Raw genomic sequence first — 144179 nt, 5'->3', positions numbered from 1 at the left:
GTGGAGATATATTTACGTCGTGGTCAGGCTAATCACCTGTTCTTGATCTGAGTTGTGTTGAAGTCCTGTAAAATAGATACTGGGTGGGAGTCTAGTGTAGATATTCGTCTAAGGTAAATTAACGTCCCATATGTGTAAACGTGCAAACCCAACTGTTATAACGTTAGACGAAGTAAAACCGAGCGTTATAACATGTATTCACTTACATTAGAATTTCTGCATTAATTCTCTTGGTGTGCTACTGGCTTAGTGATCTGCGCTGTTCAATTATAAATTATAGTTGGTGTTTTGCCTTTTGAAATTTATTGACTGATGGGATTTATTTAGCAACGGTTATCACAACGATTGATATTTGAAGCCTTAGGAATTATCTCAAAGATAATCCACTAAATTTTCACTAAGTGTTTTGAACTCAGAAGTTGATTATTTTGGTGGAGTTTTGTTCGGATGGAATAAAATATTTCAGCAGAAATCTTCTGTTTAAATAAAAAGAAGAAAGCTAACACGATTAAAAATTTAAGTCAACAGTACAACACCAATCAAAACATGCAATGTCGAATATATGTTTATAAACTTTAAACAAAGAAAATGGAATAAGTAGATGAAGGTTTAAGAAGATAATGAATAAATATGACGTATAAAATACCCCATTTGAGATAATTTTAGCTTCAGTCTTTGCATAGTTTGGTTCAGTTTAGGGTTGTTCATTTGGACTGCTGTATTTAAGGACAACAGATGTAAGATATCAAACAGCAAATATACGTTATATCTATGCTCTCGGACAAGGTCTAATTCGTGCTCCCCCAATCAAAATTAAAAATCCGTAGTGACTCTTCAGCTTGACATAACTACTTTCCTCCTTTATGTAATAAAGTGAACCCAAAAGCTGTTTGTAAATCTCTTTTATAATCGTATAAATTAGCCTTAGTTTATGTGAATATACTAACCGTGAAGTAGGGTCTCATTTGACGAAACGGTAATTGTCATCTTTCGGCGACCAAACATGTAGATAACTTGTTCCCAAATTCAGCAATATATTTATTCGTTCTTTTTATTTCCTTTTATTCGCCCGAACATTTAACATTTAGTTGATAATCCTAATCCAACAGATATATTTGTTGTTGCGTCTTCCTGCACACAAATGAATTTACTTATTTTCGAAACTACGCTACAACAATGACCTGAAACTAACCTAGATTGTATTGTATCTAATCTGGGCAACAAAATTGTACTTTTACAATCTAATTTCACCCCACTGTATCGATCTAAATATCAACTATCAGTGGAGTTTCCATGAATGAAGATATCGTGTTAGATAAAAATATCAAATGGTTATTTAAAAATAGTTATTCTGATATACTGCACCTAATAATCCTAATGAAAATGTCAGTTAATCAAGGTTTTCTTAAACTTTTAATTTCAAATACTCATCACCCATTCTTTAATGTCTATGCAACAAGCCATAACGAACAAACCAATTCAGTCAGTGAAATCATTGGTCTCGTGAAAAAAACACATTTATATCATATCTTTTTCAATGCCCTCTTGGAAAGCATCCATGTTAATACATTTAAACAAACTTTATTACATGACAAAGAGAAATTCAGTGGTGAATTGAATTTATCTGAATAAACATGGTTTTTTGTGATTTTCTCAAAATATCTTCAACGATGAGCCACTGCAAATGCATGATGATAGTGAATTTCTCTACCTTTAATAGAAAACGTTTTACAAAATTTATAAAATGATCTGCAACTATCTTGGACCACAAGTCATTAGAATGTTCTATTTTATAGTTACATTATGTTACGAACCCCTCATTTCTAATCCTGTTTATAAAAAGTCTACCTAAATTATTTAACCAGAATTCCACGCAAACAATTGTGATTTATTTCTATTAACTTTTATTTATGAGTATTTTTCTTCAAGAGTAATACGTCTTAGTCAATCAAATATTATGTTTAAATGAATGCAATTAACACACAACCGAAGTTGCCTAGTAATATAGACACACTCAGGAAAAGAAGTACAGTATTGAGTAAATAATTCACAGTAGTTATGGTTATAAATCTTGTTTTACCTTGTACTGATTCATTTTGTTGTCATCAATTTCCGTTAATTCAATTTCACTAGTGAGTTCAATGCTTGAATTATCTAAAAAAAAATTATAAGTCTTTGAAACAAATCCAACACATTGAAGTTAGAAACCAACTGTGCTAATGTGGTATGGCAACTCGAACTGATGTACGTACGTACGAAGTTCTACGTTGTTACTGACTGATTGACTGAATTCGAAACCGGATAGCTTTGTAAACATTGCAACTGATTAGAAATGACACTATAGAATTTAACAAATATGATTCTAAAATAAATATCAAAATAGAATATTTTTATTGTTATGATATCGAAACACCTTTTGTCAGTAAGCCTCTCATCAAAATGAATTTTCAAATTATTTTTCATCATATTGAAATCACAGAACGTGGAAATTTTCACGTAGTCTGAATATCGCCAGTGTCAATTAATTCTCAAATAATTATTCTTTCATTATATTGGATATACACTTTACGTTCTTACTAAATGATGCATCTGCAACTAAGAAGTTGTCCTAAATTCTGACAACATAATTAAAGTTTGTTAGTTTCAAACTTCTAACTACAGGATAATAATAGTGGTTGTGATAAATAAATGAAATAATAACCCATATGTATCATGTCTTATGAAGTGCATTACTTGATTGAAATACACTAATTAGTGATGTTAGACAATTAATTACTAAATAGTATGTCCTATATACTACTTGTAGTATTTATTTTGTACATTAGACAAAACAAAATAGGAGAGCTTCAAATAACCAGTTCATTAGATATCTCTATAGACACTTTAACTTTACGTGATACTGCAAGTTTATACAAACCAGTAAATGACAGTTAATCTGTTTTCAAAAGATAATATTGTCGGCAAAAGAAAAACAGCAATTTGTCCACTTAAAATACTCCATATTTAAGAGATAGAACTGATCGAAAATTGGTACCAGTATAGTGAACGAGAACAAAGGTGAGGACAACAAAATGTAGTCAAATACAAAATTACCAGAAGGGTTTTTGTGGAGATTTCAACTATTAAATACAAAATTACAGAATCTTTTAGTAAAATCTGTGAACCATACAGTGAATACTTCACTTGCAAAATGTTAATCACTTGTCGCAGACTTAATTGTCCCTTTGTTTCCACAACAATCACTCTCTGTTCTCGTTCTCTTCTCTTCAATCTTATTAACCTTCTGCCGTGAGGCATTTCACTTTCTATTGGTGATACATACTACTTATATCTGTCGACATTAATAGCACAGACCACAACAGTATTTCACAGCTTTCTGTTTGGCGTAGTGTAAAATTATATAACATTTAGGTTTTTCTTTATTGATAGTACTTTATTCCCGGACTCGTTCTTTAACCTCTTATCATTTGAGTTATTTATATACTCCCTATACCTTATTAATACTTCACTATAGAACGCAAAAGATATTCACACTATACCAATAAACATTCCAATTACAAACTGTATTTGAAGTTGACACAAAAATGTTCGCTCATTCTTTTTAAAATTTGTGTTAGCTTAAATATTAAAACAAACAAAAATAACCATAAAACGAAGATCGTACTTAATACTTTTGATCGGCAAATAACAAAACAATATTTCATCTGTAAAGTCTATAATATATAGTTTTATTTATATCTAATTAGTGGGACTACGATTCAGACTTGAATGAACTAACCCATTGAACCAATGAAGATTATTTATTATTGAAGTGATATTATAGGCTTTCCTTTAGTTAGAAATGATTCTGTTATTCGAATCTGTTCTACAGCTTTTAGAATTCTTCTTATTTATGATTTTTTATAAAAAAACATCCACTAGATTATTCATCATACTCATATGCGTTGGTTTACTACATGAACACAGAAAATCGTCCCTACACTATATGTTAATTGATTATAGATGTGATTGTTATTTTTTCAAAACAAGATTTTCGATTTTGTGTTAATGAATACAGATATCCTTATTTTAGTAGTATAGTGCTCTTATTCATATCATTATCTACGTAAGGATAAACTTTATTCGTATATTTGTCTTAGTTTTGCTTTAATCAATAAACAGCCAGTTTTTCGGTATATAGACAAAATGGTAGTTTGGATAGTGGCTAGCAGTGAAATATAGGACGCGCGTTTTGTCCTATTTGGGACTCGTCAGCTGGATGTACCTGAATCGCCATCGCGTTACCCACTTAGCTACTGAGTCTTGATAGCGGACGTTACTGGGTTTGAGTCCCAGAGTGAACATCAACTCTGAAATGCAGATACATCCAGCTGACGAGTCCAAAATAGGACAAAACGCACGTCCTCCATTCCACTGCTAGCCACTATCCATGTTTGCTTAGAATGCTTGTGAATTAAGGTAATATCGAGGCAATCCTTACAGGATTCACATCAATGGGTAGATACCAGTAAACGATACCAAGTGAATTTAAAATTTTAGTTTATTCCAAAATCAGTTAGTGAATTTATTTTCGTTCAACTTAGTAATCTGGACAAAAACGTGAAAAATATTCTCTACTGATAAGTCGTGCTTTATTTACTTTTAAAAATGTCTTCTTGAATTTTGACCAGTTCGTTGATTGCTAATCATAACATTTCATTACCGTTCATCAGTTAATTCTGTTATCATTTTTGAGTCATTACACTATAATAGTCTCCGTTTGATTTATGATCACTTTCACTTATTGCCACGAATTATGTCTGTTTTGCTGACGTAAGCAACATTTTACTAATACACGAATTGACCTGATTTATCTTGTGTTGCTGATAATCATTAGATTTTTTATAAAATTTGCAATACTCAAGACAGAAAAAAAAACAAAAACAAATCAATTAACTAAAAATTAAATTGCTAGGTCAAGACAATTGTTTACTTTTCTAAATAGAACACGAACAGCGATTATAACCAAAATATATAAATCTGTTTGATGATTAGTTTATTCAACTATTCACAACTAAAAACTAATTTCTTTTAAAATGGTTAACAAAACACCACTGAAAAAAATGGAAGTGACAAGCGTTTCTCTAGAAATATTGATAAAGTTGGTTATTTATAAGTTGAGCAATTGATAAGTTTACAGATGGAGTACGAACAGAAAGATGTACAGAAACGTTTGGTATAGTAATAAATACTTTAATCATAGACTGTGTTCCTGGCGATAAGCAAAATTGACTAAGTAAAATATGCACAAATAAAAAGAGAAGCACTGTGTAACGAATTTCAGGAAATGAAGGTGTGACAAAGCATTTAACAATTGAATATTTCAAAATCGGATCACTGAATGAAGACATCATTAACAGCAGTATGTTACAGATCCCATTATACAGGGTGATAATTCTGAATTTATCTGTTTTTCGATTATTTTGAACAGTTTACAGATTCAAAGAGCGTGTCAACTGTTAGGCGAGCTATGAGCTCTTCAAATGCCAAATACGTTTAAATTATTTTAAGCTCGATTGCTGAAAACTTCATAAATGTGTATACATTAATCCTCTTCTATGTTATCTTTATTTATATCAGTCGCCTTGTAAATCTGACCCATAGGACAAATCAATACATTTCAGTGGATTCCGTTTTCATACTGAGATTTTTATATGTAGTTAAATCTTCCCCAATCTTCACCCCTGGGCAAAATACAATGTTCTATTTAGTAACTTTCCAACCAAACCACCTTAGTAGCTTATAGCCGAGAAATTCCCTGAAATCTGTACACATTTAGCGTCATCCATCCTTTGATAAATGTATCTTCGAATCTTGTTCTAGAAAAGTTCCAGAAAATGGAACTGGTGTCATCATTGTTTACTACCGATCTATAATTTTATCATTAGATTCGATAGACGGGAAACATCTTTATGACTATCACAGATCGCATACCATCATAATAGCTAACATAGATTCTTGTCCTATGATTTACAAGTTTCCCGTTTATTTGTTCAGGGTTCATTATAATGGTTTGAGTCATATAACCCAATATGGTCCCCTTGAAAATTTCATACCCATGATGATACAAGGTATGCATCATTCTGCAATTATACAGTTGATATTTTACTAGAGATCAGGAAAAAGTTAGATTGACTTATCACGTGCATGCTACTTTCATAACACCTTGATGGGTAAAAAAACAGGAATCAATTTTGTTTTCTAACTACCATGTGAGTTTGTTAGATTATGACTATAGATAACATTGATCATGAGGTTACAACAGTTTGGAGTCCAATAAATAGTGAAATAAGATGAAGTAACTGATTTTGAAGGTTTAATTCAATTGTTTTTATCAGCATTCGTTAAATCCGGTGCATAGGGATAACGGAGAAGATAATATTCAGAAGAATCTCCGAACACTTATTCAAGAGTTTGACTATTAATGATATCAGACTCCCTAATAATACCACTGGTAGAAATATCCTGAGATGAAGTCATGTTATAGACACCGTTATGTCATTTCAAGTAGTAGAAAGACAGAACAGTCTCAAATTACTTTGTTACGCAGATGCAGAAAAGACTCATCATCTTCTCTCCAGAGTATGCGTATAAAATTAGTTGTTTGTCCAAATGACACTGTTTACAATCTACTGCTATCTTTTGACTCTCACTATTTTGTTTTTACCTTTCAATGTTAATAAACATTTTTCCATTTAATTACAGTTACAACGCTCATTTTAGTTAAATTTTCACTCTTAATCTATGGATATTATTATAGATAGTCAAATTATTCTTGTTATTATTTAAAAATTGCTTCAGATCTCTTCAATTTGTTCGTTTAACAATTAACAGTGTAAGAGGAGTTTCATGCCTATTATCAGTAGCATAATTATTGTCATCAATATTATGACAAACTCACCAATGTTGATTAATTAATATCACCTACATTAATTAGTTTACTCCATGCATAACAATTCGTTCCTTGTGGCTGTTTACGTCAAAATTCCTCATGTAATTTTGGTTCTTACACAAACTGAACTCGTATGATTGCGAAAAAAATAGTTTCAAGTAGGTTTGACAATTAAAATGAATTATTTTATACATCCTCCATACAAAACAACACATGCAATTGTTTATAACATTATTGAGTAAATGGGATATTGAGAACCCATAGATTAATATGAATTGGCTGCATTCTAAAATGCTCATTGTTCTTGCTTTAAGAAAGTTTGTTGAAACTCTAATTGTATAAAACAAATGTGATATTAATGATCCCTTTTTTTCTAAATTTTACCTTAATTTTCTTTTATCATATTTTTTTCTGTAAAATCACTTGGATTCTATGTCTGAAGGTATCTTTTCCACTATTTTTAAATAAAAGAGGTATGAAACAATTAGTTAAGCTGTTTTCTTAACATGTTTAACTGAAATTTTCAAGTTAGTTTATTCTCATTTGCATCTTAGTTAAACCAATAATGATAGACTTCCTTTTAAAGTGATTTGTAAACCTGGTGATATCCATATCTTACTATGCTATTGACTTTTAATGTTTTCAAAACAATATCTAGCGTCTTTCATAAGCGAATATAATCAAATATAGGCTTTTCTGAAATGAATGGTTAAACTTTGTTAAAAATGATGATTATTAGACTATCGACAAGTTAGCGAAGCATACTACAGAAGAGGTTATCAGGAACAGTAACGTGGAAAGCAGTTGCAGACAAGAAATGTGAAATATAACTGTCAACATGATGGATTAAGATAAAATTTATGAGAAACAGGCAGTTACTAGTAAAACTCACAAAAGTGGGATGCTATGTTATACCAAGTTGAGATAACGGATCTAGCATATTGTTTCCGAACATAGGTCAGGTGTAAATGCTTAATTTCCTGAAACATCTTGTGTGTTTATGTGTTAAAGTAGTACTATGACGCTCTAAAAAAAACTTCGCTATCAATTTCGGATGATTCCAGTGGATCTATGGGAACAAATCATACAAGGTGTTTCATAGTGGATCCGTCGACAGTTTCATTCTCACCCTTAGAAAACTGCAGAGAGTTATGCTACGAAATATAAATACAGGTCCATATGTGCAATTTATGTTTGTCTATCAATTTTATTCCTACGTTATTTTAACAGTTGGAGATCTTGTCCAATAACAAATGAATTCCAGAAACTATTGAACAACTGATAAACTACAGAAAAAGGTGTGACAGACATGATTGTAATGTCCCAATCAATAAGGTTGGGGATGTAACTGACTGAGGTAAACATTAATTAAAAATTTGTCTTAAAGTTAATTGTTACTGTTCAGAACTTTTTCAGATAATCTTAGTAAGATCAAGGCTCGTTTATCATTCTTATCTCAATATTTATTTCCAGTGTTATTTGACCTTTAATGACGTAATTTCTTTTCATGGGTGAATTCTGTACATCTTGCTCTATTCTAGAAATAATTATTTATTTTTTTGATTGAGATCATGAACCGATTGATGTTAGACCATCACAATTGAAAACCTGGAAGCACTGGACGGCCGTTTCGTCCTAGTATGGGACTCATCAGCAGTGCGCATCCACGATCCCGCGAGCGAGATTCGAATCCAGGGCCTTCGGTCTCGCGCGCGAACGCTTATCCAACTGGACCACTGAGCCGGCATCCAATGGTGACAGTTTCTAACATCAACCAATCCACGAAATTGCGCAACCAACTTCCGTTGTACTGAGGTAGATACCTGTCTCTACCCGACAAGGATTAGCTCCACTGGTCACGGCTTCTCACTAGAACTCCGAGAATTCCCTCACGAAGCTAGTCACTAATGAGCACATGTTGATTACTAGTATAGGGGTTGTGGAGATTATTAAGTTTTTGATTGAGATCATGAACCGATTGATGATAGACCATTGGAGACCAGTGGAGCTAATCCTTGTCGGGTAGAGACAGGTATCTACCTCAGTACAACGGAAGTTGGTTGCGCAATTTCGTGGATTGGTTGATGTTAGAAACTGTCACCATTGGATGCCGGCTCAGTGGTCCAGTTGGTTAAGCGTTCGCGCGCGAGACCGAGGGCCCTGGGTTCGAATCTCGCTCGCGGGATCGTGGGTGAGCACTGCTGAGGAGTCCCACAGTAGGGCGAAACGGCCGTCCAGTGCTTCCAGGTTTTCAATTGTGATGGTCTAACATCAATCGGTTCATGATCTCAATCAAAAACTTAATAATCTCCACAACCCCTATACTAGTAATAGTTATTTATGTTATGACATTGTTTATCTTATATGCAACCAAAAGTTACTTTTGAAAAATATTCATGTTCATACTCTGCACCCTTTTTATTTTCCTCAGCTAGTTCAAGGAGTAGATATCACAATAAGTACTACTCATTAAGTTTTATCTTGAATACGGATGAAAATACAAGATAATTATAATCCACTATTTCCTATGGTTGATAAAACCACATTTTACTCTTAAGTGGCTACTAGTAAAAGGATACTTAATTAAGTTTCTTACTTACTTCATCCCACAAATGTAGCTTAACTTATATAATTCATCGTACAATTGATTGATCGTTGGCTAGTCAACAAACTAATGTTTGTATAGTCACTTTTGTCTTGATCGAGTCCTATCGATACCTTTGTAATGTAGTCACTAGTCTAAGTGGCTTGAATCAGTGATTAAGTCTCAGACTGTGATGCTGAGTGACGTGTGATCGGATCCTTCAATAAGTACCCGTCCTTCCAAGACTACGAGTACACCTTGCTAGGGTAAATGATAACTGGTAAGGTAGAATGTAACAACGCATGGCTAATTTTAAATAAAAAAACAATAATAAATTGTGTCAAATAAAACGTTATCAGCTAAATTACACCGTGATAGAATACTTCATGTCTCTTTATTGAATATGATAACCGCTTCAACAAGCACCAGTAATAAAGTCAGCTCAAATGAAACATCTTGTAACACAATGTTTTAACCGGGCAACTAGATAAATAATATATACTCAATGTATTCATATCATATTTATGATTTTCTTTACCAATATCACAATATCTACTGTCAAGTATGTATCAGCTTCTATGTCTGTAGGTATAAAAATATCATTCTTTATGTTCAGAAACAAATGACAGTAAATGATTTTCATTGTACTTTGTGTAGCAATTAACAGTTACCTCACTTGAATTTAACATCCTATTAATGTTTACAGAACTTTATTGCACATTAATCCAACTAAGTTATTTAGTTAGATCAGATCACCCTTTCAATACTTATTTATCTGAAAGATGATAGCTTCATATTTGTTAGCTGCCTAAAACAAACTATTTGGAAATCCACTTTCTGGAAAATAATTGTGTTAAAACTTTCAAATGTTTAACTTTAAATAACACTTATTAGTGAATTCTTAATTATTTATCATGTATTAAAGACCTGATTCGTTTTTACTTTAGCGTTTTTGAATTTAGCACACTAAATTGATTTTCTATCATTTGCTATTTGAATGAGCTCAAAGTTCTATTGTCTCAGAGTAAATGAGTTACCACTGTACTTTTATTACTCCCAGTAATACATCTGATACATTACTCTATGGAATATTATCCACATAAATATTTTCATCTAATTTACACTTTTGCCTTCTTTTTAAATTGTAATTATCTGATAATTTTGATGAAGATAACATTGCATCCCAACAGATACGAGTGTATTCAAATACAAAATACGGTTTAACTACTGTATAAGTTCATTTTTTTATATTTACGAATAAAATTATTCAATGGCAATAACGTTTGGGTAAATATGCTTTATTGACTTAAATATCGTAGGGTCATTTTAAACATTTCAATATCCAAAGTAAAGATAACTGGACTATAATACAATGAACATTTTTTTATTAAAAATACTGAACAACTAGTTCCAGTTCAGTTTCTTTCTGACGTTCAATTCAGTATTACGTTTAAATTGAGCTCATGAACCGATCAACGTTACACAAACACTGAAAACATGGAAGTACTGAACGGCCGTTTCGTCGTGGTATGGGATTTCTCAGCAGTAGACATCCGCAACTCTGCACGGGGGATTCGAACCCGGGACTTTCGGTCCCGAGCGCAGAAGCCTAACCTCTAAGTCAATGAGCCGTCGTCCAGTGGTGTTAATATCTAACTTCAATACTATCTTTTTGAAAATGATAATTATACAAGTTGTTTCGATAAGCAACTTTTGTTTTATGAATAATAAAGATCTATTTCCGAACCTTTATTCTCAAACTCAATATCTCACTTGTCTCACCAGTTTTTTATACTGGCCGGTATACTGTTAACAAGGGCCACTTATTATTTTTTTATTTGGTACACACACGTTGGTATTTAGACACAAGCTACTACAAGTCAAAGAGACTTTTACTGTTCTTTGTAAATCTCTCGAATCACACAGTTATTGAATACCGAGCATAATGACATTTTGTTTCACTGATTTTTTCAGACTGCTTCGTAAAGTACCTATTTAAAGTCCATCCCATATTATTAAAGAAAAAATAGGATGCTTAGTGGGAACAAGACAACTTAATGGATTTCGGCAGACTTATTTCCATTTTATACTAAAAATGCTGGAGTTAATCACATCAGTTATATGACCCACTTGGCCGCGGATCATAAAAATGTGAAAAATATGATTCTCATTAAAATAGTCGAACTGTATTTTTAATCGGAAAAATTATTAGTATGTTATTTAAACTTCTGAATGACCTACCATATGATGGAATTATCTACAGTTATTGTTTACAACAGAGTTTGTATCCCATTTTGCCTACTGTTTTGTAGCTCAAAGTGTCACTGATATGGTAGGTCGACGTTATTTAATTCTTTTAACTAAACAATAGTTGGTTAAACTTCTCAACCACTGTTTGCATAAGGTTAATTCTTAATGTAAGTAATCTTCTAAGTAGCAGAACACTCCGATGTTAAAAAATATTGTATTTTTGTAGGTAGACAATCGATTTTTAGCAAATTTAACATACAAGGTATATATGTATATGTATTTGTACATAAATTATACATGTATAAGGTATTCGTTAACAGTTATTAGGAAATTTTATGATTGTAATAATAAATAAGGTTCGAATAATATTCTTCAAACCTTCAGCAACTGTTACATGGTGGTACAAATCACTCCTATAATTAAAAATATGACTAGACATTCAGTTACTCGATGCTGACAAAAGATAATAATGAGGAAAAAGTAAGATTAATTAATTAACAAGAATGAAAAAACGACTATATGATTAAAATGGCTGAAAATAATCTCAACTCCATTTAATAATTGCGGCAGTCTACTTAGCGACCAATCAGAAAGAAGCGGGAATTATCACTTCCGTCAACTTTGTAAGCATTGGTGGTCGGCTTACTTCGTTCTGTATTTTTCAGCTGTTTTTTCTTGGTGTAGCTGTGTAATTTAATGTTTTAGTGTCCCGAAATTTCTTAATTTACATGATATCCTAAGTGTTAGTGTTGATTTTTTTTATTCCGTTATGTTTCCTTGGCTTTTGTTGTTACCACTCAAGTCAGTGTATTACTTCGGGCAAGCTCGTTTGTTTTATGTGATAAAATGTTAATCCATTTTGTCTCGAGTATTACTTTGTAGATATCGGAAACCAGAGTTAGTTTTTTAGTCAAAATAAATGTTGCTGCCGCCTGGAATTCTCTAACTGTTCGCACGTTCATTCTCAACTGTCATTTATAATGTTATCGAGAGCATTGAGAGAAAAAAATTACCGGTTTGTTATTTTCTTCAGTATTATGGATAACCCTATCCCACCAATGAGTCAAACTAACATTAAGCGTCCAGTAGTAGTGGATATCAGTGATGTTTTTCGAAAGGATTATGAGACCCAGGCACTTGACAACATGGGATCAAGTCAGAGATGCTGTCGATCCATTGCAAAGGGTTTGCTATTTAAACTTTACCATATAACATTAATAGGTGAGTTGGATACATTACTTCGTGTGTGGAAGCAAGCTCAATATTGGAAAGCTAGAAATCCGCCACTAGTATGTAGCGTGTTTGTTGTTTTGGCCATAAAAGGAAGCCGGAGAGCCATGATTAGAGAGTAGAAGTGTAAATAACTGTTATTATGGTGGCTTTTTATAGATCAAAGTTTACCGGTCGTAAAGCCATGTTTTATTTGCGGTACGATGTCAACCGGTACATAATAGCTTTATCTAAGATGATCCACAACCATCCTTGCGATGAAAGGAACTTGACAAATGCTGCGTCGTTCAGGAGATTCAATAATGATCAGTTTCAAGTTAAGCGATGAAGACAACTCTCGCCATGTGCATCTGCTGTATATTGTCATTTACTCCAATTTTTAACTGTTATATGACTTACTTTTGAAAAATAAATCGTTATATTCAGTAAATACAAACTTATTTGCTATGATGGCGATAAGAGGGGTCGTGACATGTTAAACGGGACTGTAGTATTTTCACTAAACAGATAAGCGAGCGCGCGGACCGATGTATGGTACCATACAGGGTACCCATATGTTACTAGTGTTCCAGAAAACCCCTCCTCCAGGTCTGTATACTTCTGTTTTTCAGGAAAATAAAAATACAGACATTTAGAAGTTGTTTAATGGAAGTGGTCTTGAAATTTGATCAGGGCTGGACGTATCGTCTATGAATGAACAAAATGAACGCTGTCTTATAATGCATGACAACAACAGCATCCAAGGTACTTTTATTCTATTTACAAGCAGACTGGTTTGAATCAATATACTCATTAAAAACAGGCTGATGTAGGAGTCGCTGCAGTTTCACTGTCGTTTTTATTCAACGCTAAGTTATTACAATGGACCCATATCACTACTATTCCACGTGTAATTTATAAACGAAATGAATTAGTGATATGTTAGGACTCGTGGGATTCTGATACATCAATATAACATCCTCGTGATTCCTCCTGTTCAGCACGAAGTCTAAGCTCTCAACTTCGTCTTCCAGGAGCTATATACGCCGTAATATATATATATAATCTCACACTGATCGTTTTCTAGTTATGACGCTTAAGCATACCAATGAAATGAGCGTGCAGTTCTACTTACTAAACCGATCTGTTTCATTATATGTTTTAAACACTATACTTATATCGACTAAACTGAATTATATGATAACCAAGAATACTAAACTAAGCAGGTGTCATAATTATTGTTTCATTTGCATAGACATGTCACTCAAAGTAGTTAAATGTAGATAATTAAGCCTATCAACCCAAAACACGAACTACAGGCCAGTAAGACTTACCTAACACATGACATACGATATTGTTTTGAGACTGAAGTCAACAGTTGTTTACGCATAAAAACGTAGTTTACAGCAAAACAAACCTTTCTCCAGCAACATTATTCATTGACTGTCTACTTAAAAATACAACAAATTGATTAGGCTTACTATAACTTAAGATATCATTCCAGAACGCAATGCATGTCCGGCGTAACGCAGTTGAGCGTGAGAAATAAAAACTACAGCCATAGCAAAATTCACAGCATAATCTAGCTATTTATTAAAAATTACATCATAATATGACAAATTAAATGACTACATGAACGTAAACATGACCATTATTCCGGTTTGGGATACATTAAGTTGGTGTGACAACGGTGAGTATAAAACAACCCATTAAAATAAATGTGGTCGAAGTCGAACATTTATTTAAAATGCAAAATAAATTATTATAAAAAGTTAAAATATGCTACAAGTTTATACATGAATTAATAGAATCTATACAAATGTTCATAGGGTATGTTGAATTCAAGATGACATAATAATCAACCAAAAACACTGATAACGTTTTGTTAGATAATTTCTGTTACATGACTTCTAATTGAGAATCTTTTCATTTACCATCTGCACAAAAATGTAAAACCTTTACAGATAACTCAAAGTTCATGAGTTAAAATAAAACTTTTACGCTCCAGTTCAATATTAGATATTCCATTTTCTCTAGCTTATGTGTCATTTAATTATTATCTAACCTTTTCGATCAATTATCAGAGGTATGGACGAGTTATCAGTTATATTTTATCATATAAAATTCAGTCAACGCAAAGAATATAAAGTGAAATAGAAACAAATTGTTTAAAATTGATGTAAGTAACTTGTCAGTTTCATCATTAACATTTTGAAGACTACAACTTTAGTGTTGAAATACTACTTCTTAAGGAAGAAATGTGAAGAACCCATCAACGTTAACTTCCAATCATACAAATAGAATGACATTTACTAATGTTATTACATATTTAGCATTTTTTACAGCTAATGGTCACTTGACTTACTTATATTATAATATTTTGTGGTGTCAGAGCCCAAACAGAGAGTTGATCAATGATACTGCCGTTTTAACTGTTGCCAAGCTCGTCAAGCTATCGTACTTTAAGTTAAGCTCACTCAAAATTATATTTTGAAAAAACTTCGACGGGAAATATTATAAATAAATGGTTGTTTGTACATTATTTCAGAAACTCTAATAAGCGACTTGACTTGAGACCTTAAGTCGTACAGTTTATACATTTCACCTTGTTCTGAAAAGTTACTTGAATGAACAGATAGTTTTTTAAGTAATTTTACATATAATGAGATCTTTATATTTTGAATCATATAACCACAATCTGAATCACTAAGTTGTTTAGATGAATTAGAGGTCAAAGTAGACAGATGATAGGAAAAATCATCTTATTTTTCTGCTTATCATTAGTATAATTTGACCTAGATTCCATATAAATTACCTAACAATTTAATATGCCATTAGCAAGTTTAACGTGTACAGCGGTCAAACATACTGCAGTTCTGGTAAATTTTCTTTTATCATTGTTTTACCTAGTTTGATAATGTACCAAATTCAAACTAATGGGAACCATCAATTTCTTTGGTATGTTAGTTAATTTAAAGTCATCTTTATCAGTAAATGAAAACTTTACCTCGACCTTTTACTTGAAAAAACAAACAAACTATTTTTCTACGCTCTGACATTGGTCCTTGTTGATTTACTACCAGTCGTATTGTAAATTATAATAAATCCAATATGATTTGAAATAAAATCATGTGAAGTCACATATAGAGAATGGTTAACTTTCTGATTCCACGTATAGTATCAGTCTAAAAAAATATCTTTTATCATTTCATTAAGATAGTGTTTTAGAGAAAGTACCTAATTTCATTTATTGATAAGACTTGAAAGGTATGTGTTTGTACATATAAAATATGCTAATAATGAAATCAAAGTTTGAGCCATCACAACACCTACTAATTTCATTTAGAAATTAAAGATGATCAATTCGAAATATCCTGTAACCAAATTAAATTAAATGAATTGACTAAAAGCTGAAAAAAGAAATTCAGATTTTATTCGAATCATATCAATAATAAGCTTAATGTTATAGTTATAATGAAGATTTATAATGAAAAAAAAGTGATGTTAAAAATACGTAATTAAATGATCTATCATTTAGGCTTCATTTCAAAACGTTGTATGGACTAAGAAATCAATAAAGAGATAAGCTATATGTCACCTATAGGTTTTCTATTGTGTGGAAATTTCACTATGTTACTGCATCAATTTTATAAAGAGAAAATTGTGCAGAAGAAACATGTAGGTTAAATATGAAAGGATTCAGTCATATTTTTCTAAACGTTCGATAATAAATGTATTTTAGTGTTATCCTTGGTTTTTTTTTAAATTCAAAAAAGACATAACACAGAACAACCAACTGTTATGTCCGAGTGGAGATTAAATTACAGGTAACTCCTGAGGACTATTAATGGACTAATATTCTATAAATATTCTTATTGTATAATTATTCAACAATTACATTACATATATTTATATTCCTCTTATTATAAGCTTTATTTTGACCTATAACTTATTATTGTACGATTTACGGTTCTTAAGTTATGTTCAGCTTATTAACTACTGCCTCCCACATCCACAGCCACTTTTTGGGCTTATTTGTGTACAAATATTATTTCCTATTTTATGGTACGTTGAGGTCTGTGTGATTGATATATAAACGAAGTATGCCTGAAATAAACGATCTGCTCTGATTCTGGTCTGATCTGCTCTGATTCTGGTCTGATCTGCTCTGATTCGGAAGCTGGTATCTTGTTCTGGACTCAAGTGGAAGGGCTCGTAGGACATAGGACCAATAAGGACACTAAACTGCCCACACCGGTTGAACGTCATTGGTTGGCCTAGTGCGAAGATTCGTATAAGTCGTATTCGGATTGGTAGATAAGTCGTGTGATCGAAAAGTCAGACATCCAAGGTCATAACAATTGGCGACGGGGTGGAGAAAAGTTTTGAACCCTCAACTTCAATGGATTAGCAATCCATTGGGGTTTCCCCGCGTGGGTTCGAATCCCATCCCCGTCGCCAATTGTTATGACCTTGAAGTTGAGGGTTCAAAACTTTTCTCCACCCCGTCGCCAATTGTTATGACCTTGGATGTCTGACTTTTCGACTTAAATCTAATACATCATCAAAACATTGCCTCTTGGTTGGGGCTCCATCTCGCCCAAAGGTTCGTTCGACAATGCCTTTTCCAATGCGGCCAGAATTAGATCACGTAAGTCGAATGACGAGCCATTCAACGTTCGCATGCATTACAGCCGAAAAGTACAAAAAGTGGCTGTGGATGTGGGAGGCAGTAGTTAATAAGCTGAACATAACTTAAGAACCGTAAATCGTACAATAATAAGTTATAGGTCAAAATAAAGCTTATAATAAGAGGAATATAAATATATGTAATGTAATTGTTGAATAATTATACAATAAGAATATTTATAGAATATTAGTCCATTAATAGTCCTCAGGAGTTACCTGTAATTTAATCTCCACTCGGACATAACACCAACATACTATGATGATCACAGAAGATTGTTGTTTCGATAACGTTCATTATGTGAGAAATAAAACAAATGTGTGTTTATTCTAACTGTAATCGTATTTAGACTGTCTTATTCCTATAATCATTTTCACTTCCGTTCCGAACCCCCATCTAGACTCCACTCAATAAGTATATCAAATGCTTATTTATAATGATATTTCTCCTTGTAATTTTGTATTGGTTTCTGCTAACGATGGGCCATAAAATCGAATAAATTCTTTTAATTCTACCAGTTTTGTTATTCTTGTTCCTGTTTAAATTCATTCAGTTATATGAAGCTTCTGTGATCAATAATAAGTCAACAGGAAATTGATCCCCAATTTTTCTCTTTATAATACAAAAAAAGTGAAAAACAATTCTCTTTACAATTCAAAAGAGTTTATTCTTCCTCGTAAAATATCGTTCAGTATTTCAATTTATTATATGATATATAAAAGTATGCTGCTTACTCTCAGCTTTCATTTTATCAATGTTTATACAATCAGCGAATTCATACTTTATTCATCATTTGACATACTATTTTATTCTTCTAGCAAATGATTTATGTAAGTCATTATTTAATTTTTACTTATAATGAAAAATCGATTTTGGTAAAGAAAGTCCACCATCTTGTTCTCTTCCTAGATGTGATATTTGATATGTTTCATCTTGATGAATATTAACCAGTTCACATACATATCACTGAAGTCGGATTAAATGAAAAACAGTTTGGAAACCAAACGAAATGATGATGGTTCAGTGGTCTAACATCAATTAATTCATGATCTCAACCAAAAACTTAACAATCTCCACAACCCCCATACTGATAATTGACATGTGCTCACTAGTGACTAGCTTCGTGAGGGAATTCTCGGAGTTCTAGTGAGAAGCCGTGACCAGTGGAGCTAATCCTTGTCGGGTAGAGACAGGTATCTACCTCAGTACAACGGAAGTTGGTTGCGCAATTTCGTGGATTGGTTGATGTTAGACACTAACACCATCGGATGCCGGCTCAGTGGTCTAATGGTTGAATGATCAGGCGCGAAGCCAGTAGGTCCTGGGTTCGAATCCCGCGGGTTGCGGGATCGTGGATGCGCACTGCTGATGAGTCCCATACTAGGACGAAACGGCCGTCCAGTGCTTCCAGGTTTCCAATGGTGGTCTAACATCAATTAATTCATGACCTCAACCAAAAATATTAAGAAAATGTTTATTTTTCGACAATATCATTTATTTAAGCTCTACAATCGTGTTTACACTGACATATATGACATATGACAGACAGTCTATCATGAAATGTAGACTCGCTTTGTCATTTATTAATGTTACCAAAAATAATCACAAGTTTTCAGGCGTTTAATATTCGTTACTTAATGGTTACAAAGGTAATTAGTATTAATAATTTTTGCCTATTTTAAAATTTAAAAAATTTTGTTAGATTTTCAAAATACTTATTTATTGAGAGTTCAAGACGCTCTAAACATAAAACACATTCCACTATATTACAGATTCCAAAACATCGTAAATCATAAGTGAATCTAAATCGATACGTTTTGACTAAATACTTTGATCCAGTGTACATTTTTCGATGGGAAACACTCAAACTCCTGCTTCATAAAGTATAAAACGTTTAAATATCAACTCATAGAGTTGCGAAAACAGTTGTAATTGAATTAGAAAAGATTTCAATACTCATATAGTCTACAGTGTCACTAGTGTAATCCCAAATGTATTTTTGTTGCTACAATAGTCTCTAATGATAGCAAGCACAGTCAATCCCTTAGCCAACGTTAACACTTTGCTCATATATAACTATAACTGAATTAGCAGTGTTAATCGATCAATTCATTTTAAGTAAATACACGTTCGCTAATTTAATCCGTCCTAGTAAGATATTTAAATCCATCTAGTTATCAGTTAGTACACTTAATTCATTGCATTCACATACATCCACTCATAATTGTAGACTAAATCTATCCCTCGACTAATCAACAGAACATTGACAATTTCTCAGATTATTCTATGACATTAAAATTATCTTCACAACATTTTAATTACTTCTAAAATAACTGAATGGTTTTCTGATAATCCAATCGTTATTAGTTATGACAAATCTAAATGTGTTTTATTTAATCATAATTTACTGTTTACATTTGAGTAAGAGTCATATGAAGTAAGAACCGGATGCAAATCATTTTGTTAGTTACAATATAATTGACTGATATAATTATAATTTAGGTGATTTTTTAAAGAATATATGGGTAGTCTATTGGCTGAGGTATGTGACTGATCGAAAACGAATTGCTCAGATTTATTGAATTTTATAAATTACGTATGTAAGAATAAATATAAATAGTCAGTACGTAATATGAAATAATTAGGAACAGATGTACAATTGAGTACTAGTGAATAATGAATATCTTGTATGTTTAAATGAGTTCAAAAGTATATCCACCAATTTGGTCAGGTCAAATAATATTTCCAAGGCAGTTTATATATAGATAAATATTATGGTAAAACTAGACCAGACAGGCGTTGTGAACAGCAGTTATAATATAATCAGAATGGGGGTTTGCGGAGAACATAGTAATTTAATGGTTGAATTCATGAGTCGATTTAAGCTAGACCACCATGGAAAACATAGAAGCACTGGATGGCTCATGAATTCAACCATTAAATTACTACAATCTCCACAAACCGCCATTCTGATAATAATCATAATGTGCTCACTAGTGACTGGCTTCAAGATATATTTCCTGGAGTTATAGTGAGAAACCGTGACCACTGGAGTTCAACAGTGTCTGGTGTGAGGAAGTGACTCACTGAAGATAATGATGGATGGTCGCGCGTTGGGTGCCAGCTCAGTGGTCTAGAGGTCAAGCGTCCGCACGCGAGACCGAAGTTCCTGGGTTCGAGTCCCGTGTGTGGGGTCGCGGATGCGCACTGCTTAGGAGTCCTATACTAGGAAAAAACGCCCATCCAGTGCTTCCAGATTTTCCATAGTGGTATAGCTTAAATCGACTCATGAATTCAACCATTAAATTATAGTATAAATCAACGGGTCTATTAGGGACCTAACGAGTTAACGACAACTGAGCGAAAACAGTGAATGTGGTGAGTAGCATGTGTATTATTGACAATAATCAGTAATGACATATTTAATTCACATAAGGTAGTTATTGTGTTGATTTCCACATTTTGCAATCGATAGTAGAAGCTGTACAAACTGATTGAAAATGTGGCGAACGCTTAAATAAATTGTACTTTAACTGGGACCAATCAGTGAGGAAGAATACTTACTGATGCAATTATAAATTAAATCATTGCAAAGCAGATACATTCATCATATCTGGTTGACTAACTTCACATAATTATTCACTACTTTTTTGTACGAGATAGGAATGAAGTTTGGAATTCTGATCATGGATTACATGTAAAGAGAAATCGCAGTGATTAAAATTACTAAGGTTTTGTGAAGGTTGTTGAATATTATTGAAATTATCTTTTCTCAGACATTACTGTCTTCAGTTATACTGAATTTATAGAAAATATTCAAAATAAAATAATTTCACAGATACTTTTGTCATATCTTTAGTAAACTAAGGATTGGAGTCATGTTCTCCTTAAATAACACACTACTAAATGATTTATATAACTTTCTGTTACAAATTTGGACCTCTCAACCAAAAAAAACAATATATACTAACAGTGTAATGCATAACAAATATGAGGCAACATATTCAAAGAGCTTCTTTGGAAATACTTTCAAATATCTATTAGTCAATAAAGATTTTTGAAGTGATCTTTAACTAACCATAACTGTACAGCTTAAATATTTTAGTTTCATCATTTTGACAAATCCAATGTAAAAACCTTTACATATTTGGGCAGCATCATTGATGAACAGGGTGGACCTGATACAGATGTGAAGGCGCGGATCGGCAAAGCAAGAGCAGCATATTTACAACTTAGGAACATCTGGAGCTCAAAGCAACTGTCAACCAACACCAAGGTCAGGATTTTCAATACAAATGTCAAGACAGTTCTACTGTATGGGGCAGAAACCTGGAGAACTACGAAAGCCATCATCCAGAAAATACAGGTGTTTATTAACAGTTGTCTACGCAAAATACTTCGGATCCGTTGGCCGGACACTATTAGCAACAACGTACTGTGGGAGAGAACAAACCAGATCCCAGTGGAGGGAGAAATCAGGAAGAAGCGCTGGAAGTGGATAGGACACACATTGAGGAAAGCACCCAACTACGTCACAAGACAAGCCCTCACATGGAATCCTCAAGGCCAAAGGAAAAGAGGAAGACCAAAGAACACATTACGCCGGGAAATGGAAATAGACATGATAAAAATGAACAAGAATTGGATGGAACTATAAAAGAAGGCCCAGGACAGAGTGGGTTGGGGAATGCTGGTCAGCGGCCTATGCTCCATTAGGAGTAACAGGCGTAAGCAAGTAAGTAAGTAAGTAATGCAGCTATTGAAAAAGCTAAATTCATTTGTATTGATTTTTAGAATGAATAAATTTTCTTATTCGGTTTCAATATAAAATTTAAATTTGTATTTATTATTTTAAATATTTAAAACTTGTTTGCATTTAATAAAAAAAATATAAAGATGCTATTAGTTAATGTATCTTATTGGTGAGATATGCAAGTTTCAAGATGTAATCTGTACCTTTTAAAACAGTAATAATTGACATGATTCAATTATGATTAAACTAATAATTAATTCTATTTTGACATTTTAAAGAAATAAACGTCTTGTTAATAAGACGCAATTATAATGATAAAATAACGCTATACTTCTACACGTACACAAGATTCTATTTAATCATTGGTAAATTTTTAGAAATTAAATTAAAAATAAATTTTTTTTCTTTTTATTAATAAACATTAACCCTTAAATTGTTAAAAGAATAAGAAGTTATGGTATAGCTGTTCTATTCTTCTGTGAGCTGATTATTCCGATTTTATATATACGTTGTTTAAAAACACATAGGTGGAGCTAATCCATGTCGGGTAGAGACAGATATCTACCTCAGTATGATGGAAGTTGGTCGCGTAATTTCGTGGGTTGGTTGATGTTAGACACTATCACCATTAGACGCCGGCTCAGTAGTCCAGTAGGTTAGGCGTTCGCGCGCGAGACCGAGGGCCCTGGGTTCGAATCCCGCTCGCGGGATCGTGGGTGAGCACTGCTGAGGAGTCCCACAATAGGATGAAACGGCCGTCCAGTGCTTCCAGGTTTCCAATGGTGGTCTAACATCAGTCGGTTCATGATCTCAAACAAAAAATTCCTTAGTTTTGTTAGAGGTTATATTATGTTTGTTAGTTTTCTATAGCATTTATTATTCAGCAGTAGATTCCAACGTAAACAAGTCATTCAGCTGGTATTAGATATAGTATTTGATCTAATACAGTATAATTGGTTCACAATTTTATGTTTTTAGGTGGTTAAGAAAGGTAATAATAACTAAAAAGAATTTGACCCAAATATTGACTGGTATTTCTAACAAGTGGTCTCCGTTATCTTAAAAAACTTCAACTACAAAGTCCGTACATACTATTCACGTTTCAGATCAACAATCAGTAAGTGTACAGTTATGGAGGGACCGACCGTAGCAATTTTTCCAAACATTTTCCAGAATAGTCAAAAGAGTAATTCTTCAGTCAGTACTATAAATCGTCATGTTATGATTCTTTTCTGTAAATCAGTATTCGCTGTTTAACATTAGCGTTATTTACAAGAAATGAAAAGGTACTGTTCTTACACGTAAAGGGATAAAAATTATACGAAGTTCAGTAAGCTAGCTTTATATTAGATAAACGAACATCCTTTCTGTAGCACATGCGCAGTTAGCTGATAAAACTCAGGTCTGTGTCTACTTAGATATTTAATTAATTAATAACTTAGCAGATTGAACTTATTTAGATAATTTTAATAGTTGAGGTCATGAGTCATTTGAAGCCAGTTCACCATGGAAAACCTGGGAGCACTGGACGGCCATTTCATCCTATTGTGGACTCCTCAGCAGTGCGGATCCACGATCCCGCTACGCGGAATTCGAATCCGAGACCTTTCAGTCCCACAGTATACGAGACGGCCATCCAGTGCTTCTAGGTTTCTCATGGTGGTCTAGTTTCAATTGACTCATGATCTCAACTATTAAAATTACTATAATATCCACAAAACCCCTTCTGTTATTTAGATAAGTTAAGTGATTAACCAACGGGACCAATGAATTCCTTATTTTCACAATATAAAATGACACTGATGAGCGTGATGGAATTTTCTGCAACTACAGTGTTAATAAATGATCTCAAAAGTCTGACATACATGAACACCTTTTCAAACAGAAATTTGTTGCCATTAGCATATTTCACAACTAGAGAAAATGTAAAATGCAAAAATGTAAATCGTTAATCAACTACAAGTTCGTTTAGTTAAGAGTAGGCCGAACATTAGGAAGAGTGTTATAATTCAACCCAGATGTTGGAACTGATTAATACATTGATAACAAGTTCTGAAATCCTTTAAATCTTTTAAATCAGACTTCAACGCTCCACACGAGCGTCAGATGATTAAAGGGTTCAGTATTTTAGTATTTACATTAATCAAGTAGATTTCTCGTGGCTATGAAAACTGGAATAACTCGGGCTCTTTTCTTTTCATCAGGCTTAATCTATTAACTTTATTGTCAGGATCACATACAAGTCTTCAACATTTTTTGGGAATTAAGACGGCTTCTCCTGATAGCCATCTCTTACAATTTACAAACTTAGCTTGATTAAGTCAAAATTAACTTTCCTGAATAGATCTTGCTATTGCTAACACTGTTTGAATATTTCATCACATTAAACAAGTCTAATAACTATCTCAGGATTTATACTTTGAATGGCTGTTTTATGTTTGGTGATTTAAATAATGTGGAATGTCTACAAACATGAAGTCCTTTTTGTTTTCACTGTCAAACAAAATATTTACAAAATAATTAATAGGAAGAAGGTATAACGGAATGGAAAAACATTTTAAAATGCTGACAAATCAAAATGAAAACAAAAGTCAACACATGTGATTTCCGATAAAGTAACGTGAAATGTTCATATGAGTATCTGCGACATGAATCCTTTAATCACTCATAAGCGTGATCCCGAATACGTCATCGGTATGCATTTAAAATGAACAAGATAAACATTTTTACAAACGTATTGTTATATTGAAATTCTATGAATGAAAATTATATTTGTATATTTTGTTTACTGCGATAAGTATGTTAAGAAAACGGCTTTGACAACAATTTGTTGACAATGAAGTTTCGTCTTGATGACTTTTACATTCTAGGTTGTTTCTGTAGTCATTACTGGGGTGAGTGAAATCATCGGGATCTTGTTCCTTAACCTTTAGGCTCAATATATATATTTTTTAATTAAATGTTGGTTAATCTTTATATTTGTGGGCGAAATACATTTAAATTCACTTTTCTGTTAGTTGTATTTGGAGGCATTATCAGATAAGCGTTTGCCAACAATGTACATTGCATAACATATTTACTCACCAACACAAACAAGAAGAATCCCTATTAACACGCTCCTATCGAAATTAATAAAAGATCTGAAAACGGAAGTCGCCTTTCCTGGTATTTCTGTATACAACGTATACCTAAGGGTATTCATTTATAAAAAAATTTTACATCACAAAATGCAAACACTCCTGGTAATATTTCATTTTACAAATGGGTTGTTACTTATCACTTTAAAAGTCTGATGTATATGTACACTTTAATATTAACCATGTTCAATCTGTTAAATGCATTCACCTTTTGGTTAAGTAGCCCGGTTATGTGGTTTGTACGGGTGTTTTTCTCTAAATTAACTTCACACCAGTTTACAACAAAAATTTTCCATTACGTCATCGTTTAGTGAGCTTTAGAGAAGACGTGTATTCTATTTTAAGATTAAAGCATAATTATTTCCTCTTTTGTGTGATAGTCTTGATGAATTGTTGAGTACCAGCGAATGACGGCGTTTTTCAAAGATTTATTCCATATGAAAGAACGAATTTATCAGCATTCAAGCTCACTGTGCATAGAAATAGTCATACTAAGCGCTCACTATGCTATGAAAATGCTAACGACACTATTCAACTAACTAGTTTTCTATAGAAATTGACTGAAACCAAACCCAACAGTTACTGAGACCTGGTTACCTTGATCAGTGAACACAGTTTCCACAAACATTACCATAATAATTTCATTTATAATGCAATACAAACAAACTTTGGTACTATAAAAATAACTGTTATATGTCTTTATTTTGTTAACAGATAATTTTAAGGAAACTTCAGTAAGCTATTATCACAAATATGCTTTAGATGGTGATAAAGAATTTCGAACAACGAAATACTCAGTACTTAAATCAGATATTAGTAATTATGTAGTCTCTATTAGTCAGTATTTTTTTGACAAACCAAACACGTCCAACTATTAAAATGCTCTCACAAATACTATGACACGTAGGCATGTATCAGAAGTTAGCATTGAAATAAATTCTAATTAGTCACAAAGAATAATTAAGCGATAGTGATAAAATTGTAAGCATTGATGGGGACCAGAAGATTCACAGATTTAGCACTTTAACTAGGTAGCTCCAATTGTAATATTATCAAGCTGACATCCCAGAGATGTAGAATTTGTATGGAAAAGCCTAACTAAAAAATGAACAATAGAATTGTGATAGGGTAAACAATTAGAAGTGTAACTAAGAATTACTGGGTATTTGAGAAGTACGGTGTATTTTTAAGAGTGAATCAAGTAACTAGCTGCATTGGGACGGGGAAAGCATAAACTTAAACAGAGTTTTAAAATCAATATTAAAAGATGCACGAATTTTTTAAAATCTTAATGGTGGAAACATTGAAGAAATTTATTCACAAATTAAGATTTTCCAATCATCTATGCAGTTTGAATGAAATCCCAAAAGCATAGCATAATAAGTAAGCGCTATTTAGAACGCCACAATCAAACGATAAAGGGGATACTCTAAGTCTCAATATACATATGATCAGTGACATGACCACTTAGGTCAGTTAAACATGACCTACCCTAGTAATACTGATCTAATATTCACCGTGGTGAGTTTCAAATCGTTCCTCACTTTACTTTCTTTCTTATCTTCTTTTCGTCTTACATCCCATTTGTCTAATTGACCTTTTATTTTTCACAAATAAACGTCCTTAACAAGAATATGTGATATAATTGTTTCAAATGTATTGCGCTAAAAGATCACATAGTTCTGATAACCTTTGTTATCTTTTTTGATTGTCCAAAATATGGTGTGATCAACTTTCTGCTGAAGGAGATGAGTTGGACTAATTACTAGATTATAATCTATAAATGATCTATACTCAAATGGATTTTATCGGTTATACAATTTACTAATTCAGTATGACTAAAATACTGTACAATCAGTCTATTGAACAACATTTAACTATACGTTAACACCTGTAGATAGAACGAACATTTACAGTACTTTGTCAGCTATATGTGACAAAAAGTTCACTCATTAGGTGTCGAAATGGGATATTACAGTCGATATAGTACAAGCAAAACCTGTGCTTTATAAAGTTAACCTTGATGAATGACAAATCTAATTTAACATAGTTTCATTTGAGCCATGAATATTGAACATGGCAAACAAAAGCTCATTATGATAGAAAATATTAAATAAAAACAGAAAAACGTATACAACTGATAAATTTTTAGTAAGGAGTATCTTGTTTCCCTACAAACATTTCTGTATGAAACTCCTTGTATTATCTCTCTCAAAGATAACCATGGTCTACCTTATGTTAATTGTAGACTTGAAATAATATCAACATGTTTAGTTCAACACAAATGAGATTTATTTAGCGGTCGATTGTATGTCATTCTTTAGAGGATAATGACAATTAGGTCGAAATCACTGGACCACAAAATCAACATAAGACAGAGCGTTTCTTCTTATTGTTTATTAACTTATCAAATGGTAAATTAGTTGCAAGCTGTTCATGTTGAATGCCAGAAATAATATAAGAATTAGCTGACTATATCATAAATAAGACAAATCAAATACTGAGTACACATTATCACTATTCCAGTAGTAAATAATAATCGTAACTGAATGTAAGAAATTTTTAGAAATTAATCAGTTTCCATTTTTCTATACCAGTTGACATTATATCAAAAATAAACTAATTCAATGTTTTATATGGTCGCACAGTATTTTTCTGAAGGTATTTCATTAGAATAACATACAAATTTAAAAGTTTGCACTGAAAGAAAACTATTCATGTTTTGGTGTAAAAACTATCATCAAATGACTCTACATACGAAAGTATTAGCCTATATGGGAATAGATAATATTTGATTAACACGTTTATCTATATTCCCAATGTGTTACATTGATTGTATGTGCTGTTAAATTACCAAAACCTACATCATATAAAACTTCACATAGTGGAATGCTTATAATGTTTTACACCTTTTCTCAGTAGGAAATGATAAAATATATATCATATGATTTACAAAACAGATCATTTGTAGACAGAATGAGCCGACTGATCATATTTTCAGGTTATCTTGTTTATAGCCATCAATGTTCCATATACTTATTCTTAACTCAGTCCAAACATATTTAACATCTCACCGCAACGAATCTCGACAGGATTGTTGACAGCGAAATGATCATTTGAAAATTAACCGTTTATAGTTAGAAAATCACGATGTCATATTTTAATTTTCATTACATTCGGTACCAAACAGTGGCTATTAAGTTTAAGATGTAGAAATATGATTTATATTATTTAAAAGATGTAAAGGGTGACTTTCAGAAAAAGATAATGTAAGATATATGTTCATCTGTAGGGGAACTATTATTATCGATAAATATAACTATCCAGATGGGCTGATGAAAGAAAAACAAATAGATTTTAATCCCCTACATTAATTTATGCTAAAACATTTTTCACTATATCCTTAAATCATTAGTATTAATTAAGTGTTCGATGAAGCATGAATCTTCTTCAAAATTTGCAAGAGATCGTTGATATAAAACATGGTAGTTTATTTACAATCCCTTCTGAAAACATTAGTTACTATTCCATGTAAACAGAAATGATATTTACTGTACTGAATAACTGTTACACTATCTAGCTACTTTAAATATACATATACAAACGTTTGAAATTCTTTGAATTATTATCACAAATTAGTTTAATCATAATACTAATAATATTGAGAAATCTAACGAGTGCATAAATATCGAACTACTGTATAGCAGTGTCGCGCAGTCGTTTAAATTATTTTGGCCTATGGTAAATTATACTGTCTTTTAATCTGATTTGTAAAATTGTGTGTATCTAGCCATATATTCTACCAAATAAAGTTAGGTTTACAACAAAATGGGCAACAAAACGATACTAAAATTATTCTAGAAATTTATATTTCTCCTATTATCGGTGACAGAAAAATGATTGAAGGTTAATTCACACAAATATTTATTGGTATCTGATATGATGGGAAGAAAAATCAATTTTCGATTGATTTACTGATTATGATTCTTACTCAACATGAATTCCATTTTCATTCAATATAATGATTACTCAATGTAGTAATTGTTTTTCTTTTCTCTTATGATATTTTATTATGTAATAACATACGATATTCTTGTATTAAATTGACATGAACTATACTCAGTAAGTGATTCGTTATAACTCTAAGTATTTTTTCATATATGTGAATTACATTCTAATTATTAATCAGAACTGAGTGTAAAATCAATATTTAAGTGAGTTTATTTTCGACTAGAATCGTCGTCGTATTTTGGGTGGTCAATAAATCTTCACTTATACCAGTCTTTGTGTTCTTACTTTCGCGTCGTGTGAATTGCAGAGGTTCCTCGTTCCGAGTATATGTGATAAGCGTTTCCAAAATAACAATCAGAGACGATCAGATACAAAAAGTAGCATTAAAAGAGCCAAGACATTAAGCATTCAAACGACAAGTTATAACAGTATCTTGCTACTATTTTCGTTGGGTGCATTTAAATGGATTTAAAGTTATTCTTGGAAAAACCATAAGGTAACCACCTTGTATAAGTGTAGTTTCATCTACCAATATTCCAAAAATTATAAACCACTGCTTTTTTCAACAGAAAACCTCATATATTATTTTAAGGAATAGACTTTTTCAGTGAATCTATTGAAGTAATGTGTTTTGTTCAGAATTAGGGTAAGGAGACTCAGACGACTTAACTTCACAACGTCCTTTGAAACGCTCTACACTACCTTCAATTTTCTTCGGTTATCTGAACATCAAACATTATAATTTAGGTCAGACTCTGACTTCCTATTATCATCTTTGGCTAGTCATATCAAAGTTACTTAGAGGATATCTTTTCAGAAAACTGTATCCTTAACCTTTCGTTTCATTTCTTAGGGAAGAATTAAATATTAGACTGCCCTTACTATCATGATCGTTTCTTGTACACAAAGAAATGAACTTTTATTTATGCTTCCCTTTATTACCCTGCAACTATAATATTCATACTGTGTTACATATTTGTTGGAAATAGTTTTAAATTATGACATGAATACATGTTTCTAGTTAAATTAAGGCTACTACTTGTCTTAAAATGATGTTCTAAGATAGTGATGTACGAGAACTCAGGTGGAGATAATCAAATTATTGTTTAAGGCAAAATTACGAAGTGTCTTCGCAAAATATGAAAACCATACATTAAATATATCAATTTGCACATCCTTCATCAGTTGTTTCTTACAAACTCCATCGTTTTTTCATTCTTTTTGTCTTTAATTCGATCTTCTCAATCTTCTACTGGCAGGCATTCCACTTCTGATTGGTGTTACATACTACTTATATCTGTCAACTTAAGTACCGTACACCGCGAGATCACTATCTAAGCTTAGTTTATATAGTACTTAGATCTGAACACATAATATGCAGGGTTATAATATGGAGCACTCATAAAATGCAAGAAAATTCATTAACGAAACATTTTTATTTTGACCGTGCTTTTACCTCCCAAAAAGATTTCCAGATTTGAATATACGAATATTTTTGAGTAAAATAGACAGCAAAAATGAATAAAGTACATTGAAATAAAAAAAAATTCTGAAATTAATTGTTTATTTGCTGCATTATGCGTACTAATGATTTTAAGAAAAAAATCATCACTAAAAATAACTATTATAAATAAAAGCAGAGAAAGAAACAGGGTTTTTGAGTGTTTCATTTTCATAAAAGTCTTAAAAATAAGTATTATTTATTGGTTCTGTCTAGTTCATAAATCTTCACTTGTGTTAACTGTTAGTTGATTAGATACTCGACTGGATAAACATTGATTTGAGAACCAATCCATGAAACGTAAACGTCTAGGTAAATTTCTGTCATCAAGCCATATGGCTAAGGCAAAAGCTGAAATAAAATATATAGAATATGTGATATATAGCCATATATGTAAATAAATTATTTTAACTACTAATTAACAAACAGAAATTAATGGCGCTGAAATCCTATTTGATAATCTGATGTTAAGTTCTTTATTTAATTTCAACAAAAAACTGTTCCTTTATAGATATGGCATGGAAACTATTCATTAGTACATACATATATGTTGATTTCAACTAACAATAACGTTATGAAGCTGTAATTTATCACAGTATTTTAGTACAATTCACGAAGGATAAATAAGTCAGAATATTTCACAAATGATACTAAGTAACTGAAACAACTTTGTAAGGTGTTTAATAATTCTGAACTTTTGCTTCGTTAAACTAATGCTTGTATCCAAACGATGTTAAACACTAAACATAATATCTGCTTTGTCACGTTCCATAGATCACTCTAAACAAATTTGATATCAGTATTCGTTTGCTGTAAAATTTCATAAATTAACATGTTCACAATCCCTAAAAATTAAAAAAATATTTCAATTTGAATAGTCAGCCAACTAATGAAATCATATTTCATAATCAAATCGCTATATAATGGGAGGAAAATTATCCTGTCTATTGTAAAATAAAACAGATCACCAGACTAATCACTCTTGATCTTATACAATAATTCTAGTTTTGGTTACCTTATTTTTACGTAATTCACATTTTTCTCATATAAAATATGAAAAGAGACAGTGCAATACATAGATATATTAAAACATAGATGTTGTTTTCCATTATTGTCAATCATTTAATTAACGTTCAACATGTGCAATAAATCAGTCGATTTAATTTCCTGACTGTTGATCACTTAATCACATTTTATTGTTTCATATCATTAATCAATGAACATCTTATCAACTATTCTAATTATAAAGACTTAAATTGTAGTAAGTAATTGATAAAATAGTTGATTTAACTGAAAAATTTTAAAAGAATCAAATATTAAATTCTGTTTTATGTGTAATCGGGCCCGAAAATCTTCTCTATCTTTAGTTTGGTTGAAGCTAGTTAAATGACGACTATTTTTTTCCAGTGAAAATATTGCTTGAAAACCATTAAAAATCAACCAGCACAAAACGGGCGTTTCATTCAGTATGAACTACTCACGGAAATGAAATCGTCATCACCAGATTCTGTTGACATTACGATATTTCTGAACCACCAACTGATAAATAATAAAGACTCAGGGTTTAATGAAGCATAAGGTTAAAGGGCCGCACTGTTAAATATCTGCAATCTGGTTTTAGACATCTAAGGCAACCTGATTTTATGATGATTCTCCATCTGATATCACCTTGTGGCCAAAATGATCTGATTATATAAATCTCAACACTCAAAATTTTGGGGGATTTATTGATCAGTTTAATTATTTGAGCTTCGTTGAGTATTTCTACCATGAAGTTTAAAATTTGACATTTCTATGATTGCAAAATATATCACTTACTAACTAAGCATACACATCCAGAAACGGTAAAGTAGATTTCAGGAGATGCTTTCCAGAAAAGACTCACCACAAGAGAAAGTACTGATCCAAATGACTTGTTTGAAACACCAAAATGTCATAAAAACAAACGGATCATAAATAAATGGTAATTTAATTGTCTTTTAAGATGAATTTTTGTTAACAGATCTCCTTATAAATCAAATTATTACGGGTCTCTGTTTAAAAAAATAAATGGGTATTAGAACCCACAAACAATTTATGGTTAAATTGAGTAGGCTTTGTGAAATAATAACATTGAATGAACATTGATAAAAGAATTGAATGTACGGTTTTTCGTTCGCATAGCAAACGTATCTCGACTGTTACGGCTGGTTGAGATCGCTTTTATTTGAGAATTCTGTCACTGTTTTTTGAAAACCGATGATCTGTCTTTGCATCTATCTGATATGACCAGACTTTGAACCATGAATAGTAGTAATTGAGCTTAGGTTTTTAATAGGTATTGTGTATAATGACAATTTGAATAATGAAATATGTTGTCATAAATTGCATAAATTCACTCGTTATATCTCAGTCGGTTCTTACAAATTATTTTACCTCAAAATAATGTCTCGATAACCACATTTAAGTTTGGAGTCAATGCACTAGTCATAAGTCTTAGAAAGACTTTCTATTAATATATTTGAACGTTTATCTGGGGCGTTCTCAACTTTGTGTTTGGTTAGCAATTTAATAATACCCAGTGCAGTTTATTAGATACATGACCAATGTTATTCACTTTTTTTGTAAAATCACTTTACATTGTTAACACACACATTGTTGTAGGTAATACATATCCACAAAAATGTTATGCCATCATGTATCGGCAAAACTTAATAGTATTACTGTTTAGTTTTACAGTTCGAGGTTGACCAAAATGATGAAATGTCTTTACAAAGAATTAAAAACAAAAGGTGTAGTATTTTAACTTAATGATTATTAAATAGGCTAACTATTGATTAATTAAACTTACAAATCCGAGATAAACCATTCCATAGTTGACAGCTAAATTTACTGGACCAAATATAGTCCCTGTTGCAGCTGGCATCATGGAAAAAACACCAGACAAGAAGAAAAATAAGGCACATGCCCATATAACATATAAGACTTTCAATGCGACTCCCGTTACATATGCAATAACAGGAAATGTAAATAATAACACACTCCATACACACAGTTGTATGCAGATTGGTATCTAAAATTTACAAATCAACATAATTAAGGTAGTTCTAATAGCAATGTTCTTAGTATATCTAACTAGTATTTTAGCCCATTCACAATTAAAAGTCATTTTATTTATAATCAAATTAATTTATTCAGTATTCGCTTGTGTTAACGACGATCTTAAGGCAATCAGTTTATGTAAATTTCATCAATTGTTAGTGATTGTTCAGCTGACATCATTGGATCAGCAAACAGACTTACATAACATCATATATTTTAGAATCATTTTTCGGAAATATATATATTATCGCTATAAAAAGACCTATCTGTATCTGAGTGTTTAATTGAGCTGTATTTAATTTTTCATTAACTTTTGCTTGGATATACAGATATATGTCATACGCTTGAAATCGAAATTCCTAACAAATTTATAGAGTATATGCTTAGATGGAATTTACTAATCATCAAAAAAGAGTAAACTATTTCCTAAGTAACAGCAAATTTTGAATACGCGCTTGTCTAGAATGAAACTGAAATTACGCTCCTAATCATTTTCTTTTTCTTCTTCATGAAAGAATTGTTAACAAAATATAAAGTTACTAAACGTAATTTTATCACTTTGGAAGCTAATCAGGAAGAAAAGCCATCAAAAGTTGTTTTCATACGGATAAGTTATGAAGTTTAAAATTACCTTGAAAGAAAAACGATCCACGACAGCACCCCAGACTACACGTCCACCACAGTTGAAAAGAGAAGTAACAGCTGTTATAGTTGACAAAAACCTATCATCACTTATGTGCGTTTGTCCAAAGATCTAAATTTAATCAAGAGAGTAAAGCAAGTGAAATTAAAATAGTTAAACTTAGCATAAATATTGTTTTAAATATTCACATTAACACTAGCATATTTGGTATACTCTCACACCTAAATAATGATATTTATTATTTTTTTAATGTAGAGGCTTAGATGCCAACTCACATGTCTGAAAATAACCCCTGATCCATTAGCCCTAAAGCTCTCAGGTTCTATTCATATAATCGTGGGTGTGAACTGCTGATGAGTCTTATATTACTACCAAATAATAAACAAATGCTCCCTAATCTCCGATGATAGTCTAGCTAAAATTAGTCCGTGATATATGTTACAAAATAATGTCTTGTTGAGTTGTGGTTTAATGTACAGTTTCAGATAATCAACCACTCACCTTTAATGAACTTGTAAGAACAGATATTGGAAAACAGTTAAGAAGCATCATAAAAAATAAAAGATAGTAGTCAATATGACGTAATAGCTTTCCAGATTTAACGTTTACTTCCACCACAGTGTTACGATTTAACTAATAAGAAAACATAGCAAAGGAAATCAAATTATTAGTACATTAACAACCATTGTTTACCTGTGGTTTCGGAAGAAAAACACAGGAATATATGGAAAAACAATAAACACTTATCTACATATTTTTAGGATTCGTGTAATTTTGACTGTTTAGAAGAATTATATCAAAAACAATAAATGTTAACAATAAAACGTCCTCAGATAATGTAGTTAGTAAATCAAAACAGAGAAAACATGAACAAACGGTTCAATGGTCATGAATTTGTTGAATTTACTAGCGAGTAAGTAATTGATAAGTTGTTATAAGACAAATTCATTTTAACGACGAAACTAAACAATCCAAGGTAACTGGACAACGATGAATAACTATTTTTCTAAACGTTTTAAAGTTTAGCGTTTTTCAAAACATCAAAATTAAAATGGCATTAGTTTTTTAAAAAAATCAATGTCATTGTAGCATTTAGATAAATCAATGAATTCAATATTGTGTCTTAACTGGTCTGATTATGAAACGTTTCATTTTTTGGTGTATAACGAGTTTGTGATGACTGTAAATGATTAATGAACTCCATTATTCAAGAGTTCAGACATGTTTCATAGTATGACTTGACATTTGTCATTCTTGTCATCTCAATGACATGAAGTTGATTTTTCAACCAAACATACAAAGAGTCCATATTATGATCATGATTACCAGACTAAGGAATTTAATTCATTTATTATATTATAGAATTATACTATGCAAAGATTCGACTTATATATATAAGTCGAAACTTTGCATCTACAACTGTAATCATTATTCACTGTGATCTTTACAATTGATCAATCAAATCTTTTAAGTATGAAAATACAAAACTACATGCTTTTACAATATTTTCGAATGTTCACTCGTATTATTGATAGTATTTTATTTGCATATCCTGTTTACTACTTCATCACAGGTTGTGATTGAAGTTTTTGTTAGTATAAGTGTAAAGGATTATCAGGCAGGTGAATCAGATATCTCTGCCACACGTTTTATACTGTTGAAGCTTTTAGGCAGTTCATTTATGCATAATTATGGTATATTTAGTCTTATTGATAACTTTTATTTAGTTGAGTAATAACATTACGCACGTTTCCCTCAAAGACGTAACTATGTACGTGTGATATATATCAGGGATTATTTCGGTTGATAAACTCAAACATACCATGTTACACTCGTTTATACATATCATTAAAAAATAATTTTATTAAAAGCAAAGGGTTAACTGATCTTACATACATTTAATTTGTCATTGATAATCTTACTTTTGAATCACCATTTACTAGTTTCTTCTTTTTTGAATCTGTAGATGGACTAGTTTGAATTCTTGCACGTTCTAATCCTTCTTCTTCTTCTTCTTCATTTCCGTCCTCATGTTCCTAAAACCAGAAAAAATACCGTAAATTGTTAGATGACCATTTAACATTAACGCTCTAAGCCACGGGAACTATTATATCCATATGCATGAATGCGTTGTATATTATACTAAGTATAACCTATTGGTTATGAAAGTTTATTTTATGAAATATGCATAAACCGGGATCATTATCAAGAAAACAATGTTTTAGAAAACTTGTATCTGAAATCATTTAAATAAAGCTGAAACGGTACTTAGCTTTGTCCTTAAAGAACAAGTCATTTAATATATATTTTAAAGTAATTTACCAGACTTATGTAATAGATTACTCATGATTTGCTACTTTTTCACACAGGTTAGACGCACTAGCAAATTTATTCATTGATGTCGCTTAAAAATTTACAACTTTCATAGAACAACTAATATACTACCGTAATTTCACTAAATGTATTTTCCGGTTGATATTACAGGCATCCATGAGGCTAGAAGTCTAAAATATGACAAAGCATATACCCATCATTATCTTAGCTACCTTACTCCATATTTATGAAAACAGAATTATATATGAAGTAACTGTTAAACCACTAACATTATTGCCATCTATTTTTTGATGCATTTAATTTTTGAGGATCTGAACATGTTCATATGTGATTATTATGAACACCACATAAAATCTATTAGGTTAGACATCGATCCCCAAATGTTCGGAAGAAATAGACTAGCTTTAACATTTTTTCCTTTATAGTGTTTAATATTAAGTTAATGATTAAGACTTACTAACCCTGTTCTGAAGAGTCATTATTATTTAAAAACATTTCATATTATAATAAACTAAACTATATAAGATTAATAACTTATCATCGTTATAATCAAACACAATACACAACTCAAAGTTGACGGCAATCCTTGAACAGTTCCAAATGATCGCTCATTTTAGCCATGAACCTTCACATAAAATAATTTGATATCTATGACATTTTCAAGAAACCCTTATTTGTTTGTAATCAATAACTATCGTCTTGAACAATGTCTGGAAATATGGGCAAGTATTAAACCAACATCAGAAATCCCTCCATAGAATCCAAGTTAATTTATTAAAACTGTAGCTGTGATGAAAAAAGTAGTGACAAGTATGCCGCTTTACAGGGTTTGTGACAGTGAGGTATGAGATCAAGTACTCAATATCTCACGTCCCGGTTTTCCAGGAAAAGCTACACTTTCGGTACAATGAAGTGACGAAGTCTCAGTTCAGTTGTCGACAACCTAGAACAAATTCCATTCCATAAGTGAAAGAATTGCTAGTGGTTAACAAAGCTCCACAGTTCGGCGATTTCCTCAGGTTTTGTGTCGAATAATTTAATTGAGGTTGAATGGTCTGTTTACAAAAATAACATTAGAAATGAGTGTCCAAGATTTTAAAGCGTAGATGTCTCCCCAGCTCTCAAATACTTCTTACAACAGAGGTTAAAACTTCAAGATGTAAAGAAACAAAGCTGTAGTAAAGGTTCGTGTTAGCGCTCAAACATGCACAACGGAAATGTACCCATTTAAGAAGTTGTATGCAAGTTCGTAAATTAGACAGGAACATTTTTACCTCAGGATATTGTGTTCAAGATCTAGTGAACCTTCTAGTTCATTCCACTCAAGTATTTTCTCTCTTTGTATATGTATTGTAGTATGCTCTGTTAATATTGGAATGTATTTCTAAGATATAATATATTGTGAACGTTGACAGAATTAACTTTGATAATTAACTTTTTCATAACTTTGACCTGATACCATGATAGAAAGGTACTTCTACACGAGTAATATAACAGAGTATTTCCAACAATATTATCTACAGTATAATGAAGTGGGTTATGAGTTTAATACCTTGAGTTTAACAACTTTTGATTTCCTATTCCGAAGATTTGCCGAGAAACTCCTCTGTCCTGTATGTTTATTACTATAAGAAATCAAAAAATCCCTTAACTGCATTACCAGGATTAGGCATAAAGGCAGAGAGTTAGGATTGTCCACTCCAGGTTTCGCAGACAAGAAACTTTTGTTCACTGAAAACTGATTACATATTTTCAGCACGAACATTTTTCAAAAGTTTACTCAAATAATGTCCATCATTCCTGAAGAACCAATCGAAAAATGTAATTTATTACATGCATTCGGAAGCTCAATATTCTCACGTTTAGCACCAAACCTAAATAACCATATATTGAGGACTTAGTAACACTTGATTATTTTTTGCAGATCGGAAATCACAAGCGCGTGCAGCTTAAACTCTTTATCTGCATCGACATGATTAGCTTAACCAGTTTTCATCAGCTTCATCAATTATTGTAAATGAAATAAAGAAGTAAAATGTCTATGGCCATGTAGTGTGATATCATAAAATCACTGTTACGAATTCACTTAATACACTGTAACTAAATGCATAGTTATTCGGAGAATGTAGCATTTCTCGACAGGCATAGACTACCGTAGATTGTGATGCATCAGAAAATGGCTAGTACAAATGTTTAAAGGATTTAAAAGAACGACACAATTACTTATGACAAGTGGGGAATACGTGATTAAAATAGCTTACGTAAAAAAATGACCATACACAATAAACTAGGCATAATCAGTAAGTCAATATGCTTCTTCGAATAACTTTTTTATAATACATTATCCAATTAAAATTTACATTTAAAAAGTGTATTCATAAGCATAATAATTCAATTGCTATTTTTTGCAAATCAGTCAAGAAACTTACTTCTTTTGAGATTGGTTTCATGCGGACAAGTACGCATGCCACTAACTGCGATGCTGCTAATATTGAACCCATTACCAAGAAAACATTTGGGACTCTATCAAGAAGCTCTGGATCAGTGAAACGCCTAAAAAGATGAAAATTATAATTTAACACTTTCGTTTAGATAAGCACTAGTAATAAATAAATAGATAAGTACTCTTTCTTTCAAAATATATCTCGGAAATTAAAAGGTCTAATTATTAAAACGCACTTTACGATGTAATAGAAAAATGTTCAGGATTATTTTAGCCCCTTGAAAGAAGGCTGTAAATATGGGTGACATAGTGAAGTTAAAATGCGTTTCTAGCCTGCTTGTGGGGGTTGAAACTTTATGGTAGTCGTATTAGTCCGCTCGATAGTTGCAGGAAACTTTACACCATATGCAAATCATTTGTGTCAATACAATAATAAAGTGCTTCGCAGAAAAATAAACACTCGCTTACATTCATAAATGATCACCAAATCTGAAAAACTTACGCTTAGATAACACTTCTACAGTTTAATGTAATAATACAATGAAATGTATAATGCAACATGGTTAAAACTGACAGCATATCCTTACTCAGTAGCTTATGATACCTCATCATGTTTACCAGTTAGCAACCTGAGTATTACGAATTAAAATGTGAACGTCTGTTCCGAAATATTTCTGGTGGTTATTATTAAACGTTTTACAACTCTGGCTGATTATATAAACTTTATAAAGAATTGATTTATATTCACTGACTACCTTTCTATGGTATTTCTCTACTTACTTGACGTGGAAACAGTTAAAAATGTCCTAGTTTCGACGTTTTATTTACTTTTCACTACATTTCCTCATCACAATGACTATTTTATATTAACGCCGGTTAACTAGTTATATAAGACTCGTTTTCATGGAAAATGTTTTTAAGAGCAACGAAACATTTTTAGATAACCAGAAGTTATTTGAAAAAAGTAAAATAAAAAATCACGTTTGCTGTTGTACAGAAGATTCAAAGTTTTCAGATAGTCTTTATTGTGTAAAATAATACTGATGGCTTTAATGGAATGGTATCTGCCGGGAAAACGACAAACTCAAGTCAAATGGTAAATAACGTTACTTTTAAAGAGTCATTTTTATATTACGAAGAAGAGATAATAGATAATTAGGCTTTTAGCGATTACAAATCCGAAACAACTTTTTATTCATAAAATATCATTTTACTTAGTGCAGCGAGCAGACTAGATTGACAATATAGATGCGTTAATAACTGATTAAACATTATTATTTTGACCTATAACTTTCTGAGAAAACTTTGTTACTAAACGAACAATGACTAGAATGTACTAAATAAAAACTAAAAGTTGCAACAGTCACTTTTCTTCACAATGCTAAGTGTTAACAATTTCTTTACCTTGTCTGACTATCCACCTTTAAGTTAGATGGGTTGATATATGCAGTTTGAATTGGTGTGAAAATTAGGGAGCCCAATCCAAACCCTCCAACAATTATACCAACAATTAATCCTCTTCTTCCAGGAAACCACTAAGGATAAAAAACCAAAAAATGTCTCGACGATAAGCACGAATAAACTAAAAATTAAAAAATATATACATTATGGTGATCAAAATTACATTGTAACCTTAGTGTTTCCACTTTCAAACAAACTAAGTAGAACGTAGAGCTTAACTTCATACTTTGGAATCGGCTTTGAGTACACACAATATTTTATGCATTGAAGAAATATAGAGCTACAAATGATTTGTTTATAGTGACAAATTTGTTTAGACATAAAGAACTCCAGGTCACTGTAAAGTCTTCAAACTAAACACATAAAATTCTTTTGGTATTGTTTGCTTGTATCTTCCCATTGTTATTTAGAACTGCAATTGAACAGTCTCTTGTTGACATATGTGAATATTGTGCGGACTGTCTCGATATTGCTTCAAGTCACAAGCTTTTATAAACGAAGATGTGGCTAGTATTAAAATCCAGGACGAGCATTTCGTCCCATTTGAGACTCGTCATCTGGATGCAGGTACACATTAAACCAATACTTTTACACATACCTGCTCATTTTTGAAAAATTTGTTACCATAATTGTGAAAGAAATATAACCAATCTTGGTAGTTGAGATAACTAGGACCATTTGAAACATATACATAAAATATCGCTCAGCTTTCAAATAATAATTAGAAGTACCTATTCTTTGTTATTCTTGAATATGCATTTAGAATCTAAAGGATGTGGACACAAAATAATGACTCCTTGTTTAGTCAGTCATGATGTTTGATCATTGAACTATACGGAATGTATAGTGTCTTCAGCTTCTTGAAACTTGTTATGCTATTTCAAAAACGTTTACACTTACACTGGTACGAAGTTTGTTTTTTCAAAAGATTCCTACGATTTTTAGTGTTTCATGTTTATATATGTAGAAATAATGACATCTAGATATATAACTAATCTGAGACTGTTCCGAAAGCAATAAAAAATATTTACAAACTAATTAGTTAACCACTTAGATTTTTTGATTAAAACTGTACTGATAAGTGCCGAAAACAAGTTATTTAAAATGTTTTCAATATTAAAAACTTCGAGCTCTAGAGATGTACCCAAGCACTGATCCCAATTATAATTGCTCAATTCGATTACAATTCAAGTGTTCATTCACGTAAATTGTTGTTGTAATCCTTTGGTTTAATTATCAGAAACTAAATTAGCATGAAGAGTTAAGCATTTTGGCACGCTAACAAGTTCTGAGAAGTTACAGAATTTCCTCAAACCCAAATTCAAAACGCTGTATAAATGGCAATCAAATAATGCTCTATAGACAGAGTGACGATAAATCAAGTATTGACAGAGACATCCGTAATACGAATCCCAAACCGAAGTTATAAAATGTCAACTTGACAATTTATTGTTTAGCTGTATATAAAATGATGAGCTAAGCACACTTGACGATGAAAAGCATTATATTTACATTAGATTAAGAATGGCATAAATTCAAAACAAATTAAGAGCTTTATATTTAGGACCCATCAAAACATTCATGCTTACAGAGACTGCACAAGCTATTGCGACGGAATAACCGATCCCCATCGAAAGTCCAAACATTATCCCAACAGTAAAAACTACACCAATAAACGTTTTCTGTACAACAATATATGTTAACAGAATGCTTCCACTAAACAAATAACAAAAATATAAAGTGCCATAATTGATATGCAGTAAAGTTTCGGTGTGCTTCAACGTATACATATTATAACAACTAAAATAATCTTCTACAAATTTAGAATAGACAATGATGGAATGAATAATAATGTTTCAAAAAATAAATACAAATACTCTCCAAAGTCAAGGCCTAAAATAACTTTCTGAAAGTTTGATCGGTTATTACTACTGTTATTACTCTAAGATTTGTCTGAACAACCTCCCAACGCGCCAATTAAGAGTGACTACTTGAACTAGTGCAAACATGCGTCAGGTTCTACGTTGAGCACGACTAACCGAATGCCTAATTATCAACCTACAGACCGGGAGTAAAGGCTGAGCCAACAATTTCATCTGGATGTTATTATGGTTTGATAAAAACGGCTGTATACGAAGATAAACAGCTTTATTGCCTAGAGGCATAACGTAATAAAATCTAATATCAGTCTATTGAGTAGTTCAGGTTAAGTTTGAAACGTCCATACATGTAATTATTTATGGAGATCTGATATATGTTCCTTAGAGTTAAAACTATCTGGTTTTGTTAAATAAACGTTTCAGAACTTTTAAGTGACTTCAGATTTTTGTCTCTTCAAGATTTCTACTCATCAGATATGTATAAGTCATACTACAGAAACCGTCACTTTCAATGAAAAATGATAATTATGCAACATTCTGCATTGAGATTGAAAACATTCAGTGAACACGCTTGAGCATTTTGAGACAAATTTGACGTAAATCACTTGAGAAAAAAATAGATTTCTTGCTAACTCTTTTTTAAAGTTGAGTTTACGTTAATCTAAACGTGCTCCGAAAAAAAACTAGTAACATATATTTCCTCACTGGAAGCAAAACAACGCAAAAAATGCTTTACAAAAGTTTACGTAAAACAAGAAAGTGTTGAAAATGTGAAAATGTTACCTCCCGAGAATCAACGTCGCAATCATTGTTGATTTAGGTCCGAATTTCCTTCCCATAAACCCACCTATTGGCATAGCCAGACCCTGACAGCCAAGACCAAGTGCAGATAACCATACAGCTGAGCTATCACTGATGTTATTGTCAACTCTTGCTGCTATGTATGACATTATGTATGTTGCCATGTTTGCTAACAAGGAAATAGTGACGATAATCTTAAACTTACAAACAGTATAGAAATGTCCACAACTGAAGTGAAGACAAAATGCACCTACGACCACAAGTATTCCACACAGCAAGTCTTTCTTTTCTTTCTTCTATAATAAAATAATAAGAGCTATCATCTCTACTCACCATTCTAGGGAGCAACAGTAACTTATGAAACGTTTGAGTATCTGCCTCAAAATCAAACTGTATCAAACGTTAAGGTAAAACAATACTTCCGAAAAGTAATTATTCAATACACATTTCTATGAATCAAATCAAACAAACATTTAATAAGTCATTTTAATATACTTCGATAGGAAATATAGCAGGCTTATCAAATTACTCTAACTTCATATAATCGAATATGCTTGAACCGAGTACCGCGCTTTTCGAACAGAAAGTTTAGTCCTAACATGATTTGTATTTATCAAACTTTTGCTGTGTTCTTACGCAACAGAAGTACCATTTCTGACCAAAAGAACCCATCCCGAACTATACGTTCCGTAGATTACTTTTTTTGAGTTTCACCCAATTTAATAGTTAACTGTGGTTCTGCCTCAGCTTACTATTCGGCTTTTTCTCAGTTTTTCACGTAAAGACTAGTTCAGTTTATCTCATCCGTTTTATCCATTTTTGTCCGTTTCCAGTGTGTTTTTTAGTGTATTTTTTACGGTCTTAGGTTTTTGCTAGCATCTACAACACAGTTTACGTCAATACAGTCATGAAAAATTCATGCGAACGACCTGGATGCCGTTTTGCTGTTACATCTGGCATGCAGTGCGACAATTGCAAAGGTTGGTTCCACGAAGCGTGCACAGATATCACAGCAACTGCTTACGACTCAACAAGTCGGATCGTAAGTGTGAATGTGTTACGTGCAGCACGGATGCTGCAGTCTTGCTGAGTAATATCATTTTCCTACTGACAGGTCTGCAGAGCAAGTTGTCGGCAAACTTGGGAAAACAGTCAAAAAATGGGTAGACAAACAAGAGAGCTCATTGAAAACCAGAACAGGGATGTCGACAGGTCTACCAACGACGGAGCATGCAACAGCCTTAATGACGACACGCTGAAACTCAGCACCATGATTACTCGACTCCCTCATCAAACTCAGGTCTCACAGCTCAAGGTCCTTGAACGCGACAGTGGCTCCTAAAAACTCTGTAGGTGATTGGACCCATGTAAAAAGAGTTAAAAAGAGCCAGGCGTCACAGTCTAAGTTGGAAATCCCAGCTGTCGAACGGAAGTCAACTGGTGATCTGGTCGCACAGTCTACCCCCAAGATTGTCTGTCCGGTCATCAAAGAGCCAAGGATTCATAAACGTGCTTCGACTCCCAAACAACAAGGTGCTAAACCTGAACGCACCGGAAAACCTGGGACGACAATAACGGTTCGTGATGACTCTCTCACAGTCATGAACTTCAAAGACAACCCTGACCTTCCTCTCAGTTTGCAGGACAAAAATGATAGAATGCTCTGGGGAGAATTGAACAAGAAACTTGGACTTCCAAGAATAGAGCTTTTGACAGCCACACGGCTCACTCGGGGAAAGGAATCTAAGCATCAAAATCACCAGATGCTACTTCGTGTAACACTTAAGAATGCTACCGACGTAGAGGATGTCTTACTAGCGAGTCGTTTACTGAAATCAGATGGGAATGTAAGAACACTGCCTGACACACCGTATTCTGAGCGCAATCTCATCCGGAACATCCCCAAAGAAACTCGCGATCAGTTTTTCCGCGGGAGGAATATAATCGTACAAGGTATACCGGAAAATACTGACCCTACTCAATCAAAGACAGACATCAGGGAATGGAAATTCATCAAACAGTCCTTGAGGCTCAAAAACATACTGACTCAGCATGTGACGAGACAAGCCAAGAAGGATGGTGATTCTAGACCCTGTCTAATGAAGGCAACCTTCCCATCTTCCCATTTGGCGGCTGCAACCCTGGAAGCATTTCGTGCAAACAGACGTCGACTGCCACCTGGAATCCACATGCACCCAGATAGGCCATACGAAGCTAGGACCAAATACAAAGGCAAGTTGGAGCTGATCATTCCACTTGTGGACTGTCTATACGATAAAAAGAACGTGTAAAGGACAATGCCTACCACCTCGGCAAACCTCATATAGGTGGGCTACCTGTCCATTCACGTAAGGCTCATACAGACAAACAGGACGAAGCTCACGCGTTCCAAATTGAAAGCATAAACTGCTTATATATGAACGCCGCAAGTCTACCAAATAAATTGGATGAACTACGTGAACTTAGCAATGCTAATAAGGCCGATCTGATAGGAATATCTGAAACCTGGATCTCTTCTCAAATCTCGGACCATGAGTTAGCATTACCTGGGATGTCTTTGTTCCGCAATGACAGAAAATCAGGATTTGGGGGCGGAGTAGCTGTTTATATACGTTCTTGATTGGAGGTGCACCAAGTTCATAACTTCGAGCTTAACAATCTTGAGGCAATACAAACATATCAGGAATATATGCACGAAGGCTATAAGAGAAGATAGACTTCAGTACCAGACAAAGCTTATGGACAAATTTGCCTCCAATCCTAAAAGCTTATTCCGTTATGCAGCCTCTCTTCGTCAAGCCGAAACTGGAGTTTCCCAACTGGTAGGTCTTAACGGCCCGACCAACAACGATGGCGACGCCGCTAACCTTCTGGCTGAACATTACTCCCAGACATTTCAACCGACCGACATTAACTTTACTGATGGCAGCTTCGTTTGCAATTCCATAGGACTTTCCGGAGTGAACCTAAGCGCTGACTTGGTGTTCCGGAAACTTCAGAACTTAAGACTAGACACTTCTCCTGGCCCGGACATGGTCCATTTCGCCATACTGAGGGAAGAAGCCTCAATCTTGGCAACGCCGCTTAGCGTGATGTACTGACACTCGCTAAGTCGAGGAAAACTACCGGAATATTGGAGGCTGGCTCACATCACACCAATTTACAAAGGAGGTCGACGCGGCGAACCTTCAAGTTACCGACCGGTGGCTCTTCCCTTAATACCTTCAAAAATCATGGAGTCCCTGATATGAGATGGTATAAATGACTATTTACTGTCCTTAAACTTCTTCTCACCCCAACAGCATGGTTTCAGGAAGGGTTACTCTTGTATTACCAACCTGCTGACTGAGGTGGACAGATGGACAAGCATCCTTGATCACAATGGGAAGGTTGATATCATCTACCTAGATTTCTCAAAAGCTTTTGATAAGGTTAACCATACATGTCTTATCAATAAGCTCAAACGATTGGGTATCGGACCACCTCTAATCGATTGGCTCACGTCACACCAGAAAAATCGACATTTTAAGGTCAGGGTTAATTTCACTTTATCTCAGGCTATGGAACGTCCTAGTGGGGTCCCCCATGGCTCAGTACTAGGACCTCTCTTCTTCTTGATCTACATAAGTGATCTTCCTCAACAGGTGACGTCAGACTTATTACTTTTTGCCGATGACGTGAAACTTTGGAGAGAGATACGCAACCAAGACGATATACAGGCACTTCAGGAGGATCTGACTCGACTTCAAAGGTGAGCAGACGATAACGGTCTTGCCTTTAACACTTCAAAGTGTAAAGTAGTCCATTTTCGACATGTCGCAGACCACAGTTATAACTTAGGAAACTCCTCTCTGGTAGTATCCCAAGTGGAAAAAGATTTAAGATTCCTGGTGCCCCATGATTTAAAGTCTTATGCTAACTGTGACAAAAATGCCTTCCGAGCAAACCTTGTACTGGTAATATTGAAGCGCATTTTTGGACAGTTCGACGGAAGAACTTTCCATATAATCTTCAATAGTTTCATCCGTCCCCATTGAGAGTACGGAAACATAGTATTTCCCCCTCACTCCATAAGGATAAGGACACCCTGGAGCGTATCCAACGGTGAGCCACGAAATCAGTTTGAGGACTCAAATCTAAACCTGACGAAGAGCGCCTCCATTCACTAGACCTTTACCCATTGGAGTATAGACATCTTCGAGGTGACCTTCTGATGGCTTATAGTATCCTTAACACTTCTGGACATCCTCTCAAACACCTACTTAAGCTTAATTCCAACACTAACCTAGGGGGTAACACCCAAAAACTGGAGACACAATATAGCAGAACGGACTGTAGACACAACTTCTGCTCCTTATGAGTTGTTAAATGCTGGAATTCGCTGAAGGCCGAGCTAATCCAAGCGACTTCCCAGGAATCCTTTAAGAGGCAACTTGATATATTCTTAAGGACTAAGGATAGTATCACATTGTGATTTACTAATTTCTTTTCCTCTTTTATTGTTAACATTCCTAGGTTCCTGCCTGGAGGATTTGGTGATCCCCTGCTACTAGACACAGAAGCCTGTTAAGCGAAAGCTTCTTCTATTCCGTTCACAACCATTCCAACCATTTGTTCCACACTCAATTTCATACTAGTTTTCAACAGAAATGCTGAATCTAACCCATTAGTACAAGGAGTACTGTGGAAAATGTATATATATATATATATATATATATATATATATATATATATATATATATATATATATATATATATATATATAGTGAATACAGTCTCATTTAGTTTCTTAGTATTTTTGCCCGAATATGTTTTTTAAAAGCACCAATGCAACAATTAGCGCAAAAATAGAGTAAATATAAATGATGTTCTGTGCATCTAACATTGCGTGGGCGATTTAAGAATCGCACGATTCTTCACAGAGAATCACATCATATTGTCTTCATACTGGCACTACTCATAACAAACGATTATTGGCACTGCAATCTCTTTCTTAAACAGTAGGCAGCCTAACCCTACAATTATTTGTAACTGCATTCAGTAATCATCTAAAATACAGTTTAGTAACTTCACATTCCATACACAATTATCTAACGAAAAGTATCATTCTTCTGGATCTCATTGAAATTAAGGAAATCAAGAAAGTACGTGAGATACAAAAAGCGTTAAGCTATCCTGAGGGCTCTTAACTCGCAAACTGTGCAGCATGGTAGGACAACTTGGAAAAGAAACCTGATATATCATGTAGCTTACAACCGTTCTTATGCCAACGGACCACCATCACGTTTTAGTACTAAGTTACACTTAAACGTATACCCACTGAAGCTAGAATAAGGACGAGCTAGCTCGACATGAGTGCAGAATTTCGTGGCAAGATTCACTTAAATATAGAACTACTCACGATGATGGAGAGTAGAAACATCTTCATCAGATTCATTGAAAATAACCTTTAATTTTTACTTCACCTATTTAGATACTCAGGGCGATTACTTTAGGTATTAATTTACGATCGTCTCTTCTGTTATCAAGCAAACCATGGTATTCAGTTTCAGGAAGAGTACAGCAAGTCTCAAGCCCATATTAGTGAGGTTATAATTAATTTATGTCTGACATAGCACTCACACGCTATTTTCAAAGGCGTGGTCAATAATAAATAAGAAGAGTTCGCATAGAGTTGTGGAGCCAAAAGATATCACTGAGCCCTAGCCAATTCATCCATGATTCAGGTCACTGAATGTCAGACACTTCACCGATTCACGCCGAGGTCAAGGACAACCAACGGGCATTAGTTGTTCGCACCTTATTGACTGGGCCATGCAGCGACGGCCACACTATTCCTCCCACCTACTCTTACTATTACATTTCTTGAATAACGTTGTTTATGTTGCACGGTCATAAAAGTAGCTATTGTACCTGAATACGATGAAAGGGTGTTCTACGTTAGGCACTAACCACGAGGTGTGACTTCAGTGTCAGCTGGTTGCTCACACTGTTCCTGAATAGTTTGAGTAGGCTCTCAATCATTCTACACGGATTATATGCAACAACTTCGATTGAAGCGCTTAATTGATGGACCATTGAGCCTCTCAACTATGCGGAGGTTATGTCTGGCGTCGCTGTAGGCTTCACTACTGTCCCCAGAAACTAGATTGCCCTGGAAATTTTAAAGCATAATAGCCACACTACTGGCCTTAATATTATGACCGGCCTAATGGCTGTCAACCGGGTTTGTAACACTTAAACCTAAATACCCCAACTTAATGGGATAAATAAAATTTTTCGAAGTCGAGATGCTTCAGCAAGTATGTGAGGATCTGTTATCTAAGCTATAAACCGACCTATAGTATGATTCTCAGTGATTTTGGAAATGTTGTCGATAAAGAAATAATACTTAGACCCATATTTCTGGAAGGTTAAGAACCCATATTATTTGTGGTCACTTGCGAAAACGTCTTTCAGGTGTGCTCTGATCTGGAGTAATTTGGTTATCTTTTAATTACATGAACCGTCCCTAAATACAGATCCCAACAAGGCACAAAATACTTGTATAAAAACGCCTTATATGGTTGGTCGACTTCAGGACAAATCCTCAACCTAACTGCTGAAAACGCTTGCAACCACTTATCTGCCTGACTATGATACCTAGACGAGAATTATTCTCCAGAACTGTAAACAACCATATATCCCGTGAGAATGACGAATTTTCCTTGACACTACCAGGTTCACCAACTGGTTCACGAGCTGCCATCACTGGATGCTGAGTCACATTCATTCTGAGTATGAAAATCGTCTTCTCAGTGGATGAATAAAAAATTTTCGTTATTCTTGTACCAACATTCCATGTCAACAAGTTATTGCTAGTATCCACCTTCTGTATTAAAGTAACATTCTCAGATGTGATCTAAAAGCTGATATCGTCGTGACGATATTATATTCATAAACTCTCTGTTTTCGTTTATATTAACCTACAGTTCTACTTTTTTGACTGTATTATTGCGAAGTATATCAGTTATAGAATGTTTCAACTTCGCAACAACGAAGTACGACGCATACATAGATTCCCATTTAAGGCCATGGAATACAAAATTGGTTAAGTTGAAGATAACCATTTTCAAACCAAGAGATATTTTATTTATTGACGCATTCAGATTTACAATTGTTTTCTCGCCGCATTGTACGATGATATTCTTTCAAGGTTATACCAGCCGCCTGAAGACGAGACTTAAAGATATTCTTTGTGTCTAATTTGTTTGCGTCTTTAACATACTTCTTTTTCGTTTTTCCTAATTTCACCCGTTTTTCTGAATTTTCGATATCGTTTTCATTTTGTTCTATTGGATTAACATTGTTGCTATTATTGTTGTCATTATCACTGAGTTTGACTGCTTGAGCCTCTGAACAGAATCGTTTTTTCTTTTTATGACGTCTGCGCTTTTTTTTCGATGACCCACTACTACTGAATTATATTGGTAAATAAAAACAAAAGGATTATGTTACATTAATGTTTTGTGAAACCCCGCATAAAATCACAAAGTTTTATCAGTTTTATTGCATAAGAAAGCAATTTAAATGAAAACTTACAAAAACGACTACTTGAAACATTGGCATGACAGTGTTATAAAAAAAATCATAAGGTAAAATAGTATTTTCCCGTAAATTCAAGAACCGATTTCAAATAAAACAGCTGCATATGAAGTCCATCGAAAAGTTACTAATATGTACTGATTTTATTTAAGTTATGGAAATACGGGTCATAAATGGTTGAGAATAATACATTTTTCGGACCCCAGATAAGAATTAGAGCTTCTCATATCAAAAGTATTCACAAGAAAACAAATCACAAATAAGGACTAGTCAGTAACTTCAAAGACAACGAACGAATATTTTCTCTTGTTTTATGGATTACAAGCTTATATCCAACGTTTACGCTACTGTAGATCGAACGAGAAATAAGTCACTAAGTCAAATAACGGATAAAGCACCGTAGTTCTAAGCAACACTGATTATGTATATAAGATGAATATTCTTCTGAATGGTCAGACCAAACTCCAAAAACTTGGATAGTGTGAGAACCTCAATAAAAAGATCGGTCACCAACTAACTACAGGATTAAAACACCTAAAACAACAGCAATACTTTTTTCAGTAAACATATGACGAACTAGGACCTTCTGGAATACATACCTTTCTGTTCTATGACAAGCATAAGTTTCATAAACCAGTGATTCCTTTAGACCCGATTCTAGATATCTCAAAATCACAACAACATTTAACAGCAAAATGGTTGGTGAACGTATTAGAATCACAACACCAACACTTGGTTAGGTACATAGTTAAGGATGTAGTTAACCTTGTATACGTAGTAGTAGATAGGATGAAAGATAAAACTATTTTATCTTTGCCCACAAATATTCCACTGACAGAAACCATTAACTACATATGTGGGCAAATTCAAGTTACCAATAGCAGGAAATAAAATGAAGCTCTTGCTGAGATGAGCAAGGGATATCTGCTTCATGCTTAATAAAAAATTATATAGACAAATATATGGAGTAGTAATGGGATCTTCCCAGGGTCCGATGTTCGCTAATATTTTTCTAGACACAGTAGAAAATGAAGGAAGATATCCGAATAGGTTAGGTTATTACTGTCGATATATAGATGACAAGCTAACCGTGCGTGACTACAGTATTAATAAACAATAGCTGTTGAACAATATCAAGAAAATTCACCCAACTATCAAATTTACTAGCGAAGAGGAGTATGATAACAGTATAGCTTTCCTTAGTGTTATCCTTTCTAGAAAGATAGACGATTCCATAAAAAAAATTTCATTTAGAAAGGATACTGATAGAGTGGACTCATCAGAAGTAGCCTAGTGAGAAGGTCAATCAATGGCAGCCATCAGTGATCTGACGGACCTAGGTGTTTCATAGGCTAAGAAATTGATTGATTTCCAAAGGTTCAGAGTTGTATATACATAAAGGAGTATTTGTGCATTTTGTTAGGTAACCCACCCAATATACTTTCCCATCCATTATTGTGTTTTCGCTCAAGTAGTCAGTTGGGGGGGTTAGCGCGTAACACATCGTGTATCAGTATCAGATTTCGGACAACGTCCATCATAACAGACATACAGACTGGTCAGTATACTTATTTTCATAGCTTTATAGCTTTCAATAAGGAATAAATCTGGTCGTATGTTTCAGCCATAGATTCAGACTATTATGTTTTGAAAATAATGTAGATATACTAAAAAGTACACTACAAAATAACGGCTACCAATACAGTTTCGTCAAAAAATATGAATCGGAATGTAAAAATAGGGCAAACTCCAACATAGTCATCAAGAAAACTCTTTTGCCAAAACTTTATTTTAAAGGGGATATATCGGGTGATACTTTGACACATCAACTAAGAAGATCAATTAAAAGATACTAAAGGCCGCTAAATTACATATTAAACTGACAGACACATGGAGTAGCACATAATCTGCAATCTCATTGATTCGTTGTGTGAGAACACGATTTATTTTATTATTGTTATACTGAATACAACTTGACACTTACAACGAATTATTCTGACCTTTCTAATTTACAAATGACACAATTCAAAAGTATTTATGCTGTATTATATGCAAAAGTTTGGCGTCGTACTAATAGTTAAGAAAGGTACTAAGAATGAAGGAATAGTGGATTGCTATGGTAGGACGAATATTCTCAGAAGGTGCTAACTGTTGGAACTATTTTACAACCATTATGTGTATATATATATTGTATAATTATTGAGTAACAGGATTATAAAATTCTCATACTCTCCGTATTGTAAGCTTTAGTTGGACTCAAAGACTACATTTAACAGTTCCTTAATTACTGCCAACTCATTATTCACTCCTTATTCCATTCTTGATCATTTGTAAATAGATCGTGAATAAGCTATATTTCTCTATTTGCAGTTATTATGGTCTGACTATGCATTTATGAAAACTAGTGGAAGGTTTGTCTGCTACTGTATTCTCTTGCCCGAACTTGAAAAAGTGCATCCTGACCTGATAGAAGTCTGGACAATGTGTGAGTGCTCAAGGTTAGTTGTTGTCAGTCCGTGTAATTGGTCAAAGCACAGGACGTTCTGATTGGTGAATTTTATCTGAGAATCGACTAGGATGCGTATCAGATATTTAGCGAGACTATAATTAACGGACGAACCAATCAGATTTTGGCGCGAAATTCATTCATCTATTTGGCTAAATATCGTTTTAGAATTATAGTTGATGTCAGTTCGTGATAAAACCCCTAATTCTAATTCCTAGTCCTAACGTCTCACAACTTTAACCACTAGACGTGGATCTTATAAGATACCGTGTATTAAAGGTCAAAAAACGTGATCGTAATCTTATGTTACAGATGAACATCTGCTGTCATTTAACGTTAGACTGACTTCGTAGGTCGAATGTTCCATTTTTCGGCCACTATTCACCTACCATAAACTTATTACTATAGGAAGTCGGTTTCACTTGCCCAAAAAGTATGAAGTCCTTAAGTCGAAGTATGAGATTAAAAGGGAAATATAGCTAAATAGTCTAACATACTAGTGAAATAAATATTTGTTCGTGATACAAATTAACTTCAAACCAATAAATTTTGAAAAACCTTTCCTATATATATAGGCAATAACAACGAACGTACAATGATAAAAACAATCCTGAGCTTACGATGGAAATGTAAGAAAAGTGAAATCAAAAAAGTTAGCTCCAATTTCTTCATGAATAAAAGCTCAGACACCATTTTATTGTAAAATTTGAAAACAAAACCAATCATCACATAAAACTTGTTAATATACACTCCTAAATATCAAAACTCCAAGTTTTATTACAAATTATATTGTGGAATAATGGATAACGGCTTACCTAGTAAACAAAATCTTGTTACCTGTGGAACTTAATAAACCTTATTTTGATTTGGAGATTTCATGGATGAACACTGCTGACAAACTCAAAACTAATAATAAGGAATAATCCAGTTGTTCTTTTATGGGGAAACTAAGGTACGCAGTGCTCACGTGTTTGGCATCACTCAATAAGGACATTTATTTATCATATTTAAGTATTTATGCCTTCTTAGAAAAGCATTCTTTTTATTGGAATAGCGAAACATCACAGTGACAGAGTAAATACAAAAAAATGTATTCCATGGCAGAAAGAAGAAACGAGATCAAGTGGTATACAGTAGTGGTTATATAAAGGATTATTATCATTAATTAATAAGAACTTCCGTCTAAATTTGAACGAATAGTTTCACAATATTTGAGCGCCGAGTTAATGTGTGACATTAAAGAGGAAGAATGTATTTGTAAAATCTCAGCGAAAGAATTTGAAGTAAATCCAAGGTTTCGCCTGGCAATCTGGTCCAAGCTTTTTCAAGGAAAATATAATCAAACAACAAAATAATCGGATATTTATATTCGCTGAGATTTTACAAATACATTCTTCCTCTTTAATGATTATTATCATTGCTACTAATTATTACTAAACGGCTGATTCCCTATACATTTTATCTTTTTAGACTCTCAGTAATTCTTTTCAACAAGCTGAAATTATTTACGTGATGATATTGAGTTACATGATACTAGTGCAAAATGTTAGGAAATAATTTATAGTCACAAACACATAAACACAATAATTAGCTAACCTTTCAATATCTTGATTTTCATTAGGATACCAAGTAGCGTTTGGATTATTTAATGAACCTAAAACACTCATTTTACGTTTCATTTGATAATTAGAACTATATAGTTCTTGGTCTTTCATTTCTTCTTCATGTGACCTATCAAACAGATTGCATAATATAAAGGGAAAACGTCAAATAACATATTTACGGATTTTCAACAACGAATTTCTCAAAAGATAATAACTCTTAAGTTAATGAAGAATAACGTATACATCTCAGTAAGTTGAGTAGTTCAACTGAGTGTACTACATGATATGCATCTGAACAGTTATACAAATTAGAAAAGCATTTATCGACAGATATAATTTCAAGAAACTTGAATCAGAATACTGTACTTGAATAGGGATGTGAAAGATAAATATAAATAACAATCCAATTTTAATTATATTATAGGTTCGATATAAACTAACAACATTTTGTAAATGAACCGCTCATCTCAAGTAGTGTACAGAGTAATCGAAGAGTAATAACGATTCTAAAAAAGTCAGGTTTTAAAGGCTACAGATGATGATGCAATTCTGAAATTTCAGTTCGACACCATTTTCCATTCTCCTGAAGTAACAAATAAGTAAAGGAAGTGGATTAAAACAATTATTTTTCCCTATTTTCGAACTAAGTAATTTTATTTTCTAGATAGATAAAATGAATTTGTAAGAATATTACATACAAGTAACAATAAACAACACTTACAAATAAGCTGTGATACGTTTTAATGATACCCATGCATTCAATTCTTTAGGATCAGCTTTTAGTATTTCTTCTGTACTTAAGCCAAAATCATTTGGCATAACATTACGATATTTGAAACGACAGTAAACGTCTTCATTGGAAGTAGGACCGGGTATAATATCTTCACAATGTAACTGATAAAATTCTTCAAAATATTTCTATAGATTGCGAGATTTACACATATTTGTTATTAAGGGAAACAACAATTACAACAATGACCATATGACAAAATTGATCAAAGTCACATCACAGTATCACGCTAATGATAAATTGAACATGGTTATTCAGTGTATTTGATTCTTGTTGGCTTAGCTTGTTACTTTTAGAATTACAACAATCCATCGTCAAGTGAGAACTAACTACAAGTCTCTAACTCAGGTATCCATTGTATAAGCAATAGAGATTGTGTTAAATAAGACAGATAAAGTGATATTTGAACCTGAAATCTAATTATCGAAACTGATTTGACGACAGAACCACAGACAACTCCTTAAATTGTAGAAGATAACCAACAGATTTCAATTAATATGACATTCACTACTCTATCACTAAATAATCACAAATATTTATAAGCCAACAGTGATGATGACGATCAATATGACAATCAAGTAAACGCTTCAAAGTGAGCAAAACGCAGACCGAAAACATTGATCAAGTAGCTTACTGACTACTGACTAGATTATACAGCATAAACAGGATCCTTCTATCAGTGGAACACAGGACACGATCAATTATTGAGATACTGATTATTAGTTAACACAGACGATGATAAGGCTTCCATTATGATAATGTGCGTTGACCGCTGAATGAATTTTATGATTTGAGACAATAGTGTAACTACGAATAACAACATGAAAAATTAATAACCACGATCGCACAGATGGCGCGACCCAAAGTTACTCAGGTCAAGGTAAGATCAGGATAGAAGATACCAGGTTTTTATAATTTAAAACTCTTTTAATTGTTTCAATACCATCGTCTTAAACAGTGAGAATCACATCGATTTACAATAAACTAATGGAGAGGGCAACTGAGCAAACAAAATTATCTCAGACAGAATCGGCTTTGATGGCTCTGTTGATTTAGTGTAACCAGAGGACATATGAAAAATCGAAACACGTCCGAGAAGTTCCAATTAATAACCAAACAAACACCCCTTGGGTCATATATATAGACGAATACTGTGATTGAAACTCAGTCATTAATGGTTGAATTCTAGTTCAAACTGTAAAGCACTCAGACGACATCACCTGAATGTTAATTATCAAGTGTTGCAGCCTATGTTCAAAGGTAGCATATACTCATAGTGTCGCAAAAGATTACACTCGTTGGAAAAGTATTGTTTCATTTTAAGTTAGAAATCTGACGGTCTATAGGTTAATTTTGGTCGGAATCTAGGTTACTGTTAACTTTAATAATCACATATCTATTGTATATAAACACCAAACATAAATTATCTTGGTCTGAAAAAATGCATACATTAATTGTTGCAAATATAAACATGAAATAGAAAGTTGTAATACAATATCTATATCCATATCACATGTACTTTTAATACTTAGTATTACTTTCTCATGTGCAACACAACACGAAATATAACAGAACAATGGAAAGTATGCAAATTACTCATAAACATGGAAAGAAATTAAATGAACAGTCTAAACTAGAGACTTGAGGATGGAATAAAATAGTGAGAAATATAAGACGCCGTGTAATGTATCCTTTGTATTTGCAAAACATTTAGAAGAGATAATAATGAAGTTATTATCAAATATTATAGAAAATCATAGTTTTTTTCGTTTATATTTATTCTGAATCACAGATTGTATTCATCATGGTTGTAATAAAAAATATTCTTATTGACTAAGTATAGGAACACATTATAATGATACAAACAACCGGACAGTTCATCAGTGGCGATGTCACAAAATTATCCTATGTGAACAATAATCATGAGCATTTTTGACAATTTAATACTATCTCAAAACTCAGATTTTAATCTGTATTTAAGATAGTTGAATTCAGTATGCTAAACAAGTGATATTGCACGGATTCACCTTTTAAAACATGACACATATTAAGGTTAATACTAATATTTAATAATTACATTATTACAGAACATATATAGTTGATGGGCTAATAATAAATAACTGGAAGCTAACCATAAATTTTAATTCTAGTATAGTAAATCATCATAGACTGAGATGGTTGGGCCACGTGTTACGTATGCCTGAACACCGATTACCACCACGCGTAATGCTGACTAGTGTTGGGGATGGTTGAAAGAAAGTTAGGGACGGTCAAACCAAAACGTGACATCAGTGCTTGAAGTCACTAACTTCTAGTCTTAGCCATGTTGGTAGATGCAGACTACTTGGTTGGGGTCCGCGTGACTATCGTAACCAATGATTGGAGACTCTGGGTGACATGGCTCAGAATCGGTCACAATGGCGTAGGTGTATGCACTCTCTGTCTTCCCTTACACTATGAGGTTAAAATTGCTTTATATCTTTCTTTCTACCAACTAATCTTTTCTTCCTGTACTATATCCTTATATGCAATCTTTCTTTTATATATTACCACCACTGAATTAACTACCTCTATGAATTCGTTGTTCATCTTGTTGTGCTAATGAGGTATGGCAACTTGGACCGATGCAGATATGTGCCTGATCCTACGTTGTAGCTGACTGACTGATTGGTAGTGATACGCTAGCACTTCAGCCACACTATAATTCGAACCAAAGCAACAACATTTTGAAGTTTATCTGTTTGTATAAATAGAACAGTTAAATCAGACGTATTAATATCCTTACTGTTTAACGCGTACTTAGTGACATCACTTACCTCATAGTCTGGATAATCATCAGGATTGAAAATTGGTTTACTTCTCTCTAATGCTTCATAAAGTCTCCGTTTTCCACGCATTGACTTATTATTATTTGCAGTAGATAGTTTGTAGTTAGAATTCAAATTGCTCGAGTGTTTTAGTGGTACATTGTCTCCAGAATCATTATTAATAGATGTTTCTGGTTCATGCTGATCTCATATAAAAACAAAAGGAAATAATTTATTGTGAAACGGTGGAAATATCAATTTAAAATACGATTGAAGATAATCGCCCGAAGATAATCGGGCCAACAGTTTCGTTATATTGTCTAATAGCATAAAATGAAGCTCCCCTAGTTACCAAGTTGAGAATGAATACGAGGCATTTAGACTATAGAGTAGTCATATTATTAAGTGAATCAATAATTACCAAAATCGATTCAACTAAGTGAGCCGAATTTATGCTAGATCTCAGGTTTTGTTTGTACGCGCAAACTGCCAAAGGTATACAATATTGCGCACAAATGATAGAATCAAAAGAACCAAACATTTCGTCGGTAAACCAAAACGTTTGACTTTATGCAAGTATGAAGATAGAGCTGTCATGAATACTTTGGAAGATTTATGAGAAATGAAATGTAAATTTTCATTATATTAAAGAGAACAATTACTATATAGTGAAATAAAGATCTGTTAGCAGGATGGAGGCTTGAATAGTGCATGTTTGTAACAAGATCTAATTGGAGAATACCAATTGGTCCATTTTAAATGAATAACCTAGAGCAGATGAACTGAAATGATACTTGCATATTGCTGTGTAAATTTTATATATATACTGTTATTATTATACTATCGTTAGTTGTTCAGATTTTGGGGATGCATTTACTTTTGCTTCCAATTCTAGATCTAATTTGAGGCCAGTCAAGTGAAATAATGTGTCCAAGATATTCTTAGCAGTGGAAGACGGTAACAAGACAAAAAACAATAAAAACAAATTTATGGATCTTACTTGTTTCATGTGTGAATCGTGCCCATCATCTACAGAAGGCTCCACTTCTAGATCACTATCATCCGAAAACTCTGGCTTTTTTATCTCTTCATCTATTTCTTCATAATGTTTTCCAAACATTGAGTCCAACAACTTTTCATGCTTTTCAGGATCCCAATCTTCATCTAAATATTCAGCAACATCTAGGACATCTACCTTGGTCGAATTTTTTAATTTATTATTATCATTACTATCATATTCTTTAGTCTGTGATTCAATCAGTTCATTAGCATCAAGTAATAATGATCCTGGACCACAAGTACGTTTAATTCTTTCAATTTTTTCAGCTAGCATACTTAATTTTAGATTCCGTAGGCGAGTTAATTCTTGAAGTTTAGCTTGTTTTTCTTTTCTCTTACGTTCAATCTTAGCTTGTCTTCGTTCAGCTCGTTTCGATTTAACACAGAGTGTTTGACCAATACTATTTTCTATAATTCGAGGGTAGGATTTTATCTGTGAATAGATATATTTCAAAATAAAAATATCCGAGTTTAACAGATATATATAACTTATTATATTAATAAGAAACGAAGAGCTGAGAATAGTGGTAATATGGATCATCACTGTTTTTTTAATAGTGAGAGAAACTAGGGTAGTGAATCCATGCTAGCAAAATCATCTCGTCCCACGAAACTACCTTACATCTCCAAGCGTCAGCTAATATCTACAATAATCTCACTAGAAGACAAATCAACCTCCTTAAAATCTTACGTAATAGGTCAACACGATCTCTCAGTTTGCTAACGTTTTCATGCATCTCGACAGACCAAACGCATCAAATGAAGCCAGATTCGAAAAGTCAAATAAATGATTAAAAGTTCAACGTTTTGTCTGCTTCACAAGAATGACACACTCTAAAGTAAGTGTTCAAAAACAATTGAATATCAGAAACCAAATGCAATCTAATTATTTGGACAGTTTTTCTGGAATAATTTAAACACAGGACGTTTTATCTTTTGATATAAGTAATCCTTTAACTTACACAAATAAAGAGCTTAATTATTTCTGAATCGCAAATGGATTATTATGTGTTTAATTCATATTATATTTCAATGTGGACAAACCATGATCATTTATTAAAACAGTAAACTGTACAGAACCACTATAAGTGAATTTCAGTTAGTTGATTTGCAGAAGAAATGACTGAAATGACTCTATACATAAACATAATGAATTCAACAAAAATACCATCTTACAAATTCTTTATCTTCTTCTTCAAAACGATGCTCAGTTTTATGTAGTTTTGTAACACCCGTCTGTAGTGAACAGCAAAAAAACAACGATGCGAAGATTATTAGCAATAAAGTTACGATTATTATCATTATAAATGTGATTAAATTCACAAACACACGTCATTATATTATTATTGTTATTATTATGGAAATGAATTCTCACTGGAGCTATTCTGAAGCTAATGTGTATCCAAAGCTCGGGTAATAGAAAAAGGTTGAGTATGAGGTTATCAACCTCACAAAATCCGTAAAAATGAACCCCGCCACAAAGTCAATGACCAGAGAACGCTAATCACATTCACCTCGGGGAGTCGAAGGGTTTTCATATAGAAGTATTACAAATAGTGAAAACCGAAAGTCCTCGGAGGTCACAAGGTTGATGGAGATTCTTACAACCGAAACAACAAGTAATATAGCTAAGTAGTGTCCGAAAAGTGTGGAAGAACCGGAGGGTCATTTAAATAAACTCACAAATGAGAACATACAGCTTCGTGCCGCCTACAAAAAGTAAGAAACATTAAATACAATCTGGACAGAAAAGATTAGGTTAAGAAGAGCTGTGACTGCATTCTGGTTAAAAAAATTTCTCACACACAACCACTTGCACCGATTTTCTCCAAGAAAGGCACCATAAGCACTCAAATAATAGAAGACTGACGGCTCTAGAATTATCAAAACATCCTCAAGGAAAGAAGAAGAAAGGGATTACAATCGATATCATCCAATGCTATGTACTCACTAGTGATTACAGAGAAGACTATAAAGACCAGTTTCATGAGGCTGCAGTCCATCCTGGGTAGATGACCAGGAAAAGATCTGGTCATTCTGATGGAAGACCTGGATACCACGGTTGGGATGGACAACACTGAGTACAAGCACCAAGTTCTAGGTCTTACAATATCTATTGGTACCAACAGACTGGAAAGAGTGATACTTCATAAAGATACTCAAGAAAGAAGTGTGAGAACTACAAAAGAATTACACAAGTTTCAGTGCCAACCAAACTTTTTGACAGTGTTACTGAACAAAACAAAAGATTCACTAGACGTCCAACTTCGAGATCAATAATCTGGATTTTTTAAGGATCGACTATGTACCAACCAGAGACAATCCGAATCATTATTTAACAGTCAATCGCGTGGAAATCATTACTATAAATTAGATTTCTTAATTATGAGAAAGCAGTTGATATTGCGGAATCTTCCTCAACACTATAAAGTACCTGAGATCTTCACCTAAAGGAGTGTCCTGAGTCCCACTGTTAGCCACCAATCGAAATTAATAATGATTGGATTAAATGTTTGTTAAACCACAGGCTTATAGGTTCACTTATTATTCTCACATAAATGAAGAAATGATTCAAAGTTATTGTGACACTGTAAAAAAGTCTCACTCAATTAAAGCATTATTTCGTTATTAATACAGTAATGAAGTGAAGAAAATAACAAGATAACTAAAATTTTTATAATCAGTGATATCTTCAGGGTAAGCTGTAAAACATATAGACTTTCAACTTATTTTATCTTCGACTAACTACTTAAATATAAAAATATTGGAACGACTAAGATAATAGCTATCCAATTATCCAATGGAACCTTTAAAAAGTGTCCCGAAATAATAGCCTAAAAAGAAATTTAACTGAATGACCTTGGCCGTGTTACAATTACTTGTCATCCTATCCATAGAAAACAATATAAGACTTAAATAAGATAATTAACTGATAAACTATGTCATGATTACCTTATCATATTGAAAGGCTGTTACCATGTTAACACTGTGACCTGATTAACGATACAAAGGGGAAAAGTTGAGAAATTGAAATTTTCTCTTCGCATAAAATAATGCACGTTTTGATGAATAAAAATAGTCATTTTGAAAATATCGGTTTGATGATTCCTTTTATACATAATGTATAACAGACGCTGCTTAGTAAGATGGTAAAGGTGATCCTTTCAAGAACGTTAAATCTAAACATGGGATCAAGTTTTGGATATAACTATCCTTACGCCAATCGTTATAATTATTATAGTATAAATAAATATTACATAAGCCAAAGACCGGTTAATTCAAGAATACGGTATCAAAATCTACCGCATAAAATTCGTATTTCTCGTGTATCCAAGTAATGGGGAGTTAGCAAGCCATCATCATGATTCACGTTTTCTAAATAGATATAAAACTTTTAGTATTGATGGATAAAGATTGTAGGAAATAAAAGCAATGATAATTATTACTATCATAAATTATAAATAATATTTCTGTAAAACTTACATTAACACCTAAAGAGTGTAAACGTCCCTGTTCTAAGTTATTTAATTTAACAAGGAATTCATCGTCTTCATCAAGAATATCATCATCATTTAAAAGATTTTTCCGTTTATCCCCATTTATATCTAAGCCGGATTCGTGTAGAACATCAGAATAAGTTGGAATTTTATTACTTCGTTGTGAATTAGGTTCAATCCAACGTTTATTTATAATATAATCACGTAAAAACTCTTCAGCTTCTTTGTTAGTTGAATCAGTAAAAACTATTTTATCTAAATCCTGGAAAGAGATTAAAATAACAAACTGAGATATTTAAAACTGGATTACCAGTCTATTCATTAAGACCTGGTAGGTAAACAGTTTATTATATTACGACTGTCTACCGGAACCCACCCAAAAGATTTAAACATATCTAGGTATATACTCTAGTCGAGTTAATACCTCTATCTAGTAACCTACAATCGGTCTCAGAGCTAGTTACACGGTAATTCCACCGCACGCGATGAATGCTTCGAAGGTATTTCTGAATAATTATTAGCAAGCTACATATGTTAACAACCTTTAAATACTATGGATTCGCAACCAAATAAAGCTAATCAGGATAAACTCATAGTATTAAAGTAGGTGCAGAGTTTGGCAAGAAAATGGAGAATGGCGAATAGACAAGTTTATTTACAAAGTATATGTTCATGTACTCAGCTTCAAGCTGCATCATTTATATGAGGGCTAGTAAAGCCACCCAGCAGCCAAAGTTGAGTGAAAGCAGGACATAAAAGTATAGAAACGCGTGCAGTGGTGCATTGGTCTTAACAACAAACTAAGAAGTTTCGTAACATAAAATACAAAATAAACCAGAGATTGAAAAAAAAGGAAGCAAATAAACAGAAAACAATCAACTTATTAGTATCTTATTGATACTATAAATAGAGGAAATATGAAAATTCTAAACCATCTGTCTGCATTGGTGTCAACGTTTTTTAGCCACTGACCTATATTAATGAAGAAACTTCCGGAAAGAATAAAGTGATCAACGTGCTGAAGTGTCTAACTCTATTCCCATAGCAAGCGTTATTTTAAATCCAAATTTTGAAAACCCGTTTCAAATATTTCTAGAATTTCACATGATTTAAGAAAAAAATTACATCTTGTCAGTGTCTACAACAGATAGAACTTAATCACTAGTACACTCAAGAGTGGTCCACGCAGGTGATGGAGGTCCGGGAGGAAGCAGCATCATAATGGGTGACCATCTTCAAGAAGGATCACAATGTGGGTACGTCGGACGGACTAAGCATAATATTAATAGCCTCGATATTTTCAGGATCAGGTCTTCTTCCGTTTTTGTCCCCTATGATACTGTTAACTTTCAAACCTCTATCACCCACGAGCACCACTACGTTACTTACTGACAAAGAATAGTAGATGAAATTGGTGGAATGTCAAGAAGCCATCAAGAGAATAAAACAGCTTCTATCGTCAGATGTTTCGTCTACACATTACAATCGAGCCCTATCAACTGTGGTCGCTCTCGATGCTTCCAACTACGGAATATGAGCAGCCATTTCACACGACTATCCTAATAGATCTGAAAAAGTTATTGCTCATCTCCCAAGATCGTTAATAGTGACAGAAAGGAACTATAGTCAAATAGGGACGGGAGCTCTACCTATTACTTTCGTCGTGAAAAGGTTCCACAAAATGTTTGGTCAGCAGTTCACGTTATTAACAGACCACGGATGTAAGAAGGACATTCCAGTTTACACACCGCCAATAACGAGAGGTACCTACGCTGTTGGGCTAGGACTTTGAAATTAAGTACCGGTCGACGAGTAAGTTTGGACAAGTAAATGCCTTGGTAATATTAATCGGCTTCCACACGAAATCAGAGGAAGACATATTGGTGGTAGTCATGGCAAACGAAGCCGAAGTTTACAGTGTATTAATGGAAAACGTTCCTGGATTATTGGCTATTCTTGGAGCAACCAAAGAAGCCGCTGAAAGGGATAGTACCTTGAAAGACGTGAGGCGTTATTGACCGACCAAATGATCAATATCTAAGCCCCAAAACAAACCCGTACATTGTTATAGACGGTGAGATTCACCAACAATCTTTGATTTGTGAGTCATATTTGGTCATTACACTGTAGTTCTAGAAATCCTCTGACGTCATCTCTTGAGACAGTTTCACACCCACGTGATTGATTCTAGTTTCTGGACAGATAAATTATTCTAATCTCTCCGGATATTCTGTACAGTCATATTTGTCCTTGCTGGATATTCGCGCGTTAACTTAGAGGATATGTTTGCGTTTGTACATATAGTCTAATTGTTTGTGTATCTGCTCGTTGTATTTTATATAGTCTATTTTATACATAGGAAAAATTAGGATAAGTCGGCTGGTGTCCTAACTTAATGGTGCATCTGCACAGTCTTCGCTGACATGATTGTCTACCTAAAGTATAACGAATGAAACAAATGTTTTCGCGATATTTTGGATTTTTGATTCAGTTGGGTATTAACGGGATATGTCAATCGTTAATTACGAAATTAAATATGGGGTACATTAATGTCAAATTAGAGTCAGATATGGGCACAAAAAATCAATTCAATAAATCTTCGGTTTGGCACGACCTATAATTATTACTGTCCATATAAACTTCCAAATTCAATTCTATTTTAATTAGATCTTTGTGAAGTAAAAAAGTTTATGCCGAGCAAGAAATCCCTAATACTTGTTATATTAAGATCTCATTAAAATGTTAGGTATCTAAAATGGTCTGGTCACCAATAACATTTCTTTTGTGCTTTTAAGTTCCAATCAGCTGATGATAAGTAAAAAAATGCTACTTATACATCAGGAACTGAAAATCAATATCAGTTACACAAATCTTGACTATTGGTATAAAGTAAGTAAACAAGATAGTACATATGTATTGCATTGGATGTCCATGACATATTACTCTAGCGTTGCCAACTGGATAACAAAAAAATATACTCAAAGTTAACATCCCAACATATTTACAAAGAATCAAAATTTTAGGTGTTGGTCAATACAGTAATAAGAAATTAACATCAACGGAACCAGAACTGTTTACCACAACTCAGTAGCCGAATACACGGCTTCCATATTTTTGAAACGATAGGCCCAGGAGGTGAATCACCACAAAAATATTTGTTAGCATGAAGGTATAGGAAGTTAGTGGAGTCATATAGACAATAAAAGTGCATAAATAAAAATAATATATTTGTAATATCCCAATGAGTAGAAAATTGGATTTTTCTGACGTTTCGTGGCTTAGTGTAAGTCACTTCTTCAGAGAATAAATAACCAAATTAAATTAATCCAAGTTTAAATAGTACAACGGACTATTTAAACTTGGATTAATTTAATTTGGTTATTTATTCTCTGAAGAAGTGACTTACACTAAGCCACGAAACGTCAGAAAAATCCAATTTTCTACTCATTGGGATATTACAAATATATTATTTTTATTTATAACAATCAACCCAATGCTCAATTTATTCGAAATTATCAAATCAAACCTTGGTAATGACACCTATATAATAAAAGTGCATGTTGGACCTCTACTAATTCGTGAATAAGGACATTGCGAGGCTTCGAAAATGAAGATGTCTAACCTCATCACAAAAATGAAACAAAAAGAGAATACAGCTGAACAATCCCAATATGACTTTATAGTTTTAGACGCAAAAACATAAGGAAAAACAATCTAAAGTATTCTTGGTTAATGAAAACATATTTCACTTTAATGACGAAAATAGAAATCTATTATATATAAAAAACACAAAAACGAGGAATCCACAAATAGGGATTTTATGTAAATAAGAATGTCAAAATGACATTAAACAGATGAAGTGTATTCAACACTTTCAATGATTGTTAGGGGAATTAAAAAACAAGAGATTTAACCCTTTATTGAATTCGATAGCTGAAAGCACGTTGTTACTGACTAAAATAGAACAAAGATGAGAGGTATTTTGGTATGAAAATAGTTGACCATCGGACTGCTAATATGCAATAGTCACTCGATAACTACGGCTCGAGCAGTGGTAGTGAAGCGACTATCTTCCTGTATTGATAAAAACGAGAGATTTTTCAAATAATGTAACTAATCAAACTCACATAATGGGATTTACGCTTTTTTCTGTTTGGAGTAGGTGGTTCTATTTCACTTTTGCGCTTCCGTAAAAAATTTAAGTCATCATAATTACTCTCACTGGTCCTATTGTCCTTCATTTCACCTGAAATTACAGCCGCCTGATTAAGCGCTTCATTGGCCTCTCTACAATAATAAATAAAACGTACTTCAAAATACAAGAAACGTTGTTGAAAAACCGCTTACTGAGTGACTGAAAAAGCGACCTATGGTCAAAATCGAAGCCAAGGTATATAGTGAAATCGTTTCAAAACGTGTCAGTTATCAAGCACTGACTAACTTAATAAGAATATTAACACAGGAGATACAAATTTGGTCGAACTGGAGAAGGTTACAACTAGCTTGAAATAGGCTAGTATATTACAGCCTCACTTATTAGATTCAGTAACCTTCAAAAATATTAATTCAATATGAATGCTTAGAGTGGTTGAAGTTGGAAATGGCGTATGATAACAGCGTTTAGTCTCACCAATAGTCACTTACATAACAGGACAGAAAAATTATATACTGATTTGCCCTAAAAGTATACGATGTATAAAAAAGGTTTGAGAATAATTTAGTTTTTGACATGCAATTAATGTAAAGATAGTGCAATAAATTAAGTTTCTAACCTTCAAAAAACCTAAAACAATGGATCTAAAATGATAACACCTATTACAGTAGAACAAAAGAATAAGGACATGGGAAAAAAACGAAGAATGAAAAGTATAAAACACAGTTCAAAGAATTAGTATCGATGTGCGTAACTACAAATGAGTCTACGTTACATTACCTGGTCATTATTCTTAGATTGCAATAATTTCGTAAACTCCAACTACGAAACCTATACAGCTCAGATCAAGTATCATTGACCTGATAGGACAATCTTAACACTCAACCTTTTGCCGAACCGTCGCTATATCAGCTGCTGTAGTACTCTCGGGTATAAAGTGAGTGGCATATGTAACACATCTCTCAAGGATTAGTTCGAGTCTAACATCGACATTATAGACTACGTAGGTCCTTCAAACATAACCAAATCATACATTTCCACTCAATGTGTTCAGAAATCCACGGATTTTTCGGAATATACACCAAACAGGACGCCGTTATTTGCTTTAAAATGACAATAAAATATCAGGCAGTTGATAAATTTTCCAGAAACTAAAAAACTGTTACTTTTTGAAGTATGTCAACTAAAAATTGACGGAAAAAGACTTCTTTAACTAAGTCTTATTTTTGATGATATTTTGTTAAATGCTGACCAGTCACTGAGTATTCAAATAGTCTGAAGTGCAATACTGTATGTTTTTAAGAGACGAAATAACGATAAGATCTCTCGGTTAACTGGCATATAAGTAATTTATCTTTGGTCGGATAGCGGTATATACATGTTCAAGAGCCTGTGAGTAAAGCTATAGTCCATCAACTTGCATCCAGACTAAAAAAATTGGTTTGTGGTTTCTGAGCTCTACATGATTAGAAAACCAAATATCTATTCTTTATTGATCAGAAATACGAAGGAATGATACAAGACACAGCATCACACTAAACTCTAAAACTTCTAATAGTATCTAACGTCCTTGGAAGATGATAATAACTCTTCTTAGACTCTCATGCAATTATTAATCCTAATATAACTAAATTTCTGAATCTTTCATAAAGCCTACTAACACTTACTGTATAAATTGTTCCTTTGACAAATCTATCGACTGTGTTTTCATTTTTCTCAAAACATCATCACTTTCCATCTGAGCAATCTTCTGCGCCTCCTTTGAAACACTTTCATCCTCTAATCCATCTTGAGCCAAAAGAAATTCGCGTTCATAATCCCGAAGTTTCAAAACACGTTTCTTTTCTGTCTTGGCATCTATTTGCATTTGTTTATTGTTATTTTTATTAATTTCTGACTCGGAAATTTCATCTGAGGACTTTGAACTTTCATCATCCGATTCACTAGGTTCACGAAACCATTGTTTATTAGGATCATTAAGAGATGGATCATTTGTACACAATGCTTGATATAGAGTCAAAAAATCATCTTGTTGTTTTTCTTCCCAACTATCATCAGTGTCTGAGGAACTTGAAGTAGACTCATCATCATTATCTGAAACTGAAGCAACGGTTACATTTTCGTCCACTTTGAAATTAGTATCAGATAACTTGGATAGTTTAATATCCTTCAGTTTAGCATCACCGTGTTTAGCCTTTAGTTTCTCGTATTCCTCCTTTTGACGATATCGGTTATAATTTTTAGCGAAATCCTGATTGATTTTGAATTGCATGTCTGGGATGTTTAGATAATGGCTATAAAACAATTATGACAATGAACTATATACACTAGAGTATGAAATAAATAATCTTAGTTAAATCACACTTATTTTTTCATCTATATTATAGACTACTTTCAGAGAAATAGTATGCATCATTGTTTTCCAGTCAACCAATCAATTAGATTATAAAAAACTAGGCATGTTACATTAGATGCCGAATCGCTGGGGTATGAAGATGGAAAACGGATAACTTGATAGACTGAAAAAGTACAGTGACCCTTGTTTCAGAGGTTTTTACTACTAAGATGGTTTAATCCAGCAACCGATAATAGAATTTTTTATTCTGGTAAGTGTAATTACTTTCTCAGCTCAAAAATGATGTTCAGTACATTTATTCGACTTCAGTAAACATAAAATTTCCTTAATAAGTAACTCCACATTGAAAGCCACAATAGTACTTGAAATCCTATCCAATACTAAGTATCCTAGACAAAGGCTGACAAATCAACGATCAAAATAAAACTGTGATGGGGGACTAGCGATTTATAAAACTAAGTCGGTAAATTGTACAAAAAAGGCCGTCTTTTAAATATGTATACAGAAGTTAAAACAACATATATAGCCAAAGGAATTCGAGAACCTTAGCTAATGGTATGCAGATAAATTAACAGATTCAGTTGCTAATTTCTTACATCCTTAGTGATTATTCTCACTCGGTAGAAAGCTTTGTAAAAGTTAAACTTTACAAAATCGATAAACATAGAATTTTCTGAATTAGTTTAAGATTGGCAAGACTGTCCCTAAGAAATATTGAATTTATGATCAGCTCTATTTTAAAATGCCAATTATAAATCTATCAAGGACCAGTCAATCTACATATGCTAACGAAAACTTTTGAAGTGTATTGGACGATCGATTTGTGCATGAAAGCAGAGTTTTTAATTTTTCCCGAATATGGACCCGCTATTCGATTAAAATTTGGCACATGGATTTAAACAAGTTTCGTCTCCTTGACAAAACTGAGAGTTAAGAAACTTTCTTATTCTCCCTCCTCACTTATCTTGAAAGTACTAAGCCTGGTTTCTATGATGTTTTAACCAAACTCTGCAGTTAATGGAAAGTTTCCGATAAGTTTAATTCTGTAGTGACGATTTTTTGAATATTATAATTGTAAATGTACTCCATTAATCTGGTTTAGACAACAGCTATTAAAATTCACATATCCTTTTAATTGTGCATACAGAATTCTTCATGAATGATGGTTGGAATCTAGTTTCATGGAAGTTGGAGCTCATAGGCAAACCATATGTACAATCTAGACAAAACAGATGCTCCTTGTGGGATACAGTCTCGCATCACTCAATGTAGCAGTCAAAGATATTACTTCTGAATTGTTCACCACTAGTCATACTTAACCATTGAATATCAAATGACAAAGTGTTTTTTAAATTAGCAAACACTCTAGAAAAACAAATAAATACCAACAGTATTCGCGCGCCTTTAGATGACAGCAGCTGCTTAACAAAAGTATGTTATTGCCCTCTGTATACATTATATATTCAAACATAGGTAAACAATATGAAAACAGTCAAGCTAATCAAGTAAGCACAATTATATCGTATCATACACAATACACAAACATAAGTGATGAGAAAAGAAGGTAAAACAACCAAATATATAAATTCCAGTATTTTCTTTCACTTTATATCAACAAACTTTAATAAAAGTCGGAGACTGAAAGTTACCCGTCGTATTATTTATTGCTTTAAAACTACATAATCAATAATAAGGCAAGAGGAAAACAATTAACAAAAAAAACTAATTACATGTTAGCTATGCACACAGTTAAAATGAATATGCATAGAATCTAGTGAATAAATTAGAAATAATCAACTGAGAGTCAGAAAACTTTTCCGAAAGAATAAATGTCTCTCTTTTTGAGTGTGCGTAAAGAATTACGGTAGCCCTTTTATTATTATTAATAATAATATCATATTATATTTAATAAAAAAGAAAATACAATCGAATCAAATTAAAATATTAAATTAACAGCATTATTAAAATAACCCATTGTGTCATTGAATAAAAATAAAGAGAATTCAACGTAGAAAAATTTCTTGTGTAACCTCATCTGGTAATAAGAGTGTGGAATCAATTTATGATGCAATCATTTCAATCCTTCTATAGACATATTTCCCATATAACTATAAATACGAGTGTACAACTTATGTAAATGGTTTCGTAGAAATCAAAATTTTCTTCGCTGGATTCTCTTTATCAGCATTATTATTGATAATTTAGCAGAAGAAAAACATTTCCTCTAGATAACTGCTATATTGTGCATACTCATTGAGAGTCGATTGAAGTTCAGATTGTGTCAATCAAAAGAAAACAAGTGATTTTTATTGTTTAATACAATATTTTTACTAACCACTAAAGAAGGAAATCAATCGACTGGGAAACCAAACTAATCAACTAGAAATGGGAAAAAATCTCCATCATACTTTAGTCAGTTAGTGGAATAAATTTTCTCACAAACAAAAAGAAATAATGAAGCGTAATTAATACAATCAAAAGTCAACAATTTTTTTTTGTTATTCTCCTTCTCTCTCTCCTTGCATATTATACTTTAATATGTATCTCTTTCCAAAAGGAATAAAACTGACGTAAAACTACTAAATACACGCAAAATAGCTAGTCGATAACAAAATAAAAGTAAATAAATAAATGTTAATAAATAAAAAACAACTAGTAAATTTTATCACATATAAGTGGAAGAATAATTGTGAGAGCATAATTTTAATTATTTCTTTTTCAAGACATTTAAATAAAGAGAAAATAAATAGTGGAAGTAAGGAAATCACAAAATATATTCAACTATTACATAATAAATATGATTATTACTAACTACTGTACTTTGAAACACGTAGTATTAACAGTTGAGCTACTCTGAAGAATATAATTGGTAATAAAAAAGGTAATATCCACAGGAAATGGAAGTGTTCAGTTTGATTAGATGTTACAAACTGTAAAGATAATTATTAGTAAACTTAAACAAACTGTTAGCTAAACAATTCTTTTTGAACGAGAATATAATCTAAAAGTTTAATATAGGAATTTTCTTCATCATCTTCATCGTTATTATTATTATTATTAGTAGTAGTATCAGTATTATTTGCATGGTCATTACCATTATAACCCCCATGCATGGTATCATTAATTATTCTGCATTCATTTTCTAAACTTATCTCCTTAAATTTATTAATATGAGGTATACGTCCAAACACAGATAACTGTCCCAAGCATTTGCCAGTATAAACTTTACCACTCCAACGACCATGATGATTACTGCCAGATGGTGAATGGAGTTTAGATGGTGATATTGGTGAAGATGGAGTAAGGAAGTGCCATTCTGATCCATTGATTACAACAGCTACAGAATCACATTGAGGAGCGTCTAGACAGAATTTATAATTTCGGTTAATGAATAAATGCTGATGTTTAGGTTCAATTAATCGACACTGAACCCACCAAAATGTTTGACGCGGATAAGCCTGAATTAACTCAGAAGAACGACAGTTACGTGCATCAATTAAAATACGATACACACAGTCTAGATGATCTTTGACAATATCATTTTCATTAAAAGCATAAATAGTCAAGTAGTAAAATGCTTGTACAGGTAGACGAACGTTATAATAGGCATTAGCCTGAGATTTGAATGGCTTTGAATGTGTAATACTACTATGGTGGTTTGGTTTCATTTGAAGCAATGCATAACTATCACAATCTGCCATTTGATGACCTGGTCGATCAAACGATTTTAATTGGTGGCATAGCTACAAAAATAATAGTAAGAACAAATTTAGCTGATATTGGTATAACATGAAATTTTACTGCCTCCATAGAAAATTTACAGAAGCTTCGATTCCACGCTAAAACCCCACAAGTTTTGTTAATTACGACCAGCTTATATTGATTTTAGTATATAGGTAATCCTGAGAACCCTGATACGATATTCATATCGAGAAATAGTCTCACATATGCAAGAGATATATTTTATCAAATCAATAGTTCTAAATTGGAACTTACAGCATCCATGAAAGCATACAAGAAAATTAGGTCATACTACTTAAATGCCGTAACAAGTTAAGATGCTTAAAGAAACTGTACTTTAATCCGAATTATAAATCACGCAAAACATTGCTAACCTCTTTAGTGGAAATTTGTAATATAATAAGCCTCTCGACAACGTTGAATCAAAGATCATAAACATAACTACACTGAATATAATCCGTGTCTTTCACATACCGTCAAATTCATAAATCCGTACACGTCCTTGGAGTTTCAGTAAGTCATGAAGTAGATGGGATCGAGTACATTACTGATCATTTGGCGGTCAACATACTTCATCCAAAATGCAAGCACATATTACTCTACTATTACATCACTGTATGGCTGAAGACTGTGTGACAAGATGCTCTGGATATAATAAACACCTTTGTATCAAAAATGTTTTAATTATGAACTAAAATTGAAACGTTATGATGCAGTGTAGTTTTGTTATTAACAAAAAGGTGAAATTATATGTGACTATATGATTGGCTTCGGTTGTTCTCATTTAAGATTTGGGAATGTTGAAATCTGTGTGGCTTATCGAATACGTAACGAGTAGAGTAATTAAGCTGATGTTATAAGTAGCACAGCAAGTGACTACATACCATTCTTAACATGAATCCCTATTACTGTATATAAAAGCTGAGAGATACGAACTTTCCTCCTACTGACATTCAACATCAATCTTCAAAATTGGCACTTAAATTAAGTAATCAATTTTCATTTCTAATATTTTTAATTTATACACTAGTTTTCATATCAGTGAAGATGTATTTATTCAAGACTACAATGAGTACGGCACAAGGAGTTTTTTTTTAATTTATTTGAACTTAAACAACTTAATTATTTTATATCAAGTAAGGAAGAAAATTGTCTGATTGACCTAACCTTTAAACCAGGAGCAATGGCAAAAGGAATTTTCAGAGGTCTTGGATCATTGTGTACAATGTATGGTCGACCATCTGACGCATCACCTTCTGGTACCATTAGTACGCCATGCACTTCTGAAGCAGGTGTACGACCAAGAAAGCCAACTTCAGGCAATCGACCAGTCACAACTAGACGAGAATAATTATATTCTGAGCAATGAATCTGTGGAAAAAAAACAAAAAGGTCATAAAAAATAAAGGTGTGATATGGTACCATGATCATTAAGATTTTAAACAAAGAAACTCAAGCCAAGGTTTTGCGAAAATTTTCAAAACTATGTACACAAGAGTAACGTAAACAAAAAACTATATTTACAAAAATCTGAAAAAAGTTGTTAACTTATTATTCATAAAAGATGAAAATATACTGGTTATGACTGAAATAGTTTGCTATATCCTTATTTCACTGCAAACTAGTTTAGTTAGACAGGTAATTATATACAAACAAAAGTTTTGTTAATGGGTAAAATAGCACTCAGATCAACAACACAGGCACTACTAATTTAAGAGAAAAATAGACTTACGTTTATTTCTAAATTCCTTTTATAAGAACGATTCTAGGAAACTATTGTGCAATAAATAAAATCACAAATTAATACCATAATAGACTTCAGATTAACTCATTTTTCAGGTACTTTGATATGAGTCACACTCTAATTGTGGGAGCTAATGATACTAATTGGTTGCCCCAACCAATGTAGTTGGAGCTGGGCTTGAACCTGAGATTTAGTAGCTGAAAGTCAACACTAAGCCACAGCTCCACCATAGTAATCACTTGATATTGGTGATATTAAAATCCAACAAAAACTTATTCATGATTTTCTAATTCTAATTGAAACAATATTTTGCGATTATTAATTACCGAAATTTACTTAACGATAATGTTTTGATATCATTTAGACAATTTATAAGGGTTTCACTGAATAAATTACTTATTTATGACTTACTTACGCCTGTTACTCCCAATGGAGCATAGGCCGCCGACCAGCATTCTCCAACCCACTCTGTCCTGGGCCTTCCCTTCTAGTTCCATCCAATTCTCGTTCATTTTTCGCATGTCTATTTCCATTTCCCGGTGTAATGTGTTCTTTGGTCTTCCTCTTTTCCTTTGGCCTTCAGAACTCCATGTGAGGGCTTGTCTTGTGACGCAGTTGGATGCTTTCCTCAATGTGTGTCCTATCCAATTCCAGCGCTTCCTCCTATTTCTTCCTCCGCTGGGATCTGGTTTGTTCTCTCCCACAGTACGTTGTTGCTAATAGTGTCCGGCCAACGGATCCGAAGTATTTTGCGTAGACAACTGTTAATAAACACCTGTATTTTCTGGATGATGGCTTTCGTAGTTCTCCAGGTTTCTGCCCCATACAGTAGAACTGTCTTGACATTTGTATTGAAAATCCTGACCTTGGTGTTGGTTGACAGTTGCTTTGAGTTCCAGATGCTCCTCAGTTGTAAATATGCTGCTCTTGCTTTGCCGATCCGCGCCTTCACATCTGCATCAGATCCACCCTGTTCATCAATGATGCTGCCCAAATATGTAAAGGTTTTTACATCTTCCAAATCTTCTCCGTCAATTGTGATTGGATTGGTGCATGCTGTGTTGTATCGGAGAATCTTGCTTTTCCCTTTGTGTATATTGAGACCTACTGCTGCTGAGGCTGCTGCCACACTGTTCGTCTTGTCCTGCATTTGTTGTTGCGTTTGGGATAGAAGGGTCAGATCATCTGCGAAGTCCAGATCGTCCAACTGCATCCTAGATGTCCATTGTATCCCGTGCTTCCCTTCAGATGTTGACGTCTTCATGATCCAGTCGATCACCAGGAGAAATAGAAAGGGTGAGAGTAACCAACCTTGCCTAACACCGGTCTTCACTTCGAACGACTTTGTCAATTGTCCTCCATGCACGATTTTGCAGTGTAATCCATCATATGAACTCTGTGTGATATTGACTATCTTCTGAGGCACGCCGTAGTGTCGAAGAAGTTTCCATAGTGTTGTTCTGTCCACACTATCAAATGCCTTTTCGTAGTCAATGAAGTTGATGTAGAGTGATGAATTCCATTCAATTGATTGTTCCACAATGATCCGTAGAGTTGCGATTTGGTCTGTACACGATCTATCCTTACGGAATCCTGCCTGTTGGTCACGAAGTTGTGCGTCTATGCAGTCCTTCATCCTGTTTAACAATACCCTGTTGAAGACTTTTCCCGGTATTGAGAGAAGAGTGATGCCCCTGTAGTTATCACACTTGCTGAGATCGCCTTTCTTTGGTATTTTGATCAGAAGTCCTTCTTTCCAGTCTTTTGGTACTTGTTCCTCATCCCAAATACTTATTTATGAACTATTTACAAATCCGAAGACCTAAAACGGGCTATAATAATATAAAGTCCTACAGACTTTAGATTAGTCAAGTGGCCTGAAAGATTCAAGCGTTAAAAATGAGAAACAGATTAAAAATGGTCAACTGCTAACCTGAAATGAACATGCCAATTCCCTGATGTCTTCACGCCGCCAATCAGGTGAAACATAAACGTTCAAATAATACTTTCCTGGTTGTGATGGAGCAGCTTCAATGCGTACAGTACCTGATGGTCGTAACAGGATTTCGACTAAGCATAACCCTAACAGAATACTATGATCGGCACAGTTTTCTAAGCTGCAGGAAATGCCAACAAATCTCGACATTTTTATTTTTACACTCACCTAATACACAAATAAAAAAGAATCAGACAAGTTTATATTGGAATTATTATCAAGACTAATAAGAAATTCAAATAAAATGACCACAGAATACAAGAGAATTATGTAAGGAATGGGGAGTTGATAAGTCGAGGGTATTTAGAAGAACTGTGTACATAAGAATAAAAACATTACAATGAATATATTATTAATTTACACTAAGACATTGACGATGATTTGTGAACTAATTAAAATAACAAATTATGAGGAGAGTTGGACGTCAGCTATCAGTGGAATCCAGAACGCAGATTTCGTCCTATTTGGGAACTAGTCAGTTGGGTGCGCCCTCGCCTCAGTTTACACTGGGACTCGAACCCAGTACTTTTCGCTTCACACGCCCAACGCACCTGTCCATTCAGCTACTGAGTCCAGACGATCGCTGGCTTGTGCAACGGAGTGGATGTTAATCCATTTGTGTTGATTGTTTGAATGTTCCCGTTACCAATATTTATAAATTTATGCGCTACACTTTGAACTACAACTGTTTTACAACACATTCCATCTATGACAGAAGCCATTACAAGAAACCACTATTGCGAACAACTAGGGAGGGACTTAGAAAGTAATAACTTCCATATACCAAGAGGTGCTGAAGTTTAAGGAGCACCAGCATAGAGGGTGAATCAATCAAGACAGTGAGTACAAATCAAGAAAGCAAAAACAAGGAAACAGCAGTCAAAAAAGCCTGAAAATTGCAAAGAAAGCCAAGATACAGACTGAATATACAGAAGCAAACAAAGGAGTAGAGAAGAGCATTACGGATGACAAGCATAAATATTTAAAAGACCTGACAACTACAGTAGGACAAGCTAAAGGAAAATAACGTATAGAAGAACCATAGAGCAAAAGCAAAAAGGTAACAGGAAAAAGTAGTAGACAAGAGCGACCAGTCAGCAACGAAGACGTGAAACTGTTACGTCCGAAGAAACTACGATATCGCCGAGAACCGGCGAAACGGAACAAAGTCAGCAATACAATAACAGGACAAGTTAAGATGTGCCCCAGTCCTGCTAACTAGAGGGAGAAGACCAGATTCAGCCGGAAAAAGATATTCCACAAGCAGCCAGAAGCACGAACGAACAAGAACACAACTTATGAGTATGTATGCAGTACAAAAATGTCCTTGGAAAACGTCACAAAATAGCGTGGTAAAAGAGGGAACGAGCCAATGACGTTTAAGGTTCATTAAAGTGGAGAATACAAAGGTGAAGGTAAAAGTGGGCGCTTTTAGAGCAAAAATGAGAAATTCGAATTTCCAAGATAAAATTACGAAACTGAGACGTTTACCAAGGTGATTCCTGAGGATCTAGAATCCCCAACAAAAACCAGCTAGTGAGAATCAAAAGCGGCAATACAGCACTTTGAAGAGCTTCGGAATAGACCAGCTAATCTGAACCTACATGATATAAGAACAGCGCACGGAGATCACCTTATAGACGATACCCCACCAACAATAGAAGACCAAACAAGACCATCGCACAAATCAACAATGGAAAAACAGTATGACCAGTTTGAACACTAGCTGAAATAATAAAGTTAGGTATAGAAGCAAATTCAATCATGTTTCATGTTTTCTTCAGAAAGATCTCGGAGAAAGAACAGGTATCAACAGACTGGAAAGAGGGATACTTCATAAAGATACTCTAAAAAGGAGTTCCTAGTACGTGTAAGAACCACAGAAAATCATGTTAATATTAGTGTCAATCGGATGTTTCAATATAGCTAGCTGAACCGAATAGAAAATCTAGTAGATGCCCAACTCAGAGATAAACAATTTACTTTTCGTGAGGATCGATCATGTGGTAAACAAACGGGAACACTGTGGATCATTTCTGAGAAATGAATTGAACAATACAAGTACAAGCATTCATAAACAGCTTCCTAGGCAAGATAATACACATCCATTGTACCGAGACTATCAACATACTCTACCCTGGAGTAGAACAAACCAGCAACCGGTTGGAGAAATTAGGGAAAGACGCTGACGGTAAATTGGTCATGTTTCGTGGAAAACAATCAAACTGTATTACAAGACAAGCTCTAGCTCGGAATCCTCGGGGGGAAAGAAAGAGGAACAGATGTAAGAAAATATAGTGACGTGAATCAAAGGCGACACATTAAGACTATGAATACCACTTGGCAAAGATTGGAAAGGAGAGACAGGGATAAATTTATTGAAGATCCTTGGTCGGCGGCCTATATCTGAAGAGGGGTTGCAGGTTTAAATAAGTAATCACCTCTATAAGCTTGTAAATCTCAAAAGAAAAATTATCGTTTACCACAATTCATAAGACACTGATGTGGATTTATCTACGTTCATTATATAACAATAATTATGCTTTCGTTATTCTTCAATCGACTGTTTTATAAACCACGCACCTGTGGAAAGAAGAGCTGAAGAAAAAAACAGAAACGCCATTCAAGTTATTGTAGCTACAGTTTTAATATATACTGAGACGAACTATTTATATAAAGGAGAGTTCTGGAAAACAAATTACAGACTCAATTCAAAGGTTATTCATTTATACAAAGCGAATGATGTGCATACCACATTGTACTCATAAAAAATAGTGAAATTACCTGTCCATTTTTGGTAACTAAACAATCGGAATAATTCTTTTTCAAAAATAGATTAGCATTGAAAAATGGCGATTTAAGTAGTGGTAAGTGACAGAATCGATCCATACTCAATGGTTTGCGTAATAGCTGCCATACTTTTAAATCAGGTAAATTCTCAAAAACATGTTGTTCTGGATCAGTTAGAAAATAAAATTCATCACATTCAGATGAAGACGAACGACCGTCTGGTAAATCTACAAATATAACCAGTCGCAAAGAGAAAAGGTGAGTTATACGAACTGACCAAGAAATTTGTATACTGTGCTTATAAATCTTTAAGTTTTCGAATGTGGTCAGAACATTTATCCTCCAAACAAATTTAAGAGCTATCAGCTAACGACACCAGGCTAAGTAACTTTTACCAAAAGACACATAGTTATCTGCTTCATGTTATTAGTAAATTCTAGGATTGTCACTAAGACTAAAACATGGTCTCCTCTAAACATATGTGAAGATGTTAATGTTCATTTATGTAAATCTACTTGTTCCACTACTGGTCATTCTAGAGGTTTATTTATCTGCTGCAGACAGCCAGATGCTACTGAGTCGATCAAGCTGAAAACCTTTATTAAATAAAGTGAATGGTGTATGCTTTGTGCACTACCATAAAATATCCGTTATCGCAAAATGGATGGAGCTTTATAATTCTGGAGTTAGGAAATTTCGAACTACATGTTTTAAGAACTTTTAACCTAGGACGAGGGATTTTCCAATATAGCGTAAGGGGTACCTTATTCACTTGGCACTATAAACCTGGCCACGAAACTATTCTCTCAGAATTCAAATAAAAACCGATCAAGAACACAGTATAGACATGGGTAAAGTATATTGAATTACGACAATTATTTAACAAGACAATACACACAAGTATCTATCAGCGTTGACTTGCCAATAAACGTTTTGAAAACACAAAATGTTGAAACTATGTGATTCTATGTTGTAGAAATAAATGGAAAAGACATATTCCACATAATTAAGTCACACTGCTGACACAAATTTATCGAACTACGAAATCTAAACTTAATAATTTTCAAATTTAAAGACCTAATTACTTATTTGTATAGACGAACATTTACATTTACTTAGATACTTTATTTAAGCCCCCATGACACCAGACAGAAAAAGTGAGAGATTGAAACTGTAGATGTAATGCAGGACAAATTTAAAGTGGATATTAGAAAACAGAATAAAAACAATTAGGGGAAAACAAGATTTACTTTCCGATAAATACCGAGCACCCCAATTACAATTTACAAAACGCCAACCATCACAAATGTACACTGCAAGCCAAGTATTACGAAACAGTTGATTATCTTTAATTGGCATGCCTGGACGATATCCAGCACCTTTAGAATAACCAGTTATATATTGACATTGTAATCCAGCATACCTGGATAAAGAAAATTATTAAAACTACCAATATTCTGGTGACACTACGGATGGATGATACTAAACAAAATATAAATTATACATTTATGCACTTGATTACGCATTTCTTCCTGGTAATCTGTTTATATAATAAATGAACTCCAAACAGGATATTTCAATGGAAAGATGAAGTCAAACTCCTGAAGAAACTGACCCATTTCTCGAAAAAAAAAACACCGTATGTTAAAATACAAACATGTATGTATAATTTTAAGATTTGACCCACATCAATCAACGTTACAGTCTGAGACTTTACCACTAAGATATAGTGGTTGGGTGCATTGACCACTTCACTTGTTGATGAGGTTGTGAATTTTCATAGACAGAGCAGACTGAGGATATGTGCTAGATATACCCAACCACTGTATACCTCGGTGTCGAAAGTTTAACACCAGGAATGAGTTGGAAGAAAGCTAGAAACAAGCAGATCAAGATGTGTGATCAGCCAGTCCATAGATTGGTCTGTTGGTCTGATATTTTGTGGTATATCCAACTATCTGACTGTAGTCTGTGCGATAATCCCGATAAATTTTCGAAGACTGAGTGAAATGGCTTAGAATTGATCACAACGGCACAGATGCATTCACGCCTAATCTTCCCCTAGATCTAGAGTTTTAGTATTTCTTCATGCATAGCCTTTCATTCAGTCTTATGGAGCTACATTTTAAAAGATTAATCTTTCGAATCTATATGGTTGTTCGAATTTCCCTATTGACGTTTAGGACCGCAATTAATCAGTCTCTTCGGCATTTAGGCATCCTGTGAAGATTGTCTCTATATTGTCACTAAGACACAAGTGTTTTCAAGAAGAGATGGATGAAAGCTAGCAGTAGTATCCAGGACGCGTGTTTCGTCACCCCACCCTACAAGCTAATGACTAACTGGATTCAATAGCTAAATGGATAACTCAATGGCGTTTGAAATTAACAGTACTGCGTTCGAGTACCGGAGTGAATATCCTGCTTAAAGATTAGTCTGCCTCATCATCATTGTTACTATCATTATCTTAATTCATTTGATACTAATAATGTTAATTTCATCTGATCCTGCTGTTGTGGTATAAGAGCTCTGGTTAATGAATATTTGTCCAACGCTTTACATTGACTGTAAATGACCGGGTGTATAAGTTAAGAGTCACATTGTCCAATTCAATGATGAAATAATCCATACTTTGGATTAATACTTCTATAAAAAACAAATGCGAATATAGACTACCACAATTAAAGTAATGAAGATAAAAAAAAGTGATTCTTTATATGATAAAGAACTGTAAATTATGTATCCAACATATATAAACGCATTCACTCAAAGGATGAGACGCGATAACATAGAAACAAAAAATTAATTGCTGCGAAAGTGGTTTAAAGTTTATCTAAGGCTTGGGTAACAATAGAAAAACCTGTATGTAATCAAAAGTAAAAATAATTAGGAAACATGAGAAATCGCTGAAAAGTCATAGAACTGAAATAGAACCCAACAAGCTAAAACGTATCACTACAAGATGAGCAGGTTGACGAAATACACACAAGATCTGGGTCAAATGGTCCCAGTAGACTGTAAAGTATCGGTCCTAAAGGAAGTTCCTGTTACTTAATCTCATGTAATGGGATTAGCAAGTGCCAGTGATTAAATTGATATGTTTACCACGACTTTCCGCCCGCTGATTGGATGAAATGTTTTCAGCCTTATCCTGGTCTTTGAAGATCTTATAGAGGAATTCCCGGGAGATCCAGACACAAACCAACCGAATTTCCTTCATGAACATCGATGACGTTGTAAATTTTAGCAAGTAGTTGGACAAAATCTCACGTATAACGCTGACAGCTAATACTTTCAATTCTTTCGATATACCTTCATAAAGTTACGAAATTTGCATTTAAGAACTAGATGATTATCAAACGTCGATATAGATTGTAAGCTATTCTAACAATATCGATTCATTTATTTCTTTACTTGGAAAATAAACCCTCCATTATACTAATTAAAGTTTATTCTGAAGTCATGCATATCACAAAAGTACATAAAACAACAAATATCAAATTAGATTAATTAAAAATTACGACAATTTATGGTGAAAAAATCATCATGCTCGTATTTTTCATTAGGGAATATATACAACAGTATATATATGATACTTCCAGAAGTCACAAAACAATCACCAAATAAATACTTAAAGTCTGCATGAATCTCATTAAAAGTGAGTTACGATCGAAAGTATTTTCTCAATGACAGATCTATAAATTTCCTTAACTGAAATGGCAAAACACGTACCGGCATAGTTCATAAAATAATTCATTACGCGATAACTGATTATATTTCATCTGTCTCAACATCCCAATCAATGAATCAGATGGAGCTTCTGGATCATAATCTTCATATCTGGTATCCTTACCAGTAGTCCATCGATAAAGGGAACTAAAATGAAAGTTTTGGAAAATGTTGCATTGTGTGTTCATGATGAGAATAATATTTACGATGAACAATATTTGACAAATATTTCTTCGAAAAACCAGAATATCTAGAGAAATTACGACCAGTTAAAAGCACTTTGTAGTGGATATATTTGTGGTCAAAGGGTCAGACACTACCTTCGTAACCGTCTTCTCGTTTAGAGAAAAGTTCTACTCTTAAACACCGGGAGGCATGGGAATAGCTTCAATATGAAGATTAGCTTATGTATAGAAAGAAAGGGTATTTATAGAATCGCCCGCTCACAACCGTTGTTGCTACCTTGACGTGGTGGTCGAGCTTGCCTATCGTGATGAACTAATCGAGCTATACTGGCTGGAACAATCGTTCCTCAAGGTCCTACCATGCCAAACAGGTCGGTTGAGGAGCGGTAAGACTAAAAGCAGTATACCCAAGGTCTGAAGGCGAAGTCGTACTGCCGACTGTACAGAGGTGTGACGGCAGTAAGGTGTTTCCTTCAGACAACCAGCATAACAGCGATGCTGCCTTCCCACAAAGAGGGATGGGGTTAGAAAACGTTCACCCTAAAAATGCACACATCGCCTTGTCGCACGGATATCCGTCTCCGGCGGTGAGGTCTCAACAAGTACAGAGCTAACAAGAAAATTACCCACAAAAGGTCGTGTGTGACCCGCCTCAAGCAGTTGTCCCCTGGGCACTGCGGTCACGCTTTCATGTCACTAAGATCAACTCCAACCCGATTTCATTTGCAGGTACCTCTAGAAGAACCCTTCCACGGTTTGGGCAACCGGGAAGTGATAACCGTCCTCATACCTCTAACAGCGATCAAGACCGCCGTATTCATAATCAATTTTCCTCCTCCAGTTTCCATAATTACTTCTACCTCAACTATCAACTCTATACTTCATCTTTTGGCTTCCTCCTTAAGTGTCACCATAGCCAACGATTATAGTGCGCAAAACAAATGTTATGAGGGTAATTAATTATCCAGGTTCCATCGTCATTCATCACGTTAATGGATACAGTAACTATTCAAAAGCAGCCATACGGTATGGTTTTAATAATAAGCCCTTGGAACTTCCCCTTCATTTTATCATTTCAGCCTCTAATTGGTGCAATTGCTGCTGGGAATAGTGTTCTTCTTAAGCCGTCAGAATTGACTCCAGCGTGTTCTCAGCTGATTGGTGAGCTTATCCCTAAGTATTTAGATAAAGTAAGTTGTTGGTCAAATTAAAGGAGATTTCCATGGACTGAAGAAAGTAAGAATTTTTCTGCACTTAGTTTCTATTACTTTGACCTGACATTCTAAAATGGAAGTATTAAATTCCTAGAAAATATGAAGGGGGCAAAGTGTGGCACTTCAAACAGATGCAAACTTAGTAAAAAGAACGAATACGAATTTTTCATTATTGGGTACAGATTTGTGCCTAATCCTTCACTGTCCATGATTAACGATTGACTAGTTACCAAGTCCATAAGTATAAGCCATATAGAATTTCACTGCTTATTGTTCAATAAAAATATATGTAGGAACTATTGTATGATGTAGATTTAGATTATTCCAAGTTATGTCTAATCATATCGCAAATTTCTGATTTGTTACCGTTTAGTTTGGGTGACTGAAACTGGTGTAAAGTATATGCTCTCCACTTTTTTAAAGCATCAATTGTAAAACGAGACTGCACCTTTGGAATTTTCGTCCAACGTCCCGTAGACAGAATGCTTTCAGTGGCGAAGTTGAGTAGAAAAATAAAACTGATGACCCCATCTAACATCGTCTTCAGTTTATAATGGTGACATTTCTATGTAACCACTACTTGATATACTTTCCACAACTTAATAAACGTCAACACGTTTTTCAGGAATCAATATAAATATCCTTCAAGTAATATTCTTAGTCTGTAATGCTTTTAACAGCTCTTGTGTGTCCTAGTAATGAAATCACAGTCCCTATATCCACGAAGAAAGCATATCCCTAAAACATTAGTTCGGTTTTGTGAAACTAGTTTAATAGTAGTTAGTATCTTAATAGTCCAGACCGTTGCTGCTACCTTGACGTGGTGAACCATATTGCCATCAGTCATCGTTGTAGAGGCTCGATAGAAGACTCACGCTCGTTCTGGAATACCTGCTTGGACTCTAATAATGCTCTAATACGGGCACGCATTTGTTTGAGCCTCACTGGATGCAGAAAATCCACATTAAGAAGACCCATTAGAATTGAACTGAGTGACGAAAAAGCAGAAAGTAGATTCCAGGAACAACTGAGGTCACACTTAGGTAGTTTTGAAAACGAGGCTGACCCAGATGTTGCTTGGAAAGATATACAAACAGCAGTGACATCTATCAGTGATTTAAACAAAAGGGTTACAAAACACCAATCGATTTCTTCTAAGTCTATTGCACTAATGGATTCTCGTAAACTCATCCCATCAGGATCTGAACACGATGAAGAGCGAAAGCAGATCAGATCTTGGTTAACCAACAGTCTAAGGAACGACCGTCAGCGGTGGTGGGCAACGAAAGCACATAGAGGTGGAAAAGGTGGCGGCTGTAGGTAATACAAAACAGCTCTACAGACTAATAAAAGAAACTAAGATTAATAAGTCAAGTGTAAGTGAGACTATCTCGGAAAAAGACGACACTCTTATCTGCTCCCAGTCCAGACGTTTAGAACGATGGGCGGAACATTTTAAGGAGCAGTTCAGCTGGCCTCCAGCTACTCTACAACTACCCACCATTTCCAGACAGCCTGAATGGAACATTGAAGTAGGTCCCCGACTCTAGTTGAAGTTCAAAAGGCTATAGATAATCTGAAACGAGGAAGAGAAGCTGGTCCAGATGGATTGGCTACAGAGGTCTTTAAGGATGGTGGTCCAATTTTAGCGATTAGGTTGACTAATATTTTAGCTAAAATCTGGGAGTTGGACGTAATCCCATCTTATTGGTCACAATCACTGATTGTCCCAATATATAAAAAGGGGTCAAAATCATCCTGTGATAACCATAGAGGGATTAGTTTGATTAACATAGCATCTAAAATACTAGCTTCAATAATTATCGGACGCCTAACTAAGACTCGTGAACTGCAAACACGAGAAAATCAGGCTGGCTTCAGACCTGGCTGTGGCTGCATCGACCACATGTTCACCATTCGTCAGGTTCTAGAACATAGGCATACTTATCGGCGTCCGACAATTATAGTGTTTCTTGACCTAAAAGCAGCATTTGACTCTGTAGACCGAGAGGTCCTGTGGCAGTGTCTGTCATTAAAAGGTGTACCTCAGAAGTACATAAACCTTGTGAAGGCTCTTTACTCGAACACCAATAGTCAAGTCAGAGCTTATGACGAACTGTCATCTGATTTTGCAGCCTCAAATGGTGTCCGGCAGGGCAGTCCACTTTCTCCATTTTTATTTAACTTCATCATAGACCTACTGATGGAAATAACGCTCTCGTCGATTGAATTTTCAGGCATTGATCTCCTACCGGGAGGTCCACTTATCGACTTAGAATACGCAGATGAAATAGTTGTGTTTGGTGAAGACGCTAATAAAATGCAGAGTCTTTTGGTAGGACTGAGCAACAATGCCAGGATGTTTGGGTTGCGCTTTTCCCCTCTAAATGCACGTTGTTGCTTCAGGACTGGCCTGTGTCAATACCTGAACTAAGGATAGGGGGTGAAGTAGTTGAACGCATCGACAACTTCATTTATCTTTGAAGTCTAATCAACCCTAATGGGTTGGTGTCTGACAAAATCTCTGCATGGAATCGTTTGGCTTTTGTCAACTTACGTCATCTATGAAGAAGACGAGATCTCCATCGGTCAATTAAGAGATGAATATAATTCACGGCTGGGAAACTTGGCCGTTAAGGATACTCGTAAGTTACTAGTATTCGATCACAGTTGTCTTAGAGATATTGCTCACATCTGCTGGGATCATCGGGTAAGTAATGGTGAGGTTACATGCAGGGTATTAAGGAATGATGGTAAATCAGTTGATGAGGTTGTAAATCTTCATAGACTGAGATGGTTGGGCCACGTGTTACGTATGCCTGAACACCGATTACCACCACGCGTAATGCTGACTAGTGTTGGGGATGGTTGAAAGAAAGTTAGGGACGGTCAAACCAAAACGTGACATCAGTGCTTGAAGTCACTAACTTCTAGTCTTAGCCATGTTGGTAGATGCAGACTACTTGGTTGGGGTCCGCGTGACTATCGTAACCAATGATTGGAGACTCTGGGTGACATGGCTCAGAATCGGTCACAATGGCGTAGGTGTATGCACTCTCTGTCTTCCCTTACACTATGAGGTTAAAATTGCTTTATATCTTTCTTTCTACCAACTAATCTTTTCTTCCTGTACTATATCCTTATATGCAATCTTTCTTTTATATATTACCACCACTGAATTAACTACCTCTATGAATTCGTTGTTCATCTTGTTGTGCTAATGAGGTATGGCAACTTGTACCGATGAATATATGTGCCTGGTTCTACGTTGTAGCTGACTGACTGACTGAGAATCAAATTTGATTTCAAGATTTCAGGAACTTATGAAAAACATGCTTAAAGTGACTATAATGTCTATAGCTGTCTAATCAAGATAATGACAACGTAATCCGTCGTTTCGCGGGAACTATTGGTTTCCCAGAGAACGCAGATCGGTTAAGGCTTTCTCCTGATTCTCAAAGATTTTTTCAAGGTATTTTTGAGGGCTGATAAAATATAATAAAATAGTTCGCTTTCGTGTTATAATTAATGTTTAACTAGACCATGATCGGCTCTACTCCTATCATTTATGGGTTTAAACATGTAGATGATATCGACAGTTTGTGAAATTGTTCTCGATCCATGATAATGTGCTACATTTGTTTTCATCATATGCTTTTAGCCGACTATTCACGTTCATCATGAATCGAAGGCATCTCATAAAATATTCTTATACGTAACTCGATGCAGAATTTGCCCCCAAGACTGACAAACTATCAGTGAATATTCCCAACTCAAAGAGAGTGAATCTACATCATAAATGGTATTCAAACTTGGTATAATGAAACTAATAGTTTTGATATTAGAATAAGTTACATTTAGCGCACTTTCTAGAAGGGCTGAATAGTTTGCAAATAGTTGAAATGAAATCATACATAACTACAGAATCAAATCATTTCCCCCAAAATTAACTATTAAATAAAAGTCTGAATCATTTAACATTACAGTAAACAAATCCGCGAAACGATACTTACCGTATAACTTCAACTTCGTTATCTATACCAGTGGTCAGATCAGAAATCAGTTCAGAGAATGTCATATGAACGCGATTAGTAACCTGAAACAATTTTGTAGCGAATGTATTGGTTAAAAAATATACTACAGAAAAGTACACAGAGCAAGACAACTTTAATTACTAAGCTAAACAGCAACCTGTTGGAAACGAAATCGCCATATCAACATCAATCATTGAAGATAAACATCAGATACTTGCGGGAAAACAAAAGCAGAAATAAATGCTGAGACAACAATCTCACTGAAACTGTCGGTTAAACAAATTATCTTTCAATATATATCAGAAATGAAAATGGTACCGTTTTAAATAATCTCATCACACAACATAAGTTAGGAACACGATATAGAATAGTAATATACACAAACTACACATCCAACTATTGAAAAAGTAAAGCATCATACAACAAATAAAATAAATCAATACACGGAGCATCTGTGGAGCGAACAGCAAAACATACATGAGTAATAAATATATCTTAAACAAAAAATGGCAGCAACTTACTTCAATTGCATGCATATCTATAACACGAATTCGATCATCCGGTGGTAAAATTGTTGTTTTAGGCAAAACTGGAGGTACAGGAGGAGGTGGAGGTGGCAGTGAAGGTGGTTTGCTTCGAATACATCCACTAGAAGGCCACTTAATGTAACGAATAGTATTAGGTGAGTATAAGGAAGTACGTTTTCTCTGAAACGGTGATAATTTATTGGGACACCCAAGAGTAGACCGATTATGTGACGCAGGAGCCCAAGAACGATCGTAAGAGGTGATATTCCAAGGCGAAGACAGTACGCTTCCACAACTACCTCGTCTATGTGAATCGACATTCATGTACGGGACGAAATCAAGCGTGTACGACGTCCTTAAGTCAGAAAGTGAAGCTCCAAGGTGAATCAAAGGAGTTGAATTTTTCTGCAAATTCTCCAGTGTCTCCATTTGCTAAAGTGAATCAAAATAAATCGGCATTATATATAGTAAGTCATTAAACTATTCCGAAACTCTACTAACCAATTAGTGAATTGTAATTACTACTACTTTGCCTTACCCTCACAGCTGATCTAATTCTATTGGATATGAACGTACAGTGGTCGCTGGACTAATTATAAGTTGCAGTGAGCCATATTGAATGTTGGATAGTTGGAAATACTAGTACAAAAGGCTCACTTGATTTCTTAAAGTGTTATCAAACTCAAAGATGAAACTGGCGTAGAGATTAATATTTATTAATTTACGTAACAGATGAACGATTCACATTTTATAGATTACTTTCACAGAGATACCAAATTCGTTTGTCCTCAACGCATAAAACGTTATGGAAAAACGCAAAGTTTAATAGCCTGTGGAATATTCATACAAGATTAGCCATTTTAAAAGCGTAATGTTCATGGAGTACTAAAATGATATATGACACGTAGTGATAGCCCACAGATCCAAGAGCCTAATATTTAATATAATTTAAATACCACCGTTCCACCCGAATGCGTCAGGTAATGTCTCAATGAACGTCAATAGTATAGACAACAGTGTAGCACAATTTTATCGACTTCCATCCAACTATATGTGATGTGAAACGTTATTTCTTTCTATATTTTTCAGCACCGATACGTCAAGAATCGGCTGCATATAAGAATTCTCCAGTAATCGGAAAAATTATGGCAAATATTAAAGTTACCAACCTATTCGAAAGATTTCGAGATTTAAACAGTCAGGGAATCTAAACTGTAATGTAACACTTGGTAATTAGTCAATATATTTAGCAAAATTTAGGTCAACAAGTTAAAAATATCTTTCAGTGTGATAGGACAGTTGTACCCAATAAGTTGACTTTAGAAAGAAAAATTATTTTAAAAAAACTAGATAGTTGCAAGAACTTACATTAAGATTGAGAACTTTGTGAAGATTATTTCCACATAAACGTATCAATTCATCAACAACGCGCCTTGATTCGGGTTTACGTAGTATTTTATTCACAAAGTTTTTAACCTCTGCCTCCCTACCATTTTCCAGATAACGAGATATTTTTGCAGCCAACTTTGAGATTTTTCTATGGTCTTTTCTGATATAGTCATATTCTCGTGTATCCTTAATTACATATACAGGAGACTTTTTAGGATCATTTATGTCATCCGGATTACTTACAGATAATAGTGAAGAAGACCCAGATATGTATTGACCAACACGACAAACTTTTGAAGGAACGAGATTGTGGATTTGAGATTCCTTATTTACAGGCTTGAAATTATGTCGAGAATTACTTTTACGCATACTTTTTCTCTCCAAATCCTGCGTTTTTTGATAGGTTCTTGAATGGTCTGATGAAGGTCGTGGTGAGCGCTTATTAATGGTATCCTAAAAATGACGAAGTTATGGTTATGATGATGGTGGGAAATATGAACACTTCAATACACAATTACTAAACATGAGATTTGTACAATCAGATTACTTAATAAATTTTCCTGCGGAAAACAAAACGAAATACATAGATAATTACTAAAAGAATATCATAGTATACATGTATTTTGTATGTTTAAGACGTTACCAAGTTATCGAGATACATTTAAAATTTACTTGAGCTTGAATTCAAACTCTCTTATCTCCATATATATGAATAGCTTAGCAACATGTGGTTTAGCCTAACACTATTACAGGCCTGACTTGAGAAAGCGTATAAGCATCTAGATTAGAGATAAGGTTACGATCTCACCAACTTCGGCTTAGAAGACGTAGTGTGAAAAAAAAACTTAGCAAAAAGTGAAAACTGCTAACATGTTAGTTTTGAGCAAAATTAGCAGGAGCCCAGTGGAACTAGATTTAATCTGGTGCGTAACAAGATGTTTGTACATGCAAGATGAAAACGCCACAACGATATAAAAAAGTAAGGAACAATGCAATCCCATAACCAAGTGCTGATCCAGTCACTAATTATTGAAAGTTGCTGAATGATTGTCAGTTAGGTGTTCAAATTGTCGTGAGCATAGTTTATTTTAAAACTGTCACTTACAGACCATTAAACAAATAAATACTAAGATACTACTGGAAAGATTATACAATTCAGGTAAACAAATGAGACCAATCAACTTAGAAAAAATTCATCTATTAGCTTTGGAGTTTGAAGACAATTTATACTCGTTAAAGTATTTACCTTTAAGTCATGAACTCACATATTTAGACTTCACTTCATCTACTTCAGTTTGAGAAGTCGAGCAGTATTAACAACCCCGAGATAAAAGATTTGGCAAAAAGTAGAATATACAAACCTGTACTTCGTGTGCAGGTCATCTTAATTTGGATTCATATCAATTGAATGGAACTTGCTGAAAATACTTCACTACTCAAAACGAAGATAGTGGTTTTTAACACGGGAATTATTGGTTGAAAACAGCATCTTAACTAATGGGTCTCATTTATTATGAAAAATTATATGCAGAATATATAAAAAAACATTGAAACGGTAATAGAGCTTAAATGTATTGATTAAACAAAGCTACTTTTCAAAGCTTCCATAACTTTTGAATACTGTTAGATCCCAAGAAAAAATGTATTTTGTAAATTAACAACCTTAATTAGATACTAGTGAAATGAACGAAGACTTGGTGGGGAAGACCAATTTATTGTTTAATGCACAGTTACAGAGTTCTTTCGTAAAATGTGAAAACCCATACATCAAATACTTCATTTGCAATTCTTCCATCAATTGTCTCAAACATCATCGTTCCTTAATCGCTGTTACAATTACTTTCTGTTTACATCCCCGTCCTCTTCAATTCGATCTCAACCTTCTACTGCCAGGCATTCCACTTCTGATTGGTGTTACATACTATTTATGTCGACAGACATAAGTAGCATACACCACACTAGTAGTGTAACTATAGTGACTGTCACAAAAAGAACGTTTAGTGAGTACCTTAAAAGTTTGTTGAAACATCGAAATTTAGTATCCAGAACTAAAAACAGACGTCCATATACAATCAATACCGCTCAGAACAGTTATAATCACCAAAACTAATTTTTAGTAGCTTATGATGAACACGTATTTGTTTACATCAACTACAATTTCTAGTTTGTTAATATCACTAGGGTTTACAGAGATTAACGTTGAAATTGTAAAAGATCCTAATCATTAGATTGAACTAATAACACCTACATTAATAAGTCCTTCCCCGACAATTACTCATGAACATACATAAATGAACTAATAAACACTGAGGGATTTAATGATATGCAGTCACTTCAGATAGGAATATTTCCTAAAGGGCACTATACAATGCTTCCAGACTAATTCTGCTTGACTTTTAAAATTCCCAGACGTTTCATTATTTTTTTCACTGATTTTTTGTCACGAATTAAAAAGTGTAAATATAGACAATTTTCCGAAAACTCGAACATGTAGTAAAGAATATGTTCATTCAGATTATTTAACGTTTGTAGAATAAGAATACTGAAAAACAAGACATGAAAAACTGGCTGACATAGTTATAAGAACAGATAATACTGTTGAATGTTGATTAACCAATTTATGCAGAATATTTCCAAAACTTAGAACATTCTAATATTTTATATTCTTAGTATCCAGTATCATGTTTCTATGTACGTGATACCGAACAGACAGCTAAAGTTCATATGAAACAGAAAATGAAATAAACCACCAATGTTGTCATTAGTTATCGCAGTAACAATAATACTTTTTTTTTTTAAAAAACTATGGTTGTATCGTGGAAAGTGTTGTGTTATCTAAAACTAGCGTTCATGATAATGAAAAAAGTTAATCTTTTATGAAAGTTAATATTCATTGAATTACCATACATCACTAAGCTTTATTGGCTTTTCCCTTTTAATTGTTAGAGAGTTTTCATATGGTGAGTTTGCTTAAACGTGGTGAGATAACATTTATTCACAACTGATTTATACTGAAATCGTTTCCGATTTTTTATAACAATTTGTCATTATTTATACTGTTTATCAATTCAACTTACTAAATTCCTATTAGTAGACAGATTATCTGAAGAAGGAAATTCCGATGACAAATCAAATGACTGAGCAGGAAGTAATACATTGGCATACGATGGAGAAAGCGATTGACTAGAAGAGCTTTCAGATATCCCTATTCTGTTTTTACAACTTTTAGAGGATTCAGTATTCAATCTCCCATGACGTTGCTTACAAACATCTCCTGTGACAGTACCTCTAAAATTTGGGTTTTGTGACTTTGGATTATGATTACTATTAGACTGATAAGATATTGAACCACGCGTTGAACAGTCGGATGAGTGATGACTATTAGACAAATGATTGACTGCAAGACCAGGTAGAGTCACATTCAAGCGACCAATGTTACGAGAATGAGCAGTAACCAGAGAAGTGTCACCTGGACAAAAAGATGATAACGCTGAGGATGGCAATGATGATAAACTAGTTCCAAAAGAAATCACATCTTCGTCAGTACATTTTAATGCATGTGCCTGTGCCAAAGCTAATTGTCTGCTTTGATTTGAAACACTAATCATAATACTATTCTGTAAAGAGGTTTTATTCTGGTTTCTATGCGATCTAGATTGTTCTGCGGGGATATTTTTAGGTTCAAGACTCCGCTGAAAGACGTCGCATTCCGCAGTAATTCTTGACACTGGCTTAGTACATTTTTTCGATATGTCTTGCTTTTCTAGTATAGAGTCGACACGCATCTGATTGTAATTGCTTTTCGGTTGATTACTTTGTCCACTTGTTTGATTCCTGTATTTACCACTATTATTATGTCCATATGAATATAAATACATTATATCTTGAGTATCGCTCAAAGAAAGTGATTCAGAACTTTTTCTTTTCTGATCTGTCTTATAGGGCACTGAAGAACACGATGAAGGTTGGTTTGACGGTGTTATATGATTTTGTGTATCATCACAAAAACATTTGTTAAAAATACGTCCGTTTGTGAAGCTGTTTGAGTTATCCATTGTGCAAACTTTTTCACTCATATCAACCCTTGCATTACTTTGATTGGCCCGAGAAACAGATAATGAGTGTGACAACCGATGGTTGGGTGAGACCGAAAAACAGCGACCAATCACAGACTTAGTTGATGGACGAAGCTGTGAGTCATCACAATGTGAATGTGTTGTGGTAAGCTCGAGATTAGCAGGCAAAATAGATGCATATTTTTTTTTGTAAGGAAAATCGTATTTATTTATTCTATCTATAGACACAGAACAATCACTTGTATCATCTCTACGTAAATCATGTGATTGGATAGTCTTAAAATTATAAGTGTTAACCCGGTCTGACTTTCTTGTGTCTTTAGTTGAAGGGTTTGACATAGGTAAACAACTAGTTGTTGAATGATGTAAATTTGGGTTCAATTGATCACATGCACCTTTACCTTTATTAAACCGGTGCCTTGGTTCCGAACTTTTGCTATTAAATCGATGCGAAAAACTTTGGATATCCTCACTCTTTTTACACTGTTCAGATAACCATGTTACATCTTTCAAACTAGTAATATTAATGTTGGACTTCGGACAGTTTAGATTCTCATTGGATGCAAAATATTCATGAGAACAGTCCGAATTTGAGGGACTAGAACTTTCTGCGAACTCGTTTGAGGATAAATGAACGGCTTCTGGAGTTAAAGGACAAAACCCAGCCTCACTGATAAATAAACTGGGCTTTGCTGTAAATTTCCCAGACAATGAAGATTCTATAGACGCATATTTTTCACATGATGTAAGAGGATTTGAATAAATAAAGGATGAATAATTAGGACTTGGAAGTTGATCAGCCGTATCAAGTTGATCGTATTCAACATTAGGATAATAGCTTAGTGAAGGCTGCTTCTGAGTAGTTTTATGGTACATATTTACAGATTCACGAAGTTTATCTGATTCAGTGGCAGAAGAAAGACAATCAATATCAGGGGTACTTACATAAATGGAAGGACCACGGTCAAACCTTGCTGAATTTAAAACAGTGCACCCTAAACTACCCACGGGGCTGGTATAAAAAGAGTGATTATCTGTGCTCACATATGTACACGTAGAGATTCCTGTCTGACAATGCGGACAAGGGTCTTTTGAAGTAGAGATCCCCAAGAACGTCTGGCGCAATTCATATAATCTGCATCTATGTAAAGCAGCTTCACTAGCAGCACTACTAATCTTTTCTCCTGATTCAGGAGGCTGATGAATTTCTGTACTTAAGTTTAAGGAGTCTCGTGATTTTGATGGATATACTGGTGGTAGTAGTGATAGGGGCATCTGAAAGCCAGTTAACCGCATCAGTTCATTTTAATACAGTACCTAAACATGTAAATATACAAATATGTACAGGAATATATTAGAATAACAAAATTACATGCAGCGAATTTAAAAACAACCGATACAGCCATACGGCACAAGTGTCAGATTCTAGGTTGCATATACCTTACTGACTGACTGGCGTAAAGCAATAGATATGAAAGAACAGAAAAGTAGGTTACTTGGGGTTTGTTTACTTGTAAGTGTATTTACGATACCATCATACACTTAAAACTGTTACCAAATACCTTTAAGCAGTTGTCATGCTGATAGCTCAAAATCCAGCTACCAGATTATTTTCGTTCAAACAACTAAGGCTACTACTCATTTACTTCAATTACTGTCAAGTCTTGAGTTTGAACATTCATTTTCTCTAGTTGAAAAAACGTTTAGAACTAAATTTTCGAGTCAGTGAGTCATATACAACGTAGAAGCTGACACATGTGCATAGTTTTAAGCTACCTTGCCACATCAGCACGATGAGATCAAATCGTATCAAAGTAAATTCGAGAGTAGTAGAAGTATTAACAGTATCAGCATCGACAGAAGACTAAGCATAGGAAAAGAAAAATAGTAATAAGATTTCGGGACTCAGGTCCTAAAAACAAGGAGCGAATGTAAATGTAGCATTGCAAACGATTCCTAGAAATGTCATTCAGTCTCTAACCATTAATTGTGGTAAACACTTTGCACCCAGCCCGGTAGCCTACACCTATTAACATGGCCCAGTACAACTAACTTCATAGATTGGTGCTATGTCTTGTTTTGGATGCTCCTAGCTTTCTTCCAACCTACCCCTACACTAGACATCCCCCGTCGAGGTAAGCATATGTAATACACGTCCCAGCCACCTCAGTTGACGGAGACTACAGGATCAATCGATTTGCCATATTTAACCCAGTATCCTAAACCAGGCATTCTTAAAATACACGAGGGGTGCTTTGGAGACATATATGGGCAAATACTAGTAGTCTACGAATATCCTCGATCCTTAGTGGTTGCGCTACACACACATAAAGTTGGACAGAGCGAAATGCAACCCGTCCTTTGGTTGATAAACGGACGTCTAACCTACGGTACGAGTGATGCAAGTTAGCAAAGGCCAATCAACCTTCCTGAGTTCGTGCAAAACCTTCATCTGAAAACAGGCCATCGGGAATAATGGTACAGAACGTGATAGGTTTTGAACAGTGCTCGAAATATTTAAAACCACGTAGACTTAATGAACAGCTGAAAAACTAACCTGACGAATATTACATATATTACCTGATCCTATAAGTTCACTACTTTGCTACTTATGAGAAAACAGTCAAATGAAATATAAAAAGATGTGTTTAAGTCAATGAATTGAGTTCCATATCCATTACTAAATAAACGGAAAGCCGTTTCAACTCAAGCTATATAACACATGAAACCTCGGTGTTGATAAATGCTTTTGGGCAATCTCAAGTAAAACAGCAGCTGTCACAATATATTTCCTAATCTAGTAGTAAACACAGTGCTTACTTTAAACCATCTATTTAAACACATTGGTACAAGAAGGCGCCAAATATATATGCGCCACAGGTCATTCGACTTGCACTAGGTCTGAAATACTTCCCGAGAGCCAAAAACAAAGCAGATAGTTTCCTTCAGGCTTCGCTCCCCGAGCCTTCGACTTACAGGATTAATCCACAAGACAGTGGGGCAACATTAGGAGATGCAGTCCCATGGTAGTCGGTGATTAACACCACTTGTTCTCTTTGGATCCTGGAGCCCATAGGCACCATTGGTTTGGAATCAGGGTTTTTCAATTCCTCTAGGTGGACTCTCCATACCCACCAACCCGATTAAAGCGCCAGACATTCACTTTTCGTCCCCTCAGTTTCGTAAACAACACCCACTTCACGAAAAGGCAGTGAGTAGGACTTCCCTGGCAGTGGTTGTATACGCGTAGCCATGTGAGAACATTTCGAGAGGAAGAGCTGACTCCGCACTCTCGGCCGTACTAGGGCATTTAGGGGCGTAGCCCGACTGATTCGTCACGACAGTCAACCCTGATTACCACAACAAAGTACCAACTATTACTGGGCTAACTATATATACGATCGCTCACTACACTGAAGGGCAGTTACTTTACTTACCAAACCAGAAAGATGTAGGATCTGAACAATAATCTGTTAGCTGAATATCTAGACTATTAAGTCAGAGCTAGATAATTTTGGACACTAATGTGCTTGAACATTATATTGAGTTGAGATGTAAAAATAGTCTTTAGGAGCAGGAAGATATATTTAGTAATGCCAGATTGTTTAATTGCTACTTTCACACCAGTCGTACAGCAAAAAAAGACTCAGTAATATGTCCCATAATTACTGTTTGATTACACTTGCATCAGTTGCACTTATGGGTCGTTGTAGCAAAATTATCTGGTAAGAATAACATGATACGACATAAAATACTTTGAAAGTTTAGTTTGCTAAAGAGACTTCCAGAAATGTTGATATAAATAGTCTTATGATCATGATTAATCACGCAATTATGATACATTATTGTTTGCACAACAGATTTCTTTTTCGGTGCGTGAAACTAGCTGAATAGCAATTTTATAACATGCCCATCAAATTTATGTACATATTGCTTAAGACAATATTACACTGAAAAGGTAGTAGGGACGATTTCAGATCCAACTCTCCATAGTTGTAAACAACTTTAATTCGTACGGTATGTTTAGCAATTCAGGATATCACACTCGCGAATGAAACTACGATAATACCCCTTTACCTTCTAAAACCATATTTTCAAGCTCACATCGGAGCACCCAACATTATCACGTAGCGAATTATACGGGAGATAACACCAGTTAAAGTACCAAGCTTCTGGAGAAGCATATTTAATGTAGTTCAAAGGCTGACAATGCCTAAAAATAAATTGAGTTTTAAAAAGTGAATCCGAAAAAGGAAAGTGCAATGATCGAATAGGCTAGTTTCCTTTATTGTATATTGTGCCATTTTGTCATTATTATAGTCATTTTTACTCCAGTCAAAGTTAGTACGTGGATGTTAATATGTTATTTAGATTGCAACTGAGAGGCGATTTATCCCTAAGATAGCTGTTCTAACATATCCATCGCTTTTACAGCGACAGTTTAATACTAACCGGTTAGTTTTGTCGATAATCCACATATTTTCCATTACTTACACTTAACAGAAGTATCGCTAGTGGTCATAGTATAAATTTGGTCAACAAGCTTCCTCCTTATGCTTGAAGACTGCAAATATGGGTCTTCATCCAACCACTAGTCTGTCCAATGACGAAGATATTCATTAGCCTTTTCCAAACTTCTGTTGGATGTTACCTTCATAACGAATCTATCTACAACTTAGTACAACGTTAACTGCTGAAATAAATATAAAATCTGTTTAGCATCAGAAATGTGCTCAAAGATCCTACTTTAGAACCGAGTATGTATACACTATTCAGTTACGCATTCTTGATAGCATTTAAAAACAGGTACACCCGTTAGCAAGCTGATGCATGATTGATATCAAAGCGATTGTCGAATAAATTCCTTCAAATTTTTCGCAGATGAATACTTGTAAGTGAAGATTAACTGGTATACTAGGACAGATACAAATATAAGAGACAATGAGTTTATAACTTCTCAGTACTTGCTACTACATTTATTAATAACATGGTAACTGTTTTGAGGGGTGGCTTCGCGATCCACAGGCTCGACTTTCCACTTCTAAGTTCCTGGTTTGAAATCGGCTTTACCTACTTCAGTTTGGGCAACCGCGTAGTATCACAAACCCTCACACTGAGTATGGCTCGTACTTGGTGAATGAGCTAAAAAAGGAACTGTCTTGGGTACCATCGTATATAAACCAACCACTCCAGTAAGGAGGCTTGATGAACAAACATATGAACACGTAAAGCCGATGCGGCTGATTAGAATTGGTAATCACAACCAGATCAGTAGATCTGCCAATATTTACAACACCGTTCCCAAGATGCTAATCACCGAAAGACATTTAGAGTATGTTACTATTTTACTATTGATCAATTAATATCCGATACAACTATTAGTGCAAATGAAACGCATATATTTTAGTTCTTCAGCGGCTTTTGATAACAAAAATAAGGCAGGAGTTTTGAAAACATAATAACCAACCAGAAAAATCTCAGTCAGTTGCAAGCAACGTGAGACCTAATACATATTTCCGTCGATTCAAGCTGCCACACCACATCAACAAGAGATGAAACCACCAATGTGAATACTACGGCATTGACGACCGTTGATGCTACCTTGACGTGGTGGTCGAGCTTGCCTATCGTGATGAACTAATCGAGCTATACTGGCTGGAACAATCGTTCCTCAAGGTCCTACCATGCCAAACAGGTCGGTTGAGGAGCGGTAAGACTAAAAGCAGTATACCCAAGGTCTGAAGGCGAAGTCGTACTGCCGACTGTACAGAGGTGTGACGGCAGTAAGGTGTTTCCTTCAGACAACCAGCATAACAGCGATGCTGCCTTCCCACAAAGAGGGATGGGGTTAGAAAACGTTCACCCTAAAAATGCACACATCGCCTTGTCGCACGGATATCCGTCTCCGGCGGTGAGGTCTCAACAAGTACAGAGCTAACAAGAAAATTACCCACAAAAAGGTCGTGTGTGACCCGCCTCAAGCAGTTGTCCCCTGGGCACTGCGGTCACGCTTTCATGTCACTAAGATCAACTCCAACCCGATTTCATTTGCAGGTACCTCTAGAAGAACCCTTCCACGGTTTGGGCAACCGGGAAGTGATAACCGTCCTCATACCTCTAACAGCGATCAAGACCGCCGTATTCATAATCAATTTTCCTCCTCCAGTTTCCATAATTACTTCTACCTCAACTATCAACTCTATACTTCATCTTTTGGCTTCCCCCTTAAGTGTCACCATAGCCAACGATTATAGTGCGCAAAACAAATGTTATGAGGGTAATTAATTATCCAGGTTCCATCGTCATTCATCACGTTAATGGATACAGTAACTATTCAAAAGCAGCCATACGGTATGGTTTTAATAATAAGCCCTTGGAACTTCCCTTCATTTTATCATTTCAGCCTCTAATTGGTGCAATTGCTGCTGGGAATAGTGTTCTTCTTAAGCCGTCAGAATTGACTCCAGCGTGTTCTCAGCTGATTAGTGAGCTTATCCCTAAGTATTTAGATAAAGTAAGTTGTTGGTCAAATTAAAGGAGATTTCCATGGACTGAAGAAAGTAAGAATTTTTCTGCACTTAGTTTCTATTACTTTGACCTGACATTCTAAAATGGAAGTATTAAATTCCTAGAAAATATGAAGGGGGCAAAGTGTGGCACTTCAAACAGATGCAAACTTAGTAAAAAGAACGAATACGAATTTTTCATTATTGGGTACAGATTTGTGCCTAATCCTTCACTGTCCATGATTAACGATTGACTAGTTACCAAGTCCATAAGTATAAGCCATATAGAATTTCACTGCTTATTGTTCAATAAAAATATATGTAGGAACTATTGTATGATGTAGATTTAGATTATTCCAAGTTATGTCTAATCATATCGCAAATTTCTGATTTGTTACCGTTTAGTTTGGGTGACTGAAACTGGTGTAAAGTATATGCTCTCCACTTTTTAAAGCATCAATTGTAAAACGAGACTGCACCTTTGGAATTTTCGTCCAACGTCCCGTAGACAGAATGCTTTCAGTGGCGAAGTTGAGTAGAAAAATAAAACTGATGACCCCATCTAACATCGTCTTCAGTTTATAATGGTGACATTTCTATGTAACCACTACTTGATATACTTTCCACAACTTAATAAACGTCAACACGTTTTTCAGGAATCAATATAAATATCCTTCAAGTAATATTCTTAGTCTGTAATGCTTTTAACAGCTCTTGTGTGTCCTAGTAATGAAATCACAGTCCCTATATCCACGAAGAAAGCATATCCCTAAAACATTAGTTCGGTTTTGTGAAACTAGTTTAATAGTAGTTAGTATCTTAATAGTCCAGACCGTTGCTGCTACCTTGACGTGGTGAACCATATTGCCATCAGTCATCGTTGTAGAGGCTCGATAGAAGACTCACGCTCGTTCTGGAATACCTGCTTGGACTCTAATAATGCTCTAATACGGGCACGCATTTGTTTGAGCCTCACTGGATGCAGAAAATCCACATTAAGAAGACCCATTAGAATTGAACTGAGTGACGAAAAAGCAGAAAGTAGATTCCAGGAACAACTGAGGTCACACTTAGGTAGTTTTGAAAACGAGGCTGACCCAGATGTTGCTTGGAAAGATATACAAACAGCAGTGACATCTATCAGTGATTTAAACCAAAGGGTTACAAAACACCAATCGATTTCTTCTAAGTCTATTGCACTAATGGATTCTCGTAAACTCATCCCATCAGGATCTGAACACGATGAAGAGCGAAAGCAGATCAGATCTTGGTTAACCAACAGTCTAAGGAACGACCGTCAGCGGTGGTGGGCAACGAAAGCACATAGAGGTGGAAAAGGTGGCGGCTGTAGGTAATACAAAACAGCTCTACAGACTAATAAAAGAAACTAAGATTAATAAGTCAAGTGTAAGTGAGACTATCTCGGAAAAAGACGACACTCTTATCTGCTCCCAGTCCAGACGTTTAGAACGATGGGCGGAACATTTTAAGGAGCAGTTCAGCTGGCCTCCAGCTACTCTACAACTACCCACCATTTCCAGACAGCCTGAATGGAACATTGAAGTAGGTCCCCGACTCTAGTTGAAGTTCAAAAGGCTATAGATAATCTGAAACGAGGAAGAGAAGCTGGTCCAGATGGATTGGCTACAGAGGTCTTTAAGGATGGTGGTCCAATTTTAGCGATTAGGTTGACTAATATTTTAGCTAAAATCTGGGAGTTGGACGTAATCCCATCTTATTGGTCACAATCACTGATTGTCCCAATATATAAAAAGGGGTCAAAATCATCCTGTGATAACCATAGAGGGATTAGTTTGATTAACATAGCATCTAAAATACTAGCTTCAATAATTATCGGACGCCTAACTAAGACTCGTGAACTGCAAACACGAGAAAATCAGGCTGGCTTCAGACCTGGCTGTGGCTGCATCGACCACATGTTCACCATTCGTCAGGTTCTAGAACATAGGCATACTTATCGGCGTCCGACAATTATAGTGTTTCTTGACCTAAAAGCAGCATTTGACTCTGTAGACCGAGAGGTCCTGTGGCAGTGTCTGTCATTAAAAGGTGTACCTCAGAAGTACATAAACCTTGTGAAGGCTCTTTACTCGAACACCAATAGTCAAGTCAGAGCTTATGACGAACTGTCATCTGATTTTGCAGCCTCAAATGGTGTCCGGCAGGGCAGTCCACTTTCTCCATTTTTATTTAACTTCATCATAGACCTACTGATGGAAATAACGCTCTCGTCGATTGAATTTTCAGGCATTGATCTCCTACCGGGAGGTCCACTTATCGACTTAGAATACGCAGATGAAATAGTTGTGTTTGGTGAAGACGCTAATAAAATGCAGAGTCTTTTGGTAGGACTGAGCAACAATGCCAGGATGTTTGGGTTGCGCTTTTCCCCCTCTAAATGCACGTTGTTGCTTCAGGACTGGCCTGTGTCAATACCTGAACTAAGGATAGGGGTGAAGTAGTTGAACGCATCGACAACTTCATTTATCTTTGAAGTCTAATCAACCCTAATGGGTTGGTGTCTGACAAAATCTCTGCATGGAATCGTTTGGCTTTTGTCAACTTACGTCATCTATGAAGAAGACGAGATCTCCATCGGTCAATTAAGAGATGAATATAATTCACGGCTGGGAAACTTGGCCGTTAAGGATACTCGTAAGTTACTAGTATTCGATCACAGTTGTCTTAGAGATATTGCTCACATCTGCTGGGATCACCGGGTAAGTAATGGTGAGGTTACATGCAGGGTATTAAGGAATGATGGTAAATCAGTTGATGAGGTTGTAAATCTTCATAGACTGAGATGGTTGGGCCACGTGTTACGTATGCCTGAACACCGATTACCACCACGCGTAATGCTGACTAGTGTTGGGGATGGTTGAAAGAAAGTTAGGGACGGTCAAACCAAAACGTGACATCAGTGCTTGAAGTCACTAACTTCTAGTCTTAGCCATGTTGGTAGATGCAGACTACTTGGTTGGGGTCCGCGTGACTATCGTAACCAATGATTGGAGACTCTGAGTGACATGGCTCAGAATCGGTCACAATGGCGTAGGTGTATGCACTCTCTGTCTTCCCTTACACTATGAGGTTAAGATTGCTTTATATCTTTCTTTCTACCAACTAATCCTTTCTCCCTGTACTATATCCTTATATGCAATCTTTCTTTTATATATTACTACCATTGAAGTAACTACTTTATAAATTCGCTATTCATCTTGTTGTGCTAATGAGGTATGGCAACTTGTACCGATGAATATATGTGCCTGGTTCTACGTTGTAGCTGACTGACACTGAATACTATGGCAATAGAAGTGTTAGTGTCATTAACAGTAATATTCATAAAATTTAGTGGGTTTTATACACTGTCTAGGTATGAACAGAAGCCCATATAGTAATATACTTTCAGACACCTACATAGTGATCAAGGTCTAAACACGAAATAAGTCACATTGACAGACTTATCTCTGTTCCAAGGGACCATATAACCTAGTACGACTTATAGAAGTGAAACAACTAACTTCCGAGAAAATAACGAGCCCATCTTTGATTTTTTTTCTCGACTATATAACTCTCTTGTCAATTCTGAGTGCTTATATAAGCCCAAACACTTTGGTATCTTACAGGATGGACAGAATGGTGAGATAAGAAGCCAAACTAATCAGTACCGCTAGACCGAGTGTGCTAACCAAACAATTGGCAAACCAATGGACAAAAACAAACGATAGTGTCCTACTTCAAACCATCAACCGCAGATAAAATCCTTCATACGATGGAACGGAAACCTGAATTCCCGAAACAAAAATGATTGGAAACGTTCCACGTGACCACCTTATGAAGAAAATATAATCTATCAAACTTCTAGCTTTGGAAGAAACAAAATTTATCAGAGTTCGCCTCGAGTAATCTCCTTGATGGGCCTGCCCGCGAAGTTATGTAGTGCATACGCCACATCGGTGACCCCTCATATGGAGATGCAGAAGCATTCCATCTGCTGTGCAACCACAGTCGATTTTTTCGAAAAATAATTGCTCACCGAATTCTTATCTTCCACCTAAAAACTAGTCACACAGTTTCGTGAAGCCGAGGCAAAATAAGTTTGTAAACAGTAGAGATATCTATCTAGTCAGTTGTTGACAAATTGAACTCGACAGAAATACCTAAAGGAATGAAATCGAATTTTCAGACACAGTCGTGAGACAATATATAATGATGAAGCAATATTGCTATATCTGCCTTATTCAGAATTACGTACGTCAACATTTTCTTTCGAACTAGTTTCTGCCATATCTATACCGACAATTGTTTGTAGAAAAGCGGGGTTTAGACTAAACTTTAATACAAGATAGGTTCGTATCCCCAGCGTCCCATTCTATCGAAATTGATAAAGCTACTCATTCTACTCTTTGTGTGTTCTGACCAGCATAATTCTGAACTAAATACGAATACGTGAATAACAAAGCAGTTTACTACTCAAACTAGTTAGTATGATATGCACCAAGACCAGGCTCGCAAATAATAAAATTCCCTTGAAACCTTACTTATACCACAGTGGTACAACTAGACTGAACGTTTGATAAATTCTTAAACATAGCAACCCTAAAGACATTGAAATAAATGCATTCAGCAAGTCCCCAAAAAAATCTCACTAACATACATAGTAGCGTAGGTTGCTTAAAAACCGTCCCCCCAGATATTCAATATCGTGTCGTTAATGAAAACCCAATTTGTAAATAGTATTTTAGTCAGTATTTAGAGTTCTCATAATTTCGTTTATTTTGTAAAGAAATTTTATTGACCATGATGTGTTGTTTAGGTCGTATTAGATTTTCTTCTGCAGCGTTTCCTATGTTGTATTGATTATTGTCCAATAACTACACATGCAGCTTAAATTGCACATCCTTCTCGCTTCATTCGCTCTCGCGTCAACAATTTTGTAATATACCGGCAAAAAATATACGTAGCTTGTGCCTACCAGTGTCACCATGATTAGTCATACGTCAATATCCTGAACTGAATACCATATTTTTGGAGTCACCTGCCTCTTGTCATAATTTCGGATTTACCTTTAGATATGTAGAACTAGCAACAACTGATTACTTTCTATTCCAGCCTTAGATTCGCTTTTGAAAGGACCGGAAGCTGTATGGTCTGTGTTGTTCACGGTAACAGAGTTCTCTCGATTTATTCGACTTTCTTCAGAACACGACTGTAGGGCCAGTGAAATGTCACTGGGCCCTAGCCAGATCATTTGGAAATCGGGTCGCTGAACGTCGAACAAGTCAATTATCCTTGGTGCTCTGTAAGATTGTCCAGTACTTCGAGGTGTCTAGTCGGAGTCATTTCCAGGAAGCCAACTGCCGACATCGAGTACGATAGTCGTATGCTGGAAGGACTATCCCGCTCTACTCGTCTCGGTTTCACACACATCCTGATTCTAGGGGACTTTATTCACCCCAGAGTCAACTTCGCAGAACACACGTATACTGGAGGCGACAACTCAATTGAAGCTCGGTTCTTCAACCTCATCGATGACTTGTGATTATACGAAAATGTGAGGTCGGCAACTCGTTGGAGAAACAGTCAGACACCGTCGCGCTTAGACTGTGTATTCACAAACGAAGAATTTCTAGTTGACAACCTCTTAATCCTGGCTCCTCTGGGAAAAAGCGATCATGCCGCCATAGCCTTCAGTTTTGTCAGTAAAACTAAGCTAAGATATCCCACCAATAACTTGCGTTGGAATTTTAAACGGTTGAATGTGCCAGCTCTACACGACTATCTACAGCAGGTGGTTTGGGATGTTCACCCTCAACTCGATGTGGACGGTCATTGGGACTTCTTACTGCACACGCTCTTACGTGCTACAAACCATTCAGTTTCTCATACGGTTCCCAAAAGCTGCAAGCCACCTACAATAATCAAGAACCGTACCCTTCGCCTGCTAAGCCACAAAAGGCACTGTTAGGCGGAATACAAACGAACTGACAACGACGGAGCGTACAGGCAATACAAACATATCAGGAATATATGCACGAAGGCTATAAGAGAAGATAGACTTCAGTACCAGACAAAGCTTATGGACAAATTTGCCTCCAATCCTAAAAGCTTATTCCGTTATGCAGCCTCTCTTCGTCAAGCCGAAACTGGAGTTTCCCAACTGGTAGGTCTTAACGGCCCGACCAACAACGATGGCGACGCCGCTAACCTTCTGGCTGAACATTACTCCCAGACATTTCAACCGACCGACATTAACTTTACTGATGACAGTTTCGTTTGCAATTCCATAGGACTTTCCGGAGTGAACCTAAGCGCTGACTTGGTGTTCCGGAAACTTCAGAACTTAAGACTAGACACTTCTCCTGGCCCGGACATGGTCCATTTCGCCATACTGGCAACGCCGCTTAGCGTGATGTTCTCACACTCGCTAAGTCGAGGAAAACTACCGGACTGTAGACACAACTTCAACTCCTTAAGAGTTGTCAAATGCTGGAATTCGCTGCCGGTCGAGCTAATCCAAGCGACTTCCCAGGAGTCCTTTAAGAGGCAACTTGATTTGTTCTTAAGGACTAAGGATAGTTTCACACTATGATTTACTAATTTCTTTTCCTCTTTTATTGTTAACATACCTAGGTTTCTGCCTGGAGGATTTGGTGAACCCCTGCTACTAGACAAGGAAGCCTGTTAAGCGAAAGCTTCTTCTATTCCGTCCACAACCATTTGAACCAATTGAAGTTAAAGGAAAACCAACGCTCATTAATTTATCGACCTTCATTAACTGGCCCATGCGGTGGTTGTCGCAATCACTTCCATGTGTTCACTTTGTCTTCCATTAAACCGTGAGATTTAAATTACATTGTACCTTTCTTTCTGCCAACTAATCCTTTCTTCTTGTACTATACCCTTATATGCAATCATTCTTTTATATATTACTACCATTGAAGTAAACTCCACCTGGAGTCCCTCCGGGGGCTACTGCCGGTCCCAAGCCCGGATAAAGGAGGAGGGTTGGGCATGGGGTTAGCGTCCGCATCCCGTAGAAAACTAACTCGCTAAAAAAACGCTAACCAGAAAAAATTATTCAAACCTTTTAAACTCTGCCCTGGGAGTCAGAAGGTCTTCATTTAGAAGAATTATGACGCCTCATGATGAAAGCCGAATTCCTTCGGAAGTTACGAGGCCAATACCCCTTCTGACAACCAGAGCAACCATTTATTCAGGTACATGGAATGTTCGCTCAATGTGGGACACCGGGAGAGCCTTCGAAATCGCTGCAGAAATGAGAAGATACAACCTAGAGGTACTTGGGATCAGTGAAACACATTGGACACAAGTTGGACAACAACGACTAACTACAGGAGAGCTCCTGTTATACTCCGGCCATGAAGAAAATGCCCCACATACACAAGGAGTTGCATTGATGTTGTCCAAACAAGCGCAAAATGCGCTTATAGGATGGGAATCTCATGGACCAAGGATCATCAAAGCCTCCTTCAGAACAAGGAAAGAGAGCATTTCAATGAACATCATCCAATGCTACGCGCCTACCAACGAATACATTGAAGACGCTCAAGATCAACTCTACGATGGCTGCAGTCAGTCGTCGAGAAGTGCCCAACAAAGGACCTGACCATTCTGATGGGAGATTTCAATGCCAAGTTTGGGACGGACAACACTGGATATGAAGACATCATGGGACGACACGGACTGGGAGAAAGAAACAAAAATGGTGAGAGATTTGCAAACCTACGTGCCTTCAATAAGCTGGTCATGGGCGGCACCATATTCCCACATAAGCGCATTTACAAAACCACATGGACTTCACCGGATCACTCTACACATAACCAAATCGACCATATTTGCATCAACAAAACGTTCAGGAGGACTATAGAGGACGTGAGAACCAAGAGAGGAGCTGATATAGCATCAGATCATCACTTGCTGGTCGCCAAGATGAAATTGAGACTCAAGAAGCACTGGACAATGGGGCGGACAACATCACAAACGTTCAATACGGCCTTTCTTCAGGATACTGACAAACTCAACAAATTCAAGATAGTCCTCAGCAACGAGTTCCAGGCCTTTCATGATCTACTCAATGGAGAAGGAACTACTGTGGAGAGCAACTGGAAGGGGATCAAAGAGGCAATCACTTCAACATGTCATGAGGTCCTGGGCCACAAGAAGCACCACCACAAGGAATGGATCACTGTTGATACACTGGATAAGATTCAAGAAAGGAGGAACAAGAAAGCAGCAATCAATACCAGTCGACCAAGAGCAGAAAAAAGCCAAGGCACAAGCTGAATACACAGAAGTAAACAAACAAGTGAAGAGGAGCATTAGAACCGACAAACGTAAATATGTGGAAGATTTAGCAACGGCGGCGGAAAAGGCTGCAAGAGAAGGGAACATGAGACAATTGTGTGACACGACAAAGAAACTCTCTGGAAATCGCCGTAAACCAGAACGACCAGTGAAAAGCAAGGAAGGCGAGGTAATCACCAACATTGAAGAGCAACAAAACAGGTGGGTAGAACACTTCAAAGAACTCTTGAATCGACCAGCTCCACTGAACCCACCCAACATCGAAGCAGCACCCACGGACCTCCCAATCAATGTTGGCTCACCAACAATTGAAGAAATCAGCATGGCCATCAGACAAATCAAGAGTGGCAAAGCAGCAGGACCAGACAACATTCCAGCAGAGGCACTGAAAGCAGACGTAGCGGCAAGTGCAAGGATACCCCGCATTCTCTTCAATAAGATTTGGGATGAGGAACAAGTAGCAACAGACTGGAAAGAAGGACTCCTGATCAAAATACCAAAGAAAGGCGATCTCAGCAAGTGTGATAACTACAGGGGCATCACTCTTCTCTCAATACCGGGAAAAGTCTTCAACAGGGTATTGTTAAACAGGATGAAGGACTGCATAGACGCACAACTTCGTGACCAACAGGCAGGATTCCGTAAGGATAGATCGTGTACAGACCAAATCGCAACTCTACGGATCATTGTGGAACAATCAATTGAATGGAATTCATCACTCTACATCAACTTCATTGACTACGAAAAGGCATTTGATAGTGTGGACAGAACAACACTATGGAAACTTCTTCGACACTACGGCGTGCCTCAGAAGATAGTCAATATCACACAGAGTTCATATGATGGATTACACTGCAAAATCGTGCATGGAGGACAATTGACAAAGTCGTTCGAAGTGAAGACCGGTGTTAGGCAAGGTTGGTTACTCTCACCCTTTCTATTTCTCCTGGTGATCGACTGGATCATGAAGACGTCAACATCTGAAGGGAAGCACGGGATACAATGGACATCTAGGATGCAGTTGGACGATCTGGACTTCGCAGATGATCTGACCCTTCTATCCCAAACGCAACAACAAATGCAGGACAAGACGAACAGTGTGGCAGCAGCCTCAGCAGCAGTAGGTCTCAATATACACAAAGGGAAAAGCAAGATTCTCCGATACAACACAGCATGCACCAATCCAATCACAATTGACGGAGAAGATTTGGAAGATGTAAAAACCTTTACATATTTGGGCAGCATCATTGATGAACAGGGTGGATCTGATGCAGATGTGAAGGCGCGGATCGGCAAAGCAAGAGCAGCATATTTACAACTGAGGAGCATCTGGAACTCAAAGCAACTGTCAACCAACACCAAGGTCAGGATTTTCAATACAAATGTCAAGACAGTTCTACTGTATGGGGCAGAAACCTGGAGAACTACGAAAGCCATCATCCAGAAAATACAGGTGTTTATTAATAGTTAATATTTGGTCGCTTTATAACACAGTGTTTCCAATTCTGGAAGAGTGCCTCAATTCACAACCAAAAATGCACAAACTCAGTCAAGACAAGTAAAGCAATCAAGAGGAGGAACAAACCAATATGGCTGCCGCCAAGACTAAGTATAAAGTAAAACAACATAAGTGCAGTTCGGGAAGAAACATGGGGAATTAGTGAAGGAGTAATAAAAATAAAAACTATAATAAAATCCAAATATTAACAATTCAAATGTAATCAAAAAACTAACAATGTACCACTTAAGGGATCAATAGGAACAAAGTACAAGTAAATACATGGAGGGATTTTCACACTTACACAAAACATTCAAAACGGATCTTACACTGGCCCCTAAAATATACCGTGTGACACATTTTTCTGGTCAAATTGCTTGCAGTTGACATGTACTCTTTGTTGATATCCAATTAGAAAATCATTTATCCACTTAAATAGGTTACCACTTATCTCACTGTTACTTAACTTAAAAAACACTCTGTTATGTGTGACTTAATCAAAGTCTTACGCGAGATGAATAAAGTTACATTGACAAGTAGCTTTTGGTCTTCAAGAGTACGCTAGGTTTCCGGAATCACCGATAAAGTTTCGAAACTCAAATAACCTGTTCCTTAATCGTGTTGCTCTTAAGAAAAATCAGGTCTTTGTCTAGATAAATAAATCTTTTGCGAATAACTTTTCTAGAATATTAACAGCTTCCTCAGTTCAGCTTACGAAACAGTCGTTTTCAACATTATGTCTCGTACCTGGTATTAAGCCATAACTTCGTAGTCTACTTTCGGTTATCACTAGATTAAAACATACCTAGAGAATGTGTCATAAAATCTGGGATTCTTTTTAGTAACCTTTTCGTGCCTTAAGGTAACCCTCGTGCTATTGATAGAAGAAACCAGAGAAGTAGTGAATAGGTCTTTATTTCGATCTTCGCCCAGTCACAGTGGAGCGTTGGATTATCTGTTCAGACAAACAAAGGCTCTCAATATTCAATATAAGATATTAGGGAATATAACGCTTATACAAAATAAGGAAGTGAATAAATACTTGAACAATACTGTTTTGGCATATGCTTGGTTGTTTGGGGTCAACTCTTAACCAACCAACCTAAGCTGTTACATTAGCTTCCCCCTAGAATCGACTTCCGTAGGAACGTCGGTTCGATTAACCTATCTATCGAGAACACCTTAGTTCTATTTCTCATGCCAAGGGAAAATTATCAACTCGCTCACTGTTTGACTTACAATCAGTGACGACTGACGCTGTCAACGATAGTCCATGGATGTCTCTTCATTTACTAGCTTGTCATCTTATTTTGTAGCATGTGATTTCTTCTACAAATATCGCTGACGGTTTGCTGCGTGCTTTCAAGAGAAAGTGTGAGAATGTGGAACAAGAATATCTGAGGAAGTGCCGCATTTCTCAGGCCGAATGGCATGCGTACAAACTCGAATAAGCCAAAGGGTGTTGTGATAGCTGTCTTGGGAATATCTTCATCAGCCACCGGGATATTGTGATATGCCCTGACTAAGTCAATTTTAGTGAATATGTTCATACCCTGTAAACCGTTTGCGAAATCTTGGATATGCGGTATTGGGTACCTATCTAAAAGGTTTGACGGTTGAGGGCTCTGTAATCCCCGCACGGTCGCCAGTCACCTTCATTCTTCTTTGGGACCATATGCAAAGGGGATGCCCATTGACTATCAGAGGGACGGATAATACCCAGTTGTAGCATATAATCAAACTCGGCCCTAGCGATTTTGAGCTTATCTGGTGCTAGCCTCCTGGGTTTTGCAAAAACCGGTGCACCTTCGGTTTTGATAGTGTGACTTACTTTTAATTTGTCTTTGGAAGGCTGCGGGTTTGGTTTAGTTAAGTTTGGAAATTCCGCGAGTATATCTTGGAATTTCGCTGTTGTTACTGGAGGAGTTTGAATCAAGTTAAGAGAGCTGATGTGACTTTCTTCGCCTTTTGTGTAATACGAAGTTTCTTTTAGTGTTAATCGCCGTTTCTTGGTGTCAACTAGAAATTCGTATCTCTCTAGAAAGTCCTTCCCCAGTATTGCCAGATCTAAGTCGGCTACCGTGAAAACCCAAGGGAATTGCCTCCTGAACCCCAAATCTAGGGTTAAATTTTTCTGCCCAAATGTCGCAATTTTAGTTTTATTTGCAGCTTGAAGTGTAATTGGGGATGTTTCTTGACTCAGCTCAGTATTATTTTGAAGGGTTATTACTAACAGCAGCGCCAGTATCTACCAAGAAATTCAAACCAGAGTTTCTGTCTCTAACATAAAACAAGCGACTGTTTAGGCGCCCCTCCTCAGTCGTCGCGACCTGGGGAGGGGTTACTCGTTTCCCGCTGTCTTAGAATTATGCTTAGGCCAGGCGCATGGTTGCATGCACTTGGTTGAGTTGACACCAAACTTCCAGTGGTACCAACAAAACTGCCCAGATTGTCTGGACATTTGTGACCTGTTTTTTTTACTTGGATCGTGGTCGTTGTGGTGACCTGCTCCTGTTTCTATGACCCATTTGCATTCTGGTGACAGCCTCAGTGAGACTCTTAACACTCGCAATGAGTCCTTCTATTACGGGGTCTTTTGCTGATTCTACTTTTTGTGTGTGATTTATTGTGCCTGATCCAGTTGGAGGACCTCTTTCCATTATTCTATCGGCTATACGCGCTAAATGAGATAATGAGGTTTCAGGATCTTGTGCATCCAAACAGTGTTGGACGTAGCATGGGAGAGCTTGTATCCATCCTTGTTTTAGGACTGCTTCACCCACTGTGTTATCACCCACTAAGACTTGGAGGTGACGTAAAAACTGTGACGGCGACCGATCACCTAGTGTTTCACCTTGAAAAAGTCTTTGAATTCTTTGATTATCTGATAATGATAAAGGGTTCATTATCTCTCGTCTTAAGATGGTGTATGGTTGTGGTGATGGTGGATCTAAAATCAAGTCACGGACTTCTTTGGCGACTGAAGGAGGAAGGATAGAACACAAGTCTCTATAGCGAATCCCTTCAGATTTGATATTGTGTCTCGTGAAATAATGCTCTAGTTGAGCAAACCACAACTCAGGATCACTACGATCAAATTCTGGAAGTCGAGATTTCGTAGTCATAACAGTGTCTATCTCTACTGGTGACAAATCCTCCAGATTATGGGTTTCTATTGAGTCTGACATGAGGTATGTGACAAATATAGCAATAAAGTTAGCACGAAAAATGGTTACTATAACACGAATAACTTAAGATAATACGGAATAAACTAGTTGTATACTCAACTTAGTTTACGGATAATCAGGTCTACTTTTACGATTAAGTAAAAAAAATGTTAATAACAGAAATGAGGTTGAATTTGTGTTCAAAAAGGGCTCACCACTTTCGATATAAGATATTAGGGAATATAACGCTTATACAAAATAAGGAAGTGAATAAATACTTGAACAATACTGTTTTGGCATATGCTTGGTTGTTTGGGGTCAACTCTTAACCAACCAACCTAAGCTAGTACAACCTCATCCGCATGCCGTCGCATAACATAGATTTTTGAACACCCAGTTTGTGTGGCGGACCAAAGACATCAATCACCCTAATAATCGAAATGTCCAGTAGGGATAAAGGGACCAGATTTTATTTGAGAGAGGAGGTCTCTATGGTGTATACAACGTTAAAGAAGTCCTAGAGCACTTGAGCTATGTCGTAGTCACCATCCACTGGTGATAAAATACTATCACCTCCTTGTAGTCTGAGATCCCGGTTTAACAAAACACCAACAACTATTATATGTGACGCCGGTGTCGAGGAGGTAGCGAACATTCGTAGTCGCATCAGTGATGCATAACAGATGGCTATGTTCGTCGGCCACGGTTGCCATGAGCGCGTGCAGGTCGGTTTGGAGATCCGGAAACTTCAGGGTTTTCTTCAATTTCGAGAATTTCTGTGTTGATTATGATTTCAGCACCAACCAGAGAGACCTGTCTCTCGTGATCTAGGGACAGATTGTTTTCGTAAAGTACTCCTCCGAGGAGTTTTGGAGTGCCTACGGTCATGACGAATACTAAGGTGGGGTGTCAGAGTATGATAGTGTTCCGTTACGTCAGTTCGTGCTGTTTGAGGTTTTTCTTTGACTGGGTGCACCTCGGCGTTCAAAGTTCTGGTGATCTACAGAATTCGGTCGAGAGATGCGGCCAGCTCGTCCACAGCGTTGTTTGAAATGAGATGAGCACTACCTTCACCTGTTGTGGAAGCTTAAATAAGAAATGTTGTCTAAACAGGCCCTCGTTGAAGATCTATTGGCCAGTGACCCCTCTCATTCGTAACATGCCTGTTGCTGAGCTATGTCGTAGATCGATGTGATTGAGAAGTTTGTCTAAGCTTTGCAAAAAGGTTAGAACTCCGTGTCTAGGAATATACCTTTTTAGAATTTCCTAAGGTTCCGAAACATCACTAGTAAACATATTAGGTGTGACATACCTGTTGAATTCGCGCGGTAGTGCCCTCACTACTGCAAGGAACTGTGCATGTAGGTCTTTCACGTTGTGCTCGTGGAAGTCAACTTCTGAGTAGCAGGACCATGCCCTGATGCTATCGGTCTAAAATGGTATTAGTTGAAATGAGGGCGGCGAAACAGTCTTTATCTTAAGTAACTTAGGAGTTTGTCAGGTCATAATATAAAGGATAGCAATGAACGAGAAAGGAATATCCAAAAATACTAAAAAGATCACAGTATGTAAAAATTAAAGTAAAAATATGGTATATAAAGTTCCAAAAAGGAACAGACTCACAGTTTACAAATTGGTGTACCAAATCACGTCGGGTTCACCATAAAGTGCCACAAGTGATTGGAGTTTGAAAACGCCTCAACCAGTAACACCTCTTATGACAGAAATGTTCCAACCCAGTCAAATCAAAAGTCAGATGCGAAGAGGTTCGCAGATATATTTGATAGGCTATCTATGTATCGAGATGTGATCAACCTAAATCGGTTAGTGGTCGTAGGAGGTGTGATGCACTGCGTGCCCACTAGTGATTTGGTGCGGATGCGTGACTGAGTGCCTTCAGCTAGGTGAGTTCATTAAGACTAGTGCGGCCAGCGTCAAATGTCGAAGACTTGCAGTTAAAAAGCGTAGATCAGAGGTTTTCTTAGGCTGAACAGTAGACGAAACATATTATCGAAGTATATTATCGTTAATATACCTAGGTTCCAGCCTGGGGGTATTGGTGATTCACCGCCACTAGACACGGAAGCCCGTCAATTGAAATCTTCTTCAATTTCGTCCACAACCATTTGAACCATTTTTGAACCATTTGAAGATACAGATAGCTATATGTCATTCGTCCTTTTCTGAAGTATAGAGGTCTCCTATAGGTACATATACTGTTATTTCAAGCTAGCCTACAAACACGCCACAGACCTCAGGCTCTCAAAATATGAAGGCTGGTGACAAATGTGAAATGACCGCCTTTGGACAGGGTCGCGGGAACGATGAGGTAATTTCAATTGCGAGCTGCGTTCTATTAGGGCACACTATGCGCGTTAGGTCACGGGTTTTCGCGCACATGTAACATATTGTCGTGGATTTTATGTGTCGTTATTTATCAGCTATTAACAGCCTTTTTTCCATCATACGTGACTTCTCGTAATCTTTGTGACTGGAAGATAGTTTTTATTTCAATTTATAAGCAGTTTGACGTATTTCGTGCTCACTACCTAAGTAAATATGTAGTTGGCGTAATATGGTTATTTTTAACAATACAAAGTCAAACAAGTCAAATCACCATTTTTCTAGTCAAAAATAGATTACAGATTGAGTTTTCACGAAAATAAGCCGTGAAAAGCATTATATATGGTTCACCTCCTTGATTATGGTGATGGCACACATAGATGTACGTAGTCGTTTATAAAATGTAATCAGAAAGAAGCAAGCGTTAAACTAACTATGAATATTATATAAATTGTTTGTATTTAGCTATAAAAGGTTATTTGGACTATAGGTAGCATTGTTTTGTACTGAAGTGACATATTATTGTGTAACGTATCAGAGAAAAATTATGTGAGTAACAATTGACGTTGATAGTCTTTTCTACCGGCTTTCTCAACGTATACAGGAACAGTGTATAACACCAAATTAAATAGGCACAAAATCTTCATAAGTGAAACGATGGGTGTCTCTTCTGAGCATGGTGACAAAAGCATGTCGTACTTAATACTGAATTATGATGTGTCTGTTATAGGGTTGACGAATAATTTTCTGTAAACGAAATGCACAACCGCAGACGAAAATGTGAACAAAGTTACGATGCATATTGTCGAGTAATATCTAAATGGTGCTTACCAATTTCTCTTGCTAATAGCAGATGTATAGACGAAATACTACAAGGGTCAGACACTGAATAAATTCCCAGTGCTTGTTACGATACAGATTTGAATAAAAAAACAACTATTAGTGAGTTAATTCATGAATTCCTACTGCATTACAGACTGACTCGTCCGAAGTAATTCATGCAGACAACGTGACGAAAAGTGAATGAGCAATGGAAGCAGAATCACAAGTTCCTTGTATTCATATCTCCTTTATGCCACATTAATTAAATACATTTTCTTCATAAGCCAGACTACGCTTGTATGTTGTGACGAAACTAACTTCAGCAATTTGTAAATAACACTGATATGTGTGTTGTAAAGATTACCTATTAATTTTTATTAAAGGAAATAGAAATCTCTAATGATTAGCGCTGTCTGCAAATAAGAGACTTATAGGTACATTCTGTAACCTGCTATTTGATGAACTTATTGAATGTGATACTGATAACTAAGTCTAATTCTTTATTTCACGGCTGATTCATTGTTTTTCAGAATTGTATGAATCCATTAAAGTCGTCAAAGCTTTGTGATGATGTTTACGCCGGTCTACAACTTATGGAATTTGTGATTATGGAAGACCATGTTAAAAACCGGTTTACAAGTTCACGTTAACTGTGTTCCGTATTGCCTAGTAACATTTTTATTCAACTAATGAATTAGTGAAATACAAATATAGCAACTACACTCAGTGTCTTACTTTATAAACCGTGTCCGTATTTATTAATAGTCGATATGACGCTAGAACAAATATAGATAGAGAATAATATGAACTCCTTATAATCCACGGAATAAACAAGTAATAAGATGGATTATGTAATAATTCATTTCACTTTTAAAATTTAGTTACCCATTTATTCCAGCACCCTGTCACTTACATCCGCTCACTTAATCCTCTGTAATTATGTGAACTCTTCAAATTGTAATCAATTATTACGTAACCCAAGTTTTCAGTTCTTAAATCCACGGATCATTTATAAGCTATAAGATTTTCACACCACTTATCTGTCTGTGAACTCCAGTCCACTATTACACCACCCATTCTTAATGTGTTATTGACTGTGAAAACAAATGACCCTTGACCTTAAACTGCACATATATATATAGTCATTATTTATAACCTATGTCATTTCAATTATTCATATTCAGGTATGTCAACTGTTCCCCACATCACTGTTAAATCCTAATGCATATTTAGTTATAATGAATGCATACCACTGTTAATCAACATTTCTCCTGGTTTCATTTTAATTCATAAGCGGAACTAATCACATGAAATTAAAATCTACTTAGCTACTGATACGATTTTGATGATAAACGTAATCCGATGAAGGTTAATATGATATGTGGGTGCCTAATCTGCAAGACTGTACGTGGATGTAGGGTTTCTTAATCGTTCTTAATTATTACAGACAGTTGAACATGAACATCATTGCTATTCATTCCCATGAAAGTAGGAATAAGATGAAAATTAGAATTATGAAAGTTTATTGAATAATCATTGCTGCTAAAGCAGAAAATCAAGTTTACAAGTTGGTATTAAGAATTCTTAAGTAATAATTGTCCACTTTCTTCTCAACTTCCGTTGAGAAACGTTCACCATACTTCTCAATGATGCGATGCTTGTGGATTCTTTGGCTTCGTTGAATACTTATATACACTTCACTCGGTCGTGGTAATGCAGTTAATGTATAATTTTGGAAGTTCTGGGTATTATGTAACTTCCATCTGCTACAATACCTAAAAAGTTGATGAGCTATCCAGTTAGTATTTCATAATTGATATAGCTTACTTGTAAGATTTCGTCTTTTAACGTAGGCAAGTAGCATGTGACGGCAGGGATATCGACACATCATAAACGTACTACAATTGCATTGACAACTGCTTACATCCACTTCATAATGTTGTCCGCTTTCATACCTTTGACATCGGCAGCAGTTACTTGCTTACCAGTTCTCTCCTTAATACTTTTGATAACTTCATGTGCTGACTCACAGTGAAGTATTACGGGCTTCAAGTTCTATTTTTCTTCTGACGATAATCTCCTTGTCCATGGATCACATACCATCCATGAACTACTACATGGATGATTGTTGAGCATGTTGTAGGATTTGATGACATATCCTTGCTCCTCTAGTCTTACACGGAATTTAGATTGACAATTACGGAATTTAGACCTTAAACATAAGATATTAGTTAAAGATCTTACGATTTTTGCTTCACTTTCAAACCTTCCGATTTCCGTTTATGACCAAACGTACAATTAAACGTTACAAACAGGTATTTGAACCTGACATCCTTCAGCAATCTGCTTTCTGTGTGGATGTAACGAGTATAAGTAGTCTGAGAAGCGATGAAATTATAATTCCATACTTTTTGGAACTCTTTTAAGGCGCTTTCAAAATTATCCCACAACACGAAACGCTTGTTCAGTATCATACTTCGAAAGGCATCGGTTAGGTCGACTGAAATGTCACTTGAGCATGAAGCACTAAAAACAGACATGACTAATTATTAAAAAGTTATTCCTTGCAACAATAATAACCCAAGGAAATACTACAAATACTTAGGATTTACCTGTGACTTGACATTTCGTTGAGCTTTACTACAGTTGTTGGGATCAAAGATCAAATTACAGAGCAACAACTGAGCCAAAGTGTACACTACAAAACAGAGAACGCTAAATTAATGGTTTTGGTATTTATTTCGTGCTTTTTTATGTAGCATAAGATGACTTATATATGAAAAAACTTGATACTCATGCAATCCAACCAACCCACGGCAATTGAAATACGGAATGACCGCCTCTAGTCAAGCCGTTCAAGGTCGTTGAAACGAAAGGGCGGGCACATTTCAAAAGGACCTAACGTTTAAACCGTGCCTTCTATTAGCTCCATCAACCATCTAGACCGGGCTGGAGTCAACCAACTCAGACGTCTTAAGATTATCAGGCTTAGTTATTTTTGTTATCTCATCAGATGTCGAAAGATATTGAAAAAGTTTGTTGTACACTTGTTATCTTTTAACTATATAGATCGTGTCTGTTTTACGCAAAGGAATCACTGAAGGCGTTTTAAACACCTTAGAATCACGTAAATGTGCCATCCGAAATATTCTAAAGTTGTTCCTGGAAAACGAGGAAGACATTGTCAAAGCACTAGAGAAAGATCTTCGCAGGGTAAAAGACTTTGATATAGTATCATTAAATAGTGTCGAACTGAATCTATTTTAACGGATATAGACCCTTCAGTAGGTGAAGCGAAAACAATACTCTCTAATATGGATTCATGGTTGAAAGAGGAGTCGGTAATGTATCGAATGTTATGAGGGTAATTAATTATCCAGGTTCCATCGTCATTCATCACGTTAATGGATACAGTAACTATTCAAAAGCAGCCATACGGTGTGGTTTTAATAATAAGCCCTTGGAACTTCCCCTTCATTTTATCATTTCAGCCTCTAATTGGTGCAATTGCTGCTGGGAATAGTGTTCTTCTTAAGCCGTCAGAATTGACTCCAGCGTGTTCTCAGCTGATTGGTGAGCTTATCCCTAAGTATTTAGATAAAGTAAGTTGTTGGTCAAATTAAAGGAGATTTCCATGGACTGAAGAAAGTAAGAATTTTTCTGCACTTAGTTTCTATTACTTTGACCTGACATTCTAAAATGGAAGTATTAAATTCCTAGAAAATATGAAGGGGGCAAAGTGTGGCACTTCAAACAGATGCAAACTTAGTAAAAAGAACGAATACGAATTTTTCATTATTGGGTACAGATTTGTGCCTAATCCTTCACTGTCCATGATTAACGATTGACTAGTTACCAAGTCCATAAGTATAAGCCATATAGAATTTCACTGCTTATTGTTCAATAAAAATATATGTAGGAACTATTGTATGATGTAGATTTAGATTATTCCAAGTTATGTCTAATCATATCGCAAATTTCTGATTTGTTACCGTTTAGTTTGGGTGACTGAAACTGGTGTAAAGTATATGCTCTCCACTTTTTAAAGCATCAATTGTAAAACGAGACTGCACCTTTGGAATTTTCGTCCAACGTCCCGTAGACAGAATGCTTTCAGTGGCGAAGTTGAGTAGAAAAATAAAACTGATGACCCCATCTAACATCGTCTTCAGTTTATAATGGTGACATTTCTATGTAACCACTACTTGATATACTTTCCACAACTTAATAAACGTCAACACGTTTTTCAGGAATCAATATAAATATCCTTCAAGTAATATTCTTAGTCTGTAATGCTTTTAACAGCTCTTGTGTGTCCTAGTAATGAAATCACAGTCCCTATATCCACGAAGAAAGCATATCCCTAAAACATTAGTTCGGTTTTGTGAAACTAGTTTAATAGTAGTTAGTATCTTAATAGTCCAGACCGTTGCTGCTACCTTGACGTGGTGAACCATATTGCCATCAGTCATCGTTGTAGAGGCTTGATAGAAGACTCACGCTCGTTCTGGAATACCTGCTTGGACTCTAATAATGCTCTAATACGGGCACGCATTTGTTTGAGCCTCACTGGATGCAGAAAATCCACATTAAGAAGACCCATTAGAATTGAACTGAGTGACGAAAAAGCAGAAAGTAGATTCCAGGAACAACTGAGGTCACACTTAGGTAGTTTTGAAAACGAGGCTGACCCAGATGTTGCTTGGAAAGATATACAAACAGCAGTGACATCTATCAGTGATTTAAACCAAAGGGTTACAAAACACCAATCGATTTCTTCTAAGTCTATTGCACTAATGGATTCTCGTAAACTCATCCCATCAGGATCTGAACACGATGAAGAGCGAAAGCAGATCAGATCTTGGTTAACCAACAGTCTAAGGAACGACCGTCAGCGGTGGTGGGCAACGAAAGCACATAGAGGTGGAAAAGGTGGCGGCTGTAGGTAATACAAAACAGCTCTACAGACTAATAAAAGAAACTAAGATTAATAAGTCAAGTGTAAGTGAGACTATCTCGGAAAAAGACGACACTCTTATCTGCTCCCAGTCCAGACGTTTAGAACGATGGGCGGAACATTTTAAGGAGCAGTTCAGCTGGCCTCCAGCTACTCTACAACTACCCACCATTTCCAGACAGCCTGAATGGAACATTGAAGTAGGTCCCCCGACTCTAGTTGAAGTTCAAAAGGCTATAGATAATCTGAAACGAGGAAGAGAAGCTGGTCCAGATGGATTGGCTACAGAGGTCTTTAAGGATGGTGGTCCAATTTTAGCGATTAGGTTGACTAATATTTTAGCTAAAATCTGGGAGTTGGACGTAATCCCATCTTATTGGTCACAATCACTGATTGTCCCAATATATAAAAAGGGGTCAAAATCATCCTGTGATAACCATAGAGGGATTAGTTTGATTAACATAGCATCTAAAATACTAGCTTCAATAATTATCGGACGCCTAACTAAGACTCGTGAACTGCAAACACGAGAAAATCAGGCTGGCTTCAGACCTGGCTGTGGCTGCATCGACCACATGTTCACCATTCGTCAGGTTCTAGAACATAGGCATACTTATCGGCGTCCGACAATTATAGTGTTTCTTGACCTAAAAGCAGCATTTGACTCTGTAGACCGAGAGGTCCTGTGGCAGTGTCTGTCATTAAAAGGTGTACCTCAGAAGTACATAAACCTTGTGAAGGCTCTTTACTCGAACACCAATAGTCAAGTCAGAGCTTATGACGAACTGTCATCTGATTTTGCAGCCTCAAATGGTGTCCGGCAGGGCAGTCCACTTTCTCCATTTTTATTTAACTTCATCATAGACCTACTGATGGAAATAACGCTCTCGTCGATTGAATTTTCAGGCATTGATCTCCTACCGGGAGGTCCACTTATCGACTTAGAATACGCAGATGAAATAGTTGTGTTTGGTGAAGACGCTAATAAAATGCAGAGTCTTTTGGTAGGACTGAGCAACAATGCCAGGATGTTTGGGTTGCGCTTTTCCCCCTCTAAATGCACGTTGTTGCTTCAGGACTGGCCTGTGTCAATACCTGAACTAAGGATAGGGGTGAAGTAGTTGAACGCATCGACAACTTCATTTATCTTTGAAGTCTAATCAACCCTAATGGGTTGGTGTCTGACAAAATCTCTGCATGGAATCGTTTGGCTTTTGTCAACTTACGTCATCTATGAAGAAGACGAGATCTCCATCGGTCAATTAAGAGATGAATATAATTCACGGCTGGGAAACTTGGCCGTTAAGGATACTCGTAAGTTACTAGTATTCGATCACAGTTGTCTTAGAGATATTGCTCACATCTGCTGGGATCACCGGGTAAGTAATGGTGAGGTTACATGCAGGGTATTAAGGAATGATGGTAAATCAGTTGATGAGGTTGTAAATCTTCATAGACTGAGATGGTTGGGCCACGTGTTACGTATGCCTGAACACCGATTACCACCACGCGTAATGCTGACTAGTGTTGGGGATGGTTGAAAGAAAGTTAGGGACGGTCAAACCAAAACGTGACATCAGTGCTTGAAGTCACTAACTTCTAGTCTTAGCCATGTTGGTAGATGCAGACTACTTGGTTGGGGTCCGCGTGACTATCGTAACCAATGATTGGAGACTCTGAGTGACATGGCTCAGAATCGGTCACAATGGCGTAGGTGTATGCACTCTCTGTCTTCCCTTACACTATGAGGTTAAGATTGCTTTATATCTTTCTTTCTACCAACTAATCCTTTCTCCCTGTACTATATCCTTATATGCAATCTTTCTTTTATATATTACTACCATTGAAGTAACTACTTTATAAATTCGCTATTCATCTTGTTGTGCTAATGAGGTATGGCAACTTGTACCGATGAATATATGTGCCTGGTTCTACGTTGTAGCTTACTGACTGACCGAGTATCTTAGTGGTAACTGATGACAACAGAAATTCTCAGATTTCCATATTTCTCGAAATGCCTTTTGCGAAACGTGTACAATATAAACTGCTTTTGAGAATATTAAAACTGGCGATTCTCTACCAATAGTTTGATTAATCGATTGACTAAAATGTCATTTTAGAAAAGGGCAACTCGTTTAAATAATATGAATTCGTGCGTTTGCATGTTAACTGTTGTTTTTATCGCAAGGTTTCATTGTCATGTGGTAGATTTGTTGTCGCTCTTCTTACTCGAACTCATCTATCGGAACCTACTGGTACGTTTCGAGAAACGTATAAACCCCATAGCCTATAAACTGGAAGTCTATAAACATTGGTATAAGAAGGTGCCAAATATATATGCGCCACAGGTCATTCGACTTGCACTAGGTCTGAAATACTTCCCGAGAGCCAAAAACAAAGCAGATAGTTTCCTTCAGGCTTCGCTCCCCGAGCCTTCGACTTACAGGATTAATCCACAAGACAGTGGGGCAACATTAGGAGATGCAGTCCCATGGTAGTCGGTGATTAACACCACTTGTTCTCTTTGGATCCTGGAGCCCATAGGCACCATTGGTTTGGAATCAGGGTTTTTCAATTCCCCTAGGTGGACTCTCCATACCCACCAACCCGATTAAAGCGCCAGCCATTCACTTTTCGTCCTCTCAGTTTCGTAAACAACACCCACTTCACGAAAAGGCAGTGAGTAGGACTTCCCTGGCAGTGGTTGTATACGCGTAGCCATGTGAGAACATTTCGAGAGGAAGAGCTGACTCCGCACTCTCGGCCGTACTAAGGCATTTGGGGGCCTCAAATAAGATGGAAGCTAGTCATAGTAATCTGTTAGTTTTATTTATTAACGTTGGATCGCTTTCTGACTATAAGTTACGCACTAATATCAATGTAGTAGTCAGAGTGTCTTGAAATAATATGTAGAAATCACAAAAAATGCTTAAAAATAGCTATAGTTATGACATATTTTTCTGAGATGTATCTGAGTAAAACCAATTTCGCTACTGCCTATTGTCCATATTTGCTAAAAAAAAAAGACGTTTTTTTAAAGCACATATGTCAAGTCATTTGTGGAGATGGTAGTGTATCTAAGATACTTCTGGAAACTCAGCGTTTTGACCTCATATTTTACACGGGTGGTACAACCATTGGTCGCGAAGTTTACGTTGCCGCTGCGAAAAAACTTACTCCTGTTGTTTTGGAACTTGGAGGGAAATGGTAAGATATCATACTTCTGTGTGATATATTTTTATGTATTTTCGCAACGAATTTCTCTGTTGACATCAAACTATTCGGTTATAAAGTGCACTTTACTATCACTATGCATATGAAGTGTTGTTTATGGCTGTTTCAATTCATTTCACGTGATTAGGTAGTAACCCGATAGTTTTTCTGCGCTGTTTTAGGCCACTTTGTGTAACACCTAGTTATTACTTGCTTTCAATACAGATTCTAGAACAATGGGGGACTATAAATGATGATTGGTGATATTACCCGGTTGTTGAAACCAAAGGAGTTAAAGTAGTGACTCAGTGTTTAAAAACTTTTTAAACCGGTAAACTGTCTCCCAGTTTACTATCGTAAACCTCAATCACCCTTAAGAAAGAATCAATAGGTGCTTTAAACCAACAGTTTGTTTTAGTCTTATGTGAAATGTAATCCATTAGAAAGCAGTGAGAAATGAAATAAGTATTACTTAATGCAGCGGCTTTCCTACGAGGCATACGGACAAGTAGGAAGAAAAAGTCTTAATTTAAGGATCCTTTATGTACACATTAACTAAGAGTTACAATTATATCCAGTTAACACAATCAGTCCAGTGTGAGTTCTGATCATCAACTAGGTGCTACCCAACAAAGCACTCAGTTGCTTCGACCCTGCAGCTTCAACCTTCGTGCCAAAAACTCCCTTCAAAAACCATCACACTTAGCAATCTCACTGATAAAGTTTCAAGTATCTTAAGCTCATCGATTCTCAGATGGAAATAATCTACCTTCATAAGTACGCAAATCTTGTTGGGAAACTAGTCACAACATTTCTAGGAAGTACCTACATGCCTCCACTGCATTCGTGTAGATTTAAGTTGATAATTGCAATTTGGTTGTGATGTCATCTACAGTTAAACCGTGAAGAAATTCTAAATGCACACCAAGAAGGGAATTTTAAGACAAAAGACATAAGTATTTATAAGTGGTTACTTTAGTTTGGTCAAATCGTCATTGTGATTGACCTCATTTTAGTGCGTACAGTGGTGGAAAAATTATAACTTCGACGAAACTATCTCTTTAACACTGGTGGTATCTACTATTATTGCACTGGTGACAGTATCACACTTATGAATAATACTAAGATGTGAACTTAACTTTCTAAGGAATTGCTGAAACTAGAGGGTTGAGAATCGATTTTGTGAATTTTTTATTCATATACGCTTTTTAGATAATGCGTAACAAAGCTGGTCATGTACTGTTGATAGAAGTTTAGTTTCAACTTACTGTTCAGACCACTAATAATGTTTAGGATAGTATTAATGGCAACGGTTTTATTTTTTGGGACCGTCAAATTAGTGATTAATTTAGACCATTTTCATTGGGAGTAGCCGGAAATGAACACCGCCCTTATTTTTAAGAGCACTTGAGGATCTCTTGTTCACCGACTTATTGGTTAATTACTAACACAGATAATAATAGTAATATGATAAAATCCAGTAGATCTCAGCATCTGGTCCAGTGTTGTATTATTTAAAGTGTATGGTACAGTCTTAATTTATTAAGGAATGAACGACCTACAAAATTTTGTCCAACTGTTTAAAGGATCTAGTGGTTTTTTAAGGTAGTAAATCTGTTCTTCTGGGTAGTAGTCTTGTCTCTGATATTAAATCATCCGGTAGCTTAAGTTTATAATTCGGTCCAGTTATCAGCCATCATCGGACCACTTTGTACGATCGCATATTGCCTATCGATCAGCATTCTTTCCTTCCATTTTAATAGTTGAAAATTCGTTCTTGAAATGAATAATATAATACTCTATAACATAGAGTTGATGTATTTAAACACTTCTGATGAGTTTAAAGTTCCATGATCTGTAACTTCTACATTCTACCCAGTGATGTAGATATAGAGTAGCCTAAAATAATATGTAATAGTTGTTATATCGCTGCCTAACTCATTCGACTATTCATTCTAAGCGTTTGGAACTTTTTCTCATATTATCTGTATAAACTAGGTAGTATTGTTCTATGTTAACGACTAGATCCATAATGGGTTATTTTATAGTTTATTTGAACATTTTACGCCCTAAATTTCTATTACCAAGCTAGTATCATATTTCTCCTACCAAGTTGTCCTAAAAACTTCTCTTTTTACTATTAGTCCTGTGTATATTGATTCGGATGTCAGTTTGGATGTAGCTGTCAAGCGTATTATTTACAGCAAACTTCTGAATTGTGGACAAATATGTATTGCTGCGGATTACTTATTGTGTCACGAAAAAATACTAGTTAGTTGGTGTATTGTATTAAAATTATATGATTATTTGATTTGGCGTTGAAATATTATTTTAAGTGAGCACTTAGAAAAATGATAATTCGTGGTTATGAGAACTTGTTAGTCCCTAAACAAAACTTCCATTCTCCTTCCAATTTTGTATGATGCTGCAAAATCCAGTTTTTAGCTAGATTTACATTTTACTTAGAATGTTTGCCACCATTTCGAACGAAGATGTACACAAATGTGGACTGTGTAAAATATAAGCGATATAATTCAGACTAAACATTTGGTGGATTCCCGGCTTCTTGTTGAAACAATAGGTAAACGTTTATGGGGAAAGACAACCAAATAACTGGAAAACAAGATTGATGTGGTAAAAGAACAACATGAAATCTCAGTAGGAACAGTGTGTGGTCACAATGGCTTAGGTGAAATATACTGAAAAGGGAATATGATTTGGGTTGCTTCGTAAGCTAAGATGCTGATAGTAATCCTCAGCAACAAACAATTATATACTCTGTTGTTGTTTTGAAGGAAATAAACTGAAAAGAAAAGATTAACTTAGTAGATATACTGGATTTGAAATATTTTTTTGTCACTAGCATAATGGTAATTAAAGATTATGTACTAAGGGTTACGCGAGACAGAATATAACACAAATCGGACATTTTCTTCAAACAGTAATTCGTTTACATTTATTATTTGACGTTCCAGATTTGTAAGTTTATTATGTTAGTTGTTAGCTGCTTATTTACTCCAAAAATCAATTGTGATTTGATATGTCGTTAAACTTTAAAGTCCCCATTGTCAGTGTTAGTTTTAGGACCAGCACGTTGTAATTCCAACCGTTTATTAACATCACCATAGATGAACCTACGTTCTAATATTCTTGGTTACATTCGTACTGCGAAATCTAATGCACCTCTTGATAATAGCCTATTTGGTCAGCAAAGCATCTCACTTTGTGTGGTGATGAACCATTAGATATTTTATCACTGATACACAGCTAACAAATCAATTTATAGCTTTTCAAAGAGATGATTGGATGCCATCGATAGTATTAATTATCTACTAGGTATCATGCATCATATTTCTTACTTTAAACAAATATAATGGGTGATTTTTTCTCCATGATTGTTTACCTTTTCAGTCCTGCTCATATTCAGGGCATTATATTGTTAGGTGTTGTGTTTCTGTACAACATTTACTTATTTATCGTAACTAAGTTGATGAATTATATCTTAATCATTCATATTTTTACGCTGTTGATCGCTTCCAATTACTTATGTGATTGGGTAGTTTCCAGAATGTTCAGTTTTAAAATGTTTCTGATGTAGCTTATCATAGTTTTCTAACTCGAGAACAAACTGAACAATAAATATCTTTGTATTGTATCAAATTGTTCGAGTTCAGTTTGTCTGGTTATTCTTATATTTGTTTGAGACGGATTGCTAGCTAGTCTCAGCATACAGTACCAGTTCCAGTTAAACCGAAACGAGATCGAAGTCATATTTTCATGTGAATCATTGTTTTTTTTTTGACTGATGAAGGTTATAATGAACTGTTAGTCAAGTAATTGGTTTGGTCTTTCTAATTTTTCCTTTAGCCTGTTCTGAAAGAGAGAATTGAAGAAACCATAAAACAGTTTTTAGGCGATAATCCTCAAAAATGTCCTGATTTTGCACGCATCGTCAATGTCAGGCATTTTCAGTAAGTATCAGGAATATCCGTGTTAAAGTTAAATACCCAGTTAATTGTACGATAACTAGTTAGTGTTTAGTGAGTTTTTCAGATTCCTTTATTTTTTTTATACTCTTTAACCAATATGTAACGACAATCTAAGTCTCACAGACACCTTGTATTTAACAGCAGTGTCAGCCAGTCACTCACAACGCAAAATCTGGTACGTATGCACATAGGTTCAAGTTGCCATACTCTATTAACACAGATGAGATTATCAGGTCAAATCCCAGAATAGTAGATATAGTAACAGTATAAGTGGTAACAGAAAAGATTATGCATCAAAGATACGATTCAAGAGAATATAAACTATTGGGATAAAAACAAAAAGAGTTATTAGGAATTTAGAAGCTCAGAATTTTGGGAAGATAAAATAAATACACCTGCGCCATGGCAAACGATTTTGAGCCATGTCATTCGAAGTTTCCAACGACTGGTTACGATTATCACGCGTATCCCAACCAGGTAGTCTACACCTGTTAGCATAGCTCAGTCCACTTGTCAATGACTTCATGAACTGGTGCCATGTTTTGGTTTGGCCGTCCCTAGCTTTCTTTCAGTCTACCGCCACATCAAACAACATCGCCCGTCGAAGTAGGAGGTGGTTGGGGATACGTAATTCATCTCCCACTCACCTTAGTCGATGAAGATTCGCCGCCTCTTCAGTCGACTTGCTATCCTTACCCAGTACCCTATTCCTAACCCCGGGACTAATCGGTGATCCCAAAATACACGAGCAGTACTTCGAAGACGCCTGCGACCAAATACTAGTAACCTACAAATGTCTGTTCTTATTGGTCATGTTTCACATTCATAAAGTAGGACGGGATGTACTGTTGCACGGTAAGCTCATTGGTTGGTAGGTGGATATCTCGTCTACGCCACAAGTAACGCAAGTTGGCAAAAGCCAGTCGGGCTCTCTGAATTTTTGCTGAGGTTTTACCAGATACAGCAATGACCTTGGCATAACATAGCAACTTTAAAGCTGTTCGAGTGTTGATTATTTCGAACTCTTTTCAAATACTAACATTTTGTCTACTATCAGTTTACATGTTCAAGTTATAATACTTACATTGGTAGGACCTAATAGAAGGCTCTTGTTTACATCTTGTAGCATATTTCACAAAAGTTGTGACGATATATACGACTTTTTGAATGGAAAAGGACTAGTTTTATATTCATTTTTAAGCCGCTCATTGTTACCATCGTCCTGTGTTTTTAATAAAAACGAGTGTAATTCATTGATGTGACTGTCAAGTGTAGTAGTGTTTTATTTTGGAAGTGGTGATAATTATCATCCTTCTGTTTGTGAATAGAAGTTTAGAAAAAAACTTTGTCCTATTTTACATCTAATTTACCGTCGCTTATATGAAATTATTGGAACTTCTTTAAAAAGGTGACGTAATGTTTAAATGGTTGAATTTAGTGATAAACTTTCGTTAAATAAATCTCACTTTTATTCGATATTTTTTGCAGTTAATGTGTGGAACTTATAATTCTACTCTGGGAAACAGGGAAAACTAAGTTTTTATTCATTTCACTGTTTATCTTATCAGTTTACGAATACTTTAAGGAAAGATACCAAACTACGCATTCAGGTGTTTCCCTTTAGTCACAAAACAAGTGTTTCGTCAAGTTTACAACTTGTGTTAAGGTAAAAGAAGCTGGAAGTCACACTGTCGTTTTGCTTATATAAGGATTTACCAGTAATATACAGCAGTTCATGTTATTTTTTGACTGATATTCAAGTATACAGGATGTGATATGAACTAGATGGTAGTAATAATCATGATATTAATCATAATAATAACTCAGTTAATGTTATTATCATTGCATATTAATCATACTCTAAAATTACTAGCTTGTAAAACAACCATTTTAATTTCGTTCGTCAGGCGTCTTACAGATCTACTGAAACAAACCAAAGGCAAAGTTATGGTCGGTGGCATGTCAGATGTGAATGACAAATATTTTGCCCCAACTGTTGTATTTGATGTTGATGAAGAGGATATATTAATGCAAGATGAGGTTAGATTTATCATTTTTTTAATAACTCCACTTTCCTAGCGAGTATTATTGTAGATATTTTCTTCTAATTAAGTCAAGAATTCTACCGGATTAAAGATGTAGAACCCTTAAATAACTAGTTGGATTTTTTGAGATGCGAAAGTAGCTAACATAAACCATGTGTACATTATTTAGCATGCATTGCATTTTATATGTCCATCAATTATTGAGAATGATTTCTTATGTGTTTCTAGTAAAAATCATAAGTCGGACAGTTTGGACAGCAATCAATCGACAGAATAACCCTAACATGATTAAATAGATTCCTGCATAATTTACCTTCTTAGTAGTGGACAAAAATTTTCATCTTGTGTATAATAGTACACCAAGCAACATTTGTTCAAACATATTCAACAATAAAACATTTCCAGCCATAATAGCATTTTGTAAACAATTTCTGTTTTTTTATCTGGAATTTGGAATTATATGGAATTCTCTTTGTTTCAACTGGTAGATTTACAGGAAGTAATGGCTGGCAACAGCCATAAGTGTTATTTAGAGATATTCTTTCTTATATCTGTTTAGCTTTGTCATATAGGTATTGACTTCTCGTAGGGCAATATTATTCTCGGAATACTCTGATGACAGTGCCTTTTTTGTTTATTTCTGTAAAATATCTTAAAGGGACATTTAGTTGAAGCCTAGAAATGTTCTGAATTCCTTTTTTGTGTCAAATGTTCCAGAGCTAGTCTATATAGTCTCTTATTTTAATAATAATGGATTAAGCAAAAATGGATAGTGGCTAGCAGTGGGATCCAGGACGCGCGTTTCGTCCTATTTGGGACTCTTCAATTGGGTGTACCTGCATCTCAGAGTTGACGAGTCTCAACTAGGACGAAATGTGCCTCCTGAATTCCACTGCTAGCCACTATCCATCTTTGCTTATAAAAGCTTGTGACTTAAGGCAATATCGAGGTAGTCCGCCCAGGATTCACATATGCCAACAAGAGACTGATCGATTGCAGTCCTAAATAACAATGGGAAGATACAAGTAAACAACACCAAGTGAATTTAATAGTGGGCTAAGTGAATGAGTTTTATCAACCTCAACGAAGTTGTGTCCACTTTTTTACGTGATGTTTCTGTGCTGTTGAAAAATAGCTCAATATGTCTTTTTAGTAGCAACGTTAATGAAGTTTCTTCATTAATACAGAAAGCCTGTTAACCTCGTACAATTTACGTTACTGATAAGATATTAGAATGCTCATCAAGACCTAAGTATAAAACACGAAAATATTATTTTCCCATATGAATCTTAAATACGATTTTGAATATGTACAGTTCCAACCTTTGGTGTCTGAAAATCCTTCTTAGATATTTGAACAAGTATTATTAAGTTGATGCTAAAAATTTCCGTGTAAAGGAATTAAATTTGTTAACGAATTTGTAATGAAGATTGGACTGAAAATGTTATTAATTTTCGATATAATGTCATAAATTTTATTGTAATTCAAAAAGTTTTTGATAGAAGTATTGTACGGAATTTCGACTTGAGCTTTTTCCTGACCACAATGAATTCATTCACCCAAGAAATCTTGGTTCTTGTTGACCAATATTTGCTGGTTATTTTAATTCTCACGCCAAGTGTTCCATCAGAAACTGAAAATATATGAAGGTTAATGTTATTTTACATTATTATATATTCAGCTAAAATTTGATTCGTAGGTTTTCTTTTCCTTGTCTATCAGATCTTTGGGCCAATACTTCCTGTGTTGTCTGTAAAATCGCCTTCTGAAGCGATTCGGATAATTAATTCCAAGTAATTATAATGTATTGCTGCATATCATTGTTTCATTTTTGACCGATAAACAGTCTAGAATGATTTATTTTGAGATCATTTTATATACATGCATAGTTTTGATACTGATACCTGACTTGACAACTTTCTGATATATATATATATATATATATATATATATATATATATATATATATATATATATATATAAATTTCTCGCCTCTGATTGATTGACCTCGTATACACGCTCTTATTTTGAATATTTCGACCCCTAATAATCTCTTTAATTTCTTACCGATAAACCGTAATTTAAAATCTGATTATTTTTATAGCTTCTATTCATTTATAGTCTAAGAGAGTAGTGCATTCTGTTCTGAGATTTCGTAACTCAGAATAAGTGGCAGTTATCCAGGTTGATTAGTGAGTGTCGATATGCGTGGTTTGACTTCCTACAGAAAGCCACAAAAATTTATCGCTGACAGAATCTTAAATTGATAACCATTCAATTATAAAGACGATTATATTCTAGAGAAACTACTGAAAAATAACTCAACACCTAAGCTTTTTAACACCAGTCTACTCTTAATTATGTTTTATTGATTTGATTGGTATTCAGGGCGGATCAATTTCGTAATTTTATTAATTGAATTGAAATTTTCGTATATAATTGTGAGCTATATTCACCCTTAAGCCAAAGCCTTTACTCAATACTGGCTCAATAGACCTTCGTATATTGGTGTAAATAGTTAACGTCACACCACAATCAAAGTCTCGTTCATGAGTCCATTCTTGTATCCAGTTATCTAAAAATTCCAACAAATGTGAATTAACGACAGTAATTTTTGTAAATAATAAATTGTATGCTTAGTCATTGTCTTTTATCAGAGGTGTTCTGTTCTCTTAGCTGGATGGTTTAATTGTTAAGCTTTCATTATCTTTATAGAAAACGTCGTCAACACATACTTCATTTAGTCATTATTAATCATTCCCACCGGTTTGAATCTTACGTATAATTCTTTTGTTTCCTTATTTAAGAGAAAAACCTTTAGCCATTTACGTGTTTACTCGAAACAAATCAGTATTCGATGATTTCAAAATGGCTACATCTAGTGGTGCGATTATGATGAATGATTGTACTGTACATACTCTTAGTAAGTCAATAACTAATTTGTTACCAAACATTAAAGGTTTTGTAGCCTAATAACCCTTATTAATTTGTGTTAGTTCATTTGCACTGTAATCTCAGATTGTGAAATATAAAACATTAATTCCTGATATTTTATTGAACGAAAATTTACGTTTGTAGCTTTTACGCAGATAAAGTTATTTTTTCTACATAACTTATTTCCTCAGTAGATAGCAAAAAAGTTCATTTGTAGCGCGTAACTAAGTCGAGTGTAACACTTGCTTATATGCATTGTTTGTTCGTAAATTTAAAAGTTTAGGTAAGTTAACATGACATGTTAATAAGTTTCTAAGATTTTTTAAGAACGTTGTCTATTGTATTAATTTATCACAGATTATCAATTCCCTCAAGAATTTAGATATGTCTTGATGATCGTTACCGGCTAACACGAAACCTAAGTTTAGGACTTCTTGTTAATTCCTTCTATCTAAGATTGTCAGTTATTTCAGTTGACTGTGTAATTTTAGGGAACTATCATTAGCCTGTAACCCTCCTAGGATTATTACTAGTCCTAAGCCCTGCTAAAGAAATAATTTTAACCACTTAATCTCTGCCTTTGGAGTTGGAGGATCTTCATTCAGAAGAATTATGACGCCTCATGGTGAAAGCCGAGACTCCTCGGAAGTCACGAGGTTGATGCCCCTCTTAACAAACAGAGCAACAATTAATTTGGGTACATGGAATGTGCTAACAATGTGGGAGACCGAGAGGACTAATCAAATGGCTACGGAAATGAGGAGATACAAATTTGCAGTGCTCAGAATCAGTAAAGGCTATTGAATCCAAGCTGAACAAATAAGTCTGGGTACGGGAAAGATGCCTTTATGCCCTGGTCATGAAGAAAGAAATGCTTCGTACACACAGGGAGTTGCACTGATGCTGTCCTAAGAAGCATGGAAGCTATTTACATGATAGGAGTCTCTTGAATCCAGGATAATGAGGCATTCTTCAAAACAAAGAATGAGGGCATGGCAATTAATTGTTGTTCAGTGCTATGTACCCACCAATGAAAGCAACGAGAACCAATTAGGTCAGTGTTAAGAGAGGCTGCAGTTGATCGTAGAAAAGTAACCAGGAAAAAACCTGACCATCCTGACGAGAGACCTAAACATTGAGTTCGGAATGGACAACACCAGGTATGAAGATATCATGTGACGACATGGACTGGGAGAAAGGGACAAAAATTGTTTGATTTGCAAGTTCATGTACCTTCAACAAAATGGTTATAGGTGGTACGATATCCCCCCACAAACACATGCACAAGTCTACATAAGTCTCACCAAATCACACTACAGAAAACCAAATCGATCATATTTGCATCACTAAAAAATTCAGGTCAGTGGAAGACGTCAGAACAAAGAGAGGAGTTATTGTGAATCGCGAGGTGGCTACTCCAAATTCTACCGATTGACCAGCTTCAGATATCCCAGTACGACCCCAATACTGTTACCCAATCTCCAATATATCAGAACACGAACCGTAGATGAAAAATTGTTCATGGGGTCAGGAGCAGAATAATGATTTACAAACAAATGCATATTTATACAGTTAGGATTACTATAAATATTGATCAGTAGGGAAACGACCAATAGCTTCATATCACCACCTCGTTATGGTCAAGATGAAACTCAAGCTAAAGAAGCACTGGGCGACTAAAAAACAGCATTACAAAGGTTTAATACAGCCTTTCTTTAAGATACTGACAAACTCAGTGAATTCAAGGTGGCCCTTGGCAACAGGTCTCAAGCCTTACAAGGTCTACTTAAAAAAAGAGGAAACTACCATGAAGAGCAGCTGAAAAGGGATTAAGGAAGCTGTAACTTGAACATGACTGGAAGTGCTGGGCCACAATAAGCCTGATCATTAGGAATGGATCTCTATTGATGCCATGAACGAGATTCGAGAAAGGAAGAACAAAAAGACAGCAATGAACAACAGCTGAACAAGAGCAGAGAAAGCCAAGCACAAACCGAATACACAGAGGCAAACAAGCGGGTGAAGAAGAGTATTGGAGTTGATAGACAAAACTACGTGGAAGACCCTACAATGACAGCGGAAAAGCTGAAGAAGAAGGAAATGCCGGACAACTATATGATACAACGAAGAAACTGAAGGGGAAATATAATAAACCAGAGCTACCAGTGAAGAATAAGGGAGGCAAGCCAATCATTGAGATTCAAGGACAGAGGAACATTTGGGCAGAGCACTTTGAAGAACTGAATTGACCAACCCCACTGAACTTACCGGATATCGTAGCAGCATACACAGATCTTCCTATAGATGTCATCCCACCAACAATCGAGGTCAACATGGGCATCGGACAAATCAAGAGTGGGAAAGCAGCAGGACCATGCAACATAGCAGTTCAAGCACTGAAATCAGATATAGAGATAACTGTGAAGCTGCTCCACATTCTTTTCAGAAAGATGTAGGTGGAAGAACAATTGCCAACAGACTAGGAAGGAGGATACCTCATTAGGATACCAGAGAAAGATCTGAGCATGTGTGATAACTACAGAAGCATTACACTACTATAGATATCAGGAAAAGTTTTCAACAGTGTTGCTGAACCGGATGAAAGATTCAGTAGATGCTCAACTTCGAGTTCAACAGGTTGGATTCCATGAGTATCAGTCGTGCGCAGACCAAATCGTCTTACTACGGATCATCGTTGAACAATTAATTGAGTGGAACTCGTCACTATACGTGAACTTACTTGACAATGTGGATAGGAGAACCTTCTTCGGAAATCAACAGACCACATCATGAGGCAAGCCCTATCTTGGGATCCTAAAGTGAAAAGGAATGCATTGCGTCAGGGATTGAAAGCAGACATCAAAGGAATAAATAGCAATTGGAAAGGATTGCTCAGGACAGAGTTGAATGAAGAATCGTGGTGGGCGACCTGTGCTCCTACACGCGAATGATATCAGGCATGTGCAAAAGCAATCATTAGCTTATATTTTGTTTCATAAGATACCTATTTTGATTAAAAATATATCATTAGTTAGTATTTATTTGACTAATTTTCTCTTTTAGTACCAAATATTCCTTTCGGTGGTATTGGTCACTCTGGAATAGGGAACTATCATGGTCGTTATTCGATTGAAACCTTTTCCCATCGTCGCCCAGTTATTCTCAAGTCAGAAGTCGAATACATAAATAATAAGTAGGTTGTACCGTTTATTTTTATAGAAATATTACTTTTGTTCTCATAAGTTACACCAAGGTTTGAAGTAATTTTGTCATAAGATATCACTCGATGTAAATATTGTGGGTGATATTAATTTTATGTGAACTGTAATCGAAATGGTTAAATTAATCTCAGCAATCAACAAGCATATTGAAATCAATCCAATTTACCAACCAATCAGGAAAATCATGCACAAATATAGGAACAAAAATCAAACTAATGGGAGACAACCAAAACAGAGAAGTAAACAATGACAAATTTAAGGTCAATAAGAACCAATCAACATCGAGGTGCACAGAACAAACTGTGAAACACATATGGAGAAGTGCGAACACTTCACTTCTAATTGAGGTTTGTGCTGATGATGTCGTTCAGGAGAACGATGAAAGCTCTACGACCAAACCATCCAGCTCAGAAAACAAAACAACACCAAGAACAGAAGCCTTCGCATGGCCTCTGAGTTGCAGTTACGTATTTAATTTCATATTGTATTTAGAAAAACGCCGGTAACAAGAGTCTGCTTCGGTCTGAGCGCCCGGGCAGTATTCTAGCCCTCACATAAATCGAATAACGAAGTGTGGCGCATGTATATTTGGTGCTTCCCTGTATCAATGTTTATGTATTTAAATAAAAATCAGGAACAATGCTTTCGGTCACATTTACTAAAGTAGAAAGCCTATCACAGTGATCAAATCGTTGTAAGGTAGGTATGACCCACACTAATCGTAAGGGCTAATTATACTATATTTGCCTAAATCGGAGTGGGTGGACCCGGGACTTTGACTAAACGTTGAACGCCTTAGGCCCTAAGCCACCGTTCTACTGTAAGGACAACTGAGTGTGAACCTGTTATCTGATTATTGGGAGTTGATAAATAAATGTCACTCTGATGGTTTATAAAGAGTTTAAACCTCTGTAAATGATGGGTACTTGAATAGTACTGTCATGTTTCAACTACTTTGAATATCTATATTAATATAATTACAATCCTTAATATAAACGGAAAGATACAAACACTTACAAATCAAGTATACAATTGTTTTTCAGAATCCGTTATTATCCGTATACTGAAAGTGGTCTGAGTTGGTTGCGTTGGAGTCTGAAGAAATCAGATAGAAATGGCTGCCAAATATTATAAAGAATCCATATTACTTTTCTGTTACCTTTTACATTGACCTTTATTTATAAAATTTTTCACTCATTTTCTGATTTTGTTTTTTCCAAAAAAGAAAATCACACTGACCTTAATATTTATAAATATCTGTTATGGAATGCTATTATATTATATCGAAGTACTTTTTGCAAACAGTTTTGTTGTGTTTTAATTAATGTGTGTACGCTGAACTAAACGTGTTTGCCAATATTACAAGTGAAGTGAATATTTGTTTTCCAGTCATCAGAGATTATCGTATCTGTTTTCAACAGTTAAATAATATCGATTAACTATCATTGGAGTTTCTGCATATTGAGATTACGGAATGGATACAATGTCTATTAGTCTATGGTTTGAATCAGAGCTGTAAGTTACAAGACTTTAAGTTGGTCACTCAGTCAGTCATCGTCAACGTGGAGCATACGTGTCAGCCCAACATACCGCCACACTAACACGAGATAATGTTTGCACTATAATTAGCAAACCAGTTGAAGTAATGTAGTAGCAATCATAGTAAGGAAGACTGAACATCCAGAATGTGGTTCGAAAATACAGATTGGAAAGGAGTGTACGAAGGAATTTTGGAATTCAAGATCCAGAGAAAGGTGAGTGGATGCATCTACGTCAATGTGAGCGATTCTGACCCATATCACCAAAAGTCACCAACCACTAATCACGGTTATCTCGCTAGCCTCAACTAAGTAGTGCACATATACCGACATGGCTCACACCCACGGCCGGTGAGTTCATGGACCAATACTATGTATTGGTTTAACCGACCCTAGCTTTCTTTCAACCTACCACATCAGATAATATCACGCGTCGAGGTAGTCGGAGGATGCCCATACTTAATACATGTCCTAACCATCTCAGTAGATATATTCCTCATCTCGTCAGTCAGTTTGTCATCCTTACCACGTACTCTTCGTCTAACCTCGATGGTTCTATAATATACAAATATTAATTCAAAAAGATTTATGACTGAATAATAGCAATTTAAGAATATCCTCTATCTTTAGAGGTCACCTTTCACAGCCGTAAAACAGAACTGTACGAACTTCTGAGCAGTATGCTCGACCTTAAGTTGACAGACGAACATCTCGTCTATGCCATGAGTAATGAGATTAGCCGATATGTCGTCAGACACCAACGCTCCAGAGCTGATAAAACTTCCGAAATAAGTGAGGTGATCAACACACTCAGCTACTTCACTTCCTATTATTAGTTTATGTATTGACTTAAACCAGTTTTGAAGTAAGATTTCGAATTTAAGGGGAAATAGTCATATCCCAAATCTTTTTGTTTTGTTATGCGGGGTGAACAGCAGATTACGTTTTGTCTGTATCTTCATTAAATAGAACTGTCCTATCTGTGTATTCTACGTAAGTGAATCTCTTGATGTATTGGCTCCTGAAAAGTCAAATAGCTTCATCTCCAAGAAACATCTATGACAGCGTTAAATATAAATGGGGATAGCGGATGACTCTAATGAACACCACTTACTGTTGTCAATTCCGATGACAGGTATTCATAAACTCCAAGTCAACCAGTAGTGTTCACGCAGATGGCCTGTACAAGATCGATGCACTTTTTTAGTACGCATTTCAATGACAAAAACTGCCATAAATCCTGCCAATCAACTGACCCAAACTCTACCTTAGGGTCAAGAAATAGAACTATGTATGGTAGTTGATAGGAATGTTTATACTCCAGTACTTGATGAGGAGTGAATACTTGGTCTACGCATCCACGTCAAGGTCTGAGACCTGTCTGGTTGTATTCATTACAATTCGTAGTCCAGCGTCTGATGGTTACTGACACTAATATTTTGGACACTACATTGATCAAATTGATTCCTCTATGGTTGTGAATTTTTGTCCCTCCTTATAAACTGTAACGATCAGCTATCATAACTAGTCAAACGGCATTGCGTCAAGCTCCCAGTCTTTAGCTAGTTTTTTCGGTTAATCTAGGTTCTTTAACTGGGCCATCATACCTAAAGATGTCTGGGACCAATCCATTAGGGCTCGCTTCTGTCTTTTCTCTTAGGTCAGTTATTTCTTTTTGAATTTCATAGTCTGACGGTTTATACTGAAATCCCATTCAGGTTGTTCGGTAACAGTCAGATACTAGAGACTAGTTAAATTATTCTTTAAATGTTCTACCCATAGTTCCGATCTCCTAAACTGAGTGTGGATCATTGCTCCATCCTTTTCTGAAATAAGTATCTATACAAAGGTTGGACTTAGTAGTTTCAAATAAATTGAGCATTGGATATAGTTAATAATAAAAATATATTTGTTATATCCCAATGAGTTGAAAAAAGTTTGTTACCTTTTTCTTTAATAAGTCTAAAAAGTCTGTTATTATCCTTCCGCTCTACCTTTTCCATCTCATTTACTGTCATTACCTACCACCATTCACAATCACTACGTACACCTTTCGGTCTGCTTTTAAGATACCTTCGTTCCTCGTCGTGTTCCGATTATGATTAGATGAGATTTTAGTGATCTATCCATCCAATAGATGCTACCCAAACTAACTGACGTTTTCGCAAAGGTTTTGGTTGTAGCCACTGGTAGACCACTGTTGTTTCCATAGATGTTTGGATATCTTACCAACTTACATCGGAGTGAATATTACTTTGCTGATTGACTTACTGCTTCTTTAGTTGTTCTTGAAACATACTCTTAATTTTCCATCGTTAAATTTAATCTTTAAAGGCTTTTCTGCTTCCACTAGGATGCAGATAAACACGTGTTCACTTCAGAACATTACCAGTCTAAACATGTGCTCCAGAATGAGCAGAGGTCTTTTATCGGGCCTCTACAACTATGGCTGATAGCGATAATGTTTATTTGTATAGATCTTTGTGTCGATTTCGGGAGTTGCCATGTCAGAAGTTTCTCCTTATATTTGAAGTTGATGCCTGATAATAATAAACATTTGCCTAAGCATGGTTGCAGCAGACAGCCGTTGTTATCTGTTCTCTAGGATTGGACATTGTAAGACCTACCTAAGTATGTCTCACTTTTGTTTAGACTATGCAGTCAAGCACTAGAATTTCAAACAAACAGTAGTGTTCAATCTTTTGGCTTTTCGACGGACAGTAAAAGCACTTTTTTAAAATTCATCTCTTCCAAATTATAGTCAGTTTGAACGTAGGCAGAGACGTTAAAGAGCCATTGGAGTGTCCTTGTCTTTCCACGTTCCTAATGTCTTGTTAATTCTGACGGCTTGCAAATAACTGTCTATTACAATTCAGTCTAGGAAAACCTGTTCTAATGTAGTAACCAGAAGTTAGTGTCAGAACCTCAGATTCACGCAAGTTGAATCACATGGATTATTTATAATGATTGCACTGGGATCCTAAACTTATATTTCAAAAACAGAATATCTCGAGACTTTAGAGTTCTAGCTAAGGTAGTTCGTTGTTCGATATGACATAAGGTTCAAACATTGGGAGCCTACTTTCAAGAGGTCAGAAGTAACATTTCGTGAACTTAAAACCTTAGCATTGGTGGTGTATGTGAATGATCGAGTAACTGGAGAAGTGTTGATAATGGGAATAGAATGAATATTAGGAAGCAACAGAGGGATTCGATTGTAAACACGATCACTAATGTGGTTAAAGGCATCGGAGTGATTGTTACTTTTTGGTTCCCAACAAAGGCTAAATACAGGAGAGATGCTGCTATACTCCGGTCACGAAAAGGAAAATGCTCCGCATACTCAGGGAGTTGCTCTAATGCTGTTCAAGGTAGCACGAAATACACTTGTAGGATGGGAATCTCACGGATTCAGAATCATCAAAGCATCATTCCAGACAAAGAAGGAGGGGATCTCAATGAATGTTATGCACTCACCAATGATAGCAACGACGAAAATAAAGATCAATTCTATGAGAGGCTGCAATCAATCATAGTGAAGTGCCCAAGAAAGGACCTCACCACTGATGGGAGGTCTAAACACCAAAGTCGGAATAGACAACACCGGATATGAAGATATCATGAGACGACATGGACTGCAAATCTATGTGCATTCAAGATATTGGTCATAGGCGGCACAATATTCGCACACAAACGTATACACTAAGTTACATGGATCTCAACGGTCCACACCACAGAGAACAAGATCGATCATAATTGTGTCGGCAAAAAATTCCGAAGGACAATGGAAGATGTGAGAACCAGGAGAGGAGCTGAAATAGCTTCAGATCACCACCTGGTGGTGGCCAAGATTAAACTGAAGCTAAAGAAAAATTGGACAACTGGGGGAACAGCATTACAAAGGTTCAATACAGCCTTCCTTCGAGATACTGACAAACTCAACAACAGGTTCCATGCCTTACAGGATCTACTGAAGGAAGAAGAAACTACTATGGAGGACAAGTGGAAAGGTATCAAAGAAGCATTAACTTCAACGTGTCAGGAGGTTCTGGGCCGCAACAAGCATCATCATAAGGAATGGATCTCTATGGAAACCTTGGACAAGGTTCG

General features: G+C 35.3%; 4 protein-coding genes across 12 annotated transcripts; 2 read left to right on the top strand and 2 right to left on the bottom strand.

Annotated features, from left to right (window-relative positions):
• Positions 1–30979: 30979 nt before the first annotated feature.
• On the bottom strand, positions 30980–44147 carry MS3_00003079 (uncharacterized protein; the record flags this gene model as incomplete). Of its 3 annotated transcripts, none has more annotated exons than XM_051210767.1 (12): positions 30980–31414; positions 32882–33096; positions 33894–34115; positions 34776–34898; positions 35289–35420; positions 36710–36823; positions 39551–39674; positions 40969–41099; positions 42615–42741; positions 43689–43875; positions 43912–44002; positions 44040–44147. In XM_051210767.1, the coding sequence occupies 11 exons, from the start codon at positions 44040–44042 to the stop codon at positions 33079–33081; spliced, it is 1272 nt and encodes a 423-aa protein (XP_051070785.1). In that variant the 3' UTR covers positions 30980–31414; positions 32882–33078. The 3 variants fall into 3 exon arrangements, with proteins under 3 accessions (XP_051070785.1, XP_012791882.2, XP_051070784.1); XM_012936428.3 differs by having other exon boundaries at positions 32882–32975; positions 44040–44042; XM_051210766.1 differs by having other exon boundaries at positions 30980–32975.
• A 6667-nt stretch (positions 44148–50814) lies between these two features.
• KRI1_2 (KRRI-Interacting protein 1) lies at positions 50815–106698 on the bottom strand. Of its 3 annotated transcripts, XM_051210762.1 has the most exons (19): positions 106672–106698; positions 94489–96804; positions 91391–91864; positions 90017–90454; positions 89475–89557; positions 84066–84209; positions 81584–81756; positions 80328–80560; positions 77481–77711; positions 74971–75174; positions 69374–70000; positions 67681–67840; positions 63540–63815; positions 61233–61292; positions 59998–60489; positions 59007–59198; positions 56122–56318; positions 55393–55527; positions 50815–51159 (listed from the first exon to the last, which is right to left on the bottom strand). In XM_051210762.1, the coding sequence occupies exons 2-11, from the start codon at positions 96781–96783 to the stop codon at positions 69947–69949; spliced, it is 4329 nt and encodes a 1442-aa protein (XP_051070780.1). In that variant the 5' UTR covers positions 96784–96804; positions 106672–106698; the 3' UTR covers positions 50815–51159; positions 55393–55527; positions 56122–56318; positions 59007–59198; positions 59998–60489; positions 61233–61292; positions 63540–63815; positions 67681–67840; positions 69374–69946. The 3 variants fall into 3 exon arrangements, with proteins under 3 accessions (XP_051070780.1, XP_051070781.1, XP_051070782.1); XM_051210763.1 differs by lacking the exon at positions 106672–106698 and having other exon boundaries at positions 50815–51162; positions 55393–59198; positions 69374–73805; positions 77481–80560; positions 94489–97388; XM_051210764.1 differs by lacking the exons at positions 50815–51159; positions 55393–55527; positions 56122–56318; ... (5 more) ...; positions 69374–70000; positions 106672–106698 and adding an exon at positions 70002–73805.
• MS3_00003078 (uncharacterized protein) lies at positions 101526–106668 on the top strand. The gene is made up of 2 exons (XM_051210765.1): positions 101526–101838; positions 101891–106668. Exon 2 carries the CDS (start codon positions 104525–104527, stop codon positions 104894–104896), a length of 372 nt encoding a protein of 123 aa, XP_051070783.1. The 5' UTR covers positions 101526–101838; positions 101891–104524; the 3' UTR covers positions 104897–106668.
• Positions 106699–120001: 13303 nt separating the features above from the next.
• On the top strand, positions 120002–143756 carry ALDH3B2_1 (Aldehyde dehydrogenase). 5 transcript variants are annotated; one of them, XM_051210757.1, is made up of 12 exons: positions 120002–121206; positions 121242–121385; positions 121418–121513; positions 121553–121774; positions 126170–126336; positions 128487–128613; positions 130210–130313; positions 132239–132371; positions 134099–134169; positions 135184–135299; positions 138374–138503; positions 139575–143756. In XM_051210757.1, the coding sequence occupies exons 1-12, from the start codon at positions 121186–121188 to the stop codon at positions 139663–139665; spliced, it is 1422 nt and encodes a 473-aa protein (XP_051070776.1). In that variant the 5' UTR covers positions 120002–121185; the 3' UTR covers positions 139666–143756. The 5 variants fall into 5 exon arrangements, with proteins under 5 accessions (XP_051070776.1, XP_051070777.1, XP_051070778.1 ...); XM_051210758.1 differs by having other exon boundaries at positions 121418–121774; positions 139575–139907; XM_051210759.1 differs by lacking the exon at positions 126170–126336 and having other exon boundaries at positions 139575–139835.
• The last annotated feature ends 423 nt before the right edge of the window (positions 143757–144179 follow it).

The sequence above is a fragment of the Schistosoma haematobium genome, chromosome ZW (genome assembly GCF_000699445.3).
Source record: "Schistosoma haematobium chromosome ZW, whole genome shotgun sequence".
In the NCBI taxonomy this organism is placed as follows: domain Eukaryota; kingdom Metazoa; phylum Platyhelminthes; class Trematoda; order Strigeidida; family Schistosomatidae; genus Schistosoma; species Schistosoma haematobium.
The sequence above is the reverse complement of the archived record's forward strand: the minus strand, read 5'-3'. Positions and strand labels throughout refer to the sequence as shown.

Excerpts from the sequence above, each read along its gene's own strand:
- MS3_00003078 (XM_051210765.1), top strand. The coding sequence starts at position 104,525 with ATGGGTTGGTGTCTGACAAAATCTCTGCATGGAATCGTTTGGCTTTTG.
- ALDH3B2_1 (XM_051210757.1), top strand. The coding sequence starts at position 121,186 with ATGTCGAAAGATATTGAAAAA. Across the intron at positions 132,372-134,098 it reads ATATATTAATGCAAGATGAG|ATCTTTGGGCCAATACTTCC; the intron begins GTTAGATTTATC and ends CTTGTCTATCAG. Across the intron at positions 134,170-135,183 it reads ATTCGGATAATTAATTCCAA|AGAAAAACCTTTAGCCATTT; the intron begins GTAATTATAATG and ends TCCTTATTTAAG.
- KRI1_2 (XM_051210764.1), bottom strand. The coding sequence starts at position 96,783 with ATGCGGTTAACTGGCTTTCAGATGCCCCTATCACTACTACCACCAGTA. Across the intron at positions 75,175-77,480 it reads AATTGGCATGTTCATTTCAG|ATTCATTGCTCAGAATATAA; the intron begins GTTAGCAGTTGA and ends TTTTTTCCACAG. Across the intron at positions 73,806-74,970 it reads CCATTGCTCCTGGTTTAAAG|CTATGCCACCAATTAAAATC; the intron begins GTTAGGTCAATC and ends TTATTTTTGTAG.